Source organism: Muntiacus reevesi, chromosome 3, assembly GCF_963930625.1.
Source record: "Muntiacus reevesi chromosome 3, mMunRee1.1, whole genome shotgun sequence".
NCBI classification, from domain to species: Eukaryota; Metazoa; Chordata; class Mammalia; order Artiodactyla; family Cervidae; genus Muntiacus; species Muntiacus reevesi.
The window spans coordinates 54,855,179-54,999,357 of record NC_089251.1 but is presented as its reverse complement, the minus strand read 5'-3'; the positions used below and the strand labels follow the sequence as shown (position 1 = coordinate 54,999,357).

Genomic DNA, 144,179 nt, shown 5'->3' with positions numbered 1-144,179 from the left:
CAGCTCTAGGAAGCTTTTGCATTTGGGGGACTAAACAGGAGAAATGCATCTGACATTGGCTGGACCCTTGAGAACTGGAGTAAGGGAAAATGATGGCTGGTCCCACATGGGGGAGTCCTGAACCCAATGGAGACCCTGCTTCTCTTGGGAAGACCTCCAAGAAACCAACTACAGGGTAGCTGGTGAGGTGGGGAGCCAGGAATTGTGGCCTAGAAAGCTAATATGAGAGGCTGGATTAGCCTTGTTCTCTCACCTGGAAAGTGGGGCCGTCAGAAATAGGAAAGTAAAGCATGAAACCACAGTTAGAGAAACAGCAGCATCAGTAGGCTCCTGGGAGGTCTCAGGGGACCAAAACCACGGATACTGCCTTTCCTGGCAACGTTAGTTGTTCTCTGCCATGGGATGAATCATTGTTTACTGTTTTTCAGACCGTTCACGTATTAGAGTTTTATACTTGCATCCTAACTTGTGACTCTGCAGTGGTACACATTAGCATGAAGGAAATATACTTCTGCCTTTGATGTTGGCATGGCCACGTGACCAGTTTTAATCAATGAAGTGTGGGCAAGAGGTACTCACGAGGCCTCAGGAGGCGTCAAGGGTCTCTGTTCAACTTCCTGGGCTCCTGCCACTTGCCATGAAAGGAACGTGCCCTGGCAGGGCCGGTTCAAAGAAAATAAAGAGGAAGGTGGATGTGAGCCAATTTGAAGGCTTAATCCACGCCCGGGAGGTTTGTGGCTTCAAGCAGAGCTTTCCCAGCCAAACTACAGATCTGAGAGAGAAAAATCAATGCTTGCTGTTGTACGCCATTGAGTTTTGTGTGATTTGTTATGCAGAATTATTATAGCATTTGCCGACTGATACATAACACTTACATTGTTCTCCTTTTTTTTCACAGTACTGCAAATCCCAGTTTTCACTTGGGCTTCCCTCGTGGCTCAGACTGTAAAGAAAATGCCTGTGATGCAGGAGACCTAGGTTTGATCCCTGAGTTGGGATGATCCCCAGGAGAAGGAAATGGCTATCCACTCCAGTATTCTTGTCTGGAGAATCCCACGGATAGAGGAGCCTGACAGGCTACAATCTGTGGGGTCACAAAGTTTTCACTGGCTCTTTGGAATAAAGCTAAATACCCCAGCTTTCCCTGCAACTAGATATGGTCATGTAATTGAGTTATGGTCAATGAGATGTTAGTAGAAGTGTTGTGTGGTAGCTTCTGAGACTTTTCTTTGAAGGCCAACAACATGCAATGTTCATCCTTTCTGCATCCTGCTATCCAGAACAAGGATATAATGGCTGGTGCTCCAGCTGATATTTTGGATCCTGAGGAAGAAAGCCATATCCTTTCTCCTCTGGCACTCTCTTCCCTCTGGCCACCCTCTCTTCTGTCAGCTGCCCTAGTTGTTCAGCATCCCTGCCCACTCTATTTTGCAAGCATTCTTGTCAGAAATATAAGAAGATATTTGACTGATATAAATTAACATATGACATAATTGCAAGTAGTTTTCCCCACATTGCCAGGTACCCAACTCCCAAGTGTGCCTCCCCCACCACTAAGGGTGATGAGAGGTGGAAAACCCCTCCATCATCTGCGGGGCTTTCAGTTGACAGCAACACACCTTTAGGGGTGTTTTCCTACAAATTGGTAAACTTGATGATTTCTTAGATGCATCTAACAGATTTCCCCACAATCCATAGAATATGTGCACTGATGAGCCCATTTTGTAGATAAGGAAACTGAAGCTCAGTGAGGTTAGGGAACCTACCCAATTCTTCCAGAGTGTGAGTGACCAAGCTAGGGTCCCAGCCCAGGTCTCCCAATTCAAAGTCCCACATCCTTTTCCTTATTTTGCACACCCATTTGTTTCTCAGTATCCCCATGGGGTCTACCGCAGACCTGGAGCAGTGGAGATGTTCAGAAAGCGGGTAAAAAGGAACTGAATAAAAGCTTATCTTTGCCAGGTTGCTCAAAGGTCTTTTTTTCTTTAAAAGTTTTTTCCACTTTATCATTTATTAATTTAATTTATTTTTGGTTGTGCTGGGTCTTTGTTGCGGCAGACAGGGCTCTTCATAGCTGCATCAGGGTTTTCTCTACTTGTGGAGAACAGGGGCCACTCTCCAGTTGTAGAACTAAGGCTTCTCATTGCAGTGGCTTCTCTTGTTGTGGAGCATGGGCTCAAAAGCGTGCGAGCTTCAGTAGTTGTGGCTCCTGGGGTCTAGAGCACAGGCTCAGTAGTTGTGGTACAAGAGCTTTGTTGTCCTGCGCCCTGTGGAATCTTCCCGGACCAGGGATCAAACCCATGTACCCTACATTGCCAGGCAGATTTTTAACCACTGGGCCACCAGGGACATCCCAGACTTTTTTCCTTCATGTGAGATGAATCCATCTTCATCACCAGCATACACATGTGAGACAAGAAGGCTCACTCTGGGAGATTCATTTGCAAGAGAAGAGTACCCACTGCCCTGCATGGGCACAACTGGGGACATAAAATGGGCAGTAGAAAGATGCAGGTGGGGAGAAAGGCACAAAAGGTGTTGCTTGCTCTTCTGAGAGGCAACAAGAGCTGCTTAAACATCTGCTGAGAAGATGGAGATAGGAGCCTGAGAGAGGAATCCCTTGGGAGAGTTTGAAGGAGATTGAATGTCAAGGAAACTCAGAAACCACAGAAAGAAAGGGAATGTTGGAAAAGGCACAGGCTGGCAAAATGCAGAAACTCTGGTAAAACTAACATCCTATCACATCATCTGTAACATCTGGCCTCTTTCAAACTGGATTGTAAGTAACTGGATGCTAGACCCTCTGCTTGCACTGTGGCCACGACTAGCCTGGGTAGTACGAATGCCACCAGACACTGAATGCCTTAGTCATCAGTCCCATCAGAAGGAATTTCGATTACATTGTTCAGCCTGGATTGAAAATACCAAGTGAGGTTCTGATGGGTTATACTTAGTTCATGTGACTTTGTTCCTCCTATCAGAGTTCAAGGGGAACCTTTTCACCCCTTCGGGCTCCAGAGGCAGACCCTCACACAAGGGCAGATTCCCCACAATCAGGAAGCAGGCTCAGATGCTACACAAACTATTAATCACTGATCTATAATCCTCTCCAGCACCACACGTCTGGGACAAACCACCGAGGGACTTCCAGCTCCCACTGCTGTGGACCATGCCTTTGCAAACCTCAGCAGCCAGTTCATTTAAAGCTGCCATCTTTTCCACATTTGTGTTTGCTAGGCTCGCTTGCATTTTATGCAATTGGTTTTAAATCAGTTTTCTCCCCCTTTGCCTAGGAATATTGGCAGAAGTAAACAAGAAGTAAGTGAGAAGATGCCAAAGATGGATGGGATGAGAGCAAAACCATTTACAGGGTCATGGTTGATTTGCCATGACACAGCCTGGCAGGAGATGGACCTTTAACCATCAGTTTTCCATTAATTCTTGGAACCAGACCCTCTGTGGCACAGTGGTGAGGAAGGCAAGGTTGATTTTTATGCTAAAAAATATTGGGACTGGGAATTCCCTGGCAGTCAAGTAGTTAGAACTCTGTGCTTTCACTACTGAGGGAAGTGTTCAATCCCTGGTTGGAAAACTAAGATCCCACTAGCTGCATGACATGACTGAAAAAAAAAAAATGTCAGGACTGGAAGGGACATTAGAATTATCTAGCCCACCTTTTTTTTTTGTCAAGCATTTTTAAAGCCTTGGAATTCATGCTTTAAAGCAGTGGTCCCCAGCCTTTTTGGTGCCAGGGATAGATTTCATGAAAGACAGTTTCTCCATGGACCAGGGCTTGGGGGGGGGTGGGTGTGGTTTGGGGATGATTCAACCATTTATTGTGTACTTTATTTCTAATCTAAAGCTGCTGCTGATCTGATTGGAGGTAGCGGTCTAAAGCCTGGAGGTTGGGCACACCCGCTTTAAAGGAAATCTTCATGAAAGCCCAAATTCTAAAAATAGATCAAACAGGAAGCACTCTGGTTAAAGTGATATTGAAGGCCCAGGGCAGCTAAAGAATCACTGAGTCCACACAGACAAAGAAAACAAATATGTGATTACCAAAGAGGAAAACAGTTACGGTAGGGAATAAATCAACAGTTTGGGATCATCAGATATCAGTCAGTTCAGTTGCTCAGTCATGTCCAACTCTTTGCGACCCCATGGACTGCAGCACGTCAGGCTTCCCTGTCCATTACCAACTCCTGGAACCTGCTCAAACTCATGTCTGTTGAGTTGTTGATGCCATCCAACTCTCTCATCCTCTGTCATCCCCTTTTCTCCTGGCTTCAATCTTTCCCAGCATCAGGGTCTTTTCCAGTGAGTCAGTTCTTCCCATCAGGTGGCCAAAGTGTTGGAGCTTCAGCTTCAGCATCAGTCCTTCCAATGAACATTCAGGATTGATTTCCATTAGGATTGATTGCTTTGATCTCCTTGGAGTCCAAGGGAGTCTCAAGAGTCTTCTCCAACACCACAGTTCAAAAGCATCAATTCTTCAGAGCTCAGCTTTCTTCATGGTCTAACTCTCACATCCATACACGACTACTGGAAAAACCATAGCTTTGACTAGACAGACCTTTGTTGGCAAAATGATGTTTCTACTTTTTAATATGCTGTCTAGGTTGGTCATAGCTTTTCTTCCAAAGAGCAAGTATCTTTTAATCTCATTAGATATAAACTATTATATATAAAATAGATAAGCAACAAGTTCCTACTGTATAGCACAGGGAACTGTATTCAATATCTTATAATAACCTATAATGAAAAAATATATATATGTTCATATTCATATATGAATTACTTTGCTATACATCAGAAATGAACACAACTTCATTTCACCTAAAAATCAAAAAAGCAATAAATGCAAATGACCATGACCAGGGGCTTCCCAAGAATCTGCCCACCAACACAAGGGGCACAGATTTGATCCCTGCATAAGATCAGTTCAGTTCGGTTCAGTCGCTCAGTCGTGTCCGATTCTTTGCGACCCCATGAATTGCAGCATGCCAGGCCTCCCTGTCCATCACCAACTCCTGGAGTTTACTCAAACTCATGCCCATCGAGTCGGTGATGCCATCCAGCCATCTCATCCTCTGTCGTCCCCTTCTCTTCCTGGCCCCAGCCCCTCACACCATCATGTGGAATCAAATTAAGATCCCACATGCCTCAGAGCAACTGAAATCATGTGCCACAACTGCAGAGCCTGCGTCCCGCAACTACTGAAGTCCTTGTGCTCTACAGCGCATCCTCTGCAACTAGAGAAAGCCTCTACACAGCAACAAAGACCCAACACAGTCAAAAATAAAATTTAAAATTAATAAATAAAACTTTTTAAAAAGAGAGAAGATGAACAATGCAAAACAAAAAATAAAAAAGCACTAAGTCCAACTCTTGTATTACAGATGAGGAAACTGATACCTAAATATGAGAGTGACTTATGTAAGGACACAGAGCCATTTAGTAGCAGAGACAGCTCCCAGACCCAGGCCTCTCAGGACTCCTCCTCCAGCCTCATGCAGGTCAAAAAAAAAGCTATTTCAACTTATAAATTCTAGAAGACAGTGGAGCACAAGCAGTACATTGCTGAGACCCCCTCTAACAGAGGGACACAGAGTGGGACACAGCCTCTCTCCCACGCTGAGGTAGGCACTAGACTGGGCAGGACTGGGTAGAATTATTGGTGATGGCCAAAGGGAGGTAGGGTGGTCCTGAGGATGTATATCCAGTGGAAACAGCAGTGGTCACAGTTCTAACAGGAAGCAAATGGCATCTCAAACTGAGGACAATTTGAAGAAGGACCATGTACAAAGATGTGGGCAGTGTGAGGGGCTTCCCAAGTGGCCCAGTGGTAAAGAATCTGTCTGCCAATGCAGGAGATGTTGGTTTGACCCCTGGGTTGGGAAGATCCCCTGGAGGAGGAAATGGCAATCCACTTCTGTATTCTTGCCTGGGAAATCCCCTGGATGGAGGAGTCTGGCGGGCCACAGTCCATCGGGTTGCAAAAAGTCAGACCCGACTGAGTGACTAAGCACGCACAGGCAGTAGGAAGGGAAACTTCCAAGGGATGAGAAATCCCAGGGTGAGCAGGCTTCATCTCTCCTAGACCTGAAGGCACAAGCGCTGAAGTGGTTAGAATATGGCCACCTAGTCAGAGTTGCAGCCTTTGTTAGGAGAATTAGACAACTCACTGCAAGTTTGAGTAAGCAATAACTTCCTGCCCCCAGTGCCTTCCATTGGCTGAAACTGACCAGATGCCAGGGCAAAGTAGCCTTGGATGAGACCATTCACAAAGGTCAGCATTGCAGGACACCGAGCATGGCTGGAGGGTGGGGAGGTGGTCTGGAGGGGCAAGGGGAAGACACCTACCACAGTGTGGTCTGGTGGAAGCACAGGGTCCAGTAGACCTTTGCGTGTTCATGAGCACACCCCACAGGGGCTCCCAGAAATTCTCATGGGGCACAGGCACTTTGCAGGGGAGGATGCTGGCAAGAACTTGGGAAACAAGGTCATGAATGTGACCTCATTTGTACCTACAAGGCCTGGGGAAATTCGCATACTTCATTACTGAAGCCCAGCTCCTCTCTTGTTGGCAGTGGAGGAACAGGCCCTGCTTGCAAGTTCAAGTAAAGGTGCATTTTGCCCTTGGAGATTTCCTCATCTCCAGCACTTGCTACCATGGCAGCCTCAGGGGACTGTGTCTTCCTCTTTGCTTTTCACATCTGCATTCCTGCAATGTAACTCCCATCCCACAATATGGGATCTAGGTTAGCTCAGACTCCACAGGCTAAGGGCACAGTCTCTAATGAGACTGACTTTGTACCAAAAGCAAGCCACAGATTTGGGTTGGGGAGGGGGGTGGTTCTCAAGCCACCCAGATTTCTGAATAACCAGCTAGATATTTGGGGGATCCCACTACCCCCTCAGGTTGATAATTCACTAGAGTGACTCAGAACTCAGGCAAGTACTAGACTTAAAATTTCAATTTTATTATAAAGGATACAAATCAGGTGGCATATAAATCAGGTAAAGAACTCACCTGCCAATGTAGGAGACATAAGAGATGCAGGTTCAATTCCTGGGTTTGGAAGATTCCCTGGAGGAGGGCATGGCAACCCACTCTAGTATTCTTGCCTGGAGAATCCCATGAACAGAGGAGCCTGGCTGGCTACAGTCCATGGGGTTGCAAAGAGTCAGACAGGACTGAAGTGACTTAGCACGCACGCATGCAAAAATCAGGACCAGCCAACTGAAGAGGCACATAGGGAAATGTCTGGGAGGGTCCCAAACTCGGAGCTCCTGTTTCCTTTCCAGGTGGAATCCAGAGCACATCACCCACCCAGCACGTGTACATGTTCACTAGCCAGGACTTCAGCTGAGCCTCAGGGTCCTGAGTTTTTCTTGGGGTTTCATTACACAGGCTTGATTAATGGAATCATGAGCCACATAACTGAACTCAATCTTCAGCCCCCCAGCCCCTCTGGACCTATATCACCTGACTCAAGCTCCAACTCTGTAATCACACAGTTGGTCTTTCTGGCTTGGCCAGAAGCTGAAGCTCTGGGCCATCCTGAAGCTCTCTAGGGCCAATCAGAAGTCACCTCATCAGCATGAACTCAGGTGTGGCCCCTGTGTCCCCTGCAAATAACAAAGATACTCCTAAGTCAGGAAATGCCAGAAGTTTAGAAACAGCATCCCAGGAGTCCAGGACAAAGATCGGATAAATTATTATACAACGATATCCCATAACATGGTTGTCACAGGCTGAAACATTTACTTTGGGCCTGACTAAAGGTGAGCAGCAGGATGGTTAGGATTTTCCTTGGGTCCCTACCTACCATGATTTCAGTGATGACAGAGTGCTATGCAGGGTTTGGGGAGGATATTCTGAGGCCACATCCAGGATCAACTGGAAGGAGTGATATGATTAACCAGCCATATCAGTCTTGAGGAATTCCCAGGTGGCTCAGTGGTAAAGAATCCTCCTGCCAGTGCAGGAGATGCAGGAGACCTGGGTTCGATCCCTGCATCATGGAAGATCCTCTGGAGGAGGAAATGGCAACCCACTCCAGTATTCTTGCCTGGGAAATTCCATGGGAAGAGGAGCCTGGCAGGCTATGGTCCATGGGGTCACAGAGAGTCAACTTAGTGACTGAGCACGCATGCATGTATGCCAACTTTGGCATAGAAGAGGATTGAAAGGGGAAGGAGAGATCATACAGGTACTTACTAGGGATAAAGGGATAAAATTTTTAAAAGGGCATAACCTCAGAGTAATAAAAATGATAATACTGTTTGAAAGACTGCTTGTTAGAACACGCAAATCCAATCGCACTTTGGCTCCCATCCTACAAGCAGTGGGTACCATGTTTAACTTGTACCACCCAGGAGGTCATATCTTTTAATTTCTCCTCCTTAAAATCTATCCTTATGAGAGAGAGACTCAGAGAGAGATGGGAGTGCCTCTCCTGCCCACCACATTCTGGTTTCCAAGCTAAGGAATCACTTCTACAACCAAACAGCTGTCCTAGTGGATGTGGGTCCTCTTAAGGAATATCATGTCAACCTACTCTGGGCTGATATGCACTAGTTGCCATACAAATTGTTAAAGAATCAAACACTTCACAGTACTAGGACTAAATCATTTCAGTCATGTCTGACTCTTTGTGACTCTATAGACCATAGCCCTCTAGGCTCCTATATCCGTGGGAATCTCCAATCAAGAATACTGGAGTGGGTTGCCATTTCCTCCTCCAGGGGATCTTCCCGACTCTGGGATCAAACCTGTGTCTCTTACATCCATCTACTGCACTGGCAAGTGGGTTCTTTACCATTAGCACCACCTGGGAAAAGCCCCAAACACTTCATACAGGTTGGTTAAAAAATTGCTGCTTCCTATTTCTAGAATGCGCTTCTACTATTCTTTCATAGCCCCTCCACTGGACCAGGAAGGCTACCTACAATAATTTCCAGAGCTCTGTGCAAAATAAAAATGCAAGGCTCCTTGTTTAAAAATTATCGAGGGTTTCAAGACAGAGTCAGCTGAGCATTAAAGCAAGCGCAGGACTCTTCTGAGCACATGTGGGTCTATGTGGCTGCACAAGTCACATGACCACGAAACCAGCCCTGTCTAGGACCCCCCACACCGCCTCACAATCTCAGGAAAGAATTGATCCTGGCACACCTGGCACCTCCAGGATCTTGTCCAGCTCCACAGCCAGCATCCTTCTGATGAACTGTAGTTGGCAGAATACATCTCCTACCTCCCACCTTGCCACCAATGCAGGAGGAGCAGGGAGTGTGAGCAAGAAATAAATCTGTTTTAAGATGCTGATGGAAGGTTGATTGTTACTACAGCATAAAATTGTGCATCCTTTTCTTTCTTTCTTTCTTTTTTTAAAAATTCTGGCTGTGCTGGGTCTTCATTGCTGCATAGGCTTTTCCCAGTTACGGAGAGGGGCGCTACTCTCTAGTTGCAGTGCGTGGGCTTCTCATTATGGTGTCTTCTCTTGTGGAGCATGGGCCCCAGGGTGTGTGGGCTTCAGTAGTTGCAGACATGGGCTGAATAGTTACTGATCTCTAGAGCAAGGGCTCAGTAGTTGTGGAGCAGGGGCTCAGTTGCCCCAAGGCATGTGGAATCTTCCTGGACCAGGGTTTGAACCGGCGTCCCATGCATTGCAAGATGAATTCTTAACCACTGGACCACCAGGGAAGCCCGCAACCTGGTGTATCTTGACAAATACATACCAGTCCTGGGTGTCCAGTCTAATCATGTCCAACTCTTTGCAACCATATGGACTGTGGCTCACCAGGCTCCTCTGTGAAATTCCCAACTCAGGGATCAAAGCTGAGTCTCATGTGTTTCCTGCATTGGTAGGCAGATTCTGTACCACTGAACCACAGGGGAAGACCAATATGTAACGATATTCTATAAATTCTTGCATATTTTGACAGTCATCCTGCCCATGTGGGTGTCTCCTTGATGCCCAGACAGGACAAGCCGGGTTGTTTTCCTTGAAGGAACATGACTTGACTCTATTATCAGAAACTCCAAATTACACAAGGCACAACAACTATATCACCCAATGCCATTTTTAACATGTGAACTTTTCCAGAAAACCAAGGCAGGTACTTTCTACCAACGTTCTGACAAAAGAGTAAAATGTACATTTATAAACTCATCATATAGATCACCAAAAAATAAAAGAACTTATGTTTTCATTGGATGGCTTTCTTAAGTGAGTGCTAACTGCCTCTTACTGCTGGATCTGGGGTGATGCAGCTCAAGAAAGAGGGAGGGAAGGAAAATACAAAGGTTCAACTTTTACTGATTTGTGGCAATTACCTCCTTCCTGGAGAGGTATTGTGTGAGCAGAAGAAAAGAACAGAGCACTGAGAAATGCAGCCTCCTCTGGAAGCTCCCAGCCCCTTCACCCCCTCCCCACTCCATCCCATTGAAGAAGAGTACAGAGGCAGATATGATGCGTACATCAACTTTTCTTTTTTCTTGTTTTATTTTTCATTTATTTTTATTAGTTGAAGGCTAATTACTTTACAATATTGTAGTGGTTTTTGCCATACATTGACATGAATCAGCCATGGATTTACATGTGTTCCCCATCCCGATCCCCCCTCCTAACCTCCCTCCCCATCCCGTCCCTCTGGGTCTTTCCAGTGCACCAGCCCTGACCACTTGTCTCATGCATTCAACCTGGGCTGGTGGTCTATTTCACCCTTGATAGTATATTTGTTTCAATGCTATTCTCTCAGAACATCCCACCCTCGCCTTCTCCCACAGGGTCCCAAAGTCTGTTCTGTACATCTGTGTCTCTTTATCTGTTTTGCATATTGGGTTATCATTGCCATCTTTTTAAATTCCATATATATGTGTTAGCATACTGTATTGGTCTTTATCTTTCTGGCTTACTTCACTCTGTATTATGGGCTCCAGTTTCATCCATCTCATTAGAACTGATTCAAATGTATTCTTTTTAATGGCTGGGTAATACTCCATGGTGTATATGTACCATAGCTTCCTTACCTATTCATATGCTGATGGGTATCCAGGTTGCTTCATGTCCTGGCAATTATAAACAGTGCTGTGATGAACATTGGGGTGCACGTGTCGCTTTCAGATCTAGTTTCCTCGGTGTGTATGCACAGGAGTGGGATTGCTGGGTCATATGGCAGTCCTATTCCCAGTTTTTAAGGAATCTCCACACTGTTCTCCATAGTGGCTGTACTAGTTTGCATTCCACCAACAGTGTAAGAGGGTTCCCTTTTCTCCACACCCTCTCCAGCATTTATTGCTTGTAGACTTTTGGATAGCAGCTATCCTGACTGGCATGAAATGGTACCTCATTGTGGTTTTGATTTGCATTTCTCTGATAATGAGTGATGTTGAGCATCTTTTCATGTGTTTGTTAGCCATCTGTATGTCTTCTTTGGAGAAATGTCTGTTTAGATCTTTGGCCCATTTTTTGATTGGGTCATTTATTTTTCTGGAATTGAGCTGCAGGAGCTGCTTGTATATTTTTGAGATTAATCCTTTGTCTGTTGCTTCGTTTGCTATTATTTTCTCCCATTCTGAGGGCTGTCTTTTCACCTTGCTTATAGTTTCCTTTGTTGTGCAAAAGCTTTTAAGTTTCATTAGGTCCCATTTGTTTATTTTTGCTTTTATTTCCAATATTCTGGGTGGTGGGCCATAGAGGATCCTGCTGTGATTTATGTTGGAGAGTGTTTTGCCTATGTTCTCCTCTAGGAGTTTTATAGTTTCTGGTCTTACATTTAGATCTTTAATCCATTTCGAGTTTAGTTTTGTGTATGGTGTTACAAGGTGTTCTAGTTTCATTCTTATACAAGTGGTTGACCAGTTTTTCTAGCACCACTTGTTAAAGAAGTTGTCTTTTTTCCATTGTATATCCTTGTCTCCTTTGTCGAAGATAAGATGTCCATAGGTACGTGGATTTATCTTTGGGTTTTCAATTCTATTCCATTGATCTATATTTCTGTCTTTGTGCCAGTACCATACTGTCTTGATGACTGTGGCTTTGTAGTAGAGCCTGAAATCAGGCAGATTGATTCCTCCAGTTCCATTCTTCTTTCTCAAGATTGCTTTGGCTATTCGAGGTTTTTTGTATTTCCATACAAATTGTGAAATTATTTGTTCTAGTTCTGTGAAGAATACCATTGGTAGCTTGATAGGGATTACATTGAATCTATAGATTGCTTTGGGTAGTATAGCCATTTTCACAATATTGAGTCTTCCAATCCATGAACACGGTATGTTTCTCCATCTGTTTGTGTCCTCTTTGATTTCTTTCATCAGTGTTTCCCCCCCCCCCCCCGAACCGCACGCCCAAACGGACCCGCCAGCGGGTGCAGGACCTGGGGTCATCAGTGTTTTATAGTTTTCTATATATAGGTCTTTTGTTTCTTTAGGTAGATATACTCCTAAGTATTTTATTCTTTTTGTGGTAATGGTGAATGGTATTGTTTCCTTAATTTCTCTGTTTTCTCATTGTTAGCGTATAGGAATGCAAGGGGTTTCTGTGTGTTAATTTTATATCCTGCAACATCACTGTATTCATTGATTAGCTGTAGTAATTTTCTGGTAGAGTCTTTAGGGTTTTCTATGTAGAGGATCATGTCATCTGCAAACAGTGAGAGTTTTACTTCTTCTTTTCCTATCTGGATTCCTTTTATTTATTTTTCTGCTCTGATTGCTGTGGCCAACACTTCCAAAACTATGTTGAATAGTAATGGTGAGAGTGGACACCCTTGTCTTTTTCCTGACTTTAAGGGAAACACTTTCAATTTTTCACCATTGAGGATAATGTTTGCTGTGGGTTTGTCATATATAGCTTTTATTTTGTTGAGGTATGTCCCTTCTATGCCTGCTTTCTGGAGAGTTTTTATCATAAATGGATGTTGAATTTTGTCAAAGGCTTTTTCTGCATCTATTGAGATAATCATATGGTTTTTATCTTTCAATTTGTTAATGTGGTGTATTACATTGATTGATTTGAGGATATTAAAGAATCCTTGCATTCCTGGGATAAAGCCCACTTGGTCATGATGTATGATCTTTTTAATATATTGTTGGATTCTGTTTGCTAGAATTTTGTTAAGGATTTTTGCATCTATGTTCATCAGTGATATTGGCCTGTAGTTTTCTTTTTTTGTGGCATCCTTGTCTGGTTTTGGTATTAGGGTGATGTGGCCTCATAGAATGAGTTTGGAAGTTTGCCTTCATCTGCAATTTTCTGGAAGAGTTTGAATAAGATAGGTGTTAGCTCTTCTCTAAATTTTTGGTAGAATTCAGCTGTGAAGCCATCTGGTCCTGGGCTTTTGTTTGCTGGAAGATTTCTGATTACAGTTTCAATTTCCATGCTTGTGATGGGACTGTTAAGATCTTCTATTTCTTCCTGGTTCAGTTTTGGAAAGTTATACTTTTCTAAGAATTTGTCCATTTCTTCCAAGTTGCCCATTTTATTGGCATAGAGCTGCTGGTAGTAGTCTCTTATGATCCTTTGTATTTCAGAGTTGTCTGTTGTGATCTCTCCATTTTCATTTTTAATTTTGTTGATTTGGTTCTTCTCCCTTTGTTTCTTGATGAGTCTGGCTAACGGTTTGTCAATTTTATTTACTTTTTCAAAAAACCAACTTTTAGCTTTGTTGATTTTTGCTATGGTCTCTTTTGTTTCTTTTGCATTTATTTCTGCCCTAATTTTTAAGATTTCTTTCCTTCTACTAACCCTGGGGTTCTTCATTTCTTCCTTCTCTAGTTGCTTTAGGTGTAGAGTTAGGTTATTTATTTGACTTTTTTCTTGTTTCTTGAGGTAAGCCTGTATGGTTATGAACCTTCCCCTTAGCACTGCTTTTACAGTGTCCCATAGGTTTGGGGTTGTTGTGTTTTCATTTTCGTTTGTTTCTATGCCTATTTTGATTTCTTTTTTTTATTTCTTCTATGATTTGTTCGTTATTCAGAAGCGTGTTATTTAGCCTCCATATGTTGGAATTTTTAATAGTTTTCTTCCTGTAATTGAGATCTAGTCTTACTACATTGTGGTCAGAAAAGATGACTGGAATGATTTCAATTTTTTTGAATTTTCCAAGATTAGATTTATGGCCCAGGATGTGATCTATTCTGGAGAAGGTTCCGTGTGCACTTGAGAAAAAGGTGAAGTTGATTGTTTTGGGGTGAAATGTCCTATAGATATCAATTAGGTCTAGCTGGACCATTGTGTCATTTAAAGTTTGTGTTTCCTTGTTAATTTTCTGTTTAGTTGATCGGTCCATAGGTGTGAGTGGGGTATTAAAGTCTCCCACTATTATTGTGTTATTGTTAATTTCCTCCTTCATTCTTGTTAGCATTTGCCTTACATGTTGCAGTGCTCCTATGCTGTGTGCATATATATTTATAATTGTTATATCTTCTTCTTGGACTGATCCTTTGATCATTACGTAGTGTCCTTCTTTGTCTCTTTTCAGAGCCTTTATTTTGAAGTCTATTTTATCTGATATAAGTATTGCGACTCCTGCTTTCTTTTGGTCTCCATTTGCGTGGAATATTTTTTTCCAGTCCTTCACTTTCAGTCTGTATGGTTCCCTTGCTTTGAGGTGGATCTCTTGTAGACAGCATATATAGGGGTCTTGTTTTTGTATCCATTCAGCCAGTCTTTGTCTTTTGGTTGGGGCATTCAACCCATTTACATTTAAGGTAATTATTGATAAGAATGGGCCTGTTGCCATTTGCTTTGTTGTTTTGGGTTCACGTTGATACAACCTTTCTGTGTTTCCTGTCTAGAGAAGATCCGTTATGATTTGTTGAAGAGCTGGTTTGGTGGTGCTGAATTCTCTCAGCTTTTGCTTGTCTGTAAAGCTTTTGAATTCTCCTTCATATCTGAATGAGATCCTTGCTGGGTATAGTAATCTGGGTTGTAGGTTATTCTCTTTCATAACTTTAAACATGTCCTGCCATTCCCTTCTGGCCTGAAGAGTTTCTATTGAAAGATCAGCTGTTATCCTTATGGGAATCCCCTTGTGTGTTATTTGTTGTTTCTCCCTTGCTGCTTTTAATATTTGTCCTTTGTGTTTGATCTTTGTTAATTTGACTAATATGTGTCTTGGGGTGTTTGGCCTTGGGTTTATCCTGTTTGGGACTCTCTGGGTTTCTTGGACTTGGGTGGCTATTTCCTTCCCCATTTGGGGGAAGTTTTCAGCTATTATCTCCTCGAGTATCTTCTCATGGCCTTTCTTTTTGTCTTCTTCTTCTGGGACTCCTATGATTCAAATGTTGGGGCGTTTCACATTGTCCCAGAGGTCCCTGAGGTTGTCCTCATTTCTTTTAATTCTTTTTTCCTCTCTGCTTCATTTATTTCCACCATTTTCTCTTCTACCTCACTTATCCTATCTTCTGCCTCCGTTATTCTACTGTTGGTTCCCTCCAGAGTGTTTTTGATCTCATTTATTGCATTATTCATTTTTAATTGACTCTTTTTTATTTCTTCTAGGTACTTGTTAAACATTTCTTGCATCTTCTCAATCTTTGTCTCCAGGTTATTTATCTGTAACTCCATTTTGTTAGATTTTGGATCATTTTTATTATCATTATTCTAAATTCTTTTTCAGGTAGATTCCCTATCTCCTCCTCTTTCGTTTGGCTTGGTGGGCATTTTTCATGTTCCTTTACCTGCTGGCTATTTCTCTGCCTTTTCCTCTTATTTAGATTGCTGGGCTTGGAGTGGCCTTTTTGTATTCTGGTAGTCTGTGGTTCCTTTTTATTGTGGAGGTTTCTCCCAGTGGGTGAGGCTGGGTGTTTGACTTGTCGAGGTTTGCTTGTTAGAGAAGCTTGCATCGGTGTTCTGGTGGGTGAAGCTGGATTTCTTCTCTCTGGAGTGCACTGGAGTGTCCAGTAGTGAGTTTTGAGATGGGTCTATGTGTTTGGTGTGACTTTGGGCAGCCTGTATGTTGACGCTCAGGGCTATATTCCTGTGTTGCTGGAGAATTTGCGTGGTATGTCTTGCTCTGTATCTTATTGGCTCTTGGGTGGAGGTTGGTTTCAGTGTAGGTACGGAGGCTTTTGGATGGTCTCTTATTACTTAATGTTCCCTGTAGTCAGGAGTTCTCTGGTGTTCTCAGATTTTGGGCTTAAGCCTCTTGCCTCTGGGTTTCAGTCTTATTCTTTCAGTAGCCTCAAGACTTCTCCCTCCATACAGCACTGATAATAAAACTTCTAGGTTAATGGTGAAAGGATTCTCCACAGTGAGGGACACCCAGAGAGGTTCACAGAGTTACATGAAGAAGAGGAGAGGGAGGAAGGAGATAGAGGTGAGTAGGAGGAGAAAAGGGGGGATTCAAGAGGGGAGAGACAGATCTAGGTTGCACTTTATTCCCTACGTGTTCTCCGCAGCCCAAAACACCCACAGAGATTCACAGAATTGGATTGAGAAGAGAAGGGGGAGGGAGGAAATTGAGGTGATCTGGGGGAGAAAAAGGAGAATCAAAAGGGGGAGAGAGTGATCAAACCAGTAATCACACTCCTGAGTAAAAATGGGTACTGAAGGTTGGATTCTTAAATGTCCAAAATTGATATCAAATACTGAAAAACAAAGATTAAAAATCTAGAGTAGAGGTTAGACTCTTAAAAATACAATAGTAAAAAACCACAAAAACACAAAAAAATTTAAGAAATATATATGGAGTTCGCTTTAAAAATAGGGTCTTTTTTTTTTGCCAGGTTATAGTAGGTTATAAAAATGAAAATTAAGGAGTAGTAGAGGATTTTTTTTAAAAAAAGAAAAAGTAAAAAAAGAAAGCGAGAAAAAAATTTTTAATTAAAAATAAAAAAATAGTAGTAAAACTATATCTAGGAATTTCTCTGGAGTTGTTGCGGGCAGTGTGGGTTCGGTTCAGTTTCAAATAGCTCCTTGTTCAAGTTTACACTTCTTGCTATCTATAGGCCCCTTCCAGTGTAGTCAGTGTTATCTACAGGGATTTTAATCTGTTGCACCGGTCACTTCTGAAGCGGTTCCCTTTGTTTCTTTGGTTTCTGTTTGCAGGTACCTTCAGCGTCTAATTCCGTCCTGACACACGCGGGCGGAGGTGGTCTCTTGTTTAGGTTCGCTTGTTCAGTCATGCTGTGGGGAGAGGGGGCGCTGCAGACAAGTGTCACCGGCCTGTGTGGGGAGCACCCGCGGTGTTCTGGCCACACTGGGTTTGCCCCAGCTCGGGGCAGGTGTGTGTGCTTCCCCCGTCTACACTGCTCAGGCTCCAGGCTGCTCTCCAGGGAGCGGGCCCTGCGTTGCGTGGACTTCCCAGGCCTAAGCCGCTCAGATTCAGGTTTTCGGGTACTCCACAAAAGCACAGACTCGGTTGGGCCTGTGTTTTGTGCCTTCCCCAGTTGGAGCCGCTCAGGCAGCCAGGAGCTTGACAAGCGGATGCAGGGCGCCTTCTCCGCTCCGCGGTCCCAGCCTCAGTTTCCGTGGCGCCGGTCGGGTGCGCCTTGTGTCAGTTCTGGGGAGCTGGCCTCTAGCTGCGACCCTCCCTGTGGATGTCGACCATCCAGAATCTCAAGGAAGTCTTTGGTTAGAAGCTGGAAGCCTGTTTGCAGTTTGGTAGGGGGTGCGGTCTCTGGGGCCGAGTTTACCCCTTTCCCCTTGCCCCTGCCTCCTGCCTCCGGTGGGGGATGGGCCGGTCCGCCGCTGGATAGCTCTTCTGGTAGTTGCTCATTCCTTCGTTCTGGGAACCAGCGGGTAGTGCCTAAGTTTAGGGCTTTTCCCACTTAATTCTCTCTCTCTTGCTATCCCACAGTTTAAGTTGCTATCTCACATTAGCTCCCTCCAATTGTCCTCAGGGCATTCAGGCTCAGTCCTTACCCTAAGCACTGCCGCCCGCTCCTCTCCGGTCTGCCCCCACTTGCTGGTGGCGGATGCGGGCGTCAGGGGTACTTTTCTGCTGGGAGTTGCTTTTAGGCATGTAATCTGTGGGTTTTATTTATTTTTCCTCCCAGTTAGGTTGCCCTCCGAGATTCGAAAACTTCCCCCAGACCCGCCAGTGAGAGGGTTTCCTGGTGTTTGGAAACTTCCTCTATTAAGACTCCCTTCCCGGGATGGGTCTCCCTAACTCTATTGTCCCGCTTTTTATCTTTTATATTTTGTCCTACCTCCTTTTGAAGACAATGGGCTGCTTTTCAAGGTGTCTGATGTCCTCTGCTAGCGATCAGAAGTTGTTTTGTGGAGTTTGCTCAGCATTCAAATGTTCTTTCAATGAATTTGTAGGGGAGAAAGTGGTCTCCCCATCCTATTCCTCCACCATCTTAGTTTGATTCCGGTACATCAACTTTTAAGTAGAGTGTTCAAGATTTAAAAACTAAACATGTTATGTTAAGTTACTTCAGTCATGTTCAACTCTTTGTGACTTTATGGACTATACTTGCCAGGCTCCTTTGTCCATGGGATTCTCCAGGCAAGAATACTGGAGTAAGTTGCCATTTCCTCCTCCAGGGGATCTTCCCAACCCAGGGATCAAACCCGTGTCACTTAAATCTCCTGCATTGGCAGGCATTGGCTCTTTACCACTAGTGCTACCTGGGAAGCCCAGCACACCGCCCCCCCGCCCCCCCCCCCTGCAAATTAAACATAGCCAGAGGAATATTGTTTTAGGGCAGTGAAAATATTCTGTATGACACTCTAATGGTGAATCCATATTATTATACATTTGTCAAAGCCCATAGACTGTACAGCACAAAGAATGAACCCTGGACTTCCCTGGTAGTAGAGTGGTTAAGAATTTGCCTGCCAATGCAGGGGATGTGGGTTTGATCCCTGGTGTGAGAAGATTCCATATGCCCCAGGCAACTGGGTCTGTGTGCCGCAACTACTGAATCTATGCTCTAAAGCCTGTGCTCCACAACGAGAGAAGCCACATAGATGAGAAGCCAGTGCACCACAACTAGAGCGTAGCCCCCTCTGGCCGACACTAGAGGAAGTCTGCATGCATCAAGGAAAACCCAGCACCACCAAAAATAAATAAAAGAAAATTAAAAACAACTACAGCAACCAAAAAACCCTCTCCGCATTTACCTTTCTTCAGAGTCCTAAGGAGTAGCAGGTTGTGGGGAGCCCTGTGTATGGGAAGCCCAGAAATGGACATAAATGGAAACTCTAAAGCCGGGTCACCCAGTTGCAGAAGAGGAGAGATGGGCCAGTTCAGCCACAAGGTCAAGGCTCAGAACACATGTGGAGCTTAGCAGTGTTGCTTCCTGAGTGGCAGAGCTACGGTCACATATAAGAGTGTAAATGGCTTTAAGCTGCTGACGTGGCTGGGGGTATCCAAAGCAGAGCGCCTGATGCTCTTGGCTCTTCCACTCAGGTGTCTGAGACCACTGAGTTTTGTGCCTGCCCATGTGAGGTACGAGGAGAAGGTGAGTCCATCCACTTCTCGTCACCTTTTGCACGGCTTATTTGCTGTTTCAAGAGCACAGCCATGTAGGTGCCCTGAATGCACACAGGCCTGTCCCCTGCACTTAACTTATGGTATGGCCTTGGGCAGGATGCAGGTGTGGGAAGTTGGCAGTGGCAAGTCAGATGCGTGGGCAACTCTCTCCATAGAGATAAACATCTCTCGGCCCACTAGTGTACTTACAGAGATACTTTGTGTGGGAGAATCTGAGGAAGAAATAATAGCAATAACATTTTGGAAGTAGGAAAGCAAACCAAGGTAGAATAACTGGCTAGGCAGCCTTTTGAACCCAATCCCAAGTATGACTTGAAAAGAGATAGAGCAAATGTTTCACACCACAGACTCCTCAGAGGGAGGAAACTGGAGCCACAGGAACTTCTGGGTCCAGCAGGCAGGAGTTATGTGGTTAATTGGGTGAGGACTAGGAGAAGCATGGTTTGAGGAGTAGTCAGAATATGTAAGTGGGCTTCCCAGGTAACTCGGTGGTAAAGAACCGGCCTGCCAATGCAGGAGACACAGGTTAGACCTCTGGATTGGGACGATCCCCTGGAGAAGGAAATGGCAACCCACTCCAGTATTTTTGCCTGGGAAATCCCACAGAGGTGCACAGGCCATGGGGTTGCGAAGAATAGGTCATAACCTCGTGACGAGAACAACAAGAACAAACAGCAAGTGTAAATATATGTTTATAGATGCAAACCAAGCTAGGATATGTAAATTACCTTGAGCTTATCAAAAACAATGTTTGCGCTTGGTAAGCAATCTATGAGTATCTACTGTTACTGTCTTTCCTAGGTCCCTTAAAACCCTTTTGATTCCACTGGGCACATACCCACCTCTTGCTGAAGTAGAAATCTGGAGTTTCACTCTCTGCAGAGGGTAACAGAGTGGGTCTCTGGATTGAGGGCCAAAAGACTAGATAATGTGGCATGTAGAACAGAAGGATGGAGGACTCATGCCATTAATTTCTAAATTCAAGGACTTTCAACTCTTCTTGCTGCTCAGGGTTCAGAATATGCTGGCAGCCTGACCCACCTTTCAGGAAGGAATCTGGAAGATTTTCCTCTAGGAGTCTGGGCAACTCTGGTCTATGTCGGAAACTGCCCACTCAGATCGCCTACAATATGATCAGGCTCCATCCACACAGGCTGGACTAATGAGGAAGTGCCATCTGAGATGGCTCTTGGGAGGTTTTAAGAGAGAAGTTAAAGAGTTGGGGTGGAAGGAATAGTATAACAAATATAGGTGAGGATAGGTAAAGATAGGTGAGGCCTTGGAGAAAGGGGGTGAGTGGGAACTGGGCCAGGAAGCAGGGCAGGAGTAGGGAGAAATGGGAGATGAGGTTGGAAAGGGTGTCTGGGATCAACAGGTGTCTGACAAAGGGATGAGTGAGCAGGAGCAACCAGGTTCATCTGCAAGTCTGTGCTGGTCGTTGCCCTGGGGACCAGAGGGAAGAAGGCCCTTAAGACCAAGCTTAGGAGAAGAAAGCTATTTCAGTAGATAATAAGGAGCCTGATGAAAAGTTTGCAAACAGGAAAGTGATGTGCAGAATTGAGTTAGACTTGAAAGATGAATTAATTTATGAACCAGATGCTGACCAAGGTGATGTGTAGCTACACCAAGGTTAACTGGGAAACTCTTGGATGAAACAGTGTCCATATTTAGAGGATGAAGAAGAGATCAGAGACTACAAAACAGAAATTGCTCAAAAAGGAATTGAGCCCCTTGGACAGGAAACAAGAACTCTGATGGAATGCAGGAGAAAGGATTAAGCAAGAGAGAAAGAAAGCAGCTGCCAGCCCATGTGATGAAAACAAACACCTTGAACTCGACAGGCGACTTCAAATGTTACTAAACTTTTTTGGCAGTTGTCTCCCCTTTAACCAGCCTAACAAGAAATGCCAGGAAAGACTCATTTCCGTTTTTCACTGATGTGGTCTCTTTTCAGCTTTCCAACTGAAAACAGCTTCATGGAAGCATTAACTTGTTTGAAGCAGCTTACAAATGGAGGAAGTTTGGGAAGTTGACTTTCCTAGCGAGTGTTTTGTCCTTGGAAATTCTTTTCCCCTCAGCGTTCTGCACGGGACTTCCCTGACTACGTAGGTAATTACTAGGTCCATCCTTTTGTGATGAGAGGTGGCAATGTCAGCAAAGTAGCCCATGAAGGAAACAGGATCCTCCCCTCCAACTCGAAAGTTGTGTTTTCCCACCTGCCTGCAAACTTGAAATTGATCCCCTTCTCTTTTCTCTGAATAAAGGCATGGAGGTCTTGGTTACAAGGGCAAATAGTGGTTTGAAAAGGGAAAAAAAAGTTCATTACTCACCATTTACACCTTGGTTCATGTAGCAGGGCCCAAAGGAAGGAAGGCGTCCCAGGATAAATAGTAATTCATACTGATCATACTTGAGAGTAAATTAAAGACTTCCACACTCATCATCTTGATCCTCAAAGTAACAATGGGGGTCTTTAGGAGTTATCATCTCCCTCTGACAGCTGAGGGAGTCAAGACCCTGAGAAGTTCAGTGACTTGCCCAAGAACACACAGGGAGCTGGCACTGGCAGAACAGGTGTGGAGATGGACAGTCTGGGGCACCCGCCCAGGGTTCTGTGAGGTGGCAGGACATCCAGAGGACCCTGGGCACAACACCACCTTCTAGGGTTGAAGCCACATTGTTTGTTCAGTCCCTAATTCATGTCTGACTCTTTGTGACTCCATGGACTGCAGCCCTCCAGACTGCTCTGTCCATGAGATTTCCCAGGCAAGAATACTGGAGTGGATTTCCATTTCCTTCTCCAGGGGATCGTCCTGATCCAGGGATTGAACCTGTGTCTCCTGCATTAGCAGGTGGGTTCTTTACCACTGAGCCACCAGGGAAGCCCTGAAGCCACATTAGATTCCCATAAATTTCACTCATTGCCAAGGCCTCTTACTTCTGAGTGAAATAGAAAAAAGGAAAGAAGAGAATCATGGACAGTAAACCCCAGACCACCCATCAATCCTGAAACCCATATCTCCATTCCAGTTCTTTGTTCCTTTGTGGGAGAAGGTTCTGGAGAGCCAGCCCTACAGTCACTACCTGCTCCAGATCTCCCTCCAAGAGCCAAGATTTCTGCCTAAGAACCTGGCCCTTTCTGGGAATTCTGTCCTCCTGACATGTGATCACTTTAGTTCACAGTCCAAGGTCCCTGAGGTGCTCAGAGCTGGGAGTTGACTGCCGGTAGGTCAGCCCACCAAGATGGGTAAACACAGAGGTGGCTCCAGACCTTCTCCAGAAGGAACTTTGCCCCCTAAGCTCAGGTCCTGGATGGATGTTCATAGGAACTACATCTGAAGGAGGCAAAAACATGGCCATGACTCTGGATTCAAATAATCCCAAATAAGTTGCCACTATGACAAACCTTCCCAGGCTTCCCAAATGGCACTAGTGGTAAAGAACCTGCCTGCCAATGCAGGAAATGTCAAAGACATGCGTTCGATCCCTGGGTCTAGAAGATCTCTTGGCATGGCAACCCACTCCAGTATTCTTGCCTGGAGAATTCCATGGACAGAGGAGACTGGTGGGCTATAGTCTGTAGGGTTGCAAAGAGTTGGACATGATTGAAAGGACTTAGCCCACACACACATGTCAAACCTAGACAGCATAGTAAAAAGCGGAGACATCATTTTGCCGACAAAGGTCCATCTAGTCAAAGCTATGGTTTTTCCAGTAGTCATGTATGGGTGTGAGAGTTGGACCATAAAGAGGGTTAAGTGCCAAAGAATTGATGGTTTTGAATGGTGTTGCTGTATGACTCTTTAGAGTTCCTTGGACTTCAAGGAGATCAAACCAGTCAATCCTAAAGGAAATCAACCCTGAATATTCATTGGAAGGACTGTTGCTGAAGCTGGAGCTCCAATACTTTGGCCACCTGATTCAAAGAGCTAATTCATTGGAAAAGACATTGGTGCTGGGAAAGACTGAGGGCAAGGGGAGAAGGGGGCGAGAGTATGAGATGGTTAGATGGCATCACCGACTCAGTGGACATCAGTTTAAGCAAATTCTGCAGATAATGAAGGACAGGGAAGCCTGGTGTGCTGCAGTCCATGGAATTGCAAAGACTTGGACAAGGCTTACGACTGAACAATAGCAACAAGGCCAGTGCTACTCTTCCTCAGGATTCCCATGGCAGATCCTTGCAGAGAGGAAAAACCCAGCTGTTCAGCTGATAATTTGCAGAAACTTTGACCCAATCTCAGATGTGGAGCTCAGCAAGCCTGCCTTCATTGTCAAGGCCACAGGAAGGAAGGAAGGAAGGACGCCAAAGTGTTCTTTGGAGCTGAGCCCCTCTGGGAATTCAAGGAGAGCTCTGAGGCTTCTCCCTGTCCCTCCCCCCATCCCCACTTCCCCACGGTGCACCCTCACTCGACAGTTTGCAAGGGACCACCGGGGTTTATAGGACCAATGCTGCCCATCTAAGGACCTTGGCTAAAGGACCCAGGACCCATAATAAAACTGGATGATTACTTCCTTGCCCCTTTACTTCAGACCTCAGGGGGAGAATTAGAGACTGGCACCCTTGACTCAGACCATCTCATCAATGTATCATTTGAAAATAAATAATCATTAAAAATGCCCAGAATGGGGTTTCTCTGATGGCTCAGTGGTAAAGGGTCCACCTGCCAATCCCAGAGGCACAGGTTCAATCCCTGATCTGGGAAGATCCCACACGCCGAGGTAAAACTATGTGGCCTATGTGCCACAACTGTTGAGCCTGTGCTCCAGAGCCTGAGAGCCACAACTCCTGAAGCCCTAGAGTCCTTGTGTACAACAAAAACCACCAGAATGAGAAGCCCGTGCACTGCAACAAAGAGTAGCCCCTGCTCGCTACAAGCTAGAGAGAAAGCACACCCACAGCAATGAAGACCCCACACAGCCAAATATAAATGAATGAATGAGTAAATGAATAAATAAAAAGTTTTAAAAAATGACCATTATAGGCATTCATCTGTGACTCATCAGAGTATCTTTCACATCTGAATGTTCTTGATGGCCCAATGAATGCAATTTAATTCAACATAGCACAGTGGAGGGACTATTTGAGTCAGAAAAAGGAATACAGCATGAGCATTCAAAGCAGCAATCGCAGTGTCATCAGAAAAACACATACACACTAGTGGCCATCCAGGCCAGTGTTAAGTTAAAGTTTTGGAAGAACAGGAGAGGCAACCATTCTTTCTGGATGGAGGAGAAAAGTTGGGCAGTGGGCTGAGAAAAGAAGAGGTATTTGCTTAGAACTTTGGGCCTCTGCTGGGAAAGGCTCATGATCAAAGCAGAGAGGTGAAGTACACGTGTGTTTGAGAAAAGGTGAGCACTCTGGAAGGGCGATATAGGATAGATGTGAGTGTTGAGTTAGGGGAGAGAAGGAATGAGCCAGCTGTGGCCCAGGTAGATTCAAGGCCCAGCGGCAAGTGGAGCAGGACAGGGAAGGGAGTGTAAGAGCGAGATTTGTAAGCAACATGGAACACTTGGGCACTGTTATCAGAACAGACTGGTTTTTCCCCTGAGAAATAACATCTATGGTGAGAAGGGCATTGAATCAGGGACTTCCTTGGTCGTCCAGTGGCTAAGAGTCTGGGCTCCCGATGCAGGGCGCCTGGGTTTGATCCCTGACTGGGGAGCTAAATCCCACATGCCGCAATGCTGCAACTAAATGCCATAATGAAGACCAAAGATTCCAAATGCTGCAAGTAAAGCCCAGCGCAGCAAAAGAAAGAAAGATTTAAAAAGAAGAAGAAGTGCATTGAACCAAGAAGGCCATTCCTAACTCTGGCACTCATAGCCAAGGGAACTTGGATGAGTGGGTTCCCTCCTGGGTATCAGCTAGCTCCTGTATAGGTGGAAGGAATAAACTCTTTCCATTGGTGATGCTTGACATCACATCCCTCCTAGCAGAAAGTAGATGGCCCATGAAAGGGGGAAGCTGAGGACAGCTCAGTGAAGAAATTGTTGACCAAGTGCATGCGTGCTAAGTCATTTCAGTCAGGTAGGACTCGGTGCAATGCTATGAACTGTAGTCCACCAGACTTTTCTGTCCATGGGATTCTCTGGGCAAGAATACTGGAGTGGATTGCCATGCCCTCCTCCAAGGGATCTTCCTGACCCAGGGATCAAACCCACGTCTCTTAAGTCTTATGAGTTGGCAGGTAGGTTCTTTACCACTAATACCACCTCAGAAGCCCAATTAAGGGAGCCAAAAGGAGAGGGTAAAATGCCAGAGACTTGCAACATCTGGAAGCCATTATCACTCCTTGACCTGAAGGGATACACTGAGAAACCAGAAGCTGGTGTTCTTAATTAAGAATATGCCAATTAGGACCTGCAGAGTGCAGAGGCAGAGCCACTCCCGTGGGGGTGGGTGGGGGGCAGTTGCCAGGATGGAGCTCCCTCAGCATTCGAACTTCCACTTTGAGCAAGTGAAACCCATGGGGTCATGTTGATTGAAGGCACAGTTTCGATACACCTACACAAAGTAAGTAGAGTCATAAGATTTATTACTGTCAAGATTCTAAGAGCTGGGGGAGGGGGTGGGGGAAGGCCAGTCATCCATCGAAAGGTCATGAGTGAGCAGGAGAGACAGAGCAGGTCAGCAAGCACCTAATACTTATAAGATAGTGAATGTGGAGGTTACTACATTTTCCAGCACTTAACTCTGAATGGGTATTTTTTTTTTTTTAATTTATTTTATTTTTTTTTTTGGCTGTGCTATGTGCAGGCTTTTCTCTAGTTGAAGCAAGCAGGGGGTACTCTCTGGTTTCTGTGTACCAAGCTTCTCATTGCGGTGATTCTCTTGTTGGCAGAGAACTGGCTCTAGGGTGCGACAGCTTTAGAAGTTGTGGGACAGGGGCTTAGTTGCTCTGTGGCAAGTGGGAACTTTCCGTTTCAAGGATCAAACCCAGGTCTCCTACACTGGCAAGTGAATTCTGAACCACTGGACCACCAGGGAAGTCCTAAATGGTCATTTTAAAGCTGCCTCTGGGAATTCCCTGATGGTGCAGTGGTTAGGACTCCGCACTTTCACTGCTGTGGGTCTGAGTTTGATCCCACATGCCATGCAGACAAAATCAGTAAGCACACAAGTAAATAAATAAATAAAGCTACCTCATAAAGCAGGAATCCTGAGGGCAGGAATCCTAAATTCAAGTCTGTGTGAGAGTTGGACCATAAAGAAGGCTGAGTGCTGAAGAATTGATGCTTTCAAACTATGGTGCTGAAGACCCTTGAGAGTCCCTTGGACTGCAAGGAGATCCAACCAGTCAATCCTGAAGGAAACCAACCCTGAATATTCATTGGAAGGACTGTTGCTTTGGCCACCTGATGCCAAGAGCCAATTCATTGGAAAAGATACTGATGCTGGGAAAGATTGAGGGCAGGAGGAAAAGGGGGTGATAAAGGATGAGATGGTTGGATGACATCATTGACTCAATGGACATGAATCTGAGCAAACTCTGGGAGATAGTGAAGGGCAGGAAAGCTTGGCGTGCTGCAGTCCATGGGGTGGCAAAGAGTCAGACATGACTGAGTGGCTGAACAATACTAAAATGTCCAGACTCTGAATGTGAGCAGGACTATCATACTGTAAAATACCTAGGCAGCAACTCAGAAAAAAACAAAAATTGCTTTTCTGATCACAAGGGGTGACAACATGAAACTATTAGCTGTGAGAGAGGATCTGCAGGACCAAACCTGTAGCCTTCAGTAGAGAATATGGCCACTGACAACTTGGGAAGAATAGGTCAGAGGCCAGAGGTGTGAACACCCTGATCTGCAATTACCCTCCGTGGCTCTCAGCCGAACACACGCAAAAGCCAGAGAGCAAGCGAGCAGCTGGAGGCGGTCTGCAAGGCTCAACTTCTCAGACAGAGCAAGGTGGAGGTGGACCTGAAGGAGGTGTGGAGAATGTCTCAAACAGGTAGCAGGCTGACAAATTAAATAGCTATGTGTTTATTTTCATGTGTAATAGAGAGAATATAGCTAGCACATCAAAGCCATCCATCCATTCACAGCTGTTATTGAGTAGGGAAAGGCTGGAGCTGATCTTTCAGGGATAAAACATTAGATGGTTGAGGGAAAAATATGAAGTGATGGTAAGGTCAAGGCTATGGTTTTTCCAGTGGTCATGTACGGATGTGAGAGTTGGACTGTGAAGAAAGCTGAGTGCTGAAGAATTGATGCTTTTGAACTGTGGTGTTGAAGAAGACTCTTGAGAGTCCCTTGGACTGCAAGGAGATCCAACCAGTCCATCCTAAAGGAGATCAGTCCCGGGTGTTCAGTTCATTGGAAGGCCTGATGCTGAAGCTGGAACTCCAATACTTTGGCCACCTCATGCGAAGAGTTGACTCATTGGAAAAGACCCTGATGCTGGAGGGATTGGGGGCAGGAGGTGAAGGGGATGACAGAGGATGAGATGGCTGGATGGCATCACCGACTCGATGGGCATGAGTTTGAGTAAACTCTGGGAGTTGGTGATGGACAGGGAGGCCTGGCGTGCTGCGATTCATGGGGTTGCAAAGAGTCAGACATGACTGAGCGACTGAACTGAACTGAACTGAAGGTAGTACAAAATTATGGCAAAAATCACAGAGACGGCATTTCTACAACTGAAGTTTGGGAAATTCTGGGCTGGATGATATATACGATTTCTTCCCTCTCCGACTCTAAATTTCAAAGTGTCTCCATGTAGCTGTAACTGAGTGCAAGAACTATGTAGGTTCAGTTAAATGTTATGATCATTTAACAGGGTGGGATGACACTGGAACTTCTAGTGACTTCAATACTCTTTTAAGACTGTTCTTGCTCTTCTTCTCTTTTTTCAAGTTGGAAGATTTTTTTAAATGTTTTATTTATTTGTTTTTGGCTGCACTGGTTTTTGTTGCTCATGGGCTTTCTCTAGGTGTGGCAAGGGGGGCTACTCTTCTTTGTGGTACACAGGCTTCTCACTGCAAGTGCTTCTTATTCCTGTGGCTTCTCTTATTGGAGAGCATGGGCTCTATGATGTAAGGGCTTCAGTAGTTTAGTCTCCCAGGCTCCAGAGGGTGGAATGAGTGGTTGTCCACGGGCTTAGTTGCCCAGTGGCATGTGGAACCTTTTCAGACCAGGGATCAAACCTGTGTCCCCTGCATTGGAGGACAGACTCTTAACCACCAGACCACCAGGGAAGTCCATTCTTCCTCTTCTTGAAGGTTAAAAAAGCGTAAGACACAGAGGTAGAGAACAAACTATGAATACCAAGGAGGAAAGGTAAGGGGTGGGATGAATTGGGAGCTTGGGACTGACATATATGCACCATTGATACTATGTATAAAATAGATAACTAATGAGAACCTACTGTTTAGTACAGGGAACTCTACTTGGTGCTCTGGGAAAGAAATCCAAAAAAGAGCAGGTACATGTAAACATACAGCTGACTCACTTCGCTGCACAGCAGAAATGAATACAACATTGTAAAGCAATTATACACCAGTAAAAATCAATAAAAAAATAAAATGGGGATGATAATAGTACTCACTGACTAGGGTTATCATGAGAATCATAACATTTCCCATTACTGTTTTTTAAATTGTTACTATTATTTTTTAAATTGTTATTATTGTTGTAATTAGAATGTCTTAAAAAAAAGTTGTGTCTATTTATGTGCCCACAAGCATATTTTAAGAGTATTGCCCGATTGCTTCAGAAATAATTATAAAGGAATCAGGAGAAAAAAAGAAAAAAAAAAACACAAACCAAAATACATGAACAAGAACATTTACAGCATCATTACTTGTTATAGTCTCCAACTGGAAGCAATCTAAACATCAATCAAGGGGATAAAAAATTGTTATATTTCAATACTAGGCAGCAATGAAAATGAACACATTTAAGCTGCATGTGGCTACATAGGTGAAACCCACCAACCCAACACTGAATTAAAGGAACCAGACACAGTGGGATTTCTTTTGTAAGCAGTTAAAACACAAGCTAGACAAATCTATGAGGTAGAAACCAGAAGAGTGGCTACCATCACAGGGAGGAGGGTGAGTGAGGGTGGTGACCACAAAGAGCATGAGGCTTGCTTTGGGAATATAGGCAACACTCTTCCCCCTGCCTACCTCTCCACCCCGCCACAATGACTACTGTTTATTGAGCACTTACAATGTACCAGGCTCTTTACACATTACAATCCTCCAACAAGCCTACAGAGCTGACATTGGATTTCTGATCCATTAACGAGAACATGGAGGCAGAGTTACCATCTGCCAGGGTCAGCATGTTCATGTCCATGTTCCACCATCACAAACTGTTTATTGAGCATTTACTATGTACCAGGCTGTGTACATATTGTTGTTGTTGTTTAGGCTCTAAGTCATGTCTGAATCTTTGTGACCTCATGGACTGCAGCCCACCAGGCTCCTCTGTCTATGGGATTTCCCAGGCAAGAATACTGGAGTGGGCTGCCATTTCCTTCTCCAACACTCTTTCTTGACATGGTGTCTTTACTGAGACAGAATTCATTGAGCTGTACATTTGTGATTTTTGATCTTCTTGGTTGGTCTCATACTACAGTAAAACATTTTAATTTATGTGTATAGATAATAAAAAAGTTGTGATGTTTCCCTCGTTGATCTTAGTAAAATGGCCACAAAGGATGAATTGTCTCTCTGGGTGGTGTGCCGCTAATGATCAAAGGAACTTTGTGGGAATGGTCTTCGGCTTGGGTCTATGAAGCATGTCCCTAGAGGTGATCTGCTTCTTACAGGCATCTGAGAAAACCATCAACCTGGGGCCATTTTCAAAGGTTTTGGGGGAACTTCCCTGTGGTCCAGTGGCTAATCTACACAGGGGATCCCCAAGCCTCATCCCTGGTCAGGGAACTAGATCTCACATGATGCCATTAAAACAACAAAGATCAAAGATCTGTGCTGCAACTAAGACCAATTGCAGCTAAATAAATAAATAAATATTTTAAAATAAATAAGAAAAAGGATTTTGGTTCCAAAAGTGATATGATTTCCAGCCACAAACCTGCATGAGTGCTGGCTTTTGGTTGGAATTCTCTGAGGAAACCTCTTTATTTTGGTTCCACTCTGAAATAAAAGTAGGTATGTGTGTGCTCAGTCACTTCAGTCATGTCCGACTCTTTGCAACCCCGTGGACTGTAGCTCGCCAGGCTCCTCTGTCCATGGGGATTCTCCAGGCAAGAATACTGGAGTAGGTTGCCATGCCCTCCTGCAGGGGATCTTCCTGACTCAGAGATCAGACCCGGGTCTCCTGTGGCTCTTGCATCGCAGGCAGATTCTTTTATCGCTGGACTTTAGCTGAGCCACAGGGAAGCCCAAAAGAAGGTATCTTAAGGCTAGTAATTATCTATGGTGAGTATCCCACTGTTTCCCTTGGGGAGTGAGATCTGACTACATCTGTTGAAATTTCCACCCTTTGAGGGTTCTGGGTACCCATAAGGATCTCCAATCTAATCTGACAGTTTTGTCTCCATCTCTGATCTACCTGGTCAGAATTAACAGATGGATCCAAGGCAACTCTGACTCCTGCTCATCTCTCTGTAGTCACATTTTTTCATTGTTTCTGCCTCAGAAGGGCAACTCAGCCTTCCTGTAAAAATATGCTTTTGATAGTTTTCTCAGCAACTTAGGGATTTTTGACAGATTTCTCCAGCAGCTAGCCTGCTGTATTGCTGGAGCATGGCATTCATTTATTTATCTTCATTTTCTGACAGTCCCTTGGAATCCTTTGCTCATCCTATTTTCTCTTCCTGGATAGATCTTCTTCATTTTCTCCATTTGCTAAGTCTTACTGGAGAGCAAGAAGATCAACCCAGTCAATCCTAAAGGAAGTCAACTCTTAATATTCATTGGAGGGACTAATGCTGAAGCTGAAGCTCCAATATTTTTGCCAACTGATGCAAAGAGCCAATTTATTGGAAAAGACCCCAATGCTGGGAAGGATTGAGGGCAGGAGGACAAGGGGACCACAGAGGATAAGATGGTTGGATGGCATCATCAACTCAGTGAACATGAGTTTGAGGAATCTCTGGGAGATAGTGAAGGACAGGGAAGCCTGCCGTGCTGCAGTCCATGAGGCTGCAAAGAGTCAGACAGGACTGAGCAACTGAATAAGAACAACAATTGTAATGGGCAGAAAATTCTAAAACAGCTCCCAAATCCCAAGCCTCTGGTGGACACATACTTTCTCCCGGTTCTTCAATCGAACACTAATCTAGGTTACTGTGAACAGATTTTCCAAATGTAATTAATGTCTCAAGTCAGTTGATCTTAAAATAAGGAGATTCTTCTGGGTAGACTTGAATTAATCGTATGAGGTTTTTAAAAGAAGAAAGTTTTGTTCGACTGGTAACAAAAGAGAAAGTCATGCAACTCTGCTCTGGCTGGCCTGGAAGGAAGCAAACACTTGTGTTGTGAACCTCCTAAAGGGCCACAAAGCAAGGAACTATGGGCAGCCCCTAGGAGCTGGGGGTGGTTCCTTGGCCAACCGTGAGCAAACAACACAGGGACTGCAAGCCCGTAACTACGGGGAAATAAACTGTGCCCCAAAACCAGTGAGCTTGAGTAAGGATCCCAAGCCCACATGAGGACTGCAGCCAAGGCCAACATGTTGATTTCAATCACATGAGACCCTAAGAAGAGAATCCAGTCACACTGTACCTGAATTTAAACTGTGAGATAGTACAAACTTCCCTGGTGATCCAGTGGTTAAGCCTCTGTGCTGCCAACGCAGGGGGCATGGGGTTGATCCCTGTTTGGTCAACAAAGATTCTGCATGCCATATGGTGCATAATGTGTTCTCCCCACCCCTCCCCCCCAAATCTGGGAGATAGTAAATTTGTGTTGTTTTAATCTAAGTTTATGGTAATTTGTTGTACAGTAGAACTAATACAGCCCCAAATTAATGTAGTTACCTGTATATTTACCTTAACTTTCAATGCCACATTCAACTTTCACCCCTCTAAGAGGTGTCCTTGAGCCCTCAGGTAGATCCAGCCATGTCTCCTTGGGGCTCCCTTGGTGCTTTGTTCATTGTCTTTCTCTTATATCTCACTGTGTGACCAATTTTGTTTGTTTATTTATTCTCAAGTGTCTTTCTCTTCCACTAGACCATTTGGTCCAGAAGGTCTTAAAGGTCCTGAAGCAAGGACCAGTGTCTTAGGTGGACTCGAGTCTGATGGCTTGGGTTCGAACCCTGATTCTGCTTAGCCATGTGATCTTGGTGGGTTATTTTCTTTCCATATGATCTTGGGTAGTTTATTTCCTTTGCCTAAGTTTCTCCTTAGACAAGATATCCTTCCCTCGAAGGGAAGTTGTGAAAATAAAATGCAGCTCAACATCTTGATTAGCATAATACCTTATGCTAATAATAATTATGGCACATAACAGGCACTTGGCAAATGTTTGTGCAATGAATATACAGGTGGAGGATGGATGGAATGAGGGCCTGCTTGAATCTCTGTGTGTGAAGACACGTCCCATAGCTTCCAAAAGGATTCAGTCTCTGCAGAACTCTTTCTTCAATAAACTGCCCTCTGCCAACAGACACTCTCCCCTGATGCTTTTGTACTCTTTCCCTCCCTTGTTTGTTTTACTCCTGCTTCTCCCTTGATTGTTCACAGGAAACATTCCTAGAAAAACCTCAAGGGAGCAACTTCCTTTGTGCTTCAGGTCAGCAGACAGAGTCTGTGTTCTGTTGATTGCAGCTGTGCTCCAGCCTTTGGGGACTGAGGGAAGCACAAAGTCCCCAAAGAACTCGAATGGGAGTCTAACAGAAGGTGAAACCCACCAGGGGTAAAAGATGAAGACAATCCCTGGGCCAGAACCCCCATGAGGCAGTGGTGGAGGGGGAGGGATTCCTGAGCTCCCAACTCACACACATCCTCAGTCTTGGTTGCTACAACTTCCTTCCTTCCTTCCTTCCTTTCTGGCCACTTACAAAACAGTCACATCAGCATCATCGCTAGCAGCTTCAAGGATGCCAGTCCCTGGGGAAGGTGCAGCTTCTGTCTTGGTGTCAGACGATAGGCATTTGGCAGGTGGAAATAGAGCATCTGGAGAGGCCTCTGTTACCTGTTGTTGTTCAGTCGCTAAGTCGCATCTGACTCTCTGCAACTTCACAGACTATAACACACCAGGCTCCTTTCTCCACTATCTCCTGGAGTTTTCTCAGATTCATGTCTATTGAGACAGTGATGCCATCTAATCATCTTATCCTCTTTTGCCCCATTCTGCTCCTACCCTCAATCATCCCCAGCATCAGGGTCTTTTCCAGTGGGTCAGCTCTTTGCATAAGGTAGCCAAAGTACTGGAGCTTCAGCTTCAGCATCAGTCCTTACCATGAATATTCAGGGTTGATTTCCTTTAGGATTGACTAGTTTGATCTCCTTGCAGTCCAAGGGACTCTCAAGAGTCTTTTCCAAAGCACAGTTCGAAAGCATCAATTCTTTGGTACTCAGACTTCTTTTTTTTTTTTTGGTACTCAGACTTCTTTATGGTCCAGTTCTCACATCCATACATAACTACTGGGAAAACCATATCCCTGAGACCTCAGTAATTTGAACCAATGACTTCCCTGTTTTTATTTTGTAAAAAAAATAACATTTAGCAACATGGAAGTACATTTCTTTAAAAAGGAAGAAAGATTACTCATGACCCCATCACCCTTATCCCATAACTGGTTTCTTTTTCCAAGTTATCTTCCAGTTATTGGCCACATGGAAAAATTTGCATACAATCTATCCTTCTGTTTGTTTGTTTTCATTTAATGTTATGTCTTGAAACTTTTTCAGTGTTGGAATAATCTTCACATTGATCTCTCTCTGTTTTTTAACTGAAACTATTCCAGTCAATTTGATTGAAGCATGATTAATGATTTCTTACCCCTTTAGGACGTTATTCATTCCCTTGAATCTTTGAAGCTGGTTCTGGGCAACACTGGAAATGAAAGGAAGTTTGTTTTCTAAGCCCATTTGCATGCCTTACAGATCTTCTTTCTTCCCTGCTAGCAATTTTAACCCAAGAGTTCTCTCACCAAGGGAGCCATCTGCACTCCATTTCCAACCTGCTCTGAGTCTGTGCCTCCATTCACTGAGCTATTAAAAAAATAAGAATATAGTTCTACTTTTTCTCAAAGTAAAAGTGATACATGCTCATGTCATCCAGTTTGAGAATATATGAAAACAAAAGAAAATAAAAATCTGTTGTAATCTTGCTAGTCAAGATCAAATGCCATGGTTCTTTGTTCCTCTTAAAAATGTTGTTGGCACTTTTGGTGCCACTCATCTGTGTTAGGTTTTTTACCTCCCAGAACCTCCTATGCCTTCCAAATTCACCTTACAAGCTAATTTGTGTCGTAGTGATTACAACTGAATGAGTAAACCCTAGAAAGCATATTATCCAGAGGCCTTAGGCAGCTGTTGAGGAAAAAAAACAACACAAAAAGGTACATAATGCAGTCACTGGGGGCATGTAAGGTTGGCTAGTTTAACCACAGTGGAATTCATTGGATTATAAAACTGCAATATGTAGAGGTAGGATGGGCTGCAGGTCTGGTTTGATCAAGTGGCTCAAAATGTCAAAAAAGAATAGTTTCTTTCTAATCTCTCTCTGTATTTTCTCCACAACATTATTGTATTCCTAAGTAAGTTCTTACTTCAAGGCCTTATCAGTAATCTCTAGGACTACACACTGCCTGGTCCTTGTCTAGCAGGGTATGAGAACATCTATCTCATATGATCTGATAAATTCCCACAGTCTTCTGTGATTGGAACAGCCTGGTTCCTATGGCCATCCATGAACCAATCTACTGGCAAGGAGAATGAGAAAAGTATGTGTGGTTGAAACCAGTAAGTCTTAAACTCTAGTCTCAAGACTCCTTTACACTCACAAAAATTAATGAGGAGCCCAAAGAATCCTTTAAATGGAGATTTTATTTATCAATACTCACCAAATTAGAAAGTAAATTCATCAACACTGAAGAAATACAAAGGATCATGAGAGATTACAACAAATAATTTTATGCCAATAAAATAGATAGCCTAGAAGGAATAGACAAATTCCTAGAAATGTACAATCTCCCAAGGCCAAACCAGGAAGAAATAGAAAATATGAACAGCCCAATTTCCAGCAATAAAACTGAATCAGTAATCAAAAGCTACCAACAAGCAAAAGCCTAGGACCAGAAAAAACTTCATGTATGAATTCTACCAAACATTTAGAGAAGAGTTAACACCTATCCTTCTCAAATTATGCCAAAAAATTACAGAGAAGAAATAGTTCCAAACTCATTCTATGAGGCCAACATCACCCTGATACTACTACCAGAGTATCACACAATAAAGAAAATTATAGGCCAATATCACTGATAAACATAGATGCAAAAATCCTTAGTAAGACATTTACAAACTGAATTCAATAATACATTAAAAGGATCATACATTATGATCAGGTGAGATTTATCCCAAAGATGCAAGGATGGTTCAGTATCCACAAATCAATCAGTGTGATACACCACATTTACAAATTGAAAAATAAAAATCACACAATCAGGTCAATAGATGCAGAACAATCTTTTGTTGATATTCAACATTGACTTATGATAAAACTGTCAATAAAGATGGTATAGAGGGACCATACTTGAACATAATAAAGACCATGTATGACAAGCCCACAGCTAACACTACACTCTTGGTGAAAGCTAAAAGCATTTCCTCTAAGATGAGGAATAAAACAAGGCTGTTCACTCTAACCATTTTTATTCAATATAGTATTGGAATTCCTAGCCATGGCAATCACATAAGAAAAAGAATTATGTTTAGAATCCAGGCTTCCAGTTCAAGATAGCAGAGTGGAAGGACATGTGCTTATCTCCTCCTGTGACAGCACCAAAATTGCAACTAGCTGTTGAACAACCACCAGCCAGAGCATGCTGGAACCCACCAAAAAAAAAAAAGATACTCCACATTCAAAGACAAAAAAGAAGCTGCAGTGAAATGGTAGGAGGGATGGAATCATGATAAAATCAAATCCCATACCCACTAGGTGGGAGAACAATAATACATAGAAGTTCTCACACTATTGTCAAGGTTCTGAACCCCACATCAGGCTGCCCAGCCTGGGGATCCAACAAAGGGACTGGGAGTCCCCAGGGAACCTGGAATTGAGGGCCAGTAGGATTTGGTTATAGGCCTTCCAGAGGACTGAGGCAACAGAAACTCCAGGGCACAAACAAAATTTTGCATGCACCAAGACCTAGAGAAGGGGAGCAGTGACCCCACAGGAGACTGAACCAAAACACTTGCTAGCATTGGAGAGCCTCCTGTGGAGGTGTGGGTTGGCAGGGCCTCACCACAGGGATAGTGGCACTGGAAGTTCCTCCTTGGTGTAAACCCTCTTGAAGTTGCCATTAACCCTACCATAGAGCCTAGGGCTGGGTCACCTCAGGCCAAACAACTACCAGGGAGGGAGTGCAACCCCATCCATCTGCAGATAATCGGATTAAAGTTTTACTGAGAAAGGCCCTGCCCACCAGAGCAAGACCCAGTTTTTCTCATTGCCAGTCCCTCCCATCAAGAAGCTTACACAAGTCTCTTAGCCTCATTCATCAGAGGGCAGACAGAAGAAGCAAGAAGCACAGTCTCACAGCAGCTAATACAAAAAACATATTACAGAAAGTTAATTGTGATGAAAAAGCAGAAAGTTATGTCCCAGATGAAGGGACAAGATAAAGTCCCAGAAAAACAGCTAAATGAAATGGAGATAAGCAATGTCCCAGAAAAAGAATTCAGAATAAGATGGTGAAGATGATCCAGGATCTCAGGAAAAGAATGGAGGCAAAGATTGAGAAGATGCAAGAAATATTTAGCAATGGCCTAGAAGAACTAGAGAACAAGCAAACAGAGGTGAATAATACACTACAAGGAATTAATAGCAGAATAACTGAGGCAGAAGGACAGATAAATGACCTGGAGGACAGAAAGATGGGAATCACTGCCACAGAGCAGAATATATAAAAAAGAATGAAAAGAAATGAAGACAGCCTAGGAGACCTCTGGGACAACATTAAATGCACCAACACTTGCATTATAGGGGTCCCAGAAGGAGAAGAGAGAGAGACAAAGGACCTGAGAAAATATTTGAAGAGATAATAGCTGAAAACTTTCTGAACATGGGAAAGAAAATAGTCAATCAAGTCCAGGAAGCACAGAGTACCAGGAAGAACAAACCCAAGGAGGAACACACGGAGACATATAGTCCTCAAACTGACAAAAATTAAAGACAGAGATAAAATATTAAAAGCAACAAGGGAAAAACAACAAATAACATACACGGGAACTCCCATTAGGCTATCAGCCGATTTCTCAACAGAAACTTTACAAGCCAGAAGGGAATGGCATGATATATTTAAAGTGATAAGAGAGAAGAAACTACAACCAAGAATACTCTACCCCAGGAGGACTCTCCTTCAGATTTGATGGAGAAATCAAAAGCTTTCCAGACAAGCAAAAGTTAAGACAATTCAGCACCACCAAATCAGCTTTACAATGAATGCTAAAGGAACTTGTCTAGGCAGGAAACACAAGAGAAGGAAAAGATCTACAGAAAATAAACCCAAAACAATTAAGAAAATGGTAACAGGATCATGTGCACATGCTAAGTCACTTCAGTTGTGTCCAACTCTTTGCGACCCTACAGACTGTGGCCTGCCAGGCTCCTCTGTTCATGGGATTCTCCAGACAAGAATACTAGAGTGGGTTGCCATTTCCTTTTCCAAATAGTATCATTCATAGCAATAATTACCTTAACTGTAAATAGATTAAATGCACTGACCAAAGACATAGACTGGCTGGGTGGATGAAAACATGTGCATATATGTACTTCCACTTACAACATCACTTTACTTGACACCCCTCCAAAATTGTATTTAATTATTTTATATTGTTAAGTTAATAATGTTCCCATTATGGCTTGTAATTGTAAATATCTTTTATTTTTTGTCTGGCTATTTTATCGGTGAAAACTGATAAACATCTTTTACTATTGTGATTATGTAACTATTACTCACTTAATACCATTGTATCACAATTGGTCAACAGAAAAATAATAGAACTCTGTATCACCAAAACTAGGATCTAATAGAAAAACCTGTAATCACTTTTTAAAATCCAGATGCATATCAGAATTATCTTGAAATTTTCTGAAAAATACAAATGCTCAGGTATTGCTTTTTTCTCCAGAGCTCCTCTAATGAGCAGTCATGTTTAAAAACAACTGGACTATATGATGATCTTTTACTTTTATTTAGTTTGACTTTTCCTATTTCATATTCAGTGTTCCCATTTCTTCTAGTTTATGTTCTCCAATTTCTCCATCTCTACTTATTTTTATGTTCTTTCTCAAGTCTTTATCAAGTGTAATAGAAAAGCTTTTGTATACGTGTATATATAAATATGTATAATATATATATTTTAGAAAACATGAATTTTTGCCTAACTAAAATTTTATGACACTTTGATTCCATTTGTTTGACTTAGTATGAATAGAATGCTATATTTCTAATTATAAAATAGATATGCAACAAGCAACAAAGGTTTACTGTGTAGCATACAGAACTACAGTCAATAACCTAAGATGGAAAATAATTTTAAAAATAATATATGTGTATTTGTATAACTGAATCACCTTTCTGTGAACCTGAAACATTTTAAGTCAACTATATGTCAATAATATATACATACATATATATATATATATATATATTTTTTTTTAAGAAAGAAATAGAATCCAAATTGGAAAGGAAGAAGTAAAATGGTCACTGTTTGCAGATGACATGATACTATACCCAGAAAGTCCTAAAGATGCTGCCCAAAGCTACTAGAACTCATCAATGAATTCAGTAAAATTGTAGAATACAAAATTAATACACAGAAATCAATTTCATTTCTTTACACTAATGGTGAATTATCAGAAAGAGAAATTAGGAAAACAATCCCATTTACAGTCACATTAACAAGAATAAAATACCTAGGAATAAATCAAACAAAAGAGATTAAAGACCTATACTTGGAAAACTCTTAAGATTCTTTTGAAACTGAAGATGACACAAACAAATGGAAAGATATATTCACGGCCTAGAACTAATATTGTTAAACTCACCACGCTATGCAGGGCAATCTGCAGATTCAACACAATCCCCACCAAAATGCCAATAGCATTTTTCACAGAACTAGAACAAATAATTACAAAATTTATATGGAAACACAAAAGATCCTAAGTATCCAAAACAATCTTGAAAAAGAAAAACAAAGCTGGAGGATTCCAAACTACAAACCTTCAGTAGTCAAACCAGTATTGTACTGGCACAAACACAGACACGTGGATCAATGAAACAGAACAGAGAGCTCAGAAATAAACTCACATTTACATGAGAAATTAATTGATGACAAAGGAGGCAAGCATATACAATGGGGGAAAGAAGCTCTTTAGTAAATGATGTTGGGAAAACTGGACAGCTACATGCAAAAGAGCCATACTGAACTATTCTCTCACACCATGCACAAAAATAAAGTAAAAATGGATTAGAGACTTAAATGTAAGACCTGAAAGTATAGGTAGTACGCTCTTTGACCTCATAGGTAATATTTTGGGGATATATCTCCTTAAGCAAGGAAACTGAAAGCAAAAATTAACAAAGGGTACTACATCGAACTAAAGCTTTTGCGTGGCAAATGAAACTACCAACAAAATGAACAGGCCACCTACTGAATGGGAGAAGAAATCTTCTCCCATTTGTAAACAATATATTCAATAAGGGTTCAATACCCAAAATACTCAAAGAACTCAGACAACTCAACAACAAGAAAACAAACAATGTATTAAAAAATGGGCAGAGAATCTGAATAGACATTTTTCCAAAGAAGACATACAGGTAGCCAACAGGAACATGAAAAGAAGTTCCACATTACTAATCGTCAGGGAAATGCAAATCAAAATCACAAAGAGATATCACCTCAAACCTGCTAGAATGGCTATCATCAAAAGACAACAAATAACAAGTGGTGGCAAGGATGTTTAAAAAAAGGGAACGCTTGTGCACTGTGGCGGCCACTATGGAAAACAGTATGGCGATTCCTCCAAAAATTAAAAATAGGCCTACCATATGATCTAACAATTCCACTCCTGAGTATTCGTCTAAAGAAAATGAAAATATTAACTCAAAAAGATAGATGCACCACTATGTTCACTGCAGCTTTATTTACAATAGCCAAGATATGGAAGCAACCTTAGTGTCCATCAATAGATAAATGGGTAAAGATGTTTTATATATACATATATGTATATGTATATATAAAATGGAATACTGCTCAACTGTAAAGAAGAATGAAAGTTTGCCATTTGTAACAGCATATAGGGAGTTAGAGGGTACTATGCTAAGTGAAATAAGTCAGATAGGAAAAGACAAATACTGTATGATTTAACCTTTAACCTACATGTGGTATCTAAAAAACAAAACAAATAAACATAACAAAACAGAAACAGAGTTACGGATACAGGGAACAAACAAGTTTTTGCCAGAGGGGAGAGAAGTGAAGGGGGATAGAAATAGGTGAGGGTGATTAAGAGATACAAATTTTCATTTGCAAAATAAATGAGCAATCATTATATAACGTACAGTGTGGGGAATATTGTTGTTCAGTCACTCAGTCCTGTCCAATTCTTTGTGACCCCCATGGACTGCAGCACGCCAGACTTCCCTAACTTCACAATTTCCCAGAGTTTGCTCAAACTCATGTCCATTGAGTCAATGATGCCACCCAACCATCTCATCCTCTGTTGCCCCCCTTTTCCTCCTGTCTTCAGTCTTTCTTGGAATCAGGGTCTTTTCCAGTGGGGTTGGCTGTTAGCATCAAGTGGCCAAGGTACTGGTGCTTCAGCTTCAGCATCAGTCTTTCCAATGAATATTCAGGGTTGATTTTGTTAGGATTGACTGGTTGATCTCCTTGCAGTCCAAGGGACTGTCAAGAGTCTTCTCCAGCACCACAGTTTGAAAGCATCAGTTAATCCTTCAGCGCTCAGCCTTCCTTATGGTCCAACTCTCACATCCATACATAACTACCAGAAAAACCATGGCTTTGACTATATGGACCTTTGTTGGCAAAGTAATGTCTCTGCTTTTTAATATGCTGTCTAGGTTGGTCATAGCTTTTTTTCCAAGGAGCAAGGGTCTTTTAATTTCATGGCTACCATCACCATCTGCAGTGATTTTAGAGCCCAAGAGAATAAAATCTGTCACTGTTTCCATTGTTTCCCTATTCATTTACCATGAAGTGATGGGACCGGATGCCATGATCTTAGTTTTTTTACATGTTGAGTTTTAAGTCAGTAATTATGTAATACCTTTGTATGGTGACAGATTGAAACCGGACTCATCATGGCGATCATTTTGAAATGTATAAAATATTGAGCCACTATATCGTGTAACAGGAGCTAACATAGTGTTGTTGGTCAATTATACTTTAAAAACAAGCAAACAAGCAGATGCACAGAAAAAGAGATGAGAATTTGTGGTTACCAAAGGCAGAGAATGGCAGGAGGGGAATTAGATGAGGGCAGTCAAAAAGTACAAACTTCTGGGAAAAAAAAAAGTACAAACTTCTGGTTATGAAACATAAGTATGAGGGATGTAATGTACAACATGATAAGTATAGTCAACACTACTGTATATTACACACGAACATTGCTAAGGGAGTAAATCCTAAGAGTTCTTACATGAGGGAATAATTTTTTTCTATTTCTTTAATTTTGTATCTAGATGAAATGATGGGTGTTTACTAAACTTATGATAATCATTTCTTTTTCTTTCTTTTTAAAAATTTTTTTCATTTAGGGCTAATTACTTTATAAACTTATGATAATCATTTCATGATGTATGTAAATCAAATCACGTTGTACATCTTAAATTTCTACAGTGATGTTTGTCAATTATATTGCAATAAAACTGAAAGAAAAAACTAAATTCTTTAAAAATAATAAAATAATTCATATAAATAATAAAATTGCATGTTAACATATTGACAAAAAGGCTGATGTTTTCAAAAACAAAAAGATGGTGAGAAGAATGCTTTTTAAAACAAAACACATTTGCAAGTCTCTTTAAGTATGGCTTAATAGAATACAGCTGGATTTTCATATCTGCTTTTACATTCAATCTGTTACAAGTTGTTTTGGTTAAATTATGTGAAGAAAACCTGCTTCACATTGATACAAAATTGGAAAAGCAAAGAGTACTTTAATAGTTTTTCAGGAATATTATGGATATTCTTCTTTGATAGTACACCAAAACTCTACAAGAGGTTATTTCTTTATTTATATAATTTTATTTATTTACTGATTTATTTATTTTTGGCTGCACTGGGTCTTCATTGCTGTGAATGGGGGCTACTCTGTAGTTGCGTTGCTCAGGCTTCTCATTACAGTGACTTCTCTTGTTGTGGAGCATAGGGTTTAGGTATTTGGGCTTCGGTAGTTGTAGCACACAGGCTTAGCTTTTCCAAGGTATGTGGAATCTTCCCAGACCAGGGATCAAACCTGTCTCCCTTGCTTTGGTAGGCAGGCTCCTAATCACTGGATCACCAGGGAAGTCCAAGAGGTAATTTCTTAATGGTTTGTTGCATTGTGGAATCTGAACTCTTATCTATAAACTTTGCTGCTGCTGCTGCTAAGTTGCTTCAGTCGTGTCCGACTCTGTGCGACCCCACAGACGGCAGCCCACCAGGCTTTCCCGTTCCTGGGATTCTCCAGGCAAGAATACCGGAGTGGGCTGCCATTTCCTTCTCCAATCCAACGCATGGAAGTGAAAAGTGAAAGTGAAGTCGCTCAGTCGTGTCCGACTCCCAGCGACCCCATGGACTGCAGCCTACCAGGCTCCTCTGTCCATGGGATTTTCCAGGCAAGAGTACTGAAGTGGGGTACCATTGCCATGTTGCCAAATTAAAATCCCCTGGGGAATTCCCTGGCAGTCCAGTCGTTAGGACTCCAAGCTTCCATACAGCGGTCATGGGTTCAATCTCTAGCTGGGGACTAAGAGTCCCAATGCAGCGTGGCATGGACAATAAATATAATCTGCCTTATATTAAGAAAATAAAATTTAGTTTGCCTTGCATTGAAAATAGATCTTTTACCCCTATATGATTTTGCAACGTCATGCATTAGTCATTTGAAAAACATCGATTCACTAAGTAAATGTAGGTCTTCCAAATATTGGCACACAATACATTACCCAATAACTAAAACTTACATTCACTTATATTACCATTGATCTCATCAGAAAAGTCCCTAAATACTGAAAAGCTATCAAGTTGACGGTGACACAAGTTTTCCAAAATTCCAAATTTCTTTCGAAATCCAAAATTTTTTCAAGATTGGCAACAAGTAGTCAATTGTTTTCCTTGAAGAGACAGGATTGCTTAGTTCATTTGCAAGAAAAAGTCTACCAAACACCCAAATTGAGATAACCATAATTTGTCAGTTGTTTTCTCAAGTAAGAATGGAGTTCCATGAAAAAACAAAACAAAAAACCCACCAGCTATTTCAGCTTGCAACTCAAATGACTGTATGAATGCTTCTTCTTGCATAACCATCACGTCAATTTGCAGCAAGTGTTTTATGTGCAGTTTCCATGTAAAATATTTACAAGGTGTGTACTCAAGAGAGACTGAGCTTTTAATGAGTTAATCACATTTTTGCTGCTCCATCCAGAAAATTCTCAAATGAAACCACCTTTCTTTTTTCCCACCATGAGTGTGTGGTGATGAAAACACTACTACAGTTGGGTGCTCTTCCTTTGGGAAAGCACCAGAACACCTTTTGCACACCTTTGCTTTTGCACCATCAGAAACAAAGGAAAATAACGTCTTAGATTATAATGAAATAATTTTGACTTCAGAGATTCTTTGAAAGGTCACCCCTGAAAGGTCGTCTGAACGGGACACCCCTGACCAGAGGTCTGTGGACCATACTTTGAGAACCACTGACTTGGACCAATCAGAGCCCAGTCATAGAGTAAGAGTGGAGCAGGCTTACCTTAACTGTATGTTGCATCACCGAAGGGGGAAGATGAGATGGATGTTGGAAGCAATCACAGTATCTGCTATGAGAATGACCAAAGTAATGAGCATAAAGTAATGAACAAATTACAAAATCATGGATGCTGTCCCAAATTCACAGGTAGCCCCACCATTTTGCTAGCCAGGGTCCAAAGGTTTTTCTGAGACCGGTATCTGTCTTGAGGTCTTCCCAGGTGGAACAAATGTAAACAGTCCACCTGCCAATGCAGGAGACTCAAGAGACATGAGTTCGATGCCTAGGCCTGGAAGATCCCCCTCAGTAGGAAATGGCAACCTGCTCCGGTATTCTTGCCTGGGGTAATCCCACGGACAGAGGAGCCTGGTGGGCCATAGTACATTGGGTTGCAAAGAGTCAGACATAATTGAGCACACACACACCTATGAGGCTTTGAGATCCAGTGGCTGATTCTCATCTATTGTTTGGGGATCTCTGTCGTAACCCTGAACAGTAACTAAGGGTGGTGGGGACTTCCCTGGCCATTCAGTGGCCATTCACGCTTCCACTTTAGAGTACTTGGGGTTGATTTCCTTGGGGAACTATGATCTCGCATGCCCTGTATTGTGGCCAGAAGTAACTAAAGGTGGCCCTGCAGCTTAGTGGAAGGAATATTAAAAGCACGGCTTATCTCGTTGCACAGAAAGTCAGTCTCTCTCACAACCTTCCAAGCCAGGGTACTGCTGAGCCTCATGTCAGCCATAAAGGGTATCTGGTTCTTGCCTGCCTCAGAGCAGCTGAAATGTGGAGGTGGGTGGATGAGGTCTCTGCACAGGAGAGGAGAATGGGGGTAAGGCCTCATCATGGTTCTGCTGGGCTTCCTGATGGCTCAGTGATAGAGAATCTGCCAACCAATGCAGAATACAGAAATGGCAACCCACTCCAGTATTCTTGCCTGGGAAATCCCATGGACAGAGGAGTCTGGTCTACAGCCCATGGGGTCACAAACAGTCTGATACAACTGAGTGACTGAATGACTAAACAACAACAATTGACTGGAAGATCAGCTGTACCCGCTCTAAAAAATACTTTCAAATGAGGTCTGGCTTTATGAATAAAGAATATCTGGGAGAAAAGCGGAAGAGCAGCTGAGGCAGTTAAAAGTAAAGAGTGTCTGATAAGGCAGGCCTCTGCTTATCTCCAAGAGAGGGGCTGAGGTGCTTAGCATTCTCCTTGCAGCTGTCACTGATCCCAGAGAGCTAGGCCTCGGCTCTGCTAGACAGCCTTGACCAACACTCAGGATTCAGATCTCCTAGTGACAACTTTTCCTCCAATATTTTAAAAATGCTCACATGTCCTCAACATTGAATAATCAATCGAGAAACACTTTTAGGACAAAATCCTTTTGAAAGGTATGAAGGCAGTCCTTCCATCATTTTCTTTCCAAGTTTTCCCTCCTGATCTTTGTTACCCAAGATCCTACATTTCCCCCCCAGTCCCTCTGCCCCCAGCGGGGGAAGAGCACAGACAACTCCAAGTCCTGTTTAGAACTGTGCAAACCGTGTGCAAACTGTTGCAAAAAAAGAGTGACAAGACTCTCCGTTTATGCAAATATATTTGGCTCCGTGTCTAGGATCCTGCTTTTCAAACTGGAACCGGAACCTACATCACAGGCACATGACTGGGATGCCCTGTGTTCGCCAACCCCAAAGGAAATTCTGAAAGCAGAACAACTTCACCCACCTTACTGAAGAGTCAACAAGTCCTACCGCACAGAAATGTCGCAAGGTGTATTATACACACCTGGCTGTATTAAAGAAACAACATATCCGTGCTTTCAAGTCTTTTAATTCCTGAACTTGGGGATTCATGAATATTCACGCTTTTAAAAACTGTATGACAGTTCCTCTCCAGACTCAAGGGGGACTCCAGAGATACGGAAATGAGCACTCCAAACGCAGGTTCGCATTCACACTCTGCCACTAAAAGATTTAGTGTGACTCACTTCTGCTGAGTCTCAATAACCCATCCGCGAAACTAGTGCTCTCTCACTTTTCTCCAATACTTGGAACAACATAAAACTGTTCAGCAAGTCCCCAGATACATTCAGGCAGCTCTCGTTGTCTCCAGGGCCCGAGGAACTCCAATCCAGTGTTGTCTGCTGGTCCATCCTAGAGAATAAAGCACGTGACTCCATAAAGCACCTTCATTCAGCGGCTCCGCGTCTACGAGTCCTCTGCGCAGTAAGAGCCTACACTCAGTCCAAACACCTTTTGTTCCTTCACCATCTAACCACGCAGAGATCTAGAGGGCGGTGGGTGCCTGGGAACCCCTCCAGCTCCAGCACACAGCCCGACGTCCGTCCAGCTGGGGGCGCCCGGCTCCCCTAGCCCCGCAGGGTGGAGGGTTGCGAGTCCAGGGAGCGAGGCAGGCTCGGGAGCCCTCGCGCGCTGTGATTGGTTCTCGTATCCTCGTGACTCCCGGCCCCGCCCCCACGCCCCTCCTCCGCATCCGAGCCGGGGAGCGCTCTGTCCGGTACTGAATGGGCGCTAGCGCGGCGCTGGGGGCGGGCCGGGGCGCGGGGCCCGGGACTAAAGGCAGGCTGGCGCCCGCTCCCTAATATGCGAAAGAAGGCGGCGGGCGGCGCGGAGCGGCGTCCCCTGCAGCCGCGAACCGAGGCGGCGGCGGCGGCGGCACCTGCCGGCCGAGGTACGTGGCGCAGACCCCTCCTCGGCGTAGCGGGGCCCGCTGGCCGGGGGCGGCGATCGGTCCCTGCCCCCGCGTGGCTGGGCCCGGCGGCTCCGCCCCAGCCTCCTACGGGCAGCGCCCAGGGCACGGCTCCCCCAAATGCGCCTGGCGGGGGCACGGGCTGGGAGTCGTGGCCTCGCGCGGAGCGGACCGGCTGGGTACGCCGCGGCCCGCGCAAGTGTGGACGCGGTGGAGACGGAGGGGTGAACCGCCGGGATGTGCGCTCCAGGCGCGGTGTCCCTTTCCCCTCTGTGTTCCGCAGCGACTTGGGGTTTAATTCATTGCTCGAAGCTTCCGAGCCAGGAGAGCCCAGTTAACTCATTTCCCCGGGACATGACTGGGGGACCCTCGGTGACTAGCAGCTCCGGCGGCTGTCTTTCGCATCCATCGGGAAGGCGTGATGTGCAGTGTCTGCAGGTAGAAATTAGCCAGTGACCTTTCGTGCCCACTCTGTGCGGCCAGCCTTGCTGAAGAGACACATTTTGGTGACCATTGGTGTTTCCTGAATTGTAAGGAGTGGCTTGACGTGGGCATGCATTCATATGCCCCTTTAGTGTGTTAAGTAATACAAGATTTTCTGAGAGCGTCTTCGAATAGTAAGAAGATAGGTCCTGCCCAACCCCACAAGAGGTGGGTGACCTTGGCCAACGCTGATCCCCCTGTAAGACTCCATCTCCTGATCTGTAGTGGGAGCCTTGACCTGCGGATGGCCAAGGTCCCTTTCAGGCCCCTGGTTCTCTGGTTCTGATGACAAATGTGTTCACCAGTGAAGAGGGTCCTGCAGAATCACTAGTTCACTGGAAAGACAAATTTTATGTCCTCATGTTTTAGTTCATATCTGTGGCTTTGCTTCATTAGGTATCAGTTTGTTTAAAAGGGAAAATGGTTACCTGCCAGCCTACATCTGCCCCTTTGGTTTACCTGCTCATCAGGCCAAGCATGGATCTGACTTTGGGATTACAAAGAGGAAGGAGAAGTGGCTCCTGCCCTCTGGTGTTAAACTGAGCCCTCCTCTTGGTAATCTGCTTCCGCAGAAGAGAGAAACCTTGGGGAGGAATCCTGTCTGCTGAGTGAAGGGGCACAGAGTCAGAAACTGTCAGGATGGGTTGTGGTTTCACTCTCCTAATCCTGAAAGCTTGACAGGTTAGGAGAATGTCTTACATTTCTGGTCGAAGAGCCAGGAATCACCTGAATTCCAGCCAGGGCTTGAATGAGGAGAGACTGATGTGAACAGGCAGAGCCCTGTGACCAGAGTATAGTGAACCTCTTCATAAGTCTGTCTGTTGTCTGAGGAACGCTCTTTCTGTGAGATGAAATGAATCTTGGTTATGATTAGTTGTTGGGTGTTCCTCTAGGCAAGAAAAAAAATGGGTGAGGTGGGAAGGCATGAAGGTGTTTGTGGAAGAGAGAGGTAGAGGGCTGACAGGCATTAATGATAAACATGCACATTAATGACTGCCTGTTTTGAAAATGCTTATAATTTTGGCTTAAACTGCCAGATTGTTTCATATTACCACGATAGGTTAGTATTGAATTTTTTGGAATTAATTTATTAGTTCTTATTGGAATATAGTTGGTTTACAATGTTGTGTTATTTTCTGCTGTACAGCCAAGTGAATCAGTTATATATAAATATGTATTTGTTGTTGTTTAGTCACTATGTCGTGTTCGACTTTTTGCATACATGCTAGACTGTAGCCCACCAGGCTCCTCTGTCCATGGGATTTCCCAGGCAAGAATACTGGGGTGGGTTGCCGTTTCCTTCCCCAGGGGATCTTTCCAACCGAGGGATTGAACTTGTATCTCCTGCATTGCAGGTAGATTCTTTACCGTGGAGCCACTGGGGAAACCATATATATATATATATATATATATTTTTTTTTTTTTTTTTTTTCCATATAGGCCATTCATTATACAGTACAGAATAGAGTTCTCTGTGCTATACAGTAGGTTGTTCTTGTTTATCTGTCTTATATATAGTAGTGTATATATGTCAATCCCAGTCTCCCAAGTAAACCTCCCCTCTTCTTTCCCCTTTGGTAACCATAAGTTTATTTTCTACATCTGTGATTCTATTTCTGTTTTGTAAATAAGTTCATTTGTACTATTTTTTTAGATTCCACATATAAGCGATATCCTCTGATATTTGTCTTTGTCTGACTTGCTTCAGTCAGTATTACAGTCTGTAGGTCCCTTCGTGTGGCTGCAAATGGCATTCAGTTCATTTCAGTTCAGTTGCTCAGTTGTGTCCAACTCTTTGCGACCCCATGAACCACAACACACCAGGCCTCCCTGTCCATCGCCAACTCCCGGAGTCCACCCAAACCCATGTCCTTTGAGTCGGTGATGCAGTCCAACCATCTCATCCTCTGTCGTCCCCTTCTCTTCCTGCCCTCAATATTTCCCAGCAATTTTGTTCTTTTTTGGGGGCTGGGTAATAGTGTTGAATTTTAAGACTATGTTCAAGGCAGGATAAGAAAAAAACCCTTTGTTCTTTGATGTGCCTCCTCCAGTCCTCCCCTACTTGCCCTGCTGGCCTGTTTGGCAGGAGTTTGTCTAGCAGGTTGGCTCTTGGGAGGTGAAAGAGACAATAGAAGAGGTTTCAGGTCCTCTATGGGAGTCCATCCAGGTGCTGGGGGCAGAAGGGAGAGTCTTGGAGGGAGGGTCACGGCTCCCTTTGCACACGCTTCTAGTTCCTGAGAAGCAGTTTAATCGATTTAATCTGAATTGCCTGTGGAGATGCTCCCAGAGGGCATGCTTTGTGTTTTGGTTCATCTGGGAAGCCTTGGCAGAATGAAAGCAACTGGAAGTATACACACATTAACAATGGTACGCACTCCCTGTCTGCCGAGAAGCAGCAGCAAGGGGCTGGATCAGTGTGAGAGGTGTAAGTTAGCAAAGGCATCCAGAAGTGGGTGAATCACTGACTTAGTGTGGGAGGAAACCATCACTGTGGATGGTGACATGTAGGCCATCAGGGAGAGAGACCCAGCTTGAGCATACGTGCAGAGGGGGAGCAAGGAAGATGTAGCGAGCAGAAGAAAAACGAGGTTAGAGAGGTACAAGGACATTGCCAGGCTTGTCTTACTTAGAAGAGTGTTATCTTGTTTTTCTAAGTATAGCATACATGCTAGAAAAGTAGGCCCAAGTGGATTACTGTCCAACAGATTTTACAGATTCAGCATACCACGCTCTGAGATCAAGAAGCAGGAGCACCCCGTGGGTCCCCTTGGAGTCACTCCATCCTGGAAGAGAACCCCTGCTGACTCTAGAACTTGTATCCCTGGAATTCTGCAGTGTCTGTCTTCTTTCCTTCGGACTTGGGTTTCTGAGACTCAACAACAGATGCTGCCTCTCGCTGTAGGGTGCTCACTCTCATTGCTGATTGGGCCTATGGGTGAATAATATACTATATCTTTGTCTTCGCACTGTTGATGGACACTTGGGCAGTTGGCTGCTTTGGTTATTACAGTTAGTGCTCCCATGACTGTTTTCATACCTGGCTTTGTGTGTGTGTGTGTGTGTGTGTGTGTGTGTGTGTGTACATATTTCTGTTTTTAACAGCTTTTTAAAATATTACATTTATTTAATTTTTTTTATATATTGTGGCATGCGGGTTCTGGTTCCTTGGCCAGAGATTGAACCCGGGGCCCTTGCATTGGGAGCATGGAGTTTTGACCACTGGACCATCAGTGTGCTCAGTCACTCAGTCGTGGCCAGCTCTTTGTGGCCCCATGGACTGTAGCCCACCAGGCTTCTCTGTCCATAGATTTCTCCAGGCAGGAATACTAGAGTGGGTTGCCGCTTCCTACTGCAGGGTATCTTCCAGACCCAGAGATCGAACCTGTGTCTCTTGTGTCCACTGCATTGACAGGCAGATTCTTCACCACCAATGCCACCTGGGAAGCCCCTGTATGTGCATTTCTGATGAGGGTCTATGTACGGGTGTGATTCCTGGGTCACAGATGTGTATATACTTAGCTTTGCCTGGGTAGTTCCTCACTACTAACTGATTAGCTCAACATTGACTTTGAACCGGGGAGACTGAGGAAGGACTTGTGCCAGGAGCCACGATCAGTTACCACGTGGCTGTGCGCTATAGATTCTCGGCTAGTGCAATCACCTCCAGGCCACAGGCCGCCCTGGGTCAGGCGGCAGGACCCTGGGTCAGGCGGCAGGGCAGGCTGAGCCCTGGGGAGCCCTTTAGCTCCATGAGCCTCTGTGGTCAGGAAGTGGTTGTCTCTGGCCAGACTGGCACAGACACCCCAGGGAACTTCTCCTCGCTGTTTTTAGTTATGTGACTTGTGTTCCCTGTACCTCTGGGTTTCTACTGAAGAATTCCCCCACGTCCTAGAGGAAAAGTCTATTTCTTGTTTTGTCTTTTGAGGCCATGCAAGACATTTTTGTTCCCCTTTAGAGTGCAGAAAAATATCCAGAATTAAGTAATATTGGATGGTTCATCAACTTCTTATACCCATGAATTCTTCCCCTTTTCAAGTTTTAAATATCTGGAATTAATGATTCTGTTTCTTGTGATGTGATATGATTAAAGAGGGAAAAATAGATACAAATAACACATTTGAAAAGTCTGTTTTGATGGAATAGGATGTTGTGTTTTGAACATGAAGTCTGCCTTTAAGACGAGGTGTCATTTTCATAATTAAAGGCTTACGTGTGTTGAGTTCAAAGCAGAAGCTGTTTTTCTGTTATTCATGTAGTGTTACTTCTCTAGTCTTTTCTCTCCCCTCAGCTTCTACTTTTGTATCCTCTTCTATCTTGTTCTCTACCTCATTTCTGCTTTTCACAAACATCTTGTTTTCATTTCCAATCTAGACTCCAGCAACAAAAGAGGAAGACAGAGTTGTGGTACTTTTTTTTTTTTTTCAAATAGGGCTGCCAATACTCTCTGTGTTTTGCTTGTCATTTTCTGCAATCAAGTCCTTACCAGGATTTGGTATCTGATTTTCTTGTTTATTCTTCCTTTGGAGTGGCTCCGTCTAGTAGAAATATAACCCAAGCCATATATATATATATAATTAAAACTTTTCTAATAGCTACATTTAAAAAATTAAAAGGAAACCAGTGGATCAAAGTTTTGGTTTCCCAGGAAGATTAAAGGAAAAAAAAAAAAAACAACTAAACTTGTATGCACCTAATGATACAGCTCCAAACTATACAAAGTAAAAAGTGACAGAATGACAAAAAAAAGTTGACAAATGTGACAACATAATGAGAGATTTTAGCATATCTATTTCAGTAACTGATGGAACAAGCTAACTAAAAACCAACAAGGGATTGATTTAAGAAGCAAAGCAATTAATAAGCTTGATCAAACCAATTAAATAGAAAACATAGTTCCAGCAAGTGAAGAGTATACTTTTACAAAAATTGAACTTACACCAGGTCATAAAGTAAGTCCTAACATATTTAAAATAATTAGTATCATATTGACCAAATTCTCTGAATTCAACAAAACTAAATTATGTATCAGTTTTAAAATATAATTTAAAAACATATTTGAAAATTTAAATTCGAAAGTATTTAGATTTGAATGATCAAGAAGTAACAGCAATGGAAAAAGATATGTCAAAATTTGTAGAATAAATTGTACATCTAAAGCTTGTGGGTTGCAACTAAATAAAGTAAGGGAAATATGCAGTCTTAATGACTCATATTAGTAAGAAAATAGGCAAAAATTAATAACCCAGTCAACTAAATTAAGTTAGGAACATAGCCAAGAGATTAGAGATTAAACCCAAGAGATTAGAAGGATTTTTTTTAGACAGATGAATTAATTTTAATAATTTATTTTCATTAAACCAATATGTATAAAATATTGTTAAATCAATATAAAAGTTGTTATTGAGCTATTTTACATTCTTCTGGTCAAACTTAAGTCTTCAAAGCTGTGTGTATATTACATGAGAACACATCTCGGTTTGGATGGCCTATATTTGAATTACTCACCAGTCACATGTGGCTCATGGTATCTTTGCCTCCTTTAAAATTGAAAATATTTATGGTGATAAAGAGGGCAGTCAGAGCTAACAGTAGAGGGGTTCAATTATCTGCCAAGCGAATGGAGATTCATGAGAATCTAAGAGTGTTTTGTGGTTCACAGAGGGTGACTCTTTTTGAAAATCTTATATACTACTCTCTACAACAAACCCACATGCTATAAAATATAGGACAGAAATAAAGATAAATGCTATACTGACTCACTATATCCTTACCTGTATTAGACATATTATATATGTATATGTATAGGCCATGTTATATACATGTTATATATGTATATGTATAGGCTGCGTGTTGCTGCTTGCTATGCCCCCTGGCACATATATGTTATATTATGTGTATACAGACATATAAGTATGTATGTTCTTTTAGTGTTCACAGAAGCCATACGAGTTTGGCACTGTTATTATCCTCATTTTACAAATGAAGGCACTGAGGCTCAGGGAAGTCAAGAAACTGTATGGGACAGAGCAGGGATTCAGACTCAGGCAAACTGACCTGGAGGTGGTAGATGAGGCAAATGCATCTCTGTCTTTGCAGCACTCAGCACATTCACACCCCACCCATCAGAAGAGTTCCCATCGAAATTCCTGAGAGGATGATCTGAGGTGGTCCCTGGTCCAGGTTCCTGCGTTTCCAGGCACAGCATCCTCACTCTGCCGGGTCTCCATGGCAACTTCCTTACTGGTCCTGCCTCACAATAGGACTTCCACATCTCCAGTCCTGCCTCAAGAGAGGTCTCTCCAAAATCCAGTTGCAGTTGAAATCCCCATCCCACGGTTGCTTCTTTTATCTTAGGATAAAATTCCAGCCCACCATGGCATGCGCTGCTTCCTTTTGCAGCCTCTCAGTATGTTGTTCCCTCCAGGGCTGGGCCTTCAAACACTCACCGAAGTGCTCGCTTCGGCAGCACATATACCAAACACTCACCGAAGTGCCAGCTATCCCTGCTCAGGGGCACCTGCTTCCCCAACCCCCACCAAGTCCTACCCATTATTCCTTCCAGAAGTGGGGGGAGCCTTTTCTTAGCTCCCTCCCAAACACACAATACACCCATGTCCCCCAAATGTAAAATATCTCCTAACACTGCCCTCATATCCAATGTAGAATAAGTTAATGAGAAAATTGAGGAAAATAATAACATTGGTGATGGATCTACTTGTCTAATTTTACAAATGAGATGAGAACTCTTTGAAAAACAGGCTGTATCTGTGTTGCTTCTTGCTATACCCCCAGGCACATACTCCCTGCCTGATTAAAAATGAGGTTATGTGAATGACAGTATGCCTGTTGGGGATCCTACCCAAGAGCTGGTTTTCCAAATTTTTGGAGCAGAGAATAAAAGGGATGTGTGATTTAGACATAAAGGGAAATTGTATGTTTTATTGTTGCTTCTCACAGACCTGAATACATATTGTCAGTTTTAGGAATTCAAACATGCTTAACTTGTTTTGAGCTTAAAACGACTCAAAGAAAACTTTCCTTTGTCTTCTGTGGTTGTTCCCTCTCTTTCAGGCTCTCAACGGCCAGGGCCTGTCAACCTTTGGGTTGTTCGCGGTCACTGTTCCTCCAGTTCTTTTTCTGGGGTCATTATCACTTTCTGATTTGTCGTTTTATATGACTACTTTGGTTCCTCTGTTCCTAAAGGACCCAAAGTGTTATTGAATATAGTCAGCCCTCCATGTTGACCAAGTGCAGATCAAAAATATTCAAAAAGGAACATTTCCTGAAGTTCCAGAGAACAAAACTTGAGTTTGCTGTGTGCCAGCAGCTATGTACATAGCATTTATGTTGTATTAGGTATTATAAGTAATCTAGAGCTGATTTAAAATGTATACGGGAAGATGTACATAGATTATATGCAAATACTGCAGTATTTAATATAAAAGACTTGAGCATCCATGGATTTTGGTGTCCAAGCAGTGGAGGTGGTCCTGGAACCAATTTCCTGTAGATACCAAGGGACCACTATACCAGATTACTGCATAAACTGCCTACTGAATCCTCCACCTTGCCTTCCCCACTTACCAGCTATCTGCTCTCTGAGGAGTATTGCTAAGGTCCTATTTGGTGATGTCTCTTCATAATCTCAAAGCATAAGAACCCATACCCTGACCCTTTGTTTTGGGAGGAGGGATCTTGGTTATTTTAGAATTTATACACTCGCCCTTTATACTCCAGTTTAGGGAAAGGTCCCCGTATTGAAGCTTATTCATATTGGATCCCAGAGTTACTGTTGTTAAGTGTTCATTCTACTGACTTTTACTTTTTCCTATTAAGTATTATTTATTCAGCCTACTTGTATTCCCTTTAGATGAAGAGGGAGATCTTCCACTGAAAAGGTAGCTTTTAGATTTTGCTTTATTTGTGGCATTCAGGAGGTTGCCACAGATGTGTTCTGCTGTAGCATCTTCTGCATGTCTAATTTGCTATCACATGGGGGCCCACCGCCCAAGAGATATTACATAAGATGTTTTGTTAGAGCTTGGAGGGACCTGGGCAGTTCTCTGGGCAGTTACCTCAGTTTACTCCAGTGTCCTGTCTTATCCCTTCTGGCCTCCTCCTCGCATCCCCCTCTGGTACCCTCACCTCAGCTGTGAAATTGTCTCAGTGCATGGTGGAATGGTGGCAGCTGGTGGGGCCTTCTTGCATGCTTTGCTTTCTTTTTTTTTCTATTAGCAGCCTGAATTTGTTATGCAGGCTGGATCTCAGCAGGCTGGGTGCTAAAAGAACAGCCGCTGCCAGCTCAGTCACCAAGTTCTGTGGCCTCTTCCTTCACCACTCTTGTCTGCCCCCATCTCTCCATCCCTGCTCTGGCTCAGCTGCTCCATCAGCCCTGATGGCTGATGGTCATCAGAGCCCCTTGACCATCCCTCCTGTGGCCTCTTACATCCCTGTGTGAGCCCTCTGCCCTCCTGCTTAAGGATCACTTAGGGTCACCGCCTCCTCTGAGGCCAATTTGGAGGCCCTCATTCCTTCTTTTCTAAAATTTTTGATGTTTATTTATTTGATGTTTATTTATTTGACTGTGCCAGGTCTCAGTTGCAGCACGAAGGATCTTTAGTTGGCATGCAAACTCTTAGTTGCAGCACGTGGGATCTAGTTCCCTGACCAGGGATTGAACCTGGGCCTCCTGCATTGGGAGCACAGAGTCTTAGCCCCTGGACCACCATGGAAGTCTAATGATTCCTTCTTTGCTACATCTTCTCCCACTTTCCCCCAGACTCCCTGTGATCTGGCCGGAGCAGCCATCCCTGGGCATCTTGGCATGCCCGTCCTCCCATCTGGAATACCTGCTCTCTCTCTCCTTTCTGTCTCTGAGGTCTAGTCTATGCTTAAAGGACCCATTTACAGTTCATCTCCTCAGGGAGGCTTCCCTGATTTCATCTGATGACACTAGTGTTCCGTTGCCTGGGGCACCCCAGGTGTACTGCCACGCCGCCACTTTTTGGCATTTTGAGTATTTAGGTATTTTTGTTTTCCCTGGATGGATTTTTTGTTTCAAGAGAAAGGCTATGTCTTAGTTTTCTTTGTATTCCCAGTGCCTGGTATATGCTTATTACATGTCTCTTTAGAGGATCATTAGGTGAACAAAGCAAATTATATAACAGTTCAGACCAGCTCTCCCCAGCTGAGGCTCTACAAGAGGATTAAGCCTGAATGCTCTAAGGCCATCATCATATTGGGTTGACCAAAAAGTCCATTTGGGATTTCCCATAATCTTACAGAAAAGCCCAAACGAACTTTTTGGCCAACCACAATATATTATGAATTAACTTCTCTCACATGCTTCTGGAGTGATTCGAGTTATAGACCATCCTTGAGAAAATTAAAATAGACACTCAATCCTATTGTATAGCATGGACAACTCTGCTCAATGTTGTGTGGCAGCCTCAATGGAAGAGGAGTTTGAGGGAGAATGAATACATGTGTATGTGTGACTGAGTCCCTTTGCTTTTCACCTGAAACTATAGAAGCATTGTTAATCGGCCCTACTATTAAAAGTTAAAAAAAAAAAGAAAATAGGTACATAAATCCTTTTCTGTAGGGCTTAATCTCTAGTGGAACCCAGCCTGAAGGTGTCTAGTGTAAGTAATATGATCCCAATCCTGATAAAATATACATATGCCAAGAGGAAAGGCAGATGCAATATAGAGCATAGTGTTAGGGGTGGACATCACTGTGTTGTAGTGTAACAACCAGTGTGTGATTTCAACATGTTCTTTCTGAAGTTTTTAACTTTGTGATAACAGAGTTTTAAAAAAGTTTTTTTGAATAAGCCAAATTGGAGGTCCTAAACCTGGCTGTTCCTTACTATAAGGCAATGGAGAGTTCAGTTCAGTCGCTCAGTCATGTCCCACTCTTTGCAACCCCATGGACTGCAGCACACCAGGCTTCCCTGTCCATCATCAACTCCCGGAGCTTACTCAAACTCATGTCCATTGTGTCGGTGATGCCATCCAACCATCTCATCCTCTGTCGTCCCCTTCTCCTGCCTTCAATCTTTCCCAGTATCTATTCCAATGAGTCAGTTCTTCACATCAGGTGGTCAAAGTATTGGAGATTCAGCTTACCGGAGAGTTAGTGATTTGTTTTTAAATATAGATCCACTATGGGAACTATATTTAAAAACAAAATCCCAAGTTTGCATTGCCTTCTAGTAAGGCACAGCCAGGTTTAGGAACTCCAGTTTGGCTTATTCACAACCCACTCCAGCATTCTTGCCTGGAGAATCCCCATGGACAGAGGAACCTGGCAGACTACAGCCCATAGCATTGCAGAGTCAGACCCAACTGAAGTGACTTAGCTTCACGTGCACCAATAATGGACCAGAAATCACTGAGCTGACCCTTCAGCAATGGCCTTGGAGAGCCAGGCCTCCATGTGAGGATGACTAGCTGTCAGACCTCTGAACTTGGGTGTTGCCACTGCTCTTTGTAAATGAAGGGCCGTGTCCAGCAGGCATGACTCACCATAAGAGAACCTAGCATAGTAATGAGTACTTACAGAATACTTTCAAAAGCAAATCTAGAGATATTTTTTCTTAACAGCTAAGAGTAAACATTAGTTGTTGTTCAGTCACTAAGCTGTGTCTGACTCTTCATGACCTCATGGACTATATAGCACGCCAGGCTCCTCTGTCCTTCATTACCTCCCAGTTTGTTCAGATTCATGTCCATTGAGTTGGTGATGCTATCTAACCATCTTATCCTTTACTACCCCTTTCTCCTTTTGCCTTCAGTCTTTCACATCATCAGGGTCTTTTTCAATGAAGTCATCTCTTCGAATCAGATGGCCAAAGTATTGGAGCTTCAGCTTCAGTCCTTCTAATGAATATTCAGGGTTGATTTCCTTTCGGACTGAACATATCTTGGGGTTATTAAAATTAAGTCTGAGACAGAAGTCTTAATGCTTGTTCTTGCTCGTCAGCTATTGCTTCAGCCAGCTCTGGGGTTTTTTTTCCTTTCGAAAGTTTGACTTTACTTGACTTCACACAGAATTTTGTCCATATGCTGGCTGCTGAAACCAGTAGATCCGATGAGGAACAGGATAGTTACTTAGCCTCTAAGTATCTCCCATCAAGTTACTTATTAACTACAAAGGGAAAAGAGTAACTTGATAGTGGATCAATGTGCCTTACACAACTTTGACCAATTGATTTTTCATCAACGGTATTGGGACAAAAACAATGTCAGGGGCCTCTGGAGAAAACACATTGGGACGGGCCAGCACCACTTCTGGGAAATTCCTGCCTGAAATGTGTATCTTGAATCTAATCATGAAGAAATGGACAGATCTCCACTGAGGAACATCCTTCAAAACAACTAGACTGTACTTTTCAAAAAAAAAATGCCAAGGTCATGAAAGATAAAGGAACTGTTTCTGATTAAAGGAGGCTAAAAAGATATGATAGCTGAATGTCACATGCAGTTCTGGACGTGTGTTCCTGTTTTTGCTCTGAGACCATTATTGGGACTGCTAAAGAGATTTGTCTGATGTCTTTAGAGTAGAGAATAGTATTAAAACAATAATAATTTCTTGATTTTTATCATCATACTTTGGCATGTCTGGGAGTGTCCTTTTTAGGAAATACTAAAACATTTAGGGTTGAATGTCATTTTGTCTTCAGCTTACTTTCAAGTGGTTAAAAAAAGTAGTATGGATATCATAAAATAGAATCACCAAGCAAGTGTGGTAGAATGGTAACAAGCAGGTTGTCTGAGCAAGGCGAATTCTTTGTACTCTTTTGGCAGTCTCTCTGTGTATTTGAGGTTACGTCCAAAAATAAAGTTGAAAAGCTCGAAAACCTCTGGGTCGTGGTGTTGCAGCCAGTGTAGCATCAGAGGCCAGGCTCTCGGTGGCTGTCCTTTCCAGGGTCACTACTGAAATCATTTCCGACAACACAGTTCTTTTCAGAACTGGTTTTGTAAAGAATGAGTTGGTGACCACTCAGTGTGGCTACACCTGAGAGGAAGTTCTTTCCCCAACTTCCTGTTGCTGTCATCACCACTCTGTCCCAGAAGGCATCATGCCTGCTGTTCTCCCCTGGGCATCTGGTCAGCCAGCTCCAATCCACACATTTGCCTGACTAGACCTACAGCTGCCAAGGAGACTTCCTAGGCACAGTGTAACTTCACATTATCACCCAACCTGCTTTGAACATACTAGCACACATCTTCAGAGAGGTGACTTGGCCACCATGTAACAGGCAACAGCCAAACAGTTAAGTATTTTCTCTCTTTTTTCTTGAAAAACAGAACCAGTTGCCTTTTTTTTTTTGTTTTTCCCCCTCAGCTTTATTGGGATATAATTGACATGTAACTTGTGTAAATCGAAGGTATACAACATGTTGACTTGATACACTTATTTGCTGCAAAATAATTACCACCACAACCTTAGCTTAAACCTCCATTACGTCACATAATTATCATCTTTTGTGTGTGTGTGTGGTTAGAACATTTGAAATTTATTCTCTTAGCAACTTTCAAGTGTGCAATACACTGTTATTAACTATAACCATCATGCTGTGCAATAGAGCCCCAGAACTTACAACTGGGGGCTGACACCTCCACATTGCTCCCACTCCCCAGCACCTGGTAACATCCACTCTATTTTCTGTTTCTGTGAGTCCTGCTTTTTTAGAGTTCACCTGTATATGGTATTCCAGTTGCTCTTTTATTTCCATGTTGGTGGGTGGGACAGTCATTGGATTATGTTTATCCCCCTTCCTCACCGTACACACACAGAGATTCCTGATGGAAAAAGAATTCCCATCAGTGCTCTCTATGTGCTCTGGACGCTGCACAACCAACCAATGAATGTGATATCTGGACTCACGGAAGGATCTAGTCTTCGCGTCTGCCTCTTGTTAGGATCTTGCTGAGTTTGGGTTAGTTTTTCTGTGTGGATCTGGCTGCAGGCCACTGATCAGCATGTTCATGTATTCATTGGCTCATTGGTTCAACAAATATTTAAGGGCCTTTTACATGCTAGGCACTGTTTTAGGATTTGAGGTAACTGCAGTGAACAACATGGACAGTCTCTTCTCTAGGAATCTTATGCTTTAGTGGGGAAAGCAGAAAGTAGGCAAATACAATGAACCCTGATAAGTGTATGAAGTATTCATTGATTCAACAAGTATTTAAGTGCCTTTTACATGCTATGCACTGTTTTAGAATCTGAGGTTACAACAATGAACAACATCGACAGTCCCTTCTCTAGCAATCTTATGTTTTAGTGGGGAAAGCAGAAAGTAGACAAATATGGATGGATGAGTTGTGATGAGTGTATGAAGCAGAAAAGTGAATCATTCGGCTTAGGGTGGGAATGCAGTGCTACAGAGGGTGATCAAGGAGGCAACTTTTGAATAAAAGCCAGGATAAAGATGGTGCAGGAGGGCCATGGACTTGTCCCTGCAAGAGTTGCTCTCTTCTTTTTTTTTTTTTTTTTTCTTTTTGGTAATCAGTATCTGGTATCAGTATTTGGTATCAGTTTTCTTTCTTTCTTTTTTTTTTTTCCATTTATTTTTATTAGTTGGAGGCTAATTACTTTACAATATTGTAGTGGTTTTTGCCATACATTGACATGAATCAGCCATGGATTTACATGTGTTCCCCATCCTGAACCCCACTCCCACCTCCCTCCCCATCCCATCCCTCTAGGTCATCCCAGTGCACCAGCCCCGAGCCCTTGTCTCATGCATCCAGCCTGGGCTGGTGATCTGTTTCACACTTGATAATATACATGTTTCGATGCTGTTCTCTCAGATCATCCCACCCTCGCCTTCTCCCATAGAGTCCAAAAGTCTGTTCTATACATCTATGTCTCTTTTTTTGTCTTGCATATAATGTTATCGTTACCATCTTTCTAAATTCCTTATATATGCGTTAGTATACTGTATTGGTGTTTATCTTTCTGGCTTACTTCACCCTGTATAATGGGCTCCAGTTTCATCCATCTCATTAGAACTGATTCAAATGAATTCTTTTTAATGCCTGAGTAATATTCCATTGTGTATATGTACCACAGCTTTCTTATCCATTCGTCTGCTGATGGGCATCTAGGTTGCTTCCACGTCCTGGCTATTATAAACAGTGCTGTGATGAACATTGGGGAACACGTGTCTCTTTCAGTTCTGGTTTCCTCGGTGTATATGCCCAGAAGTGGGATTGCTGGGTCACATGGCAGTTCTATTTCCAGTTTTTTAAGAAATCTCCACACTGTTCTCCATAGTGGCTGTACTAGTTTGCATTCCACCAACAGTGTAAGAGGGTTCCCTTTTCTCCACACCCTCTCCAGCATTTATTGCTTGTAGACTTTTGGATAGCAGCCATTCTGACTGGCATGTAATGGTACCTCACTGTGGTTTTGATTTGCATTTCTCTGATAATGAGTGATGTTGAGCATCTTTTCATGTGTTTGTTAGCCATCTGTATGTCTTCTTTGGAGAAATGTCTGTTTAGTTCTTTGGCCCATTTTTTGATTGGGTCATTTATTTTTCTGGAATTGAGCTTCAGGAGTTGCTTGTATATTTTTGAGATTAATTCTTTGTCTGTTGCTTCATTTGCTATTATTTTCTCCCAATCTGAGGGCTGTCTTTTCACCTTGCTTATAGTTTCCTTTGTTGTGCAAAAGCTTTTAAGTTTCATTAGGTCCCATTTGTTTATTTTTGCTTTTATTTCCAATATTCTGGGAGGTCAAAGAGGATCTTGCTGTGATTTATGTCGGAGAGTGTTTTGAGTTGCTGTCTTCTTAACTAACATCTTTGTCACTTCAGTGAATCCTTGAAGGAACAACATCTGAAGTTTCCAGGCATGTTCTCATTTTGGAAAATACGTAGTCCAAGGGCTCAGACCTAACTTCCTTTAATGCTTTTAAACCTATAAAAAGCAGGCAATTGAATGATAGTCATCATGTCTTCTCAACATTGAAGTATACCAGTTAATTAGAAGTAGATTACAAAGCATACCTCAGTCTTCTTGCGAGTGTTTGCATCTTGGTAGGTGGTCAAAATTAGAGTGTAGGCTACATATTCAGGCTTTCCAGGTGGTGCTAGTGATAAAGAATCCACCTGCCAATGCAGGAGACAGAAGAGACTCAGGTTTGATCCTTGGGTCGGGAAGATCCCCTGGAGGATGGCATGGCAACCCACTCCAGTATTTTTGCCTGGAGAATCCCATGGATTGTGAAGAGTTGCAAAGGGTTGCAAAGAGTTGGACATGACTGAAGCAACTGAGCATACACACACAGAGACTACTTATTCACAGAGCAACACTTTAATTTTCTATTTAGAAGATAGGTCCTCATAATTTTTACACAGTTTGCAGGCAGATCGGAAATTCTTTAGGCTAAACTCTATTGTTATTCACAGCTGTGCAAACTTGCTGGTGAGCAGTTTCCCAAACAGCCGCACCCACCCTCATACCTTGGAGGGATCTTGCTTAAAAAGCAGATTTGGTATCCTCTCCTGGTCCTGCCAGGCAGAAAGGTCTGGGGATGAGGTCTGGGGATCTGTGTGTGTTAGAGCAAGTGAGTGGTTCTCCTGCACTGGTCAGGTTGGAGGATCGCAGGCTGAGATGGGTGGAGGCCCTAAACATTTAAATTGAATGAAGACTAGAAGATATGGGATGATGATTGAGCGTGATTTCAGCATCTGTGCTCTCACCAGGAGGTTTGCTGTGGTTTTGACCTCATGAACGAAATTTCGCATTCCTAAAATAGAACTGAACCACTGCCTACCCAACAGAAATAGGAAGGTCCCATAGAACAGAGGTTTCCTACCTTTGTTGGTAGGAGTGCAATGAGATGATTAAGTTGTGTGGATCCTGGAGTGAAAGCAGTCCTTCTCCCCACCAACCCCTGCACACCTGTGAACCCCACCTCTGCAGGCTGGTATCTGAACGCAGGCTTGTCTGTGCCTGCCAGTTGGTTCCTGTTCCATGAGACAGGTGAGAACAGCACCCCATACCTTGATGAGTTAACATTTCTTGAGATTATGCAACCCAAACCAAATCTAGAAAATGATTAGAAAAAGTTCAAGCAACAGCAGTTTTTAGCCCAGAGTCTTCAGTTTTTGCATTGCTTCATTACCTGAAATACTTAAAAAATACAGCAGTGTTGGGACTTCCCTGATGGTGCAGTGGATAGGAATCTGCCTGCCAATGCAAGGGACACAGTTTCAATCCCTGGTCCAGGAAGATCCCACATGCCGTGGAGCATCTAAGCCCGTGCTCAACAACTGCTGGGCCCATGCTCTAGAGTCTGCGAGCTGCAACTACTGAGCCCTCATGTTGAAACTACTGAAGCCCATGCGCCTAGAGCCTGTGCTCCACAACGAGAGAAGCCACCTCAATGAAAAGCTCGAGCAGGGCAATGAAGAGTAGCTCACCACAACTGGATAAAGCCTGAGTGCAGCAATGAAGACCCAGTGCAGCCAAAAAAATAAATAAGTACAAACAACAACAACAACAAATGCAGCAGTGTTGAGGTTTTAATATATAGAGAGACTTTATCCCAATGGGTTAAGTCAAGAGACAGTGGAGACATTTTTGATTGTCACATCTGGGAGAGAAGGGAGGACCAGAGATGCTAGCAGCATCTGGTGGGTAGAGGCCAGGGATGCTATGAAACAGCCCACAGTGCACAAGGCAACCTCCTGCCAACTACAGCAAAGAATTGGTGGTTTAGTTGCTAAGTTGTGTCCGATTCTTGCAACCCCATGGACTGTCCCTCCAGGCTCCTCTGTCCTCTGTCCATAATTTCCTGGGCAACAATATTGGAGTGGGTTGCCATTTCCTTTTCCAGGGGATCTTTCCAATCCAGAGATTGAACCTGTGTCTCCTGCATTGCCAGCAGATTCTTTACTGACTGAGCCACCAGGGAGGCCAACAGCGAAGAATTACCCATCCCCAAATGTCAGCAGTGCCGAGGCAGAGAAACCCTGCAAAAGATCAACTCAGTGCCTCTTATCTGTGTTATATGTTAGGGTTCAAAATGAGCATTCCTGTTGGGGAAAAAAAAAAAAAAAAAGAGTTCCACAGCTGAAACTGGTTTGAAATTAGCCTCCTAGCTTGTATGAGGATGGCGTTCTGCTTGGTCGGGCAAGGGGCACAAGTCCCCAAGACTCCATGCGCCCCAGGGAAGACACTGACTGGTGTGCTCTTGAGCTTTTCCAGCTTAACTACACCCCTCCTCCCCCAGCTTCCCCTCCCGGTCGGGTCAGGGTGGAAGAAAGTTTAGTTTAGACCTTCGTTCTCACCTACTGCTTCTCAGCTTCTGGATCCTAGCCCCGTGGCTCTTGTGACAGTGCCCTTGGATGGGCTTTGGTAAGTCCACACCGTGTCTGTGTCTGTGTCTGTGCTGTGTGTCAGGCACCACACCTCTGAACAGCCTCCTTCCCCGCCTCTTTCCCCAACACCATTTAGTCACATTCTTGTCATTTCCCTGGAGCTTAGGTTTCTACAAAGCGGGGTCTCAATCCTTCATTTCTCTCTCTCTCTCATTTTTTTTTTTTTTTTGGCCAAACTGCACAGAATATGGGATCTTAGTTCTCAGGTTAGAGATGGAGGCTGTGCACCCTGCAGTGGAAAGCAGAGTCTTAACCACCGGACCACCAGGGAAGTCCCTCAATCCTTTATTTCATCTCAGTCTCCCCACAGAGCACACTGGAGGAACTGACGAAAGTAGAAGTCGTCCTTTTTGTGTGTACAGTGGTGGTTATCATTGTTCAGTCACCCAGTCATGTCTGACTCTTTGTGACCCCCATGGGCTGCAGTATGCCAGGCTTCCTTTGTCTTTCACCATCTCCCGGAGCTTGCTCAAACTCATGTCCATTGAGTTGGTGATGCCATCCAACTATCTCATCCTCTGTCATCCCCTTCTCCTGCCTTCAGTCTTTCTCAGCATCATGATCTTTTCCAATGAGTCAACTCTTCACATCAGGTGGCCAAAGTATTGGAGCTTCAACTTCAGCAGCAGTCCATACAGTGAATATGCAGGGTTGATTTCCCTTGACTGGTTTGATATCCTTGATGTCCAAGGGACTTTCCAGAGTCTTCTCCAACACCACAGTTTGAAAGCATCAATTCTTCGGCGCTTAGCCTTCTTTATGGTCCAACTCCTACATCCATACATGACTACTGGAAAAACCATAGGTTTGACTATATGGAACTTTGACAGCAAAGCGATGTCCCTGCTTTTAAATACACTGTCTAGATTTGTCATAGCTTTTCTTCCATGGAGCAAGGGTCTTTTAGTTTCACAGTTGCAGTCACCATCTGAAATTATTTTGGAGCTCAAGAAAATAAAGTCTGTCACTGTTTCCCTTTTTTCCCCATCTATTTGCGATGAAGAGATGGGACTGGATGCCATGATCTTTGTTTTTTGAATGTTGAATTTTAAGTCAGCTTAGTGGGGACACCTGTATTACTTTTTTAGGTTAAAGCGATTCAAACTGCATTTTGTTTAGGAACTATGTACTCCTTTCTTAAATGCTTGAATGTCCGGAGTGTTATGGACTTGAATTGTCATGCAGAGTCACAGATTTTACTGAAGGTATCTTTGTCTGATTTCCAGCAGCATTTTCCTCTTCTCGCCAATCCCTGGAAGGCTCTGCTCTTTGTTCTTCTTGGGGATCTAATCTCTGTAGAGCAGCCTTAATTTTCCCTTTATCCAAACAGCTCCGTGCCCTTATCAAGGCATCGATGGCCCTACTGCTGACTCTGAAATATTCCTTGTCTCCACCCTCCTCACTGGCAGGATTCTCATTCCATGCAGGAAGCAGCCTGTGCAGCATGTGAAACCTTCCTGGCAGCTGGGGGTGGTCACGTGATGCAGTTCTGGCCAAAGGGACAGACTGGCAGACTGTCAGGGATTTCCAGGGGTTTTTCCTCCCCTGATGGAGGTGCCTCCCCTTCCTCTCCGGTTCATCCCTCACCTCCTTCCAACCTGGAGTTTGGAGCAGATACTGGTGGGAGCCGGGAACACCAACGACTTTGAGAACCCCTGCGCCAGACCCACTCTGTTTGTCCCTGGACTTCCCGTTCTGTGAGAAGGAGACACCGCCGGGGACTTCCTGGGGGGTCAGTGGTTAGGATTCTGGGCTTCCACTGCAGAGGCACAGGTTCGATCCCAAGTCAGGGAATTAAGATCCCATATGCCTCAAGGTGCAACTAAAAAAAAGAAAAAGAAAAGATACGCTCTTTTAGCTGAAGCCCTTGGCTGAAACTCCAGCTCAGATCCCTCCCCCGGGCTCCAAGCACGGGGTCTATCAGCCTGATGGCCCACAGGCCCTGGGGACTCACATGTCCTTCTTGTGACGTCCCTGACACTTGAGTTCTCCATCCTGCCTGCTCACCACATCTGACCTACCCCAAGCCCATCTCTTCTGCAGCTGGAAGCCCTTCCTGTCCATCTGGCCACCAGCATGGCAGCCAGGGCACAAGGTCTGCTGCTGAGGCCAGCCCTGTCTCAAGCTCACCACCTCCATCACATCCCTGCTGCCTCCCCAGTGATGCTTGTGCACATATCATGACCCCTACCACCACACCGAATAAAATCTTCAAGGTTTCTTCTCTTGATTGTCCATGACCTTCTGCCGTCATCCATACATTGACCCTGCAGACATAATGGCGTATCTTAGGTCAGGTTCTCTAGAAAGTGAAACTGTTAGTTGCTCAGTCGTGTCTGACTCTTTGCAACCCCATGGACTGTATAGCCCTCCAGGCTCCTCTGTCCATGGGGATTCTCCAGGCAGGAATACTGGAGTGGGTTGCCGTTTCTTCCTCCAGGGGATCTTCTCCACCCAGGGATCAAACCCTGGTACCCTGTGCTGCAGGCAGATTCTTTACTGTATGAGTCACGGTTCCCTAGAAGCAGAGCCTGGAATAGGAATTGTGGTCTCTGCTGTCCCCCAAGGAGCTTGAATTGCTTGCTCAGAGTGATCCCAAGCCTTCTGTACCCCGTTAGTCATTACCTGGGGACAGAAGGCACATCCATGGAGAAGCAGGTAGTTGTGTGCTGTGTCAACATTCACAGCCGAGATGTGGCGCCAGCCCTGGGATGTCCAACAAACCCACAGTATTACCCTTAACTCCTGCCTGTGTCCCCACCCAGGCCATACTTTCTCATCTGCACCCAGCTCGCTTGCTCCCCAAACTCCCCAGACCTCTGCTTTGCTCTTTCTGCCCACGGGGTGGGTCTCCCCTCCTCACCCAGCTGCCGCTGCTCCTGCTTGGCACCAGGGGATGTTTAATCTCTGCACACTTCAGAGCCGTCTCCTCCTGGGGCAGGCTTTCTATCTTCCCTCCTGTCCTCTTTTATCAGATAGAGCTCTTCATCTAAAACACAAACCCCAAGCACAACTCAAGTAATTAACTTCTCTGCTTTCCCGTGGTTGGGTGTGACTTGTACCAGTTGAGGTTCACAGGAGAGACGTGAATTGACTTCATCTTGTTGACTGGCTCAGGGTGTCACTCTCAGACCTGCTGAGAAAGGCTGGCTGGAAGGGTGGGTATTCTGTGGAGCCCAGGGGGAGCATTTCCAGCTGCCTCTGGGGTGTCTTTGTCTAGTTATTTATCATCTCAAGTTCCTCATATCATCATCAGTTCAGTTCAGTTGCTCAGTTGTGTCCGACTCTTTGCAACCCCATGGACTGCAGCACGCCAGGCCTCCCTGTCCATCACAAACTCCCGGAGTTTACTCAAACTCATGTCCATTGAGTCAGTGATGCCATCCACCCATCTTATCCTCTGTCATCTCTTCCTCCCACCTTCAATCTTTCCCAGCATCAGGGTCTTTTCAAATGAGTCAGTTCTTCACATCAGGTGGCCAAAGTATTGGAGTTTCAGCTTCAGCATCAGTCCTTCCGATGAATATTCAGGACTGATTTCCTTTAGGATGGACTGGTTGGATGGATCTCCTTGCTGTCCAAGGGACTCTCAAGAGTCTTCTTCAACACCAGTTCAAAAACATCACTTCTGTGGCATTCAGCTTTCTTTATAGCCCAACTCTCACATCCATACATGACTACTGGAAAAGCCATAGCTTTAACTAGAAACTTTTATTGGCAAAGTAATGTCTCTGCTTTTTAATATACTGTCTAGGTTGGTCATAACTTTTCTTCCAAGGAGCAAGTGTATTTTAATTTCATGGCTATCGCTTCTCGGCCTTTTGGCTAAAATCAAGTGTAATTTCATGGTTGCAGTCACCATCTGCAGTGATTTTGGAGCCCCCCAAAATTAAGTCTCTCACTGTTTCCACTCTTTCCCCATCTATTTGCCATGAAGTGATGGGATCAGATGCCATGATCTTAGTTTTCTGCATGTTGAGTTTTAAACCAACTTTTTCACTCTCCTCTTTCACTTTCATCAAGAGGCTCTTTAGTTCCTTGCTTTCTGCCATAAGTGTGGTGTCATCTGCATATTTGAGGTTATTGATATTTCTCCCGGCAATCTTGATTCCAGCTTTTGCTTCATCCAGCCCAGCATTTCTCATAATGTATTCTGCATATAAGTTAAATAAGCAGGCTGACAATATACAGCTTTGACGTACTCCTTTCCTGATTTGAAACCAGTCTCTTTTTCCACGTCCAGTTCTAACTGTTGCTTATTGACCTGCATACCGATTTCTCAGGAGTCAGGTCAGGTGGTCTGGTATTCCCATCTCTTTAAGAATTTTTCACAGTTTGTTGTGATCCACACATTCAGAGACTTTGGCATAGTCAGTAAAGCAGAAATAGGTATTTTTCTGGAACTCTCTTGATTTTTCGGTGATCCAACGGATGTTGGCAATTTGATCTCTGGTTCCTCTGCCTTTTCTAAATCCATCTTGAACATCTGAAAGTTCATGGTTCACGTACTGTTGAAGCCTGGCTTGAAGAAGTTTGAGCATTACTTTGCTAGCATGTGAAATGAGTGCAATTGTGTGGTAGTTTGAGCATTTTTTGGCATTGCCTTTATTTGGGATTGGAATGAAAACTGACCTTTTCTAGTCCTGTGGCCATCATCACTAAACTACAAAAGTTGATTTCCATTCCTGTTTCTTTCCGTAACCGGGACCCAAATTGGTCTTGGCCTGCATCTTTCGGTGCAAGTCTTCATGATTTCTCGATTCATATCTGTCCTCATCCTGTCTTCTTTCTCAGCTGGATGTACCTCAGGCTACCCTTCCCCTCAAGCACCCAGCATCCTGCCCCACTGTCCACGGGCAGCCTGGTGAGGCTTCCTTCTGTCCTGCTGTGCAGTCCTTCTCAGACACCTCGCACCTAGAAGGGTTGCCATGTTAATATCTAGGCTGTACCTGCTCATCTTCCCAGACCAACCATGTCATTTTTATTTACTGCTTCATCAGCTTTGAGTTTTTGCTTTTAATAATCTTGCATGTGTGCACGTGTTCAGTCACTCCAGTCATGTCCGACTCCTTGCGACCCCATGGGCTGTAGCTTGCCAGGCTCGTCTGTCCGTGGGATTCTCCAGGCAAGAATATTGAAGTGGGTTGCCATGCCCTTCTCCAGGAGATTTTCCCAATCCATGGGTCAAACTGGTGTCTCCTGGATGTCCTACTTGCAGGCAGATTCTTTACCACTGAGCCACCCGGGAAGCCTGCCTTTACTGTTAAAAAAAATAAACAAAAGCCCCCAAAACCCTTCACATACAGGTCTACCCACCTATTCCAATACCTACCCTCCCTAAGCAACCCCTACATGGAAGGGCATGGATAAAGATGGTTGGAATTCTCAGCCCCCTACTTTTCCATGTGTGACTTTCAGCACATTAAATTTATCAGGTTAAATGCAGATAGCAGGCCAATGACGTAGGTGTTTTGGTGATTTAGGACTTAGTGATACCGTGTGTTGGATTATTCCCCCCAATAAATGTTAGTGCCCTACTCTTTGTTGCACCAGTAATTGCCTGTGTAGTTTATCTAGCAATTTTTCACATCCTGCTTTGCAGCATATGTTGTACTCTTATCTTGGATGGTTAATTCTTAATTTGAAACCAATAGTGCCAGATCTACAAGCGGCCTGAAAGCCTGGACCTTGCCCTAATGTTTCTTCATCAGGTCCTCAATAAGAGGGATTTGCTCATTAGATATATAAACATTTAAGAAGCAGCTGTTACATTTTTATATGTGAGTGGAAATATGTAATTTTGAAAGCCAGGTCTTTTCTGCGCAGAAAGGATTAGTGGAGGCTCTTACCCTGGCAGTCTGAATGAAAGGAGGGAGATATTCATCAGCCCTGGGATCTTAGCACTTGGAAGGAGTGGGAGGAGCTGCCCGTGAAGGAGATGGACAAGTTGGGAACCAGGAAAGTGCCACGGGGCAGACGGTGATGGCCTGCCAACATACGTCCTTGGAGGAATGCCTGAAACCACCATCACCTCTGAAACCTTGTAAGAAACGGAGTACCTATTCAGTAAATAGGTATTAGTTGCCTATTATGCCCTCTTACCATCCTAGGCACTGTGAACTCAGTGGTGAGCAAAGACACCTACTCTCGGAATCTATATTCTAGTGGGGAAGACAAGAGAGAAATGTCTACTCAAAAGAAAAAATTATGAGTAACTTGTCTCATGATAAGTGTTCTAATGGAACTTTGAATTGCATGCCATCCTCCACCAAAGAGAACATTTTTAGAAATTGATTTATATGTCTTTGTTGCCGTGCCCAGGCTTTTCTCTAGTTGTGGAGAGCAGAGGCTACTCTCTACTTGCAGTTCATGAGCTTCTCGTTGCAGTGGCTTTTCTTATTGCACACACTCTAGGGTGCACAGGCTTCAGTCGTTGTGGTGCACACAACTTAGTTGCCCCATGACATGTGGAATTATTAACCCACTGGATCACAGGAAAATCTCAAACAGAACATTAAAGACCAAGGAATTGTGTGGACACAGTGCAGATGGTGTAGAGATGAGCATGATTATAAACCCCTGGGTTCTCCGAAGGAGCACCTTAATGCCACTTAGCTGTCTGTATGTCAGCTGTAAGTCTGTGAAGACAATTCAGGTTGGCCCTCCTTTTGTTGTGTTGAGGGACATAGACTCCAAATGGTCCCTTCTAAGTTGAAAGAAGATATTCCAGCCCAAGTGAAACTTCATGGGAAATCAAATTCTCCTGGTTTGAATGGATATACCCCAGAACATGGTTACATGTATTTATGCATTGGAGAAGGAAATGGCAACCCACTCCAGTGTTCTTGCCTGGAGAATCCCAGGGACAGGGGAGCCTGGTGGGCTGCTGTCTATGGGGTTGCACAGAGTTGGACACGACTGAAGCGACAGCAGCAGCAGCAGCATACATATGATTTCACAAACCAGCTTTTTTCCTTACAGTATCTTTCCGTGTCAATAAATGTAGGCACTGAATACTTTAAGCGAGAGCTTCTCAAACTAATTGTTTATATGAATCCCTTGATTCAGCAGGAATTGGGGGTGGTGAGCAGTGCTGAGATTTCACGTGTCTAACCTGTTCTCAGCCGAGGCTCCGAGGCTGTGGTCACAGATTCCACTTCGTATATCAAGGCTTTAACAGCCGAGGGGAATGTTCCTTATGATTTCACCACAAGTTACCAACAAATTACCTGTTGCTAGGTGGAGAAGGCAATGGCAACCCACTCCAGTACTCTTACCTGGAGAATCCCATGGATGGAGAAGCCTGGTAGGCTGCAGTCCATGGGGTTGCTAAGAGTCAGACATGACTGAGCGAGTTCACTTTCACTTTTTACTTTCATGCATTGGAGAAGGAAATGGCAACCCACGCCAGTTTTCTTGCCTGGAGAATCCCAGGGACAGAGGAGCCTGTTGGGCTGCCATCTATGGGGGCGCACAGAGTCGGACACGACTGACGTGATTTATCAGCAGCAGGCATGTTAGAAGGGCTTCCCAGGTGGTGCTAGTGGTGAAGAACCTGCTTCCCAATGCAGGAGACCTAAAAGACACAGGTTCAATCCCTGGGTTGGGAAGATCCCCTGGAGAAGGAAGTGGCAACCCACTCCAGTATTCTTGCCTGGAGAATCCCATGGACAGAGGAGCCTGGTGGGCTTACAGTCCATGGGTCGCAGAGTCAGACACTATCAAAGTGACTTGGATGCATGCATGCAGGCGTGTTAGATAGTTCAGTAGAGTTTACATTTTACTGTTTGCTCTTATAATTGCTATTCACATTCAGTTTTAGTTTGAATCTTAAATATCATTGGGAAAGTACATTTTGGTGGTGGAGAGTTTATCTTGTTTGATGACAGACTACAGGCACATAACACATATTCATTCCATGTGGGATGTTTCTTTCTCTCTTTCTTTTTTGGCTGTGCTGGATCTTTGTTGTGGCATGCAGGCTTTTCAAGTTTCAGCATGCATGTTCTCTAGTTGTGGCACATGGGCCTAGTTGCTCCACATCATGTAGGATATCACTTCCCAAACCAAGGATCAAACCCGAATCCCCTCTGATGGAAGGCAGATTCTTGACCACTGGACCTCCAGGGATATCCCTGGGATGTTTCTTAAGGTCCTGCTCTGTGCCAGGTCCTACCCCTGCAGCTCAGTCATCCAAGCAAAAGGGTAGAGGAAACCTAAAATGTACACAGGAAATTTCAGTTCATAATGGTAAACAGAGATAGGGAAGTGCCCAGGGGTGATTATGGTGTTTAAAATGAGCTTCACAGAGAAGGAGAGGGTTTAAGGATGAAGGAGCTTCCTGGTGGCTCAGACAATAAAGAATCTGCCTGCAATGTGGAAGATCCAGATTTGATCTCTGGTTCGGGAAGATCCGCTGGAGAAGGGAATGGCAACCCACTCCAGTATTCTTGCCTGGAGAATCCATGGACAGAAGAGCCTGATGGGCAGCAGTCCATGAGGTTGCAGAGTCAGACATGACTGAGTGACTAGCACTTCCACTTCTGCAAGGAGAAAATGGTGCAGAGAGTGGGGGCCGGGACCCTGGAGTCCTGTGCCATGCATGGGGAAGTTGATGATTGTGGAGGTGTGGTTCTAAGGCACCCAGCGTGACTTGCAGACTGAATGAAGGAGCAGCTGGGCCGTCATGGTGGGGAGGAGAGACCCATGAAGGAAGCTGGGCATTTAGAAAGGGGCTGGGGAGAGAACCTGACCAGAAACTGACAGGGTGAGCACAGAAGGAGCTTCCAGAAGATGCTTCCTGTCCAGAGACACCAGGAAAGAACGTGGACAGAATTGAAGAGAGGCCTCTGATGGAGCTGGATTGGAAAACTGTGGCCAGAAACCAGGGTGCCTAAAGGATGCAGGTTACTTAAGCCCTGAACCATTGGGGTGCAAGCCTGGAAGGCAAGGGCAGGTGCCAGCAACCAGGGAGCTACTGTCACCCTGGGCCGAAGCTCGTACTTGTCACAGAACTGCTGGAGGTGCTATCCTCTCTATCGGCTAGAAACCTAGGATGCTGGCAGCCCCAGCTGCTGCTGGAGTTACCTGCGGGCAACTCCATCACCTCTGCTCCCATGTCGTGGAGCCAGGGAAAAGAAAGGCTGCCTCCTCCTGCCCTTGCCTTCCAGGCTTCCACCCGGATGGTCCACAGTCACGACTCAGCAGGAAGTCAGGTGGCACAATGGAGAGTCTGGGAATGCAGTTTGCAGTCTGCAGTGGCAAAGAGGAGAGAGTAGAGGCCACAGCCCGCAGCGCTGTCCAGGGTGCAAGCCATAGGCAAGGGCAGAATCTAGGTTCTAATAGCACCGTCTGCTTTGTTCTCGGGAAGTCCACTCGGGCGTGAAGTGTCATTCTGTTCATAAAAACACAGGCATCAAAAAAAAAAAAAAAAAAAACACAGGCATCATAGAAACATCCACTTTATAAGTGTCTTGGTAATAAGCAGCCCCTTGGGACCCTCCATGTGGCTGACTGTGTTCAAGTAACCACAGAGTTACTGTGGTTGAAAACCTCCAGGGTCTCAGTTGATCTCATTTCTCCTTTAAGAATTCAGTAGATTCCTCAGCAGAAATTTGCTCATGAGGCCCTTGGCATGGTTTTTTTTTTTTTTTTAATATTCAAATGGAGTGACACAGGTCTATGAAAATTCTTACATTCTAGTGCTGCACGGTTAGAATTGGAGTTGAGGGAGAGTGTTAATGATAGCAAAATGTCAAATACTTGAATGTCAGTGGAGAAAGGTTTGTTTTTTTTTTTGTTTTTTTTTTTTTAAAGTCACAATGCTAATGGGGGAAATGAAGTGAATAATGAGATATAACTTCCTCCTGGCTACAAGATTAAGTATTGTAAAGATATGAATTCCTAAATTAATATATAAATGTACCATGATGCTATTGGTGCATATACTAGCTGAGATTTAAGTAACAGTTGCTTAAATAAGACAGAAGTTTATTTCTGTCATGCAAGAGTCCAGAGACAGGTGGTCCAAGGTGGATTGGTGGCTCTGTCCATAGGGGTAGCCCAAAGACCCAGGTCTCTTCTCTCTTGTTGCTCCTCCATCCCTTGGGTGATGTGCTATGTGTGGGCCAGAGTGGCTCATCTGGTGTCAGTATTTCAGCCATCAGGAAGAGGGAGAAAGGAGAAAGGGAAGTTCACCAAGAGATGCACCCTCAAGTCATACAAGTCACTTTTGCTTGTTTTCCACTGACAAGAACTTAGCCATGAGACTATACTTAGCCACAAGGGAGGCTGGGAAATGTAGTCTTTATTCTGGGAGGCCATGTGCCCAGCTAAAAATCCAGAGTTCTGTTCAACTGAGAGGAGAGGGGAAACTGATATGGGGGGAGATGTTTTGATGTCTACTACAATTTCCATTGGAATATTACTTAAAAATTGAGAATCTGAGAATAAAATTAATTGAAAAGATGAAGTAGGCAGCATACCCCAGAACATGCATGTTTTTTAAAGAAAAACTTCTTTTAAAATTACCATGTTTTCTTTTTTCCTTAGTGTAACCCTCCTCCTCTGTGTACATTCCTTTTTAACGTACATTTTCTTTTTAAACTTTTATGGTACAAAATTTCAAAGATCATTGAGAATTGTATAGTGAGCCCTGTGTACCCGTTGCCTAGGTTCAATAGCAGTTTAAGGTTCATCCTGTTTCAGCTATTCCCACACACACTTATACCCTTCCTGTTTTTTGAAGCAGTTTTCACGTCTCCTGTTTTGTCTATAAATAGTTTCATATGTATCTCTAAAAGGTAAAGGCTCAAAAAAAACATTAGACTTAATTTTGGGATAGTTGTAGAGTCACAGGCAGTTGTAAGATATAACACAGATTACTCCTTTTCTCCCCAGTGGTGTGTGTCTGTGTGCGCTCAATTTTGTCCAGTTATTTGTGACCCTATGGACTGTAAGCCCTCCAGGCTCCTCTGTCCATGGGATTTCCCAAGCAAGAATGGATTGGAGTGTGTTGCCACTTGCTACTCCTGGAGATCTTCCCAATCCAGGAATCAAGCCCAACTCTCCTGCATCCTCTGCATTGGCAGGTGTATTCTTTACCAGAGAACCATCTGGGAACCCCTTCCCGCTAATGGTAGCAAAACTGTAGATTATTGAAGCTGGGATATTGACAGGCATACAATCAAGAAACAGAATATTCCCATCCCCATATGGAGCCCTCATGTTGCCTTTCCACAGCCACTTCCATCATTCCTTCCCTTACTCCTGACCACTATTAATCCGTTTACATTTCTGTAATTTTGTCATTTCCAGAACATTATGTAAATCGAATCCTACAGTGTGTAACCTTTTAGTATTGGCTCAGCTCGAGATTCATCCAGTTACTGTGTCTATCAATCTATCACTCCTCTTTCTGGCTGAGTAGTATTACACGGTATGACTGTGCAACATCAAGGCTCCTTAGGGAATTCCTGGTAGTCCAGTGGTTAGAACTCTGTGCTTTCACTGCTGAGGCCCCAGGATCAATCCCTGGTCAGGGAACTAAGATTCTGCAAGCCACACAATGTGCCTCCCAACCCCACCCCTGCGAAAAAAGTTTCTTTAAAAGCTTCATCTACCAAACTTACTTGCCTCTTCCCCTCCTCCTCCCTCCCCTCTCTTCATAGCAATGCCAAGTGACCACAGCCGCGTGAAGCTGAGAAGCGACTGCTCACGGCCCTCCCTGCAATGGTACACCAGAGCTCAGAACAAGATGCGAAGACCCAACTTGTTGCTAAAAGACATCCTCAAGTAAGACGGGGCCCTCGGGCCACAAGAGGCCTCTGATTTGGGCAGAACTGGGAGAAAAATTCAGTGAGAGCCCCTTGGTCACACTTGGTCACAGTCGTTTAAAGGCACGTCTGAGTTGGGATTCAGAGCACATGTGCCCCAGCTGCCTGCATCAGGTCATGCTTGGTGGCAGTGCAGTGCCAGCCTAGGGGACCGCCAGGCTCTGCAACTTCCAGGTCACAGCCCTTCCCACTGCTGTCCAACAAAAGAGGGCTTCCCCTTCGCTATTTCCAGTGAGTCTAAAAATGCGGTTAATTAAAATGCCCTGCATCAGTTCTAATGAGATGGATGAAACTGGAGCCCATTATACAGAGTGAAGTAAGCCAGAAAGATAAAGAACATTACAGTATACTAACACATATATACGGAATTTAGATAGATGGTGGCGATAACCCTATATGCAAAACAGAAAAAGAGACACAGAAGTACAGAACAGACTTTTGAACTCTGGGGGAGAACGTGAGGGTGGGGTGTTTTGAAAGAACAGCATGTATACTATCTATGGTGAAACGGACCACCAGCCCAGGTGGGATGCATGAGTCAGGTGCTCTTGCCTGGTGCACTGGGAGGACCCAGAGGAGTCGGGTGGGGAGGGAGGTGGGAGGGGGGATCGGGATGGGGAATACGTGTAACTATATGGCTGATTCATGTCAATGTATGACAAAACCCACTGAAATGTTATAAAGTGATTGGCCTCCAACTAATAAAATAATATTTAAAAAAAAAAATAAATAAATAAAATGCCCTGCAGGTATTTGAATAACATTTAACATTAAACACTAAAAAGCATGACAAGTATTCCACCCAGGTCACCCTTCCATCCTAATAAGAAGTGTGAGTGTGAGCATGTGTGTTCAGTCATGTATCTAACTCTTTGCAAACCCATGGACTGTAGCCCTCCAGACTCCTCTGTCCTTGGGATTTTCCTGGCAAGAGTACTAGAGTGGGTTGCTATTCCCTTTTCCAGGGGATCTTCCCAACCCAGGAATTGAACCTGGGGCTCCTACCTACAGGAAGATTCTTTACCACTGAGCCACCTGGGAAGTCATTAATAAGAGAAAGAATTGTTAAAGGGGGAGTCTTTTCGGTTTTATTTGGTACCAGCAAAACCAGGTGGTAAATTACCCTTTTTTTCATGTCTCTGGTTAGAAATCCAACCCTGAAATCTAGTCTCTCATCTCATTTTACTAATTTGGGAAGGAGATGGGTAGAAAAGAAAGTGTATATTAAACATCTCCTTTTATCATCAACCAGTAATTATCAAGGCTTCCACATGCCTGGCCCTGTGCGGGGTACTGACCAAGTGGGATATAGACCCAGGACCCCAACTCCATACAATGTGGATGGGACACACTCAGAGTCAGGAATTACAGTGCAGCAAAATAGTGCTGTAGACGCTGAACCTGCTATTAATCTTTTCTTCCTTCCTCTTTTTTTTTTTCGTCCATGCTGCATGATTTATGGGATCTTAGTTCCCCTGATCCCCTGCATTGGAAGCTTGGAGTCCTAACCAATGGACTGTCAAGAAATTCCCACTTTTTTTCTTTTCTAATCAAAATAAGGGAATTATTAATACAGTGAATATAATACCTTTACTGAGGGCTGAAGAAAGGAATAGGTAATAACTGCCTTCACAAGATTCAAAACAGATTAAAGATACTTATCATCTCTGCTCCCCACACTTCCTCTTTCCACTTAAAGGTGACTAGTATTACCAGTCTTGTGTATGTAACAAATACTCTGTGTGTGTATTTCCCTCCCCACACCTTCAGTTTTTTACACAAATGGTTGTATCCCATTCACTTACCCATTTTTACACAAACGGGTGCATCCCACTCACTTACCTATTTTTACCCAAATGAGTGCATCCCACTCACTTTTACACAAATGGTTGCATCCCACTCACTTCTGTATTTGATCCCACAGAAGAATTAAGATACTTGTTCAGGTTTCATGGTGGATTCTATTGAAATGAGAATCAAGAAGTCTTTTTGTAAATTTGTTTTTAAATTGGAGGGAAATTGCTTTACAATGTCGTGTTGGTTTCTGCCGTACAATAGTGCAAATCAGTGCACCAGCCCCAGCACTTGTCTCATACACCCAACCTGGGCTGGTGATCTGTTTCACCCTTGATAACATACATGTTTCAATGCTGTTCTCTCAAAACATCCCACCCTCGCCTTCCCCCACAGAATCCAAAAGTCTGTTCTGTACATCTATGTCTCTTTTTTGCATATAAGGTTATTGTTACCATCTTTCTGAATTCCATATATATGCGTTAGTATACTGTATTGGTCTTTATCTTCCTGGCTTACTTCACTCTGTATAATGGGCTCCAGTTTCATCCATCTCATTAGAACTGATTCAAATGAATTCTTTTTAATGGCTGAGTACTGGGAAGACCCAGAGGGATGGGGTGGGGAGGGAGGTGGGAGGGGGGATCAGGATGGGGAATACATGTAACTCCATGGCTAATTCATGTCAATGTATGGCAAAAACCACTACAATATTGTAATTAGCCTCCAACCAATAAAAATAAATGAAAAAAAAAACAATAGTGCAAATCAGCCATAATTATACATATATCACCTCCCACTTCCCAGTGATACTTTCTTGTGTCATAATCCTCAGATACTAGGAAATATTTTGCATCTATTGTGTACAGTATACTATTCTAGATGCTGTATTTTTTAAACTGTCCCTTTCTTTACAAAATAGATTATTTTCCCCTTAAGGTTATTCCTTCACTTTGTTTTTTCAATAACACAAATTATTTAAAGGAGTGCTTCTTAAACTTGATTTAAATTTTTTTAACCTTTACTTTGTCAGTAACCCTTGGGAAGCTTAGTAAAACGAGATTTCTTAGGAATTCCCTGGCAGTCCAGCAGTTAGGACTCGGCATTTCACTGCCTGGCCCCAAGTTCGGTCCCTGGCTGGGGAGCTAAGATCTCATAAGCCTCTTGGCCTGGCCAAAAAGAAGGAGATTTCCAGAACCAGGACTAAACTCAGTTCTTTTCTCCCAGTGTGTGTGTGTGTGTGTGTGTGTGTGTGTGTGTGTGTGTGTGTGTGTGATTTCCAGAACCAGGACTAAACTCAGTTCTTTTCTCCCTGTGTGTGTGTGTGTGTGTGTGTGTGTGTGTGTGTGATTTCCAGAACCAGGACTAAACTCAGTTCTTTTCTCCCAGTGTGTGTGTGTGTGTGTGTGTGTGTGTGTGTGTGTGATTTCCAGAACCAGGACTAAACTCAGTTCTTTTCTCCCAGTGTGTGTGTGTGTGTGTGTGTGTGTGTGTGATTTCCAGAACCAGGACTAAACTCAGTTCTTTTCTCCCAGTGTGTGTGTGTGTGTGTGTGTGTGTGTATTTAACTGTAGAATAGTTTGAATTTATTAGGCTTTTTTAAAAAATTTATCAGAGTTTTAAAAATTGTTTTGACAGGTAGTCTTCAAGGTGACTAGTGGTACTGTCTCATTCTGTCTCATTTCTGGGTATAATTTTTTAGAAGACTAATAAGTAGATTGTTTATTTTGTTTTCTTTTTTTATGGAAGAGCTCACAGTATTTTCTCCCAGTTTTTTTTAATTATGGTAAAATATCTTAGATTTACTGTCCTAGCCATTTCTAAGTGTACAGTTTCATCGGCATTAGGTACATTCACACTGTTATACAACATCACACCACCCACCTCCAGAACTCTTTTTCATCTTGAAAAGCTTGATCCTTTGTATCCATTTAACACTACCCCATCCTCCGCTTCCTCTAGCCCCTGGCAGCCAACATTCTAGGTTCTGTCTCTGTAATTTTGACTAGGCGCATCTCATGTAAGTGGAATCTTACAGAATTTGAAGGGCTATTTTAAAGTAGCAAACGATTAAAGATGAGGTTCTGAAGCTCAAAATTTATTAGTTTTTTTTGAAGTCCAGTAATCTTTTCTGTGATTCAGATTTTACTGTGGTGCCTTTGCAGAAGAAAATTTTTTCTTGTTTATAACAAAGACAGTCATAAGTGACTCATTTAACTTGTTAAGAAAATAAGAAATGCCACCCTACAAGGTCATCTTAAAGGCTGTACTTTCTTGCTCAATGTCAGACAAACTCAATTTGGATTAGGTTTTCAGTTATTTCACGTGTTCTCTCTTGATTATTCCATGACAGTGTCATTGTGCCTCATTAATTTTTTTTCTAGGTGTACACTGCTTGTATTTGGAGTGTGGATCCTTTTTTATATCCTCAAGTTAAATCATACTACTGAAGAATGTGACATGAAAAGAATGCCTTTCATGGATCCTGATCGCATAAAGGTTAGCTATTCCATCAGTGTGGTTTAAATTAGAATATTTCCAAATGTATACTTAAATAGTAATATCATCTCTAAAGTGCTGTAAGTAAATGTTCATGGAAGTTATAAGCAGAAGGGAAATCACTTAACCTTCGCACTTCAAAGCACCCACCTCACCCTCCTTGTTCTTCCTTCATTCACTGAAGTCATGGGGTAACGTGAGTTCTGTTTGATCCTGTAGGGCAGTGGTCCTCAACTTTTTGAGCACCAGGGTTGGGTTTTGTGGAAGACAGTTTTTCCATGGACTGGGGTGGGAATGGGGATAGTTTTGGGATGATTCAACCATATTACATTTATAATATCATTGCTGATCTGACAGAGGCGGAGCTCAAGCAGTAAGGCGAGCAGTGGGGAGCATCTGTAAATAGAAATGAAACTTTGTTTGCTCGCCAGCTGCTCACCTCTGACTGTGTGGCCCAGTTCTAACAGATCATGGATTGGATGGCCTATGGCCTGGGGGTTCGTGAAGTTAATATGCTGTGATGCTATCAATGTACATGTTCTTAAAGCAGATCAGGAAGAAATTCTTTTCCTATTGTGTGTCATTTCTGTGTTTAATTTTTTTGTTTTAATGATTTCACATTGTATTTCAGGATTTTTCCTTCAATGTGTATTTATTTTTTTTAAATCAATTGACATATTAAATGCTAATTCCACTGATGGAGTTGCAAATTATCTGATAATGTTCAGCCCTGGACAAAAGATGAGATGATTTTTAGTAAAGTGTCATGGTATTAATGATGACTGACACATATTGGTGCTTTACATATATTATCTTTATAAATTAAATTATATTTAATTGTCATGCAGTGTTCTCTGCATCATACAGATGAAGCCCTGAGAGGTTAAGCTCCTGGCCCAAGTTCACACTTAGTTTCAGTTCAGTCACTCAGCCGTGTCCATCTCTTTGTGACCCCAAGGTCTGCAGCATGCCAGGCTTCCCTGTCCATCACCAACTCCCAGAACTTGCTCAAATTCATGTCCATCGAGTCAGTGATGCCATCCAACCATCTCATCCTCTGTCATCCCCTTCTCCTCTTGCCTTCAATCTTTCCCAGCATCAGGGTCTTTTCCAATGAGTCCATTCTTCTCATCAGGTGGCCAAAGTATTGGAGTATCAGCTTCAGCATCAGTCCTTTCAATGAATATTCAGGACTGATTTCCTTTAGCATTGACTGGTTGGATCTCCATGCAGTTCAAGGAACTCTCAAGAGTCTTCTCCAACACCACAGTTCAAAAGCATCAATTCTTTGGCACTCAGCTTTCTTTATGGCCCACCTTTCACATCCATACATGACTACTGGAAAGACCATAACTTTGACTATGCCAACCTTTGTTGGCAAAGTAATGTCTCTGGTTTTTTCATGTGCTGTCTAGGTTGGTCATAGCTTTTCTTCCAAGGACAAACATCTTTTAATTTTATGGCTGCAGTCACCATCTGCAGTGATTTTGGAGCCCAAGAAAATAAAGTCTGGCACTGTTTCCATTGTTTCCTGTCTTATTTGCCGTGAAATGATGGGACTGGATCCATGATCTTCGTTTTTGTGAATGTTGAGTTTTAAGCCAGCTTTTTCACTGTCCTCTTTTCACCTTCATCAAGAGGTCCTTTAGTTCTTCTTCACTTTCTGCCAAAAGGGTGCTGTCATCTGCATATCTGAGGTTATTGATATTTCTCCTGGCAATCTTGATTTCAGCTTGAGCTTCATCCAGCCCAGCATTTCGCATGATGTTTAGTTTAGTTAGTTAGTTTAGTTAATCTAGTATATTGTGTGTGTGTGTGTGTGTGCACGCACATGTGTACACTTAGTCATGTCTGTGACTGTGACCTGATGGATTGTAGCTCACCGGGCTCCTCTGTCCATGGAATTTTCCAAGAGAGAATGCTGGAGTGGGTTGCCATTTCCTTTTCCAGGGGATCCTCCTAACCCATAGATTGAACCCACGTCTCTTGCATATCCTGCATCACTGCATCACCTGGGAAGTGCATATACTGTGGAGCTGTTCTAAAAATGACTTCGCAATAGAAGTTCATTTAACCCTGATTATAGTCCTGGAGATAAAGCTATTGTTATTACCCCTACCTGTAGCTGAGGATATGTAGGAACAGCAAGATTAAATAACCTGTCTAAGGTTACCTGAGTGCTTGAGTCAGGGCTTGGACCCAGCAGTGTGGTTTCAGAGTGCAGGCTCCTGATGACTCTGCTCCAACCTGGGTAGAAAGTGTCCACAAAGAAGAAGCCAGAAGTTATAGGTAGTGTGATGCAGAGAGCAGAGAGCAGAGAGCAGAGAGCTTCAACTTTGACCTGGTTTCAAATCTAAATGCCACTCAGTTACAGTGAGACCTTGGGCAAATGACTTAATTGTTTGATGTGCGTGCCTGCTAAGTTGCTTCAGTTGTGTCTGACTCTTTGTGACCCCTTGGACCATTGCAGCCCTCCAGGCTTCTCCTGTCCATGGGATTCTCCAGGCAAGAATACTGAAATGGGGTGTCATGCCCTCCTCCAGGGGATCTTCCCGACCCAGAGATTGAACCTCGGAGTCCCCATTTTCTCAACTGTGGGGAGCAGATAACATCATGTGTGCAATGGAGTGGTCATCAGAGTTCAGTAAGATAGCAGGCACAGAGCCCTTTTTCTAGTTTTGGTTTTTACTCATGTGTTTCTAATCTGTATATGCTTGGAAGTGCCTCAGATTTTTTTGCGGGACAAAGAGGTATAAACATGTACATGAAAAGAACATAGATAATAAATGCACATGTGGCTTGTGCAGAACCCTTGTGTCTCAGGAGTCTTGTGATCATGGGGCCTTTCTTTCCTGCTGTTTCTGTCCTTAGATGTTTGCCAACTCAGTTCATCCCAGGAGCATGACTTGGCTCCTGCCAGTCTCTTCAGCCCCCAGGTCACCCCACCACCCCAGCCCTGCCTGTATCAGGCAGGAAAAAACCCCTTAATCTACAATTAAGGTGTAGCTCTTCACCTACATGTGAAATGTCTATTCACATTCTCCACCCGATTTTTAACTGGGTTATTTGTCTTTTTATTACTGAGCTGTATTAAACTCCAGAGGAAGGCGAGAGGTTACATGAACCACAGCGTGCTGTCTCCTCTTTGAACTCCAGATTGCACAGGTAACCCATGGTTAAGCTTTAACAGGCAATTTAACAGTAACATGCGTGTGTGCATGCTCAGTCTCTTCATTCGTGTCCGACTCTACGACCCCATGGACTGTAGCCCGCCAGGTTCCTCTGTCCATGGAATTATCCAGGCAAGGATACTGGAGTGGATTGCCATGTTCTCCTCCAGGGTATCTTCCCAACCCAGGAATTGAACCTGCATCTTTAACGTCTCATGCGTTGGCAGGCGGGTCGTTTACCACTAGCGCCACCTGGGAATTCCCTACAGTAATACACATTATATTTAATATTCCTTTGAGGAATAAGACAGATACCTCCTCTTTGACTCTTCATAATTCCCAGTAGACAGAAAAAAAGCTCTCCCTCCTCTTCCCCCTAAGCCATGCAACACGAATTCCCCCTTTAGGCTGGTGGGGCCAGTTTTAAACTTAAGTTCACTGTTGAACCAGTAACAGCCTCTCATGGGTGCTAGTGCCTGGTCCCAGTTGGCTTCAGTAAGGATTCCTGACTAGTCCTTGAGCAGGGGTGGAGGGGGCAGGGCCCCTAATGGGCAGGGTCAGCCTCCCAAGCCCCACTGCCTGCTGGAGAAGGGATGATGACACTGTGGTTCCTGAAGAGGAAGGGACAGGAAATGGAGACCCAGGAGGCAGCCCAAGGGACCAGCCACATCAACCCAGTTCTGAAAGACTTCTAAAAGATCATTATCTTTTCCAATTAGAAAGTGCCCTGTAATTGTGTGGAAAGGAGGAGGAATGGAGATGTGGTTGTGTAAGTCAAACAGGTTTGTTCAAGTCTCAGTCTGGAAATTAATAAAGTAGAAAGTGAAAACCTGCTCTAATCATGGTAAGATGAGGGGCATCTTTTATTCTATTACTTGACACTTTTAAATGTTAGCACTGTTGACTCTGTCAAAATGCCCTGCTTCTCACAGAGGTCATGACTGTGCCAAAAAGCACCTGTCTCAGTGAGCATGGCCAAGGAGAGAAACAGCAAGAGTTAGATGCTGCTAAGGATGTTGGGTGGGGAATAGCAGGATATGAGACTGAAAGGAGACAGGACCAGAGCATGAGAAACCTTGAATTCCACTCTGTTGTTGTTCAGTCACTCAGTCCTGTCCGACTCTTTGTGACCCCATGGACTTCCGTGTGCCAGGCTTCCCTGACCTTCACTATTTCCCGGTGTTTGCTCAAACTCATGTCCATTGCACTGATGATGCCATCCAACTATCTCATCCTCGGTTGCCCCCTTCTTCTCCTGCCCTCAGTCTTTCCCAACATCAGGGTCTTTTCCAATGAGCTGGCTCTCCTCCTCAGGTGGCCTAAGTATTAGAGCTTCAGCTTCAGCCATCAGTCTTTCCAATGAACATTCAGGTTGATTTCCTTTAGGATTGACTGGTTGGATCTCCATGCAGTTCAAGGAACTCTCAAGAGTCTTCTCCAGCACCACAGTTCGAAAACATCCATTCTTCAACCCTCAGCCTTCTTTATGGTCCAACTCTCACATCCATACATGACTATGGGAAAAACCATAGCTTTGACTAGACTTTGAGCAGCTCCTAAATTTGATATCTGGTCCCACATCACTGAACAGGAAGAGAAACCGTTGTCTAAGTCCCCGTTATAGAGGAAGCGGACAGGAAACTGGCTGGTGTGAATGGCTGGGAGATGTTGTTCAGTATGAGTTCCCTATAGAGAAATCTCTGTGTCTAGGCTTTGGTGGAGACTGACCCGTCCTACCAAGAGCGCTTGGATGAATCTGATGATTGTGGTTGTGTATCAGCAGAAGATCTCAGAGTCATGTGGGTGGGGCCCTGTTAGCTTTGTTGACAGCATTCAGCAGCTTGCAAGGCCAATAACCTGGTTGGACTCTGAACATTCTACCAGTATGAGTACAGCGGAAGTGTGGCTGTGGCCAAGTGTTTGCCGTGGGTTTTATAGTTTCTATTTAAAATGTCTCTTAATATGCAACGTGTGCAAAAAGACTGACGGTGGTTTCTGCAGGATTGCTAGGACAGTTTGTGTGTGGTGCAGGTACCAAGTTGCATTTAAGAGATATTTGAAGAGAGACAAGGTCATAGTCACATCAATTTAGGTTGGGGCTGCTTGGTAGCACCATTTTGAACTTGACCTTCTCTTGGGATCTAAAGACCACACATCATCACCCTGGAGACTGCATTCTGGGCTGTTCATCAAGGCCAAGTTTATGTCTTTTCTCTGACTCCAAAGACCTACACTCACATATCTAAAGTAAGCAGACTATTCCCTGGTGGTCCAGTGCTTAGGACTCCATGATTCCACTGCAGAAGGCCTGGGTTCAATCCCCGGTCAGGAAACTAAGATCCTAAATGCCACACAGTGCAGCCAAAAAATAAATAAATAAAAAATGAACTAAGCAGAGTAACCCTGGGCTGAGTTTTAAATCAGTCCAGGCATTCACACTTCCAAACTGATCCTTCTCTCCCTGGTGTCCTTACTTTCCCCCGACCATCCTTCAGTGGTCTCATAGAGGTGAGGAAACTGAAGCCTAGACCTCAGGTTCATGCTTTAACCAAGTTTACACTATGATAGCAGGGAGATCAAACCAGTCAATCCTAAAGGAAATCAGTCCTGAATATTCATTGGAAGGACTGATGCTGAAGCTGATGCTCCAATACTTTAGCCACCTGATGTGAAGAGCTAACTCACTGGAAAAGACCCTGATGCTGTAGAAGATTGAGATCAAGAGAAGGGGGTGACAGAGGATGAGATGGTTGGATGGCATCACTGACATGAGTTTGAGCAAATTTGGGGAGATGGTGAAGGACAAGGAAGCCTGGCATGCTGCAAAGAGTCGGACATAACTCAGAGACTGAACAACAACACTATGGTAAAGAGATCTGGAACTGGGTCTAGATCCAGATCATCTGATTGTTTTCTTCTTAAAAGTGTCTTTTGATAAAATATACATGCCATAAGACTTACTCCTTCTCCTTTTAAGCACCCAGTTGGAGGAGTGTTGTTGATATTGGATATTTCTCCCGGCAATCTTGATTCTAGCTTGTGGTTCATCCAGGCCAGCATTTCTCATGATGTACTCTGCATATAAGTTAAATAAGCAGGGTGACAATATACAGCCTTCACATACTCCTTTCCCAATTAGGAACCAGTCCATTGTTCCATGTCTGGTTCTAACTGTTGCTTCTTGACAGATTTCTCAGGAGGCAGGTAAGGTGGTCTGGTATTCCCATTTCTTGAAGAATATTCCACAGTTTGTTGTGATTCACACAAAGGCTTTGGCATAGTCAATAAAGCAGAAATAGATGTTTTTCTGGAACTCTCTTGGTCTTTTGATGATCCAACAGATGTTGGCAATTTGATCTCTGGTTCCTCTGCCTTTTCTAAATCCAGCTTGAACATCTGGAAGTTAACGGTTCGTGTACTGTTTAAGCCTAGCTTGGAGAATTTTGAGCATTACTTTGCTAGCATGTGAGACTTGTGCGGTAGTTTGATGTTCTTTAGCATTGGAATGAAAAGTGACCTTTTCCAGTTCTGCGGCCACTGCTGACTTTTCCAAATTTGCTGGCATATTGAGTGTAGCACTTTCACAGCATCATCTCTTAGGATTTGAAATAGCTCAACTGGAATCCCATCACCTCCGCTAGCTTTTTTCGTAGTGATGCTTCCTAAGGCCCACTTGACTTCACATTCCAGGATGTCTGGCTCTAGGTAAGTAATCACACCATCATAGTTATCTGGGTCATTAAGGTCTTTTTTGTATAGTTCTTCTGTGTATTCTTGCTACCTCTTCTTAATGTCTTCTGCTTCTGTTAGCTCCGTACCATTTCTGTCCTTCATTGTGCCATCTTTGCATGAAATGTTCCCTTGGTATCTCTAATTTTCTTGAAGAGATCTCTAGTCTTTCCAATTCTGTTGTTTTCCTCTATGTCTTTGCACTGATCACTGAGAAAGACTTTCTTATCTCTCCTTGTTATTCTTTGGAGATCTGCATTCAAATGGGTCTATCTTTTCTTTTCTCCTTTGCCTTTCACTTCTTTTCTTTTCTCAGCTATTTGTAAGGCCTCCTGAGACAACCATTTTGCCTTTTTGCATTTCTTTCTCTTGGGAATGGTCCTATACAATGTCATAAACCTCTGTCCATAGTTCTTCAGGCACTCTGTCTATCAGATCTAATCCCTTGAATCTATTTGTCACTGTCACTGTATGATCGTAAGGGATTTGATTAGGTCATACCTGAATGGTCTAGTAGTTTTCCCTATTTCCTTCAATTTAGGTCTGAATTTTGCAATAAGGAATTCATGATCTGAGCCACAGTCAGCTCCCAGTCTTGTTTTTGCTGACTGTGTAGAGCTTCTCCATCTTTGGCTACAAAGAATGTAATCTGATTTCAGTATTGACTGGTGATGTCCATGTGTAGAGTCTTCTCTTGTTTTGTTGAAAGAGGGCGTTTGCTATGACCAGTGCATTCTCTTGGCAAAACTCTGTTAGCCTTTGCCCTGCTTCATTTTGTACTCCAAGGCCAAATTTGCCTGTTACTTCAGGTGTCTCTTGACTTCCTACTTTTGCATTCCAGTCCCCTATGATGAAAAGGGCATCTTTTCTGAGTGTTAGTTCTAGAAGGAGCATCTAGTAAGTTTATAGGTATACCTCCATCACCACAATCCCATTGAGAACATTTCATCACATGTTAATTCCCTCTCACCCCTTCTGTGGCCAGTCCCTACCCTCAACTACCAGCCCCAGGCAACCATTGGCTGGTTGAGATTTTATCATGCTATTCTCTCTGTGACTTGGTTATTCAGATTTTTCTGCCTTTAACCAGGTAAAAGCTATAGACAGCTAACCCATGGGTGTTAAGCCAGAGTTTACAAACATGGAAGTGAAACTTTCATAATGTAACCCAAACCTTCAGTTCATGTTGTCTGTGGCTGAGTTGGGTTCCTACACGTGTCCGGTCAGCTCCAGACCTCAGATCCCCCTCCAACCCAAAAACTGCTCCCTGTCCTACGTTTAAATCGATAAATAAAACATTGCCTTTTACTCAGAATTATGCCATTTACCTATATTTCTGAGAAGGACTGTCCTAAAAATTATGGGGTAGAACTGAACATGGAGATTCTCCTGAAGAAAATTCACTTTTTAATACCCCTCTGTGGGTTCTCACTTAGTGATTTTCCGTGGCAGATGGCTATGTCATTGACAACTGAAGCTGCCTGATGTCTTTTATTCTCAGTCATGGGCAGTCAGCAAACTCAGCCTGGAAGTCTTTCAGAAACTGAATCTCCTGTGTCCCTGTGTTGATTCGGGAGCAAAGGGGCCTTCCTGTGTCTTTGAGAGAGTCCACAGTCCTCTGCTTGGCAGTGGTCCTCACTCAGGAATGGATGTCAGACAGACTCACCGTGTCCTTCCTCAGCAGCCTGCTCCAGCTTCCAGCTTTGGTGCTGTCTGCAGCAGAGAAGAGGGACGTTGTGATGCTTCCGGTCTTGACTACAGCTCTGCAAGGCGAGCTATCCTCCCTGGCATTTTTCTTCTGAGCTTTGAAGCCGGGAAGAGGAAGGAGGGAGGCTGAGACTTTTGTGGGGCGTGTTACAACATGTTTCAACAAATTGAAACAAAAGAGGAAAAGGAATTGCTGTGGTTTTGGTCATTTCCAGTGGCACTGAGAACATTGTCTCTGGGATGGATTTATTGCACCTGCTATGAATGAAGGACAGGAGGGGTCACCATCAGAAGGTGCTCTGCTCATGGTCTAGAAAATTCACTTTGAAGCCTGAGATGGGACTCTCTGCCAGAATGGAAATTTCACTGCTTTCAAATTAAAGAGAAAATTCGTCGGCCAGAAGAGTCACGCTCTGGTCTCTGATTCCATCACCTAACCTCTCTTTCCGGTCCTGAGTCAGTCATGAGGCTTCTGTCTCCTGATACTTTTCCGACGTTCTTTTTTATCCCAGGAGATTTGTAAAACAAGATGCTTGGGATATGCTTCCGTAGTGAAGAATTAGACCTTTTGTTCTCTAAAAACTGTTGTCAATAACTCTGAGGCCTGGGGTCTAGAGACAAGTGTGTACAGTACACATGGTCCCTCTGCTTGCCCTGCCCGCACAGTCTGGCGTTAAGTGCCAGTGATTGCAGAGTGTCACTGAACTTGGAGGCCTGATCATGTGAGGCCTCCATTCAGGGTCTTCTTGGGTCACAGCTGGCTTCTTGCTTGGCTTTCTCACTGATTCCTTGCAAAGATGCCAGTTCAGACTCTTGCTCTCAATGGTGACTGTCAGCTGCTCTCTGTGGGCAGAGGCTAGGATCATAGGAGCCTGGGAGGCGATCAGACTAGGTGACCTGCCAGCTCAGCTGTGTCCTTCTGGGTGAACCACCCTGAACCCACAAAATGAAGATAGGACTGTCTTGTGAGGTGTCCTCGGTGTCATGCTGGTGACCTGAGACTGTGACTATGTCTGCAGCATTGTTCGAGGTTCCAAAAACATCACTTCCCTTCTCCAGGCACGGGGCCAGATCCTCAAGATATAAAAGATATAAACAGTGTGCTTTTTCCAGTACTAAAAACTTTTTGAAGCTGTAATTTTAAAAATAGGGAGGGGATTCTGCTATATTCAGAGAATTGTTTCTACAAAAATTTTATCATGCAAAAATCAGACATAACTTTGAGAAAGAAACATAGTTGAGGCAAACATTTAGAACTGTATACAGCAATAATAATCCTCGTAACAGTACTGACACGGTTCAAAAGACATATTCAATACTAAAAATAAATATCCCAGCAAATAGAGGACCACACACACACACACACACACACACACACACTCACGCGCGTGCGCGCACGGGCACGCACATGAGTTTGATGGGAGGAAGGATAAGGCAAGGCCAAGGCTGCGGCATGTAGTGATGAGGACATAGAGCACAGTGATGAAGGAGAACTTCCTGCCAGACGGTCCCAAGGCAGCGTTTGGCCAGACTGAGCCAAAGGGCAGGCTGTGGGGTGAGCGGCCATTTATTCCATGTTTGTCTGTGTCCAGCTGCCTTCAGCTAGGCTAGTGTACTTGGCCTTTAGCAGTCATTTCTTGTTGATGCAAAACATTAACGTTGCAGGGAAAATTGTATACAAAACCAAGGCAACTTCTTTGTTGACGGGACAAAGTTGTAGGTTACACCTAGTTTTCATTCCAGGCTGTGAAGCTTATTACCCTAACAGATAAATAATCCTGTTTTTCATCCCACTAGATAGGAACCTGAAACAGGAAATCTTTTTTTCTTTTCTTCTCTTTTGGCTACGCTGTGCGGCATGTGGGATCTTAGTTCCCCAACTAGGGCATAAACCCGGGCCCCCTGCACTGGGAGTGTGGAGTCTTAACCACTGGACCAGCAGAGAAGTCCCTAGGAATCTTTTTTCTTTTAAACTATGGTTTAAAAAAACACCATAAAATTTAAATTTAATTTAAAACTTACCATATTTATTATTTTTAAATGTAGCTTAGTCCTGTTAAATATATTCACACTGGAACATTTCCATCTTGCTAAACTGAAACTATCCCCTCCCCCCAGCCACTAGTAATCACCAGTCTATTCTAGAATAGAATAGAAACCCCCATTCTTTCTGTTTCTGTGAATTTGACTATGTTAGATACTCTCTATAAGTGGAGTTCTACAGTACTTGTCTTTTTGTGACTAGCTTATTTAGATGAGTCTGTCTTTGAGGTTCATCTGTGTTATAGCATATGTCAGGATTTTATGAACCATGAAATCTTCTGAGAAGATTTAAAAAAACGAAATCTTAAACACCTTTTTGAACCCTGAATTTATTTGCACGAGCCAGGCCGGAAGGGTGGGAGGTGAGGGCCTTCCTATTTCATTCATGCGATGAAACATCTCAGTTGAGTTTATCTCCTTTTCATGTGGTTCTCCTAGATTTTTTTTTTTTTTGTTCTAGATTTTTCTCTCAAATGTCTAGCATAAATTGGCTCTTTTTAAAGTATTTTTAAAAGTTTATTTATTTTTGACTGTGCTGGATCTTTGTTGCTGCACATGGGCTTTCTCTAGCTGCAGAGAGTGGGGACTTCTCTCTAGTTGCCATGCGAAAGCTTCTCCTTGCGGTGGTTTCTCTTGTTACAGAGCACAGGCTCTAGGCCCAGGGGCTTCAGTAGTGACAGCGCTTAGGCTCAGTAGTTGTGGCTCCCGGCCTCTAGAGGATAGGCCCAGTAGCTGTAGCTCATGGGCTCTAGAGCATGGGCTCAGTAGTTGTGGCTCACGTGCTTCATTACCCCTCAACAAGTGAAGTCTTCCTGGACCAGGGATCGAACCCTCACCCCCTGCATTGCCAGGAGGATTCTTAACCACTGGGCCACCAGGAAAGGCCCATAAATTTACTCTTAAATGCAGTTGTTTTGTGTTACAAGTCAGTCATCCACAAGGGAGCTACGTCAAACACCGCAGGACCCAGTGTCACCTGGCAGGGTGTACTTCTAATGCCTGCAAGCCTTTGACACGCAGGTCTGTGTGCTTCGTTCCAGAGAGCCCAGCAGTTCGCCCAGCAAGTCCTGCAGAAGGAGTGCCGGCCCCAGTTTGCCAAGCGGTCAATGGCACAGCTCTTTGGCAGCAGGTACAGCTTGGACCTGCCACCGTTCGTGATGAAGGTCCCCGCAGAGAGCGAGGCTGAGTACAAGTACGACCCTCCTTTCGGATTCCGCAAGTTCTCTGGCAAAGTCCAGACCCTCTTGGAACTCTTGCCAGAGCATGACTTTCCTGAACACTTGAGAGTCAAGAGCTGCAAGCGTTGTGTGGTCATCGGAAGCGGCGGCATCCTCCACGGACTGGAGCTGGGCCACGCCCTGAACCAGTTTGATGTCGTGATACGGTACGGTGGCTTGAAGACCAGCCTCTGTCCTCTAGGCTGTAGCTCACTGCCGCGGGTCAGGGCAGCACCAGAAACAGGAAGCACCCAGAACAAACCCACATGTCCCTGCCTTCCAGGGACTCGCGTTTTGAGAAGTTGAAACAAAGACATGAAATGATTGGATGCTCCAAACTGTGCGGTACTGACCCTCATTTTGGTAAAAACCTTTTCAGTGGAGTTGAGGGTTGGAAGGATGGATAGATTCAAATAAACCAGCGAAGGAGGAAGGCTGTGCTAGGCAGGCCCCAGAGGAGGATGTGGGGAAGGGGGCCATACTTGAGTCAGTGGGACACCTGGCTTCTAGGAGTTGGACTTCGGGTGGGTGAACCTGGAAGGTGGCCCTCACTGGGACCAGAAAACACACAGAAGCATTTAAACACCAGATCGCCTGGAGGAGGGTACGGCAACCCCCTCCAGTATTCTTGCCTGGAGAATCCCATGGACAGAGGAGCCTGGTGGACAACAATCCACAAGGTTGCAAAGAGTCAGATGGCTGGAATGACTAATCACGCTCACTACAGGCAATAGGCAGTCATCCTGAATTACAGAATTTGCTGATAGTTTGACAGTCATGTTAGGAAACACCAGGATTTCCAGTCTGAGGTCTAAGATATTAGTGGAACCACTGGGATAGTTGGGGAAAATCTCTGGCTAGTGATGAAGGATGACAGGATCCATCGCAGACATTTTGAGCCTGAAAGTGGTGATATGTCTACATAATGCCTTTGTCACCAGTAGCTGTGATCTCAGGCAAGTTTCCTTGCTGTCCTGTGCCTTGATTTCCTCATCTGTAAATAGAGGCCATGATGGCACAGAGCTCATGGGGTTACTGTGAAGACAAAATGAGTTAACAGGTGTAAAGCATGTGGAACAGTGTCAGACTTATGGTAGATGTTCGGTAAAAAATGAAAGTGTTAGTTACACAGTCATGTCCGGCTCTTTGTGACCGCATGGATAGTAGTCGGCCAGGCTACTCTATCCGTGGAATTCTCCAAGCAAGAACACTAGAGTAGCTGTTAGGAGCTATGTTTGGAAGATATATAGGAAGGAGGAGGAGCTATGCAAGAAAGGGGAGGAGGTATAAGAGGTTTCTAGGAAAGAACCAGACTTTTCTGTAAGGGCCAAGAGAGCAAAGAAACAAGGAACAAATTTTAAGGCAAAATGTGTGAAGTATGGGAGTGGGGTCAGGGCTTCAGGGGTGTGGCAGTTGTTGAGGTGAGGGAGGATATAACTGCTTCCTTCTTGTGGGAGCTTCCTGTGTGCCAGATGCTGTCACGGGCTCTGGTGGGTCTCATGCCTTGGTGAAGCCATCCTGTTAGCCAGCGTCAGAGATGAAGACACGGAGGCACCATAGGGCCTGGAGTTCCGACCAGACCCTGACACTCCAAACGCAGAGTGTTGAGGCTTCCAGATCCTCAGCCCCAGCTCTGTGTGAGCAGCTGAGCGATGTTGTGCACAGGCTGCACTGGAAGAGGTAGACGGGACCCTGTGCCCATCTTAACAGTGCACAAGTGGGATACGGGAGGAGACAAAGTGAGAAACTGGGGTGCACACTCTGGCCAGAGGAGGGATACAGTGGAAGAGAAGGGCAGCCTTGAGCTGACCTTGAGGAAAGGTGGGATTTGGCTAATGAGACAGCTTCAACAGAGAATGAGACTCTTCAGGGACTTCCCTGGTGGTCCAGTGGCTGAGACTCTGCACTTCCAGTTCAGGGGTCCCAGGTTTGATCCCTGGTCAGGGAACTAGATCCTGCATGCCACAGCTAAGACCTGGCACAGCCCGGTAAATAAGTAAAAATTAATTCATTAAAAATTTTTTAAAAGAAACAAAAAATGAGAATATTCAGACCACGTGACACTGTCTGGCTTACAGGAAGCACCCAGAAACAGGAAGCGGTTTCATCTTCTCTCACCCCGATATTGTTCACAACCCCTAAAAGAAAGGTGGTATTTGATCTTGAAGAAAGCGGGCAGGGAAATCTGGGTGAGGAGCCCTGCGTGGCAGGAGGAGAGAGAGAGAGGGAACAGGGTCTGGCTCAACGCCCAGTGATGATGGGGCCAGACTGGGAGGCATGAATGTCATGCATAGGCACTGGGAACTAAGGAGGGAGTGATGGAAATCTGTTGAAATATTTTTGGTGGGTAACTTTCAGGTTTAAAGCAATTCTACAATTAACAGAAAAGTTGCCAGAGTCATACAAAGAGCTCCCCTTTTCCAGGATTCCCCAGCTGATAACACTTGATTACACTTGCTTTATAATTTTCTCTCTTTATATTTTATTATTCTTTTCTGAACCCTTTGAGAGTTAGTTGCAAATTTCAAGCTCCTTCTTTACACCTAAATACTTCAGTGTGCATTTCCTAAGAACAAGGACATTCTGTTATAGAACTACAAGATGATATTCAGAATAAGGAAGTTAACACTGATGCAGTAGAGACTTATTTACAATCCTTATTCAGATTTCACCAGTTATTCCAGTAGTGTCCATTATTTTTAAAAAAATGGAGAGGCTTCCATGGCAGTCCAGTGGTTAAGACTCTATACTTCTACTGCAGGGGACATGGGTTCAGTCCCAGGTTGGGGAACTAGGATTCCACGTGCCTTACAGTACGGCCAATTTTTTTTTTTTTTAATAAATAAGGGAAAAGAAAAAGAATATAACTGGTTCAGGATCATACTCTGCATTTAGTTGTCATGTCTAATGATATCTTTTAATAATCTAGGACTTAGGTATCTGAGATCTAGAAGAGGAAGTGGCAGTAGAATGGAAAAGAAAGGTTTATACAGATGTGTAAAGACCAAACAGACTTTTCTTGAGATTTCAAAACTATGTACCTGGGTGAGTGATACTGCTTTAGGAAGAATTCTTAGCCCCCAGACCATCCACACTGGCAAAGCCTCCTTCGATCTAACAGTGGTCAGTGCCCCAAATTCCTGCTTTAATTTAAGACCATGTTGCACCCTGGTAGCTTAGCTGGTAAAGAATCTGCCTGTCATGCAGGAGACCCTAGTTCAATCCCTTGGTCAGGAAGATCCCCTGGAGAAGGGAATGGCAACCCACTCCAGTAATCTTAACCTGGAGAATACCCTGGACAGAGGAGCCTGGTGGGCTACAGTCCATGGGGTTGAAAAGAGTTGGACACAACTGAATGACTTTCACTTCACTTTACACTTGGGCCCAGTGCCCTCCTCGGGCCCAGCCCTGTCTGTGTAACTATGGTTTGTGTCTGCTTTGCCGTGGTTTCTAGGTTTTCTTTTCTGATTATCTTTTTGAAATTCTGGCAAGAACCACTAATATCTGAGCACAATGGAAAGCTTTCAAGGAAACATTACTAATGCCCAGAGAACACACACAGTGTAATGTGTTTTGGTTGGCTTAACATGGCAGGTCTAGATGGAATTGCTTGTCATTCATAGATTGGATCTGGGCGGATGTTGCGAGTTCGCAGACTGAAGACTTCGCTCATCAACACCTGGAAAGGGCAGAGCTGAGGGATGATGGGGCTGCTGGAGGGGAGCACCCTATCCCCAGCCATACCCTCATTCCCAGTCCTTAAAAAATGTGGAAAACACACTGCAGGAATTTTTCACATGATTAAGTGGTTAATGTCAGTTTATCTTTGTCCTTTTTACTTAAATAGGTTAAACAACGCACCAGTTGAAGGATATTCGGAGCATGTTGGCAATAAAACTACTATAAGGATGACTTATCCAGAAGGTGCACCTCTGTCTGACCTTGAATATTATTCCAGTGACTTGTTTGTTGCTGTTTTATTTAAGAGTGTTGACTTCAACTGGCTTCAGGCAATGATCAAAAATGAAACCCTGGTAAGCACTAGAAATTCACCCATCGGATGTGTGCCTTTGTAAAAAGTGAAGGACTCTCTAATTGGAATTATAGTGGGTTTTTTTTGTTTTGTTTTCATTTTTAAGTTAACATTCATGCTTTTGTGTTGTCTTTCAAATAGCCACTCCTTTTGTCGAAGCCCCTCAGAACTCCCCCTGGGAAATTACTTTCAGAATCCAAGTCACACATGGAAACCGGTATCATTACTTGGTGTAAATAAATAAAGTATGGGACCAAAATTGCTATGATTGAGGTTGACCACCCAGCTGATTTACCAGACTTGAATTTACATGGCTTCTGGCTGTTTTCAGAAATTAGACTTATGTGCATGAGTATAAATTATTATCAAGGCTGCTCAGAAGAATATCCATAAATTCTCTGAGGGGTCCTTTCAAAGAGCATCTCCAAAAATGCTTTGATTGGTGGTGCTCTTGTTGGAGTCAATTCACAGCGCTCCAGAAGGGCAGATGTGGATGAGATGGCCCTAATTCAGTATTCCTTTTGTTTGTCTTTACAGTAATTGATCACCCTACTTTATGAGCCCCCCCCCCCCATTATATTGAAATAAATTTTAGAGGTCAACTTTTAAAGAGTGTGTGTGCATTTATATGCACTTGCACAAACTGGCTGACTGTAAAATTAATAGGCCGTATCAAACTCTTTAGAGAAGCTTCACATGATGGAGAATTTGTGTCTCCAAAACTTATTGGGTTTCTCTGGATTTCCTCTGGGTAGTTTTTCTAGTTGAAACATGAAGCACATATGAAATAATTTACAGTCAGACAAGAGATATCACCAGACAGGAAGTGGAGTAAGTGGATGGGGGCAGGGGCATGGTGGGGCCTGAACACAAGTGGGCCTCAAACTGAATCTATTTACTTGATCTTCCCTGGACAAAATGATGGCTTTGGATCCTGAAAAGACCTACCATCTGAGGCCATTGCCTTAAGAATTTCGTTCCCCAAACCGATGAGTTGCTCCTGCCGTTCCTTTCCTTGTCCAGTGCCACCTTCCTGAATCAGATCCCTAGAGTTGCATGGCTCTGGGACTTCTCCACGGAATGCAGAACACACACCCATGTGGGGCCACACCCACAGCTTTGCCCTCATTAGCAGGGGCCACATTCTCCCCCTCCTCCGATAACTTGATTAACTCCCCCTAATGATTGCTTGCTCTCTTTCCTTAGCCATTTTGGGTGCGACTCTTCTTTTGGAAGCAGGTGGCGGAAAAAATTCCACTGCAGCCGAAACAGTTCAGGATTTTGAATCCAGTTATTATCAAAGAGACTGCCTTTGATATCCTTCAATACTCAGAGCCTCAGTCAAGGTTCTGGGGCCGAGATAAGGTATTTTTGTCACTGCTGATACGGAACTGTTCTTCTCTGTGTTGGAAAGGAGCTGTCTCTATGCCTTTCAGTTAGGCTCAGCTGTAGACCCAGGAGCATCTTCCAGAGATGACACCTCATCGTTGATTAGATGTTCCGTGTGTGTGTATCTCTCGACATCTTGACCTTAGGGGCTCCCCATTGTTTAATCCTTTCACCCCCAATGGCTCGTCTCTTTAGTATAGTTAGCACTTCAATCAGTGAGATATTATTTAAGGTATTCTTACTCCAGGAATCCATAAAAAGTTACTCCAAGACTCCAGAAAAGTTGTCTACAGTTTAGCACCGCAGGCGACTTAAGAGAAAATTGACATTTATCATCACTCCCGAGGACCCTTATAAGCTGCAGTCTGTAGGGTTGCAAAGAGTTGGACACGACTGAGCACGCACATGCACTCATACATAGGCGATGGTAAACAGGCAATTTCTGTAGATCAGGGGTCTACAACCTCTGGGATCTAATGCCTGACGATCTGAGGTAAAGCCAATATAATAATAATAGAAATAAAGTGCACAATAAATGTAATGTTCTTGAATCGTCCCGAAACCATCCCCAACCCCCAGGTTCGTAGAAAAATTGTCTTCCACAAAACCGGTCCCTGGTGCCAAAAAGCTTGGGCAGCCCTGCTCTTGAGCAGTGTTTTTCAGTTGATGACTGAGTCCCACACCCCAAACATTCTGATTTCATCTGTCTGTGCTGTGGTCTGTACACTGGGATTTTCAAAGTTCCTAGGTAGTTTTATTTTGCAGCCTACTCTGAGAACCTTTGTGCTGTAGATGGTTCACTGCAGTAGATTCTTTACCTGCTTGTGTGGCTCTGGTTGGAGATGCCTTTTTCACTTGTTTCTTCATGATCTAAAGAACTGTCTGTCCTAAGTCGCCTCAGTCGTGTCCCACTCTTTGTGACCCCAGGGACCATAGCCCACCAGGCTCCTCTGTCCATGGGATTCTACAGGCAAGAATACTGGAGTGGGTTGCCATTTCCTTGTCTAGGGGATCTTCCCAACCCAGGGATCAAACCTGCATCTCTTAGGTTTCCTGTATTGGTAGGTGTGTTCTTTACCACTAGGGCCACCTCCTGTGTCTCTAAATAAAACTTCTGTAAAACCAGTGGAAATCATTTTTAAACAGAATATTAAGCAAAACATTTATATATAAGGGAAGGCAAGGAATTTTTAAATGTGAGGTTCTGCTACCCACACCAGGGGCCTGAGATACCTCCTAGGAGGTGGGACTGATCCAGGAGGGAATTTGCAACACTGAACTGGACTCGGGAGTCCTCATTCAATAGACAGATGAGCAGCTTCGTCTATTTGCCCTTTGAACCAAATTCTAAATAAAAAGATGATTTAACGCAACTGTATAAACTTTAAATTAAGAATTCTGTGGTTGTTAAAGAAAGTAAGTATCTGAATGTTGTTGTTGTTTAGTTGCTAAGTTGTGTTTGACTCTTTCTGACCTCATGGACTGTAGCCCAAAAGCCTCCCTCTGTCCATGGGATTTCCCAGGAGAAAATACTGGAGTGGGTAGCCATTTCCACATCTGGGAGATCTTCAGTAAGAGCTGAAGCTAACTCTGGCTCCAGCCTTGGGCTTGGGTACCCAGCTCAGGTGAAACAGTTCACATGGTGGAAGTGGTTCCCTTCACAGGCCGCCATTTTCCTCTGGGGCTCTGCCCTCCATCCGTGGGGAGCCGAGGAGGGCCATGTGATTCCTGCCATTGCAGGAACCTGTGCAGGATCCGTGGTGCCTTTTCCCTCTCAGAGGAAAGCGGCCCTATCCCCTACCAGTGACTGTCAGGTCTCTGACTGGCTCTAGCTGGCCTCCCCTACGTGGAGCACGTGCAGTCCCCCAGAATGTGAACTTACAATTTTTAACCTGTTGGCATCACGTTTAACAAGACAATTTTCCTATAAAAAGATAACATACTGCAGCAAGACTCTTAAACTAGTTATAAAGAGATTTCACTATAAATATATGTAGATTTCTATATCTTTTAAATGGCCTGGTTTCTTTATTAGATAGTATTAATAGAGTATTTTTACTTTATTTTACTCCATAGTATTTTTTAAGCACAGGCTTTGTTTGCAGGTCGATTTTATTTTTTAAATAACCTTTAAAAATTTAATTACATAAAATATGAAATTGCTAAATAGAAGAGGTATCAGAAACAAAGTTAGTGAGAGGAAAATTATCATAGAAACAACGGAGTAAATACTCTGAAAACGTTAAGTGAAAGTGAAGTCGCTCAGTCGTGTCCAACTCTTTGCGACCCCATTGGATGTAGCCTACCAGGCTCCTCCATCCATGGAATTTTCCAGGCAAGAGTACTGGAGTGGGTTGCCATTTCCTTCTCCAGGGGATCTTCCCTACCCAGCAATCGAACCCGAGTCTCCCACATTATAGGCAGGCGCTTTACCATCTGAGCCACCAGGGAAGATCTTATTAAATCAAAAAGAAAATAATGAGCCAAAAAAGAAATGGGAAAAGAATTTGAACAGACATTCACAAAACAAATTAATTCAGCCAAGGAATAGATGATAAATTGTTCAGCTTCACCAGTAATCAAATAAAAGGGAATTAAAGCTACAATGACTTTTTTTCATGTTATCTTAGCAGAGATTTAACAGCTTGATAATGTCCTTGTTTGGCAGAAATGTAGGTAGAATTTAAGTTGGCACTTTTTCTGGAGGGTAGTTTGGCAATGTATATATCAATTTAAAATATGAATAGGGAAATTGGGAAGGACTCTAAAATTTTTATTATAAGAAAATTAGAGATAATCTGCAAGGCTATTTAGGTGGTTCATCATAGCCAAGGATTAAAATAGCCTATTGAAATTGATGCTTTCAAATTGTAGTGCTAGAGAGGACTCTTGAGAGTCCCTTGGACTGCCAGGAGATCAAACCAGTCAATCCTAAAGGAAATCAACTCTGAATATTCATTGGAAGGACTAATGCTGAAATTCCAATACTTTCGCCACCTGATGGCAAAGAGCTGACTCATTGGAAAAGACACTGATGCTGGGAAAGATTGAAGGCAGGAGGAGAAGGGGACAGCAGAGAATGAGATAGTTAAGATAGCATCACTGACTCAATGGGCATGAATTTGGCAGACTCCAGGAGATAGTGGAGAACAGAGGAGCCTGCTGGGCTGCAGTCCATGGGGTCGAAAAGAGCTGGACGCAACTTAGCAACTGTGACTGAACAACAACAAATTCTTGACCTGCTGGGTGCCGAGCTGGCTACAGTTGGAGAAGACGGGACACCACCTGAGAGTCCTAAGCCCAAGCCAGAGACAGGCTTTCTACGGATCAATTTCCCTTGGTTTCTGTTTGCAAACCTTCAAAATGACTGTTGAGTTCCTTCATAATAAGGGAGGCTGACTTGAGAGGTAGACACGGCACCCTGGGCATCAGGAAGCAGTTTTTACCGAATGCTGGGCTCCCTGGATGTTTCCTAATCCCACCTTCATTTATGAACTCTGAAGGGTTCCCTGTTGTCCTAGTTGACAGAAAAGGACAGTTGCTTGTAGAAGCCACAGACTCAGCTCAGATGAATGTGTTAGTAGATGCAAAAGAATATCAAGTAGTAGATGGGCAGTAACCTCCAGGAAGTCTCTCTATGTTCCTGTTGGCCACCCTGTGTGTTATCTTTATCTACAAACTGCATTGGAAATTCAGAGAGCATGCTTCTAGGTGTACTAGCGGCAAGATGTCAGACATGAAGAGGGAACTGCGATACAGTCAGAATTCAGAATTGGACATTTGGCATTCTAGCCCAAAGTCAGTAAGGGTACATTTGAGGGGGAAAAAACCCAAATGTGAAAGCCCATAATTTGAGGTTAAAAATGTACTTGCTTGATCAGAGAGTAAGCAGAAATTGACTGAGCAACAGGACATGTGAAAATGACCTAGGGACGATATTTGCCAGGAAAACAGATGGGGGCCCTAACCTGCAGGTAAGGGGTGAACACAATCTTCACAGGGCAGGTTCTGAGTCCCCTCTGTTCTCAGGCAGAGGCTGTATGAAGCCAGGAGCCAGTCAGGACAGGGTGGGCTCCAAAATCCATGTCCCAAGAAGGGCTATAGCCACTTATCCCAGAGCAGCCCTTGTGAACTTTTGTCATGTGAGAGAGGACATGAGTTTGATTTGCCATTATGGGCATCCTTTGTAGGGCTGGTGGGTGAAGGTTTTAGAAAGAATACCTTTTAGCTTGGTGCTTAAAGGACCCGCCAGGCTGCCTTTTGCTGATATGTTCAAAGAATTTACATCGGGACTTCCTTGGGGGTCCAGTGGTTAAGACTCCATGCTCCTAATGCAGGGAATCCAGGTTCAATCCCTGGTCAGGGAGCTAGATCCTACATGCTGCAACTAAGACCTCGTGCAGCCAAATAAATAAGCAAATACTTTAGAAAAGAAAAAAGAATTCACATCACAGACCATGTTTTAGAGTCCAGATTCCTGACTTGGATGGCAGGTTACACTTTAGAATTGGGTGATACGTAAAATGGTGTGAGTAAAATGGTGTGATGTATCAAGTTGCAGTCCCACGTACATATTTGCGTTACTTTGCATAGCATGTAGCGAACCTGGAAAGCAGTGACTGTGTTAAGACCTTCTCTCTTTGTCTCTTCTCCTTTGCAGAACGTCCCCACGATTGGTGTCATTGCCGTCGTCTTAGCCACGCATCTGTGTGATGAAGTCAGTTTGGCGGGCTTTAGCTACGCCCTCAACCAACCCAGAACCCCTTTGCACTACTTCGACAATCTCTGCATGGCTGCCATGAACTTTCAGACCATGCACAATGTGACGACAGAGACCAGTTTCCTCCTGAAGCTGGTCCGAGAGGGCGTGGTGAGAGATCTCAGTGGAGGCATCTATAGTGAATTTTGAACCCAAAAAACCTCACGTGAAAATGCAGCTCTGGGGGACTTCCCTGGCCATCCAGTGGTTAAGACTCCATGCTTCCAATGCTGGGGGCCCAGGTTCAATCCCCATTCTGGGAACTAAGATCCCACATACTGTGAGGCACAGCCAAAAAAAGAAAAAAATGCAGCTCTGACCCAGAGGGCTGTTTTTCACAGCCTTCTTGATGAATCTCGTTCTGCAAGTACTTTGAAGTGCAGCCAGTGTTTTTTAACTTTTAATTTAAAAAACAAAAGCAACCACAAAAGTTCTGCTTTTCCCACTTTTCCCCCCTATTTATTTGAGGCCAGTGTTTTTGCACAAAATTTTGTAAGTTAATTTTGAGAATGGGAAAGATTTCCCAAAGAGAATTGTATGTCATGATGTTTTATTGTATGGTAAGGAAGTTATTTAATTTGTAAAAGCTCTGTTCCTGTCTACTGCACACAGAATCCCAGGTCATTAAGTGGAAGAAGGGAAGTGACTCCTTTGATGACAGTCCCGAATGCCTGATTCTGGTTCTCTGTTAGTCTGTTTGGTGGGACGAATGTCGCACGCACTTTCAGGGTGACATGCTCGGTAGTTAAACCACTGGTTGGGCCAAGCTAGGGTGTGAGGCCTGGGCCACTTGGAGAATTCACAGTCCCTCTCTCTTGATCTGCCTTTCACCAGAAGTCTTAGAGGAAGCAAGCAGGAGAAATATCCTGGAGGCCTCTGGTCAGGGAGGGACACTGAGACTCTTTCTGTGTCCTCTGAGTACTGCTGCAAAGCTGCCCTGGGTGGCAGAAGCCACGATCTTCCCCGCAATTAGGACAACTCTTAGATTTCTGGGAATTTTTAACTTGCCCTTCCAAACACTTAAGTGTTCATGCAATTTATTCCACTGTCTTCTCTGAGGTGGCTTATAAAAATTAGCACAAAACCTCTATTCTCCAGAGTTGTAGGGGAGTAAACTCTTTCTAGGAATGTTTTCAGAAACACTGAAATGAAATCTTCCCAGTGTTATAAATTGCCTATTTAAAAAAAAATTTTTTTTTTTGAATGCCTACTTGGCAGTGTGTACCAGGCAGTGTGCCGGTCAAAAAAAAAGAATAAAAGCTTTTGAGGAGCTCTTACGAGCTAGTTAATTTGAGTGTTGTTTTTTTTATTTTTTAAGAAAAGAAGTTTATAAGTGTAGTAAAATGTCCTTCTTGGATGCTGCTGCCAGGCAGGATCTCACTGTAGGGACAGTAGAGTGGGGATGAAGGGACCTCCCGCTCCCCGTGTCTCTTCCCCAGCTCCCTAGGTACCGCTGCCCCCTCCCCCTGCAATTCTTATGTCACCCACGGCCCTGGTGCAGCTCTGACCCCCAGACAAGGCCAGTGGCTCCCATATCTGCCAACTCCTCGGCCTGGGCAGGGCAAAGAGCTGGGTCATAGCCCTGAACAAGTCCCTCAGATCTCCAGGGGCCTGGGGCCAAGCTCAGAAGGGCCCGAGTAGCTAAATAGCATTTCTCTGATTTTATGTCTTTTCTTAAAATTTTTCTATGGATTTTGCTTTCTACTCTTTAAGACACATCTCACCTGTTAAATAGTGAGACTTAAGGGCTTCCCTGTGGCTCCGTGGTTAAGAATGCACCTGCCAATGAAGGAGACATAGGTTTGATCCCGGGTCCAGGAAGATGCCACATGCCTTGGAGCAAGTAAGCCCGTGTTCCACAACTATTGAGTCTGCACTCTAGAGCCCAGAGCACTGCAGCTACTGAAACCCACACGCCTAGAGCCCATAAGGGAAGCTACTGCAATGAGAAGCCTGAGCACTGCAACTATGGAGTAGCCCCCACTCGCCTCAGCTGGAGAAAAGCCTGCGATACTGCAAAGACCCAGCAACAGCCAAAAAAAAAAAAAATATATATATATATATATATATATATATATATATATATTTAATGGTGAGACTTAGCTTTGAATATTGAGACTCAGGAAGATGGTCAGCGTCTGTCCTGTGATTCAGGTCAGTCCAGGCCTGCACCACGCATCTCCACCCTCTCATGCTCAGGAGCTACTTAGAGAAGACCCCATGGACTGTAGCCACCAGGCTCCTCTGTCCATGGAATTCTCCAGGCAAGAAGACTGGAGTGGGTTGCCGTTTCTCCAGGGAATCTTCCCAACCCAGGGATTGAATGCACATCTCCTGTGTCTCCTGCAATGGCAAGTGGATTCTTTACCTCTGAGCCACCTGGGAAACTAGAGAAGCCCAGATGTTTGTTTAAGAAGACAAGAAGCAGCTAGGGCCTAACATTGGACAGCTTTCCCAGTGTTGTGTGCACCACCTCATGGGTGTGTGTGGTCTCCTGTGCCCCTGCCTTGCACAAGTGTTGGGAAGCAAGTCAGTCCAGCACTTTCCAGCTTTCATTTCAGCGAATGTCAGCCCTGGGCCCATGCCGCTCAACTTTTCATTTCTAGCAGGCATTACGTGGTCTAAATCAGTGGTCCCCAATCTTTTAGGCACCAGAGGCTGTTTCGTGGAAGGCAATTTTTCTACGGATCAGGGGGATGCAAGTGATGGGGAGCAGCCATAAATATAGATGAAGCTTTGCTCAATCGCCCTCTACTCACCTCCTGTGTGCAGCCCAGTTCCTGACAAGCCATGGACTTCTTAAGAGTCCCTTGGACTGCTAGGAGATCAAACCAGTCAATCCTAAAGGAAATCAACCCTGAATATTCATTGGAAGAACTAATGCTGAAGCTGAAGCTGAAGCTGAAGCGCCAATACTTTGACCACCTGATGAAAAGAGCCGACTCCTTGGAAAAGACCCTGATGCTGCGAAAGACTGAAGGCAGGAGGAGAAGGGGGCAGCAGAGACTGAGATCGTTGGATGGCATCACCGAGTCCATGGACATGAGTTTGAGCAAGCTCCGGGTGATGGACAGGGAAGCCTGGCAGGCTGCAGTATGTGGGATCACAAAGAGTCAGACACGACTTGGTGACCAAACAACAATAACAACAAATGAAGGTCCCCGGGTAGCTGCCTATGGGACCAACACCCGCTTCCCAGATGCTGCCCCTCAAGATGGACCACATGCTCAGCTCTTGAACTAAAGTACAGACCACCAGGGGAAGGGACTGAGGACATAATGCTCTACCTGCCCTTCCCTGGAGGGCCAGACACCCTGACCCACATTTCTCAGTCTCTTTCTCTTCTTTCCTACATCCCAAGGCCATTCTAGCCTGTTTTTGTGTTCACAAAACAGGGAATTTATCTGTATTTACCTACAACCAACACACACACACACACACACACACACACACACACACACACACACAATTTATAAATATATATATTTAACAAAGAAAATCAGTTTCAAGAAAATCGGTTTTAAAGATAAAGAGAGAATTCCCTGGTGGTCCAGGGGTCAGGACTCTGAACTTTCACTGCCAAGGGTGGTGGTTTCAGTCCTTGGTCAGAAACTAAGATCCTGCAAGCCTTGCTGCTGCTGCTGCTAAGTCGCTTCAGTCATGTCTGACTCTGCGCAACCCCATAGATGGCAGCCCACCAGGCTTCACTGTCCCTGGGATTCTCCAGGCAAGAACACTGGAGTGGGTTGCCATTTGCCTTCTCCAATGCATGAAAGTGAAAAGTGAAAGTGAAGTCGCTCAGTCGTGTCTGACTCTTCGCAACCCCATGGACTGCAGCCTACCAGGCTACTCTGTCTGTGGAATTTCCCAGGCAAGAATACTGGAGTGGGTTGCCATTTCCTTCTCCAGGGGATCTTCCCAACCCAGGTATGGAACCCGAGTCTCTGGCATTAGCAGGCAAATTGTTTTTATCACTGGGCCATCTGGGAAGCCCATAAAATGTTGTTTAGGTCCTTGATATGAAATTCCTCTCTAAATTATCAGATGGTAATAAATTAGCAGAGACAAAATGTGCAGATAAGAGCAATTAATGACTAAAATCAAACTCAAAAGTAGTTTCATTTTGTTACCTATAACATACCCAGATATCCTCTCAGGATAACTCATTTGGAGTGGGAAGAAATTGACTATCAGTCCTAAAGCAATGAGAATTTGAGAGTACATCTGGAACTAAGCTATAAACTCTCTAGTGACAGAATTTTATATTTTATTTCATCTCTAGCACCCACATAGCTCAATGGGCTTCCCTCATAGCTCAGTCAGTAAAGAATCTGCCTGCAATGCAAGAGACCGAGGTTCAATTCCTGAGTTGGGAAGATTCCCCGGAGAAGGAAATGGCAACTCACTCCAGTATTCTTGCCTGGAGAATCGCATGGGCAGAAGAGTCTGGCAGGTTACAGTCCATGGGGTTGCAAGAGTCTGACATGACTTAGCGACTAAACCATAGCACCCACAAGAAGACCTTGCCTATTATAGGCATTAAATAAATATGTTTGATGTTTTAAGATTTTTCTTTCTTCCTTATGGCTGCACTGGATCTTCATTGCTGCACACGGGCTTTCTCTAGCTACAGCTAGTGAGGGCTACTCTTTATTGGGGTGCTCAGGCTTCTCATTGTGGTGGCTTCTCTTGTGGCTTTCTAGGCACTTGGGCTTCAGCAGTTGCAACACGAGGGCTCTAGAGCACAGGCGCAGTAGTTGCTGGGCACAGACTTAGTGTTCTGAGGCACGTGGACTCTTCCCAGACCAGGAATTGAACCGATGTCCCCTGCACTGTCTGGTGGCCCAGAGAAGTCCAAATATGTTTGATTTTATTTGATATCTTTGATGGAATTTGAAGACAGTCAGCTGATGGTTTAAGATTGTTAACGGTGAACTCTTGGGTCTATAAGCTGGGTTAAGGAAGTCTTTTATGCTAAGAGGAAGGGAAATACAGGTGATAATGCAATAAATAAATGCGGTCACAGTAAGCACTTTGGGCAGGAAAGAGCTCTCTGCAGAGGTCCCTTGTTACTAACTTTAAACCAGGCACCACCCATGCTCTACTCACTTCAAGCCCTCACACACCTTTCATATCTTTTGATCACACAATAATACCTTGCCTTTCTGTTGATCAAAGAAGCAGAAATGGAGAATAAGTGCTTATAATTTACAGATGACCAGATAGTGTCCCTCCTTTCCTGCTTAGTAATCTTGAGAACAGACTGTGTGAACAAGAGAGCACCTAAAGAAAAATCACAAGAAGTCGGCAAGGCTGCACACCGTGGGGGATGGCGAGGACTCTGACCCCCTGTCTCAATGATTAACTGAGATTACTTCCCCTTTTTCCCTTCAAAAACTTTCATGGCAGAGCATAACCTTTGGAGATGGTTTGAGGGGTGGCATTGAGTCCAACATCTCCCCAGATGGCTGGCATTCTAATTAAAAGTAACTTTCCTTTCTACCAACACTTGTCTCTGTCTTGCCTATAGATTTTTTAAAATATCTATTTTTGGCTATGCTGGGTCTTTGTTGCTGTTCTTGAACTTTCTCTAGTTGCGGTGAGCAAGGGCTGCTCTTTGTTGGGGTGCTCGGACTTCTCACTGCGGTGGCTGCTCTTGTTTTGGAGCACAGGTTCGGTAGTTGTGGAGCACATGTTAATTATCCCGTGGCATGTGGAATCTTCCCAGATCAGGAATTGAACCCATGTCCCCTGCATTGGTAAGCGGATTCTTAGCCACTGGACCACCAGGGAAGTCCTCATATATTGATTTTTGAGCATCGAACAGCTGGACATGAGTTCTGTAATACCACTTTTTCTTTATATAATTATCCTAATGATTTAAATGATATTTTAAAGAACGTGTAAAAGCTTATTAGGTCTGTTTAATGGCTGTATCATGTCCATATGTTTTTGAAAACCAATTTATTGCAGAAGTTTCTAAAATAGAAGTCTGACCTGTGTACCTTATCTTTTCAAAGACCTGCCAAGAGGTATGTATCGCAGTGTGGGTTGGGGTTTCTGACTCTTAACAGGAATTCCTGAATCAGAGGTTCTATGTTTTGCATTTAAGGCAGTCTTAATGAGTTTATTATATGGAAATTGGAAAACCAAGATAATACATCTCTATTTTACCTACACATTTCTCTTTAAAAAAAAAAAAAAAATATATATATATATATATATATATATATATACACACACACACACACACACACACACATGGTTTACTTGATAAAGATTATTTTTAAAAGATGATAGGAAAAAAAAGATAACGGGGACTTCTGGTGGTCCAGTGGTTAAGAGTCTGCCTTGGAAGGCAGGGACTTGGGTTTGATTCCTGGTTTGGAAACTAAGATCCCACATGCCGCGGGACAACTAAATCTGCAAGTTTTAAATTACTGAGTCCACACACCACAAGTTTTAAATTACTGAGTCCACACACCACAACTGGAGAGTCCCTGCCCTGCAGTGAAAGATCCTTCATGACATAATGAAGATCCGGCATGTCACAAGTAAGACTGGAGGCAGACAAATGAATAAATATATACAAAAAAGAAAATTGTGAAAAATACGATGCATTTTGAACTGGGCAGTCTTTAAAATAATAGTGGACACAGGAATTCCCTGTTTGTCCAGTGGTTAGGACTCAGCACTTTTACTGCTGGGGCCCAGGCTCAATCCCTGATCAGGGAACTAAAATCCCACAAGTCATGAGGGGCGGCCAAAAACAACCTGCCTTCTGACTCAGGTCTTGTTCTGGAGCTGCTTCCTCTTCCAGTATAAAGAGTGAGTGAGATTCAGATTACACATGCATACACATACTCCAAAGAAGCAAAACTGTAGATTCCAGTGTAAACCAAAAGTCTTGTCCTGAAACAAAAGATTGAGAGGAGTGTCCCAGCAGTGGTTTTTTCCTCCCTGTCTTGCCTATGGCTCATTTATGTCACTTTTCTTAGCAAATTTGACCTAAATTTAGGGACACAGTGTGCACTCTGGTCCTGAGGGGTGAGCTGAGGAGAAGTCAGAAGGACAGACCCTCTGTCCTCTTACTAACCTCTCCTGCTCTCTCAACACCACCACCGTGCATGATCTGGAAGCCTAGTCAGAAACAGGAAACCATCTGGTCGACCTTTTGCTCTACAGCCAAACATTTCCGGTTCATGCATGCCAGCCCGGAGCCCCCATCTGGAAGGGGTGGTCAGTCTCAGTTCCAATTACACTGTCCAATTAGCAGCTCAAATATCCTGATGTTGACTTTAAACAGTATAGTCACCATATACTCGTTGTTGTATATACTTATTCCTAGTGACCTGTTGTTTGTTTCTTAAAAAGTATTTACGGGGCTTCCCAGGTGGTATAGTGGTTAAGAGTCTGCCTGCCAGTGTAGGAGATGCAAGAGATTCGGGTTCGATCCCTGGGTTGGGAAGATCCCCTGGAATAGGAAATGGCAACTGGCTCCAGTAACTTACCTGGAAAATTTCATGGACAGAGGAGCCCGGTGGGCAAGAGTCCATGGGGTCACAAAGAGTTGGATACAACTGATCGACTAAGCATACACACACACACACAAAGTATTGATGCCAAGACATTTGGAGTAGCTTTCAGAAAGGGTTCTCCTGACCCTTACATCTCAGCCTGCAGCTGCTTCAAAGTCTTTCCAGAATTTCCCCCAAACCTCTCTCTATAAAGAGCTAACACTGATTTTCTTCCTGCCTTCCCTTTCCTCTGCCCACCCCACCCCCTGTTCACATCCTGTACTGAACATTGATTTAGCGTCTCTCCAACTAGAAAGAATCCTTCCTCTTCAGGAAGTTGGCAGAATTGAGCTGACAACTGAGGCATTTCTGGCCTGCAGCGGGGAGCCAGATTTAAAAACCACAGACTTGTTTCTGTTTGTCAAATGTCAAAACTTCCTGCAGAAACAAAAGACTATCTGATTTCTGTTGTCCAATTTTGGATACTTCTGGAAAAATAAAAACCAATGTTAAATATAATTTAGCACTGAGATATGAAATAGAAGAAAAGCTAATTTAGATCATTTTTCATTTCCTTAGCCTTTTTGAAGTCTCTGTGTATGACCTCCTTTGCATAACAAGCTTGTGTTGCAGTAACCCTGCAGCTGTCTGGCTTATGCACTGAGGAAATCTAAAACCTCTATTAACACCCATTGGTACAACTCTTTTATTTTTTGGTGGCAGGGAGAGGGACGATGCTGCACTGGGTCCTGGTTGCAGTGTGTGGGATTTCTCTAGTTGTGGCATTCATGCTTAGTTGCTCCGAGGCATGTGGGATCTTAGTTCCCTGACGGGGGATCAAACCTGCGTCCCCTGCATTGGAAGCCAGATTCTTAACCACTGGACCACCAGGAAAGTTCCCAGCCTCGTATGAGAGAAAGGAGAGGGAAATACTTTTAAGTGTTGATCGTATGGGCTAACAGACCAAAGTTGGTATGTCCACAAGCAATGGCATGCTTTCACATTATTGTCATTGTCTGGCTCAAGGGTCTGCTGTCTCCATCCCTGGGAGAGGGTCTGACCAAGTCAGAACAAAGACCATGCTGACTCCTACCTGCTCCAGATGCAGCCCCACATTCTCCAAAACTTGGAATTGAAACGAAGTTTCAGTTTTTTGTTTTTTTATTGTTTTTTTTTTACACACACACTGAAGTATACCAGCTCCTGGAATACAAAGGTGAGAGCAACAGTGAGGGGTCGTTCTGCGGACTTGATTCTGTGGCTCTGGCTAACCATTCTGGCAGACTGTTCTGTACTGAACACCATTTGTTCAAATGCTGAAAACAGCTGATGCACTGCTTGTGGTTCCAAACAGATGTTCTTGGCTGTATCTTAGTACTCAGTGGCCTGGCCCCCGACGATCCTGTCCTGTGACACCTGGTCTGGCCATCGCTGCTCTGCCAGCACAGTCATCCTTAGTGCAACAGCCTTCCTAGTACCATGACTGGACCCTGATGGACAGGCTGCAGACAGAATGGACCCTGGCTTCCCACCCCACTGTTGAGTCTAGAGGGGAAGGAAACATTAAAGACCTGAACATGACCACACAGGCACTAGAGCAGAGGGGAGGGCATTGTGAAAAGGTAGGGGATGCCCAGGAGGTCAGCCTGAGACCAAAGGGGTCGGTGGGGGAGAGGAGAAGAGCCGGGAAACAGAGCAAACGGACTGATGGAGGCGGCACCAGCTTTATCATAGCAGACCCACAAGGCAAGCATAGATAGACTCAGAGTCAAGCTTCCAGAGGCAGGAAGCCCTGTCGGCCACAGTAAGATGAATATCAGGGTAAGATGGAACCACCAGAGGGTGTTCGTGGTGTGTTCAACCTGATTCAGTTTATACTGAAACGTATCTTAGAGACTGGCTGCAGGTGGAAGGATAATGGAGGTGGGGTGGGTGGGGAACCCTGAAACAGAAAGGATGGGAATAACCAAGAAAGGTGATTTCACTGCTGGCAAGACTGAAAAGTGCGTGTTGCTGGAGAGCTCGGCCTGTTGAGTAACTCGGCCCTACTTTGGCCATGACACCCCTGTGTGCTTTGGGACAAACTACATCCCTTTCTGGGTTTCTCATCTGTTAAAGATGTACAGGCTGGATTTAGAAAAGGCCGAGGAGCCAGAGATCAAATTGCCAACACCCATTGGATCATAGAGAAAGCAAGAGAACTCCAGAAAAACATCTGCTTCATTGACTATGCTAAAGACTTTGACTGTGTGGATCACAACACACTGTGGAAAATTCTTAAATAGATGGGAATACCAGACCACTTTACCTGCCTCCTGAGAAACCTGTAGGCAAGTCAAGAACCAACAGTTAGAACCGGACGTGGAACAAGACTGGTTCCAAATTGGGAAAGGAGTACGTCAAGGCTATATATTGTCACCCTGCTTATTTAACTTATATGCAGAGTACATCGTGTGAAATGTCAGTCTGGATGAAGCACAAGCTGGAATCGAGATTTCTGGGAGAAATATCAATAACCTGAGATATGCAGATGACACCACCCTTAGGCAGAAAGCAAAGAGGAACTGAAGAACCTCTTGATGAGAGTGAAAGAGGAGAGTGAAAAATCTGCCTCAAAACTCAACATTCAAAAAACTAAAATCATGGCATCTGGTCCCATCATTTCATGGCAAATAGATGGGGAAACAATGGAAACAGTGACAAACTTTATTTTCTTGGGCTCCAAAATCACTGCAGATGGTGACTGCAGCCATGAAATTAAAAGACACTTGCTCCTTGGAAGAAAAGCTATGACCAACTTAGCATGTTAAAAAGCAGAAACATTGCTGACAAAGGTCTGGCTAGTCAAACCTATCATTTTTCCAGTCATCATATGTGGATGTGAGAGTTGGACCATAAAGAAGGCTGAGCACCAAAGAATTGATGTTTTTGAACTGTGGTGTTGGAGGAGACTCTTGAGAGTTTCTTGTACTGCAAGAAGATCAAACCAGTCAATCCTAAAGGAAATCAGTCTTGAATATTCATTGGAAGGACTGATGCTGAATCTGAAGCTACAATACTTTGGCCACCTGATGCGAAGAACTGACTCACTGGAAAAGACCCTGATGCTGGGAAAGATTGAAGGCAGGAGAAGGGGACAGCAGAGGATGAGATGGTTGGATGGCATCACTGACTCGATGGACATGAGTTTGAGCAAGCTCCGGGAACTGATGACGGACAGGGAAGCCTGGCGTGCTGCAGTCGGACATGACTGAGCAACTGAACAACAAAAAAGAGGGCATGCAGAGGGAGGGTTGTGGGGAGGGCAACACACATTAATTTCTCTTTGAAAGTGTTAGTCACTCAGTCATGTCCAATGCTTTGCAACTCCATGGAAGAAATTGTGCGTGCTTGCTCAGTTGCATCCAACTCTTTGTGACGCCATAGATGGTAACCTCCCAGGTTTCTCTGTCCATGGAATTTTTCAGGTAAGAATACTAGAGTGGGTTTTCATTTTCCTTCTCCAGGTGATCCTCTCAACCCAGGAGTCGAACCTGAGTCTCCTGCCTGGCAGGCTATTTCTTTACCAGTGCACCACCTGGGAAGCCCAGTAGGGAGAAAACCCCGACACTAAGAGTGGCTGTTAGAATGGGCCACAGCGCCACCTCGTGTCTATATGGTGTATGGCAGCTCTCAGAGCACCGGGCTTCCAGAGCAGGGAGTCGGCCCCTTTCCTGTGCAGGTCAGGCCTCCTCTTCAGCTGGGGTCACTTCCCTCCTTCCTGCACTATCTCTGACCACTTCTCCTTGGGTTCCCCTTCCTCCTTCCAAGTCTCTGCTCTTGATCTCTTTTTTCCCCCTTCCACTCTAATCTCTTCCTGAGAAATCATCCACTCTCACAGGTCACACTGGCTCTTTTCTCCCACACCCAGGTCTGCAGTGGGGCCTCCCCATTAAGTCTTCAGAGCCACAGCCTAGCATGTCCGTCTTCTGCAGGACATTGCCTCCTCCCCAGCTAGCCTGGATCTCAGACTCCAAATGCAGAAAATTCCAGGGCTCTTCCACTAAACGACTCAGTTTAGGCAACTGATAGGCAACATCTCACAGGTAACAAATTCCTGGTGGCTCCGATGGTAAAGAATCTGCCTCCAATGCAGGAAACCTGGGTTCAATCCCTGGATCGGGAAGAGCCCCTGGAGAAGGGAATGGCAACCCACTCCAGTATTCTTGCTTGGGAAATTCCATGGACAGAGGAGCCTGGTGGGCTACAGTCCATGGAGTCACAAAAGAATCAGACATGACTTAGCAACTAAACAGCAACATCTGTAGCATTATCTAATATTTTGAGGGAAGTGTGCTACTCAAGATCATGATCCTATATGCTTGGTCAAAAGTAGCAGAGACCTTTGATCTATGACAAAGCAATTTCAATCCTGGGTATATAATTTAATTGCTGATAAATTCTCACACAGGTCTAAAAAGGAAACATGTGTTAAAATATGTATCATAGCATGTTGGTGGGTGCAATCTAGGTGTCCACCCTGGAGAAGGAGATGGGTCCAGTGTGGTCCATGTACACCCCACGAAGTACCACGTGGCAGTTAGAGGCAACCAGACCTGATGTAGATGCTACAAGATAGATCTAACTTCAAATCAAAGAGCTGAGCACAAAAAGCAAACAACAGAATGAGACCTTTGTCTATCCAGTGGGCAAAATGGAAAGCACTGTAAATATTTTAAACAGAGAGGCTTGAACACAGAGCATTAGTGATAAAGGGGTTGGATTGCTATAGGAACAGAGTGGAGGTTAAAGCTACTTACAGATTTATGCCTGCAGGAAGCAAAGAGCAACAGTGTTACAAGAACCACCACCACTGCTCCTTGGAGAGCTACTCCCAGTAGCCCCCACTCCTAAAAAGCCTTTTCCTGTCTCCCCCTTCCGGTCTCCCTCCATTGCCTCCCGTCATCACCAGAACCTCACAGGTAGAAGGGCAAGAGAGTCAGGGACCATGGTTTTCAGATTTCCAGACCCTGCAGTGGAGACGATGGTCTAGATAAGCGATCAGGAGACAATGCACGTGACCCAGCATAGCCCACGTCTTTGCTCCTCAGCATCCATGATTGATTGATTTAGTTGCTAAGTCATGTCCAACTCTTGAGACTTCATAGACTGTAGCATGCCAGGCTCTTCTATCCATGGGATTTCCCAGGCAAGAATACTGGAGTCAGTTGCCATTTCCTTCTCCAGGGGATCTTCCCGACCCAGGAATCAAACCTGGATCTCCTGCATTGCAGGCAGATTGTTTACCTGAGCTATAAGGGAAGCCCAATACAACCCATATTTAAATCTGAGTGACAGTGATCACGACACCCTGACAGCAGGAGGCAACCATCATCATACTTTTGTGGACACAGTCACTCTGTCCACAAAATATTAGACACCAGGTCCCCCTAGTCACTGCCTCCATCTCTGGTCAATGATAATTTCTCTTATAGTTCAATCACCAATCCCACCTGAACTTTCTGTTACCTAGAAACAACCCTGGAGGGATTTCCCTGGTGGTCTAGTGGCTAACTCCCAATGCAGGGCCTGGGTTCAATCCCTGTTTGGGAAACTAGATCCCACAGGCCACAACTAAGAGCTTGGAGCCTGCAACTAAAGATCTAACATGCCACAAGAAAGATAGACTATCTGGCATGCCCCAGCTAAGACCTAGCACAGTCAAATACATTAATTAATTTAAAAAAATTTAAAGTACATGGACGCTCATTGTATTATAAAGGAAAAAAAGAAACAATACTGTTATGTTAATATCATCATTTCTTATTTTAGGCAAATTTTTTAAATTAATGTGTTTATTAGAAAAAAAATTTTTTTTGGTTGCTCTGAGTCTTCGTTGTTGTGTATGAGCTCCTCTCCAGTTGTGGTGTACAGGCTTCTCGCTGCAGAACATAGGCCCTAGGCGCATGGGATCAGTGCTGTCCTTGTTGTTCAGTCGCTCAGTCCTGTCCAACTCTTTGCGATCCTATGGACTGCAGCACACCAGGTTTCCCTGTCCTTCACTGTCTGCTGGAGTTTGCTCCAACTTTTGTCCACTCAATCAGCAATGCCATCCAACCACCTCATCCTCTGTCTTCCTTTTCTCCTCCTGCCTTCAATCTTTCCCAGCATCAAAGTCTTTTCCAATGAGTCCCTGTTTGCCTCAGGTGGCCAAAGTATTGGAACTTCAGCTTCAGCATCAACCTTTCAAATTAATATTCAGGGTTGATTGCCTTTAGGATTGACTGGTTTAATCTCCTTGCTGTTCAAGGGACTCTCCAGAGTCTTCTCCAGCACCACAGTTCAAAAGCATCAGTTCTTCGTCGCTCAGCCCTCTTTATGGTCTAACTCTCACATCTGTACATGACTGCTGGAAAGACCATAGCTTTGACCATACAGACCTTTGTTGGCCAAGTGATGTCTCTGTTTTTTAATACGCTGTCAAGTTTTGTCATAGCTTTTTTCCAAGAAGCAAGCATCTTTTAATTTCGTGGCTGCAGTCACCATCCACAGTGAATTTGGAGCCCAAGAAAATAAAGTCTGTCACTATTGCCATTGTTTTCCTGTCTATTTGCAGTGAAGTGATGGGACTGGATGCCATGATCTTAGTTTTTTGAATGTTGAGTTTTAAGCCAGATTTTTCACTCTCCTCTTTCACCTTCATCAAGAGGCTCTTCAGTTCCTCTTTGCTTTCTGCCATTGGGGTGGTGTCATCTGCATATCTGAGGTTGTTGATATTTCTCCCGGCAATCTTGATTCCAGCTGAGTTTCATCCAGCCTGGCATTTCCCATGATGTACTCTGCATATAAGTTAAATAAGCAGGGTGACAGCCTTGACGTACCCCTTTCCCAATTTTGAACCAGTCCCTTGTTCCATGTCTGGTTCTAACTGTTGCTTCTTGTCCTGGTTTCTCAGGAGGCTGGTAAAGTGGTCTGATATTCCTGTCTACTTAAGAATTTTCCACAGTGTGTTGTGATCTACACAGTCAAAATCTTTAACATAGTCAATAAAGCAGAAGTAGATGTTTTTCTGGAGTTCTCGTGCCTTTTCTGTGATCCAATGGATGTTGGCATTTTGAGCTCTGGTTCCTCTGCCTTTTCTAAAACCAGCTTGAACATCTGGAAGTTCTCAGTTCTCACACTGTTGAAGCCTAGCTTGAAAGATTTTGAGCATTAACCTTCTAGCATGTGAAATGAGTGCAATTGTGCAGTAGTCTGAACATTCTTTGGCATTATTCTTCTTTTGGATTGGAATGAAAACTGGCTTTTTCCAGTCCTGTGACCACTACTGAGTTTTCCAAATTTGTTGGCATATTGAGTGCAGCACTTTCACAGCATAATCTTTTAGGATTTGAAATAGCTCAACTGGAATTCCATCACCTCCACTAGTTTTGTTCGTAGTGACGCTTTCTAAGGCCCACTTGACTTGATACTCCAGGATGTCTGTCTTTAGGTGAGTGATCACACCACCATGGATATCTGGATCAAGACCTTTTAAATATAGTTCTTCTGTGTATTATTGCCACCTCTTCTTTATATCTTCTGCTTCTGTTAGATCCATACCATTTCTGTCTTTTATTGTGCCCCTTTGCATGAAATATTCCCTTGGTATCTCTAATTTTCTTGAAGTGATCTCTAGTCTTTCCCACTCTGTTGTTTTCCTCTGTTTCTTTGCATTGATCATTTAAGGTTTTCTTACCTCTCTTTGCTATTCTTTGGAACTCTGCGTTCAGATGGGTATATCTTTCCTTTTCTCCTTTGCCTTTCACTTCTCTTCTTTTCTCAGCTATTTGAAAGGGCTCCTCAGACAATCATTTTGCCTTTCTTTTTCTTGGGGATAGTTTTGATCACAGCCTCCCATACAATGTTACAAACCTCCATCCCTAGTTCTTCTGGCACTCTATCAGAGCTCATCCCTTGAATTTATCTGTCACTTCCACTGTATTATCATAAGGAATTTGATTTAGGTCATACCTGACTGACCGAGCAGTTTTCCCTACTTTCTTTAAGTCTGAATTTTTCAATAAGGAATTCAAGATCTCAGCCACAGTCAGCTCCCCGTCTTGTTTTTACTGACTGTATAGAGCTTCTCCATTTTTGGCTGCAAAGAATATAATCAATCTAATTTCAGTATTGGCCATCTGGTGATGTCCATGTGTAGAATCTTCTCCTGTGTTGTTGGAGGAGGGTGTTTGCTATGACCAGCGTGTTCTCTTCCCAAAACCGTGTTAGACTTTGCCCTGCTTATTTTGTACTTGAAGGCCAAATTTGCCTGTTACTCCAGGTATCTTATCTCTTGACTTGCTACTTTTGCATCCCACTCTCCTATGATGAAAAGGATATCTTTTTTTCAGTGTTAGTTCTAGAAGGTCTTGTAGGTCTTCGTAGAACCGTTCAACTTCAGTTTCTTCAGCATTAGTGGTTGGGGCATAGACTTGGATTACTCTGATGTTGAATGTTTTGCCTTGGGAATGAACTGATATCATTCTGTCACATTCAAGGTTGCACCCAAGTACTGCATTTTGGGCTCTTGACTATGATGGCTACTCCATTTCTTCTAAGGGATTCATGCCCACAGTAGTAGATACAATGATCACCTGAATTAAAATCACCCATTCCCATCCATTTTAGTTCACTAATTCCAAAAATGTTGATGTTCACTCTTGCCATCTCCTGTTTGACCATTTCCAATTTGCCTTGATTCATGGACCTAATATTCCAGGTCCCAATGCAATGTTGTTCTTTATAACGTTGGACTTTACTTTCACCACCAGACACATCTACAACTGGGTATAATTAGGCTTTGGCTCAGCCTCTTCATTCCTTCCGGAGCTACTTCTCTGCTCTTCTCCAATAGCATATTGGACACCTGCTGACCTGGGGGATTCATCTTTCGGTGTCATATCTTTTGCCTTTTCATACTGTTACTGGGGTTCTCAAGGCAAGAATGCCGTTCATCAACTATATCTCAATATCTTTAAAAAAGAATCCTGAAGACATACATTTGAAGGGAAAATTGGACTTGAAATAAATGTATACAAAAATTAATAGATATTAAAAAAAAAAAAAAAAAGAAACCCCTTCCCTATTTGTGCTGAGCACCAAGGAAGTGGGGCAGGTGGGGGTGCAGACAAGCTCTCATCAACTGGTATAAAAGTTATCGAAGTGTGAGCCATTCCCCAGGAACCTCAGTGCAGACCCTGGAAACCCAGGCCCTAGAGATCATCCAGCACTGTGGGTAACAGTGTAGCCTCTGGAAGAAACAACTCAGGTCCAACCGGTACAACCTCCTAGATGTGTGGCTTTGAGCCAGTTCCTGACCTCCCACGATCTCGTGCTTTTGAACTGTGATGCTGGAAAAGACTCGAGAGTCCCTTGAACAGCAAGGAGATCAAACCAGTCAATCCTAAAGAAAATCAACCCTAAATATTCATTGGAAGGTCTGATGCTATAACTGAAGCTCCAATACTTTGGCCACCCGATGTGAAGAGCCAACTCAGTGGGAAGGACCCTGATGCTAGGAAAGATTGAGGGCAGGAGGAGAAGGGGATGACAGATAGCATCACTGACTCAGTGGACATAAGTTTGAGTAAACTCTGGGAGATGGTGAAGGACAGGGAGGCCTGGAGTGCTGCAGTCCACAGGATCATGGAGAGTTGAACAGGACTGAATGACTAAACAACAACAACATCTGGAATAGAAGACGGAATGAGATCATCTGCATAAAGTACTCCATAAATATTAGCTATTTGCATTAATAGCCATCTCTGTGAATAATTTTTTTTAGTCTGAGAGTAGACCACAAAGGACTACTTAGATTTTAAATTAATATTCCCTTCACAACATAGAAATTACCTAGTTATCCTCAAGCTGTTATGTTCAGTTTACAACTCTTATTATTCTGTTTATAAATACAGCAACATGAGTCTAGTGCCTTTCAATTCTATTTGATTAATGATCTATTAACTTGAGGACACTAAGCTTTTTTGAAAATTCATTTACAAACTTAATTAAATTCCCCTAAACACTTTGAACTGCATTCATAAATTTAATATATTGTATTTTCTTTGTAAACACTTTGGTGGCCTAATAAAGCAAAATATCTCCAAGTGATAAATTCTCATGGTGCTTCCCTAGTGACTCAGATGACAAAGAATCTGCTTGAAGTGTGGGAGACCCGGGTTTGATCCCTGGGTCTGGAAGATCCCATGGAGAAGAGAATGACTACTTGCTCCAGTATTCTTGCCTAGAGAAATCAGTTCTGCTTTGGTTCTCTAACAAAGCAAAATATCTCCAAGCAACAAATTCTTATAAGCCTAAGAAATAAGATGTATTAATATAGTGAAGCACCAGCTTTCTTTAAAATCTCATAATATTCACAAAAATGTAATCAAATTTTCTTTCCCTTTCCAACTGAAACTCAAAAGTCTAAATACTATTACATATTTAAAATGCATCAGGCTAATCTATCAGTCTTCAATGTGCTAGAATCTCTTAACTATTATAATATTTTAAAGAAACCACGATCCAAGGGTTGGGCTTCCCTGGCGGCTCAGTGGTTAGGAATCTGTCTGCAATGCAGGAGACACGGATTTCATCCCTATGTTGGGAAGATCCCCTGGAGAAGGAAACAGCAACCTACTCCAGTATTCTTGCCTGGGAAATCCCATGGACAGAGAAGTCTCATGGGCTACAATAAATACAAGGGTTACTCCTAAACTTAATAGTTTGATCCTTAGGGCTTAATTTATCTTTTCATCTTCATGTTTAAACCTAAACTTTCCCAGGTTGGAGAAGGACCCTTGAAGAATCGAATGCACTGTTTCCAGCAGGCCAAAGGCACCACCTTTGGTGGAACTGGTAACATGGCTGATAGTGTATGGCCAAGTGGTGGATGTTTTTTGGTCAGAACTTCAAGACAGAATTGTGGATCTAGAAGCTCCAGAGTCCAAAGGGCTGCAGTTTGGATCTACCAGGCCCTTTGTATATTTTGAGATGCAAGTGGTCGTCACTCAGTCATGTCCAATTCTTTGCGACCCCATGCGCTGTAGCCTGCCAGGCTCCTCTGTCTATGGAATTCTCTAGGCAAGAAAACTGCAGTGGGCTGCCGTTTCCTTCTCCAGAAGATCTTCCTGACCCAGGGATCAAACCCACATTGCAGGTGGCTTCTTTACCTCCTGAGCCACAAGGGAAGCCCTGAGATGACAAGGAGAGGCCCCCAAGTTCATCCCTTTCAGATAGAAATGGCTTTGCAACCTAGGCTCCCTAGGTATTTAACCCTTTACCCAGTTTTCCATAACCTCTTTTTTCACTTTTATCAGCTTAATTGGAACATGGATTAGCATGTTCCATTCCTCATGACCCCTCCCTCAGGCTTCTTCTTCTTTTTTAGTATTTATTTGGCTCTGCCAAGTCTTAGTTGTAGCATGTGGGCTCTTTAGTTGCAGCATATGAGAGCTAGTTCCCTGACCAGGGATGGAACCCAGGCCCCCTGCATTGGGAGCACGGAGTCTTACCCACTGGTCCACCAGAGAAGTCCCTTCCTCCCCCAGGCTTCTTCAGTTGGATTGAATCAACCTGCTCACCCACTTCCTTGGTGGCTCAAATGCAGAAGTTCAGTTCAGTCCCTCAATCATGTCTGACTCTTTGTGACCCCATGAACTGCAGCATGCCAGGCTTCCCTGTAGTTCACCAACTCCTGGAGCTTGCTCAAGCTCGTGTCTATCGTGTTGGTGATGCCATCCAACCATCTTATCCTCTGTTGTCCCCTTCTCCTCCCGCCTTCAATCTTCCCCAGCATCAGTCTTTTCCAATGAGTTAGTTCTTCGCATCAAGGTGGCCCAAGTATTGGAGCTTCAGCTTCAGCATCAGTCCTTCCAATGAATATTCAGGACTGATTTCCTTTAGGATTGACTGGTTTGATCTCCTTGCAGCCTAAGAGACTCTCCAAAGTGTTCTCCTGCAGTGCTGAAGACCCAGATTCAATCCTGGGTCAGGAAGATCCCCTGGAGAAGGAAATGGCAACCCACTCCAGTTTTCTTGCCTGGAGAATTCCATGGACCTAGGAGCCTGGCGGGCTCCATGTGGTTGCAAAGTGTCAGACACAACTGAGGGACTAACAACACAACACAACCTGCTCACTGATGAACCCACGTCTTATTGGCTTCAGCTGCAGCAAAAAGTTCAAGTACATAGCATTTTCCCACAGGCACAAGTTGCTGCCCAGCAGAGTTTAGAGGGGCAGGAGCTTTTCCCGAGATAATCATTTACCCTTTGTTCTTAATCGGTTTTCCTCCCCGTATTCAACCTACCTTTCCTGCTTTTATTTTCAGGATCTGGAACAATTTAAGGGAAGTGGTCTGGGGGTTTGGGGAGAGGAGAAAGAGGTGGTTTGGGGAGAGTGGTGGTCCAGAGTAGCAGTGCCCACCAGAAGGGACAGAGCCTCAGCTGGCAAGGGTAAGCTGTGTGGGACGTCCCGGGAGCACGTGGGTGTAGTTCCAGGCCCTGGGGCTGCTGATCTTGGTGAGGAAGCAGCAGAAACTCCTGACGGCTTAAATGTGAAGCTCTCACAGTGGCCCTCACACACTGAATACTTCCCTTGCCTCCCCCTCCCCTTTCTTCTGGCATCCCGTTAGGCTCCTAGGTGCTTGCACGGGCCTAGGGAGGAGGAACCCCACCTCCAAAAACAAGTAGCAGCGAATGCTTCTTCAGCCCTGGCAAGGTGAAGCCAGGTCTAAGTTGATTTTTTTTTTTAAATTGAAGTATAGCTAATTTACAGTCTGGTGTCTCTGATGGTAAAGAATCTGCCTGCAGTGGAGGAAACCTGGGTTCAATCCCTAGGTTTGGGAAGATCCCCTGGAGGAGGAAATGGCCACTGCCTCCAGTACTCTTACTTGGAGAATCCCACGGACAGAGGAGCCTGAGGGGCTACAGTCCATGGGGTTGCTATATATATATATATATATATATATATATATATATATATATATATTCTTATGTATATATTCTTTTTCTGAGTCCTTTTGCTTATGTGTGTGTGTGTGTTCAGTCACTAGTGTCTGACTCTGCGACTCCATAGATTGTAGCCCACTAGGCTCCTCTGTCCATGGCATTCACCATGCAAGAATACTGGGGCGGGTTGCCATTTCTTTCTCCAAGAGATCTTCCCAACCAAGGGATCAAACCTGAGCCTCCTGCACTGCAGCTGGATCTTTACCACTGAGCCACTTGGGGAGTCCCTCTTTTTGTTTATAGGTAATTACAAAATATTGAGTATAGTTCCCTGTGCTATATAGTAGGTCCTTGTTGACTATCTATTTTACATATAGTAATGTGTATATGTTAATCGCAACCTCCTAATTTATCCTTCCCCCACCCCAGGTCTAATTTGATTTTAACGAAATAGGGAAGGGCACTATTTCCAGCGTTTGAGTCCTGTGATATTTACATAAAATGATTCTTCCTGGAGTAGGAGGAAGAGCATTGCAGGGTGGGAGGTGAGAATTCTATTACTGAACCACCAATAGAACAAGACCACTGAAGGGCAGGTCTGGCTCAGCCATTCGTGACAGCAATTTACCTCACTTCTCCAACCCTCAGTTTTCTCATTTGTAAAGCAGAAATGGGTTTCACACCTACCAGGTCCCTTCCAAGCCAGGGTCTGGCCCGCCTGCCCAGTCCAGGGATGTGGAGGTCCTGCAGGCGGCAAGTGTTACAGTCACTCTGTACCGAGGAGCAGCCGATGCCAGCCCAGCCTGGCCAGCAGAGGGCACTGTCATGCCGTGTAGCCTGTTCCTGCCTCAGCCTGCAGGACTGGCAGCTCATCTCAAGGAGGCCCCCAGCCCTCACAGCTGTATGGAGCAGATGTGCTATCCAGCATCCACCCCCCACCCCCCTTTCAGAGGAGCTGTCTGGGTGCTCAGGGCTGGTGCACTGGGATGACCCAGAAGAATGGGATGAGGAGGGAGGTGGGAGGGGGGTTCAGGATGGGGAGCACATGTAAATCCATGGTTGATTCATATCAATGTATGGCAAAAACCACTACAATATTGTAAAGTAATTAGACTCCAACTAATATAAATAAATGAAAAAATAAATTTAAAAAAATTAAATAATTAAAAAAAAAACAACAAAACAGAGGAGCTGTCTAATCCCTGGGACTAGGTCACTGGGTCTCCACTCAGGCCAGCTTCCAGACTCTCTGGAGGGTCCAGGTCACCACAACCGTGTGACTCCTCTTTAACCCCACCATCAATTCCATTTCCATAGTATGCCAGGCCCGCTCAGACCCCTCATGTCACTTAATCTCAAAGAAATGAGATAGAGACCATCACCCTGTGGGGAAACTGACACAGGAGAGGCAAAGTGACTTTCCAAGACCTCATGGAACTGCACTGAAACTCAGAACTCTTTGGATTCCAAAGGCCACGTTATTTCTACAACAGAGTTGAGCCTCTTGAACGTGGGCCCGGAGGTTTGGGCTGTTTGGGGGAAGCAGGATGGCGGGGGTTCTAGTTGCCTAGCAGAGGTCTAGAAGGTGCACTGTGCAGGTACAGGCCGGCATAGCTCAAGCTGAGGTTGGCATCACGTGGAGCACGGACGGACAGGCCTGAAGATCAGATGCCCATTGCAGGTGGCTTGTTTGGGGCAGCCCCATCAGAAGGAGCTCAGACCCTGTGAGGTGTCTGTCCTTCCCTGAGGCTGAGCAGGGCTCCTGGGAGGCCCTGATGACAGGACAATTAGGGAAATTAAAGGCAGGGGTGGGCAGGGGAGCCCAGGCCACACTCTCACTGTCCTGTTTCCTGGGTTGGCGGCCGATGTCAGCAACAGGCAGTTGACGCCCACCTTGTCCCCCAGCTCCTCCGAGCAAGCTGGCTCGAGGCCCTTTTCTGTTTCCCTCTTGGAGGTCACCAATGTGATGTCACCCAGTAGCCCAGATTTACCATCAGTGAAAATTCAATTCCCCCAAATGGGGACCCCTGTCTGCACGAGAGACTGGGTCAAACCTGCAGGGGTTTTGATGAGGGACCAGAATGAGGGAGATGAACACATCCACAGCTCAAGGTGGCCCAAGGCCAAGGGGATGGGAGACCTAAAGGTGAGGACAGTGTTGGGGTACCCCATCTGGTGGGGAGGGCCTGGGAGGACCTGACACTGACTGATGGACAACAGACAGAGCCTTGCGCTAGGAGAGAGGCTGAGGCCAGGCTGAGAGGTGGCAGGAGGGGCCCGGGTTCAGAATCAGGAGAATGTGTGGGGGTGGGGAATGTTCAAAGGCATTGGTCAGGGATGAAATAGGGAAGGCGGGCAGGGGGCAAGCGTGGGGAGCTACGTGTCAGGCTGAGGATGCCACGGGCACGTACAGCTGACCAGCACTTCAGGAGGGCAGCAAAGCACCTAAGACTCTGAACCAGACTGCCTGGGTTCAAGTCCCAACCCAGCCAATCACTAGCTGTGTGACCTTGGGTGAGTCACTGGGTTCCTTGGTGTTCTAGTTTCTCACCTAAAATGTTGTTCAAGTATGACAGCTACTGTGAGCATGAAAGAAATTCAACTATGTGCAGCACTTAGCAAGTGCCTGACTATTACAGCATATAAATAGCGACAGCTATTTGGGCAGCACATAGGATGCTCCAGACTCTAAGCTGTTTCCCTGTCTTCTACATCATCGCTTTAACCTTCACAGGAAACCTCAGAGGTACTATCACCTTACAATGACTGCACCCATTTTACAGATGGGGAAAGATGGTCACAGAGCAGCAAAGTAATGAGCCTGGCTCCACACCCCTGCCTTGAACACCCGGCCCATTTCTCCTCCTCCCTCCCCCACCTGCCTGGTTCTAGGGACCTTCTAAGCCACCATCTCTTTCCGCTGCCAGAGAAGGGTCGTGGGCCGTGGTCTCTGTGGCTCATAGATCCTGGGATTAGGGGGAAAAGTTTAGTTCCTCACTCCCTTCGGCCCCTCTCCGCCCCCTGCAGACCCCTCCCCAGGTCCATGCCTAGCAGTCTAGGTTTTAGGCTACGCATCAGCCGCTCCCTGTTCAAAGCAGGACAGGGGGAAAGGCGTGGAACCCTTAAAACAGTGCAAACGTGTCCCGCGCCTGATTGTCCCGAAGCCCGGCGCGCACAGACAGAAGTTGTGTACACAGGATTTTAGTATTTCCTCTCCGGCTCCAGCCCCAATTTGAGGGCCTGTAAAAGCTTGAATGGCGTCCAGTGCGGCGTGGTTTGCCTAAGCTCGGCTCCCGGCGCAGAGTCAAAGCAGCCCACACAGGGCTGGGGCGCCCGCGGGGGTCCCTGGGGGGCAGAGGGCGCCCATGCCCGGGCCGCCGAGCCTCCCCCCAGCCCCCCAACCCCCTCCCCGCCCTGGTGTGGGGCGCTGAGGGCGGGAGGCGAGGGTCGGACTGCCTGCGTGACCCACTGCTTCACCCCCCACCCCTCCACGCCGCCTGGAGGAAGAAATTACGAGCTGGAAACCTCTCTCATTTCAGGGGGGTGGGGAGGGCTCCCGGTGACAGAGGGGCTGGTCCAGGCTGTACCCGGGGCGGGGGCGGGGGCGGGCGCGGGGGAGGGGGAGGCTTGTCCAATGCCTGCTTTTAAACCTGCACCTCCACCTTAGTCCGAAATCACTCAGCCTCTTTCCCTAGCTGGCTGTGTGAGTCTATACAACTCACTCACTCTCACTGAGTCTCGGTTCCCTCAGCTGTGAAAAGGCGCTGGTGTGGCTCCATCTCAGGCTCCTGCCAGCCCCAGCCCTGGCATCTTGGGGTCCCAGGAGATTGTGAGCTACCTGGGCTGCAGGCTGGGTGCCCATCTGAGGAAGAGAGGTCTGATCCCCTCCCCCAGGGGCTGTGACACTGGGGGGTGGAGGCGGTGTCTCATGGCCAGAAAGAGATCCCTGAGGACCCCTCATAGTCAGGGGCCTTCCAGGGGTCGCTCGCACCCTGAGCACAGCGATCTGTGGTGGACACAGCCCCGGCCACATGGGTATCTGTGCATGGAGGATTTCAGCCTGTCTTCCACAGTCTCTGCTCTGCAGTTCCCTCGCTCACATGTGTGATGTTCAGGGCTGCATTTGAGCTGAACAGAACTCATTTGGTGACTTGAACTGCCACTTAACAATCTTGGTCTGTGGAGACACGGGTTCAGTCCCTGGGTGGGGAAGATGCCCTGGACAAGGAAATGGCAACCCACTCCACTATTCTTGCCTAAAACATCACATGAACAGGGGAGCTTGGCAGGCTACAGTCCATGGGGGTCGCAAAGAGGTGGACATGATTGAGCGGCTGGGCATACACACAGTTTCTGCCTTAGGAGCTCCATTTTTAGGCAAAGTAAAGAAAGCTTGGAGGAATTAGACAACTTTCCCCAAATCACTATGTTGATCATGAGTGTTGTTCACTGGCCATTTCCACTCTCTCTTCCAGGCATGTGGTAGGATCACACCTCAGGGGCCCCTCTGTTGTTGGGTGGGGCCATCACTGCAAATGGTGACTGCAGCCACGAAATTAAAAGACGCTCCTTGGAGGAAAAACTATGACCAACCTAGACAGCATATTGAAAGCAGAGACATTATTTTGCCAACAAAGGTCCATCTAGTCAAAGCTATGGTTTTTCCATTAGTCATGTATGATTGTGAGAGTTGGACCATAAAGAAAGCTGAACGCCAAAGAATTGATGCTTTTGAACTGTGGTGTTGGAAAAGACTCTTGAGAGTCCCTTGGACTGCTAGAAGATCCAGCCAGTCCATCCTAAAGGAAATCAGTCCTGAATATTCATTGAAAGGATTGGTGCCGAAGCTCCAATTCTTTGGCCACCTGATGTGAAGAGCTGACTCACTGGAAAAGACCCTGATGGTGGGAAAGATTGAAGGCAGGAGGAGAAGGGGACAACAGAGGATGGGATGGTTGGGATGGCATCACTGACTCCATGGACATGAGTTTGAGCAAGCTCCTGGAGTTGGTGAAGGACAGGGAAGTCTGGTGTGCTGCAGTCCATGGGGTCGCAAAGAGTTGGACACGACTGAGTGACTAAACTGACTTATGTGACTGGTCCTGATCAGTGAGTTGTGAGTAAAAATTATATGAGTCTCTCCAAAGTCAAAGCGTTTAAATGCCAATTCAGGACCCTCCAGATCTCTCCTCTCCCTCTGTTCCAGCAACCAGCAAGTTCAAATTGGTGGCCATTCATTAGCCTACATCCCAGTTCAGTTCAGTTCAGTTGCTCAGTCGTGTCCAACTCTTTTTGACCCTATGGACTGCAGCACGCCAGGCCTCCCTGTCCATCACCAACTCCCAGAGTTTACCCAAACTCATGTCCATTGACTCAGTGATGCCATCCAACCATCTCATCCTCTGTCGTCCCCTTCTCCTCCTGCCTTCAATTTTTCCCAGAATCAGGGTCTTTTCAAATGAGTCAGTTCTTTGCATCAGGTGGCCAAAGTATTGGAGTTTCAGCTTCAACATCAGTCCTACCAGTGAACACCCAGGACTGATCTCCTTTAGGATGGACTGGTTGGATTTCCTTCCATCCCAGAATGGGAAGAAATAGAACAGAGCTCTGAGTGGATTCATGATGGACATTTAAAATGAACAAGATAAATCTTGTGTTTAAGCCATTGTAAGCCATTACACTTTTAAAAAAATGTATCTTTTTTTTTCCCCAATTGTTTTTGGCTGAGCCTTGTAGCATGTGAGATCTTAGTTCCCAACCAGGGATAGAACCCATGCCTCCTGCATTGGCAGTGCAGAGTTTTCACTCCCAGACCTCCAGGCCAGTCCCTAAGCCATTACACTTTTAAGGGCATTTGTTACCACAACCTAACTCATCCTCTCCTGACTGATACAGCCACCAAGTTGAACTTTGGAGGGCCGATCACTCCAGCATAAGGGCACAATGGACTTGACAGGAATGGAGACAAGCCAGAGAGTTATATGGACAATACAGCCCCTAGAGCATATTGCTACTAGAACTCTCTGCTACTAGGAAACTGGACTCTGAGTGGCAGCAGTCCCCAGGCCCTCTGCACCAGCTCAGCTTGGAAAAGGCCCACAGGGTATTCAGCACTGGTGTCAGGTGACCCAGGGAGCCCTTCCCACACTGGTAAACACCAGTCACACTGCAGCTGGATCTACTTCTAAGGGTTCCTATAAGGGGAGATAGGGACAACCTGGGACCCACTGCAGCAAATCTCTGGAGTAGAAGTGGGGAGACACAGTGGACTTCACAGTGTCCAGTCCAGGAGCTTCTGCTTTCCTAATAAAAGGGGACAGATGCAGCTGGTGTGGCCTCTCTCTTTTCATCTTTCTGTCTCTGTTTTGTCTTGAATGTGGGCATGACACCCAGGGTGCTTCCCTGGTGGCTTAGTAGGTAACAGATCCACCTACAATGGAGGAGACCCCGGTTTGATCCCTGGGTCGGGAAGATTCCCTGGAGAAGGAAATGATGCTATACCAGTCATCTAAGACCACAAAGAAAAGGCCAGAAGAAACTCTCCTACACTGTTGGTGGGAAAGTAAGTTGGTGCAGCCATTATGGAGAACAGTATATTGTGGTTCCTTGAAAAAAACTAAAAACAGAGTTACCATATGATCCAGTAATCCCATTCCTGGGCACATATACAGAAAAAATGAAAAGGCTAACTTGGAAAGATACATGCACCCCGATGTTCATAGCAGCATTATTTACAATAGCCAAGATATGGAAGCAAATTAAGTGTCCATCGACAGCTGAATGGATAAAGAAGATGTGGTGTATATGAGAATACATATACAAGAGAATATTACTCAACCATAACAAAGAATGAAATAATGCCATTTACAGCAACATGGATGGACATACTAAGTGAACTAAGTCAGTCAGACAGAGAAAGACATCATATGATGTCACTTAAATATGGACTCAAAAAAATGATACAAATGAACTTATATACAAAATGGAAACAGACTCATAGACTTAGAAAACAAATTTATGGTTACCAAAGGGGAAAGGGAGCAGGGAGAGATAGTTGGGAATATGAAGTTAACAATTACACACTACTATATATAAAATAGATAAACAGCAAGGACCTATTGTATAGCACAAGGAACTATATTCAATATCTTATTAAAAAAACCTATATTGGAAAAGAATGTGAAAAAGATGTAATCGTATATTTAACTGAATCACTTCACAGTACACCTGAAGCATTGTAAATCAACTGTATCTCAATTAAATAAATAAGAAAAGGCCAGAAGAAACCTCAGAGTTGTTGAGCTACAACAGCAACGTTATAACTGATTTCTGATTTCTTTCTCCTGATTTCTCATTATGAGAAAAAGACCCCCTGGTGTGTGTAAACCTCTATAACCAGGCTTCCTGCCCCTTGCAGCCAAATACCTTCCTAACTGATAGAGTTCCTAGCAGGGGAGTTGGAAGAAAGGACTTATTCTGGTTATCAACCCCTGCATTCCTCCCCTTTTCTCACCTGAGGTTACATGGCCCCAGATCAATCCAGTCCCCAGAAGTTGTCCCCAGTCAGTTCCGGAAGTAAGATTTAAGCACCCCACCTCCAGGGGGTGCCCCTTCACATCTACTCCAGAGTTATCGCCCCCAAAACACAAACCTGAAGATGGCACTACTCTGCCCCAGAGCCTACCACCTTCTCTCGGACCCTAAGAATGGCACTCAGATGCTCTTCCAGAGCCCTCAAGGTCCTCCCCACCCTGGATTCAGTTTATCTTTGCAGCTTTAAATCCTTTCCCTCCTTACCAGCCCCCATCCCCTTCCTAAGCCACCTTTGCCACCACCACGCCCCCCATCCACCTTGGACTAATGTGCTTTTCCTCTCTTTTGCATTCTTTGTCCACACTTTTGTTATAGCAGGTGATTTTCCCCTTATAATTACTTGTTTGCAAATCTTTCCTTCCAGAAATTAAGAGCTCTGAGAACAAGGGCCAATCCTTACTCTATTTGTATGTACCTTAGCTTCCAGAATGGCTAGTACTCAAAACACAGCCTGTTGAATAGATAAAACTCCAGTGCTGTGGTGATACTTTGGATATTAACTGTGAGCTTTCTCTTTGGGTCTTATATGGAGCCACTCTTCAGGTAAACTGTGAAGTATCCCATTATAAGGAAAGGGCTTTCTTGGTTTCCTACTAAGCATATTTAATGAGCACCTACCATGTGCTTGTATCAGTTACCTGTTACCGCAATCATGCTGTGTAACAAACACCCACAAAACCTCAGTGGCATATAACAGTAAGTACTTATTCATCTATGTCAAATCTATACAGTGTATTAAAAAGCAGAGGCATTACTCTGCTGACAAAGGTCCGTGTTGTCAAAGCTATGGTTTTTCCAGTAGTCATGTACTGATGTGAGAGTTGGACAAAAAAAAAAAAGAATTGATGCCTTTGAACCATGGTGCTGGAGAAGACTCTTGAGAGTCCCTTGGACAGCAAGGAAATCAAACCAGTCAATCCTAAAGGAAATCAACCCTAAATAGTCATTAGAAGGACTGATACTGAAGCTGAAGCTCCAATGCTTTGGCCACCTGAAAGGAAGAGCTGAAAAGACCCTGATACTGGGGAATATTGAAGGCAGGAGGAGAAGGGGAGGACAGAGGATGAGATTGTTGGATGGCGTTACCAACTCAATGGACGTGAGTTTGAGCAAACTCCGGGAAATAGTGAAGGATAGGGAAACCTGGCGTGCTGCAGTCCATGGGGTCACAAAGAGTCAGACATAACTGAGCAACTGAACAACAATTTATTCAACACTTGTCTTTGAGTTGGCTGGTGGTATCACAAGTTGTTATTACAATCTTCACTTTTCAGACCAGAGGTGAAGTGAGGTAAAGTGACAGTCTAAGTTTGCACAGTTGATAAGCAGCAAAGCCAGAATGAAAACCTAGGAGCCTGGCTCATAGCTGGATTTTTAACCATTACGTTGCACTGCCTTGCCCCTCTGCTACAGACTGAATGTTTGTGTCCCTCCTCTCTGTGAATGTACTTGTCGACACTTAATCCCCAGTGCCAAGGTATTTTGAGGTGAGGCCTTTGGGAGGTGATTAGGTCATGAGGGTGAAGCCCTCATGAATGGGATTAGTGCCCTTATAAAAGGGGCCCAGAGAGCCCTCTAGTCCCTTCTGCCTTGTGAGAACACAGGGGAAAAACAGGCACCTATCAAACTGTAAGCAGGCTCTCACCAGATAGTGAATCTGCCTGCTTCTTGATCTTGAACTTTTCAGCCTCTAGAACTGTGAGAAATAAATTTCTGTTGTTTACAATCTACTTGGTTTGTGGTATCTTGTTGTAGCAACCCCAGCAGACTAAAACACTCTCCCTCTTGGGGAGCAACCGACCTCTATGCATAAAGAATTTGCTCATTTTTTTTTAATGAATAGAATCCACTTTTATGCCTTTTACACTTTTTTTTTTTTTTTTTTTTTGGTCTATGCTGGATCTTCATTGCTCCAAGGGCTTTTCCCTAGTTGCAGTGCACAGGTTTCTCATTGCAGTGGCTTCTCTTGTTGCAGAGCACAGACTTTAGGGGTGCAGGCTTCAGTAGGTGCAGCACATGGACTCAGTAGCTGAGGCTCCCAGGCTCCAGAACACAGGTTCAGTAGTTGCTGTGCGCAGGCTTAGCTGCTCTGCGGCTTGTGGGATCTTCCTGTATCAGGAATGGAACCCCTGTCTCCTGCATTGGCAGGCAGATTCTTTACCACTGAGCCACCAGGGGAGCTGAGTTTGCTCACTTTTAAAATCACAACTTAGTATTTCACTCAATGGATGACAATATATCATAATTATTTAGCCAGTCCCTACTGATGTGCATTTAAGCTGTTTCCAAACTTTCACTGTTACAAACAATGCTATATGAACAATTTGTGCCCAAGTCATTCAGCCTTGGTGAAGTGTATCTGCAGGGAAAATTCCTAGAAGTGGAATTGCTCTGCCAAAGATATGAGCCTTTATAATTTTGAATGATGTTACTAAATTGCCTGCCAACAATCTATGGGCTGGCAATTTCCCCACACCCTTTCTCACATGATATGTTAGCAAGCTTTTTGATCTTTAATAGCATGATGAATGAAAAATACTATCTCTGTGTTTTTTACTTTGCATGGTTTTCATTATGCATAGGGTTGAAAAAATAATAACGTTACCTCATGGGATTATTGTGAGGATTAAATAAATTAAGACAATTAAAAGGTATCAAGTTCTTAGGACAGTACCCAGTTCATGGTAACCACTAATAAATGTTTATTATGATTACTCTAAAATATTGTGGGAGTGTGGAGAAGGGCAAGCCACAGAGCAATATGTATAGTATGCTATTATTTGTGAAATAAAACAAGAAGCAAAGATATACATACATATGCACATATATGCATGCACACATATGTGAATATATGTATTTGCATGTATATGTAAAACATTTCTCAGAAAAGATATACAAAAGTAGGAAATACTGATGCCTCTCAGAAAGGAACTGGGTACTGGTGACAGCAGTGAGAAAAAAGTTTTCTTTGCATTCTCTGTATCACACCATGTTTGAACCATGAGCATGAAACATTTATTCTTCAAAAAGGTTGCAGTTACTGGTACTTCCCATAGAAAAGCAAGCTACACAGGTAAAGAGAAGGATTCCAGACCTATAGCTTTATTCTTTTTCAATTTTATTTAATCCAAGATATCCAAAATATCATTACTTCAACATGTAATCAATATAAAATGAGTTAATGACCCTCCAATTAAAATTTTTTTAAAAAACCTTTATATAAGTGCCAAAATTAAATCATAGAAGATGCTATAGGAAAATATCTCTATTTTTTAGATAGAGTAGGATTTTTTAAACAGCATGCCAAAAACAAAATCATAAAGAAAAAGATTCTAATTTGACTATATTAAAATTAGACATGTTTTCACTGAGCGACAATAAGAATATTTACATATAAAAATGCATTAATGATATTTTACTTTAAAAATATAAAAGCAAGTCACGATTTAAGACTTTTAAATTTTCTCTGTCTATGGTGATTCTCCAGGCAAGAATACTGGAGTGGGTGGCCATTCCTTCTTCCAGGGGATCTTGCCAACCCAGGGATTGAACCTGCATCTTCTGGGCGGGTTCTTTACCACTAGCGCCACGTAGGAAGCCCCTTCGTTTGGATGGCCACGTTTAAGTTGTTTGTTAGGCACATCTGGCTACTGGATATGTACTTGAGCAGGACCCAGTGGGGCCTTCCCTGAACAGGCCTTCCCCCGTATCCTCACTTTAACTCCTCTCTGAAGTATCTAGATAATAAAATTTGATGCACATTTCCTGAGCCCCTTGGCTTTAGGCTTAAGTTCCCAGGTGATGCAGCCCATTTTCCCACCCTGGGCTCTTGAGGGTGCCAGACTGACCCTAATGGTAGCACAAAAGAAGGTTGGAGTTGCCACAAGTTGAGGAGTGGGAAGAGCTGTTCATTCTTCCCCATTTGTCCATGCTCTCTAAGCTTTTTCTTTTTCTTTCTCTTTTTCTTTTTTAGTTGACCTTTGGCTATGCTGAGTCTTCTTCGTTGCGTACGGGCTTTCTCTGGTTGCAGCAAGCGGGGGCTTCTCTCTAGTTGTGGCGTGGAGGGTTCTCGTTGTGGTGGTTTCTCTTGTTACAGAGCACAGTCTGTAGGGTGCACAGGCTCAGTAGTTGCTGCAATGCAAGCGCTCTAGAGTGCGGGCTTAGCTGCCCCAAGGCATGTGGGGACCAGGGATCAAACTCATGTACCTTGTATTGGCAGGCAGATTCTTAACTACTGGACCACCAGGGAAGTCCCAGAGGGCTTCTTGATAATCCTTATGACTTGGAAGTTGGCTTCCCCATTGCACTTATTACAAGAGAGAGAAAGGAGGAAACCCTCTGCCTCCTCACCTCACATGTCACACACAACTTCTGCCATATTCTACCCTTCAGAAGCAAGTCACTAATCCAAACAGATATCTGCCCCCCATTATTCACAGAAGCAATACAATTGCCAAGGTGTGGAAGCAAGCCAAGTGTCCATCAACAGATGAATGGACAAAGAGGTGGTACATGTATACAATCGATTGTTGAAAGTGAAAGTATTCGTTGCTCAGCTGTGTCCGACTCTTTCCCACCCAGGCTCTGTAGCTCACCAGGCTCCTCTGTCCATGGGATTCTCCAGGCAAGAATACTGGGGTGGGTTGCCATTCCATTCTCCAGGGAATTCTCCCAACCCAGGGATTGGACACAGGTTTCCTGCATTGCAGGTGGGTTCTTTACCGTCTGAGCCACCAGGGAATTCAGCCATTAAAAAAAAAGAGCAAAATAATGCCATTTGCAGCAATATGGATGGACCCAGTGATTACCATACTCAGTGAATTAAGTCAGAAAGAGAAAGACAAATACTATATCATATCACATATATATGGAATGTAAACTACGGCACAAGTGAACCTATCTACAAAACAGAAACAAACTCACAAACACAGAGATCAGATTTGTGGTTGCCAAGGGGGAGAGGGGAAAGGAGAAGGAGGGACTGGGAGTTTGGGGTTGGTAGATGTTTACGATTACATTTAGAATGGATAAACAACAAGGTCCTTACCGTATGGCACAGGGAGCTATATCAAAGTCTTTTGAGATAAACCACATGGAAAAGAATATTAAAAAAAAAGAACATCTATAAGTGTATAACTGAGTCGATTTGTAGTACTGCAGAGACTGGGACATTATAAATCAATAAAGAAATTTTTTTATTGTACTTTAATAACAAAAAATAAAATAAATCTAAAGTGCAGTGAGTATATATATATATATATATGCACACACACATTGGACACACACTCAACCATAAAAAAAGAATGAAATTTTGCCATTTGAAGCAACACAGATGGACTTGGAGGGCATTTTGCTTAGTGGAACAAGTCAGACACAGAAAGACATAAATACTGTATGCTATTGCTTATATGTAGAAACTAAGAACAAGACAAACTAATGAATAAAACAAAAAAGAGGCAGACTCATAGATGTAGAGAACAAATTAGTGGTTACCAGTGGGGAAAAGAAGAGGGGAAGGGCAGGATAAGGGTAGGGGGAAAGAGGGTTATTATGGAATTATATGAAATCATGCGTGTGTAACTTTTGAAAATTGTAAAGCACTATAGAATTTAAACAACCTTCCATTCAATTAAAATTTTTTCAGGAAAAAAAAGACATAAGTCTTAAGTATAGCATATATCTAAGGGAGGGATGGGAATTAGGCTTTACCTTAATGAAATGAATGTGAAAGAATTTGTGAACACATGTAAAACCGCCACAGGACACATCCAAAAAGTTGCACATGTTCCTCTTCTGCTCACCCCCTGTTGACTAGAACTCAGTCACATGACCACACACAGTCAAGGGGAGCTGGGAGGTATCATTTTTGTTGTAGTGACTGGACACCCAACCAAAAATGGGTGGTCTGTTACTATGGGAGGGAAATGGTACACAAGTAAAGTTTCTGCCTCCGAAGAAGCAAATGCGCAGATGTGCTGGTGGGGAAAAAATAAAGAACACTGTGGAATATAATTTACATTCTGGGAAAAGGGAAAGCATGTTTCTCATCACTGGCATCCTTGAAAATGCTCGTGACAGATGGATGAGTGAAAAACACAGGTCGAATAACAGTGTGGATTCATTCAATACAGTTGATAGACGCGGATCTTAATGGGCATGGAGGCTGAGAGGTGATTGAAAGGATATTTGCCAGCCCAGTCATTGTGGGTATCTTCGGGTGACTGAATTACTGACAGTCATTTCATCCATTTCTGTCATTTTTCTGTATCATTTACTGTTTTTCCCCAAACAGAAAAGAAACATACACAGTATTTCTTCCTATCCTTTCTAATCACCTCACCTCCCCAAGCTGGTCCAGAAAGAATGTTGGTGAGAAATTCCTGGGTGTCCTGCAATGAGACTTGCGAGGTAACCTGTCAGATCAGAGACAAGCCAAGCACAGGCAGCAGGAGGGCAGGGCCAGGGTCTGGTTAGACAGTGAGGATGGGCAAGCAGTCACAGTACCAGGGCTTGAAATCGCAGCTGAGTAGGGGGCGGGGGGCATGCCACTGGAACAGAAGTCAGAACAGAGAGTCAGTCCAAAAGTGGGAGCAGCCAAGGTGTGGTGTCCAAGGGGATATGCCAGGGTGTGGGCAAAGCACCTAAGTGTCCATGCTGAGGACAGTGTTCACAGTTCCAACGAGTCCAAGGGAACAGGAGGAAAAGAGATTCCAGAAAGTGATGCTTGGGATCAGGGATGGGTTGAAAACCAATGCAAGTTGTAAAGACCCCAGCAACCTCATTCAGGGCACTTTTGAGGAGGTACAGTCAACCAGACTGCAGCCGTGATGGAGCCAGGAGGACATGGGGGAGCATGTTACTGCCCCAGCAAGAGCGGCCTTTGCAGGGCTGATGCTGACAGCACTGGACAAGGATTGGGCAAGTGCGTTTAATCTGCCTGCAAGCTCTGAGCTATGACTAGCCCCTCCCTGTACTCTTGCGTTGAGAAAGGTTCTAAGGCTGAGTCTGGGCTTGGGAGGAACCACTGAAGCAATAATTAGTGATGTCTCCCAAGGCCCAAGGGAGAGAGCTGTAAACGAAGTGCCATGATTTCAATGGCTTATTCTTCTCCCCTAGGGACTCACTACCACCCCCTTTCCCCTCATTTGCCTGTCTCCCATAGTAGGGAAAAGTTATACATAATCCCACCCTTTTCACTTCAGCTGATTCACTGCTAGAGTTTCTATATACAGAGATCCTTTTTATGTAGCTGTCCTCAAAAGTACACCCTAATTGTAAATGTTTTTTCCATTTGGCATTACAACACAAGGATTTTCCTATGATCCTTTTTTAATATCTTTTTTTAAACTAACACGAGTACATTGCAGAAGAGACAGAAAATCAACAAGAAAAAAACACTTTAAAACATCTTTAATTCCAAAATGCGCAGGGGGACTGTGTTGTCTGTCAGGGAGGGCAAACCAGGAGGATGGTCACTCTTAGAACAATTGCTCCAACACTTCCATAAGTATCAGAATTGTATGGGATTTTCTTTTAAGAAATGAGGGTTCTCTCTGCAAACTCATTAGAAAAGGTAAATCTTCCCCCCCCCCCAACAACAACAAAAGAACAAGAGCAAAGGTTATAAACAAGAAAATTCACAAGTAAATAATTAAGAAGCATGTTCTTCTCTAATCAGTCAGGAAAATGAAAATTAAAACAATGAGGTGATTTTCCCCTCCCGCAGCATACTGGCATGAAGTCAAGTGTAAGAGCATCCAGCACAAGTAAGGCAATGGACTTAAACTGCTATAGCCTCTTGGGAAAGTAATCTAGAGTTGTTTATGAAAATTAAAAATATTCTGTGTGTACATTTGTCAGAACAACCCTACTTCCAGGATCTCCTCTATAAAAGTTAAAAAAAAAAAACCAAAATACGGAACATGAAGACATACGTACAAGGACATCTAATGAAATACCCACTCTTTTATTCAATGAATATTTGTTGATTAACTATTATGTGCCAGGCACTAGGAACACGGTGACTAAAACATAAAAACATCCCTGATTCCATGGAGTTTACCTTTCAGAGGGAGGAGATAATCAATAAAAAACAAAGGAAACCAAAGACCCCCAGGTACACTTAAAAGACATAGCATGGAGAAAAACAGAACAGGGAAGAAAGATGGAGAATATGCCAGGGGAGGGAGAGTGTGGAGTGGGGGGAAGGGGTTCACTTAATAGAACAATCAAGGAAGGCCTCACTGAGAAGGTGGCATTTTATCCAAGGACTGAAGAAGGGGAGGAAATAAGTCATGGGGATATTTAGGAGTGGAGCATTCCAGGTAAGGAAACAGCTGATGCCAAGGCCAAGGGGCAGACAGATTCCATTGTGTCAGAGAACCAGAGTGAAGTCAGGGAGGTAATAGCGCAGGTGGGCCCATTGGAGGTCACTGCAAGGACCTGGCTTCACACTGAGTGGGATCTCGCCATCTCGGGGATGTAGACAAGAATTAGGAAGTCAACAACCTACAAAGGTCATGCAGTCTTGAGGGTGGGAGGGAGGGAGATAGCAGGAACTGAGGACCAGACCCCAGGGCATCCCAACCAGCAAAGGAGGCTAAGGAGGAGGAGTCAGGGAGGGAGGGGGCAATCCAGGGAGATTGGGCTGTGTTTCACGGGGGGGACGGATGGGCTGTGTCCAGTGTGCTGGCTGACAGATCAAGTCTGATGGGAACTAAGGACCAACATCCTGAAGGAGATGGGCTGGCCCAAGCCTGGCAGAGGACTTCTGTCACAGAGGGTGGGCACTTGTACAAGCCCCTCGGGCAGGGAAGTGGAAAGAACCAAGAGAGCAAGGAGGACCAGGAGGACAGCAGCTGATGAGCCCGACAAGCCGTTGCATGGGGCAGCTGGCCGTCTCCGGAGAACAATGGAGGGCCCTGTGTCCTTGAGCTCCAAGGAGGCCGCCTCTCACCCAGGGCCGGGAGGCCGGGAGGAAAGCGGATCCCTGTGTTAATTAAGTCCCATCAACAGCAAGTCGGTGCTTGCCAAGCTGCCGGGTGGGGCCTGATCTCAGTCCTGCCTCTGAGGAAGCTTCCAGGACGCTGGGACTGGTGCTGGCTCCTCGGAAAAGTGCTAAGGCTGGGAGGAGGAAATGAGTCCCCGACGAGGGCCGGGCCAGAGGAAGGCCACAGCCCTGTGAGGAGCCGGGGGGGTGACGGTGGGTAGCTGGGGAGAGGCCAGCGAAGGTCTGTCCTGAGTGAGAAAAGCAGATGCTATGAAATGCCTCTTCCTTCCTGCTATGGGTGATGCCTGGAGGGACAGGGCAGGCTAAAATGGTGAATTTCAAATAGAAATGAAACAGATTTTCAGCTCACCCTGGGACTGAGTGACATTTTCTGGACAGAGAAATTTTTTTTTTTTTTTTTTTTTTTTGACTTCTTTTTTTTTTTTTTTTTTTAAATTTTATTTTATTAGTTGGAGGCCAATTACTTCACAACATTTCAGTGGGTTTTGTCATACATTGACACGAATCAGCCATTGAGTTACACGTATTCCCCATCCCGATCCCCCCTCCCACCTCCCTCTCCACCCGACTCCTCTGGGTCCTCCCAGTGCACCAGGCCCGAGCACTCGTCTCATGAATCCCACCTGGGCTAGTGAGCTGATTCACCATAGATAATATACATGCTGTTCTTTTGAAACATCCCACCCTCACCTTTTCCCACAGAGTTCAAAAGTCTGTTCTGTACTTCTGTGTTTCTTTTTCTGTTTTGCATATAGGGTTATCGTTACCATCTTTCTAAATTCCGTATATATGTGTTAGTATGCTGTAATGTTCTTTATCTTTCTGGCTTACTTCACTCTGTATAATGGGCTCCAGTTTCGTCCATCTCATTAGAACTGATTCAAATGAATTCTTTTTAACGGCTGAGTAATATTCCATGGTGTATATGTACCACAGCTTCCTTATCCATTCATCTGCGGATGGGCATCTAGGCTGCTTCCATGTCCTGGCTATTATAAACAGTGCTGCGATGAACATTGGGGTGCACGTGTCTCTTTCAGATCTGGTTTCCTCGGTGTGTATGCCCAGAAGTGGTATTGCTGGGTCATATGGCAGTTCTATTTCCAGTTTTTTAAGAAATCTCCACACTGTTTTCCATAGTGGCTGTACTAGTTTGCATTCCCACCAACAGTGTAAGAGGGTTCCCTTTTCTCCACACCCTCTCCAGCATTTATTGCTTGTAGACTTTTGGATAGCAGCCATCCTGACTGGCGTGTAATGGTATCTCATTGTGGTTTTGATTTGCATTTCTCTAATAATGAGTGATGTTGAGCATCTTTTCATGTGTTTGTTAGCCATCTGTATGTCTTTTTTGGAGAAATGTCTGTTTAGTTCTTTGGCCCATTTTTTGATTGGGTCATTTATTTTTTTGGAATTGAGCTTCAGGAGTTGCTTGTATATTTTTGAGATTAATCCTTTGTCTGTTTCTTCATTTGCTATTATTTTCTCCCAATCTGAGGGCTGTCTTTTCACCTTACTTATAGTTTCCTTTGTAGTGCAAAAGCTTTTAAGTTTCATTAGGTCCCATTTGTTTAGTTTTGCTTTTATTTCCAATATTCTGGGAGGTGGGTCATAGAGGATCCTGCTGAGATTTATGTCAGAGAGTGTTTTGCCTATGTTCTCCTCTAGGAGTTTTATAGTTTCTGGTCTTACATTTAGATCTTTAATCCATTTTGAGTTTATTTTTGTGTATGGTGTTAGAAAGTGTTCTAGTTTCATTCTTTTACAAGTGGTTGACCAGTTTTCCCAGCACCACTTGTTAAAGAGGTTGTCTTTTTTCCATTGTATATCCTTGCCTCCTTTGTCAAAGATAAGGTATCCATAGGTTCGTGGATTTATCTCTGGGCTTTCTATTCTGTTCCATTGATCTATATTTCTGTCTTTGTGCCAGTACCATACTGTCTTGATGACTGTGGCTTTGTAGTAGAGTCTGAAGTCAGGGAGGGTGATTCCTCCAGTTCCATTCTTCTTTCTCAAGATTACTTTGGCTATTCGTGGTTTTCTGTATTTCCATACAAATTGTGAAATTATTTGTTCTAGTTCTGTGAAAAATACCATTGGTAGCTTGATAGGGATTGCATTGAATCTATAGATTGCTTTGGGTAGAATAGCCATTTTGACAATATTGATTCTTCCAATCCATGAACACGGTATGTTTCTCCATCTGTTTGTGTCCTCTTTGATTTCTTTCATCAGTGTTTTATAGTTTTCTATGTACAGGTCTTTTGTTTCTTTAGGTAGATATACTCCTAAGTATTTTATTCTTTTTGTTGCAATGGTGAATGGTATTGTTTCCTTAATTTCTCTTTCTGTTTTCTCATTGTTAGTGTATAGAAATGCAAGGGATTTCTGTGTATTAATTTTATATCCTGCAACTTTACTATATTCGTTGATTAGCTCTAGTAATTTTCTGGTAGAGTCTTTAGGGTTTGCTATGTAGAGGATCATGTCATCTGCAAACAGCGAGAGTTTCACTTCTTCTTTTCCTATCTGGATTCCTTTTACTTCTTTTTCTGCTCTGATTGCTGTGGCCAAAACTTCCAAGACTATGTTGAATAGTAGTGGTGAGAGTGGGCACCCCTGTCTTGTTCCTGATTTCAGGGGAAATGCTTTCAATTTTTCACCATTGAGGGTGATGCTTGCTGTGGGTTTGTCATATATAGCTTTTATTATGTTGAGGTATGTTCCCTCTATTCCTGCTTTCTGGAGAGTTTTAATCATAAATGGGTGTTGAATTTTGTCAAAGGCTTTCTGGACAGAGAAATTATCTAGTTGGAAGAGGCCTATAGTCATTATGTCCATGAACCATGTATTTTACAAATGGAGGAACTGAGGCTCAGAGAGTGGGAGGTGTTTGCCATGGGTCAAGCAGCCAGTGAGCAGCAGAGCTGAGAACCAGGATCAGGATCCCTGGCACCTCTATGTGCCGAGGGGGTGCCTGGGAAACGGTGCTGCCTCCTGAATCCATGGACTGAAGAAGCCAGGCTGGGGAGGGGAAAGCAGGAGACAGCTGAAGCCAGTGGGCTCCGACCGAGGAGAGAGAGGCCTGGCTCCCAGCAGAGTGGACTCCATGAGCTCCTGATCATGCAGAGGGTTCTTGAGGTCTGAGAGGGTGGGTCTCAGTGGGCCCAGGACCTGGAGGAAGAGGCACACAGGCCCTGGGAGGAGCAAGCAGCCCGCCTGTGGGTATGACCACTTCACTTCAACCCTCTGAACTGAACTCAGAACCTCAGTTTACTTCCGGAGTTCCCTTCCCTGTGAGTTCCATCCAGCTCCCACTCATTATTCATTTCCTGCTAAGGACTCTCACCATGTTACGACTTTCTCCCTGGCCTGCATCTCTGTGGGGCTCTACCAGACATCCTGGGCTGGAGTGGAATGGGCAGGGCCCTCGGGGCTCGCCCGGTAGCTCCTCACCAGGGCAAAGAGACCCCCAAAGCCCTCCCAGCCCAGGCTGTACATTGAGGAGGCCTCAGGGCCTAGGACTGTCCTGCAATGTGGTGACAGACAGGCCTATTCTCTGCCTTCCAGGAGCCCACAGTCGAGCCAGCAAGATGGTTGGAGAGACAAGCCACAGAGCCACTAGGGGACCAGGAGCTGTCCCAACAGGCCCAAGGCAAGGCATGTGGAATCTGGCTAAAGGTGAAAGGACCTTTCGCTGAGGGAGGGGCAGGTCAGGAGTCAGGGGAGGTGAGCTCTACCCGG

General features: G+C 44.2%; 1 protein-coding gene across 2 annotated transcripts; it reads left to right on the top strand.

Annotated features, from left to right (window-relative positions):
* Positions 1-47,081: 47,081 nt before the first annotated feature.
* ST3GAL5 (ST3 beta-galactoside alpha-2,3-sialyltransferase 5) lies at positions 47,082-109,340 on the top strand. 2 transcript variants are annotated; one of them, XM_065929125.1, is made up of 7 exons: positions 47,082-47,267; positions 76,842-76,965; positions 81,185-81,299; positions 92,989-93,332; positions 97,013-97,199; positions 98,405-98,563; positions 103,248-109,339. In XM_065929125.1, exons 1-7 carry the CDS (start codon positions 47,180-47,182, stop codon positions 103,494-103,496), a joined length of 1,266 nt encoding a protein of 421 aa, XP_065785197.1. In that variant the 5' UTR covers positions 47,082-47,179; the 3' UTR covers positions 103,497-109,339. The 2 variants fall into 2 exon arrangements, with proteins under 2 accessions (XP_065785197.1, XP_065785198.1); XM_065929126.1 differs by lacking the exons at positions 47,082-47,267; positions 76,842-76,965; positions 81,185-81,299; positions 92,989-93,332 and adding an exon at positions 93,490-93,510 and having other exon boundaries at positions 103,248-109,340.
* The last annotated feature ends 34,839 nt before the right edge of the window (positions 109,341-144,179 follow it).

Excerpts from the sequence above, each read along its gene's own strand:
- ST3GAL5 (XM_065929125.1), top strand. The coding sequence starts at position 47,180 with ATGCGAAAGAAGGCGGCGGGCGGCGCGGAGCGGCGTCCCCTGCAGCCG. Across the intron at positions 76,966-81,184 it reads TTGCTAAAAGACATCCTCAA|GTGTACACTGCTTGTATTTG; the intron begins GTAAGACGGGGC and ends TTTTTTTTCTAG. Across the intron at positions 93,333-97,012 it reads CAGTTTGATGTCGTGATACG|GTTAAACAACGCACCAGTTG; the intron begins GTACGGTGGCTT and ends TTACTTAAATAG.